The sequence below is a fragment of the Anomalospiza imberbis genome, chromosome 5 (assembly GCF_031753505.1).
Source record: "Anomalospiza imberbis isolate Cuckoo-Finch-1a 21T00152 chromosome 5, ASM3175350v1, whole genome shotgun sequence".
In the NCBI taxonomy this organism is placed as follows: domain Eukaryota; kingdom Metazoa; phylum Chordata; class Aves; order Passeriformes; family Viduidae; genus Anomalospiza; species Anomalospiza imberbis.
Window position 1 is genome coordinate 55,191,928 of NC_089685.1, and position 115,958 is coordinate 55,307,885.

The following is a 115,958-nucleotide window of genomic DNA, read 5'->3' on the forward strand; positions in this document are numbered from 1 at the left end:
ATCGTTCAGGTTGGAAAAGACCTAAGCCCATTGAGTCCAGCCATAGATATAATGGATACTTGATTGTATAAAGGCATAACTAGGTTGGTCATGTCTAATAAGGGTTTGAGCAAGAGTCCTCGCTGTGTTTGCAGACACCTATTTCATGTGAATTTGTGTTTTCAGCATCAGTAATTCTGTACACCTAAGAAGGCTGCAGTGTTGGTGGTAGGATGTGCTCTGATACGGATCATCTCTTCTGTATTTATTTATTTATTGCTAGATTTCAACCGCCAACTGCTTCCCCTACTCCCTCCCACCTCTTCCATTCCCGGTAGTAATGCAAAATGAGTAGTCATGCACTTTGTATTAATGTATTAGAAATCTATGGAACCTGTTTTGTACTTTTATACTGTTCAGACACTTGTAATCCAAACTTTGTTTTTACTAGGGTAATGAATAAATTTAGTCTTATTTAGAAAATAAGCAACTTCTCCTGTGTTTATTTCAGCTCCGTTCTTCTGTTTATTAGATTTAGTGTTGGAGCCAGCCCAGGCAACCCTTGTTTCTATTTGAACAAGACCAAGCCTTTTTTTGAGGGGGCGTGAGGTAATTCCCTTCCTATTTAATTTGGAAAGAAGAGCAGAGCAAGGGAGGGAGGTGGTGTTTGTTGTGACAGACAGCTGTCTCAGGACAGAATCACAGAGCTTTCCCCAGCACTGCACATGTGTCAGGCATTCCTTTACTGGCAGTGGGTGGTGCTGGCAATCTGTGTTCACTGGTGGGCTTGCTCTCCTTCTAGCTCACCAGCATTCATCAAAGGCCAGCTGAAGTAACAGCATGGAAGGGTTGGTGCTGACAGCATGTGGAAACATCCCTTTCCAAATCCACAAGAGATGGTGGAAGAGACTCGTGCTCCTCTGTTGAAGCTGGAGCCTGGCCTGTCCCTTTCCACGGCAGGCACAGGCAGCTGGATGAGCTCCAGCAGACTGGTGGGAGCAAGGTCTCTGGTCAGTGAGGAACTGAGTTTAGAAGATAATGGGGAAAACATTGCAACCTTAAGCACAATGGCTTGTTCCAAGAGGCTGTTTTGAACTTTGGTGGAGATACTGCTTTATTCCTGCTGATGTGCTGGCTGTTTTCTTACAAATTGAGCATGATGATATTCAAAGATATGTGTAGAAATAATGTCAGAAAGCTCCACATAGACTGCCAGATTGTAGTACAATAGCATCTGGTTCTGATGTATTTGCATTTTCTGCTGTAGATGCCTAAACATACATTGGGCATAATTCAGTTCATCTAAAATGTAAAGTCTATGTGAAGTCACAGAAGAGAAGCAGATGCACCAAAAGGTGGTTTAAAGCAGGTAACCTACCGTGTAACCCATTATTTGCAACTTTCCACCCTGTTTCAAACAATCAGTTTCTTTTCTCACTCTCCCTTAGACTGCTGCTGCACACCAGTGACTACAGCTACTGTCAAGGTAAACTCTGGGTGCTGAGGACATCTGTGCTCATGGATAGAGGGCTTTGTGGGGCAGAAAACCTAACAGGGTTACAGCTATGGAGGAGGAAGCTCCTCTGGGAACACTGGGGAGGCATCTTCAGAGCAACAGGAAGCAAAATTCTGGGTGTAAAGCCCTCCTGTGTTTCACCTGGGTCAGCTGCTGCAATGACATCTGCTAAAACACTTCACAGTGCATGCACTATAAAGGTGCTTTATAGAGGATTGTATTGAATGATGAGAAAAACACAGCATGGGACAAGAAGATATTTTGTTGGAGGTCACCAGTGGACAGGGAGTAGATCCATGATTTCCAAAGCCTGAGCTGGGCATCCAGTGCTGCTGCTGAAGCATGCAATGGCAAATTCTGTTTGCTTTTGTGTGAATTACTGCATGAAGAGTAATTTTATTCTGATTTGTACAGTTTTGAAGTCTCTGTGACTTCTACAACACTGAACCTGAGACATGCTTTCTGAGCAGATGACTGGGTCCCATCCAGTCCCAGTGACCAAAAAGTTACAGCTCTTCTGAAGTCATATAAAAAACTTCATTTGAATATAATGTAAGAAAAAGGGGAACTAAATGGTTCTTGTACCACCTAATGTAATTTTTTAGGTTGTCCAGATCGGCGGTAAGAGCAGTCTGACATGTATTCTGCAGATCTGGTCCTGCAAGTGTTAACATCAGAGACACAACTAACTCCTTTTTTGCTTTAATTTTCTGTCTCCTTCCCCTGGACATCTGTCCATGAAGAGGAAAGGGAGCATGTGTCTAGCTTCTGTCCAGCTCTTCTTTCTCAGACACTGGAAGTGGCACCAGGGAAATGCTGCTGGCTTCCTCCACAGAAACAGTCTACAGTAAAGCAACACAAAACCGGTGCTCCTTTTCAGGATAACTACATGTAGGGTTTGTAAAGCTGTTGTGGAGCTATTTGGTCATGATGGGCATCAGGTAGCCAACCCAGCCTTTTCAGGAAAGCCCATTTTGCTCTTTGGTGGCATTTCTGAAATTCCATGTTTGTGTTGACCCAGCAGCAACTTTGAACTCCATTAATGGAGAACAGGTAAGTTAATAGTTATGTGTCTATAGAGAAGTTACACATTCTGGGAGAAAAGAAAGGTACACAGAACCCTTGTGCACTCCAAATCCTGAATGTGCTTGAAATTAATGTGACACTTAACATTTCACGCCCTCTATCATCGTGAATTTAGGTTTTGTATCTCTTATTTTTATCAATGAGACTTATTTGGCAAATATTTTCTAGTGTATCTGAGAGAGAGGTTATTGCTACAGGAGTGTGGGACATCTCCTTGCCATTGCCTCTGGCCCAGCAGAAGAGTGACAGGAAAGGCACAGGCTGCCCAGGCATCCTAACCCTCAGTTCTGGGCAGGGGAAGGGCTTGTTCATGATCCTGCTCCGCCCTTGCCCTCGCTGCTAATGTCTCATCACCACAGACAGGGGTTCATGCCTCAACTGCGACCTTGGCCCCTTCTGCATCCCTGCAGAAGCCAGAGGATGGGAGAGCGCTGGGAATGGACTGGGAAACACACCATAGCTGAGACTTCTTGGAAAGGAATGGGGGAATCGGGCACAGAGAAGGGTGGCACGGGTGGCTTTTACTGCCGACCTCTACAGCACGGCCTGACAATACCAGGGAAAGCACGGGCGTTTACGAGGAGGCTGGGAACCCTCAGTCCCCGAGGGCCCCGCGGGAGCCATCGGGGCCGCTTCGTGCCGCGGGCGGGGCGCGGCCCGGGCCGCTCCCGGAGCCGCCAGGGGGCGCCGGCCCGGCCCGGCCCGGTGCTGGGCGACAGCGGCAGCGTCCGGTCCCGGCTGCGGCCGCCGCGTCCTGGGCATTCCCGGCTGCGGTGACAGCACCCCTGCCGTGCCCAGCTGCAGTCCCGGCGGAGCCCCGGGATCGAGCTGCGGGTTGCCGCGGCTCAGGCATCGCCGGCAGCACTCGGCTCTCGTCACTGCACCGGCACGGCCGGCCCCGTTCTCCCGCCGCAAAAACCGAGCACAGGCCTCATGGCCGCCTTTCCTTGCTCACAGGCACACGAAACTGGGGCTTTGATTGCCTTAATTTCATCTCGGCAAAGAGTTATTGGACACAAAAAAAAAAAAAAAAACCGCAAAAAAACAAAACAAAACCCAAGTTTTTACCTGGGCAGACACAAGTAATACAGAAGTTCATGGCTGTCAGCCTGAGTAAATTATTGTCATCGTGTCACCTAAGCCAGGTGGCACCAGATTTGGCCCAGTAAAAGCAGTTGGAGACTATAGGAGAGGTGCAAAGGAACTGCTGCCAGCAGGATCCTTCAGCAGGGAAAGCAGCTCGGTGAAAGCCCATGTCTGTGTGCTCTCATTGCTGCTGGAGCCGGTGCGATGATGTGAGAGCCACAGCTGCACTCGCTGTGATCCTGGCCCGGGTGCCGCTGTTCTGAGGATGTGTCTGCCCTGCGAGGTTCTGAGAGCAGCTCTCCGCTTGGCTGTCCTCCACAGCAAAGTAGGGCACAGGCCCAGCACTGCTGCAGGCTGGGACACAAGGCAGGCAATTTTCTTAGAAGCTGGGCTAAAGATACTTCCCTGCTGCCAGGTCTGTTCCCAGGAATTTTAACTATGGAACAGCAGGATGCTCTGGTGATAGGCAGTGCTGCACCTAGTAAGTGTTTCATCTTCTGACATCTAGGCAGTAACTGCTTCCTGATGGCTCTGCCTGATCACGGAGCTGGATCCTGGGTGTTTGCCTCCAAGTGACAATCTCTGAGCTCCCCTTCTGCCTGAAATGAGGTGACCAAGGACTGTGACCTCTTCCTCACCACCTGTGACTGTGAGAGAAATAGATCTTATCTCCACCTACAGTCGTTTTTCAACTCTGCTTTAGGGAGAGCACACATCAGGTCACAAATCAGGCGGGCTTTGCTGCTACATTGAGAAGCTCTGGAATTCCACATTGCCCTGTAACTGCTGGTATGCCTTCTGTGATTTTTTTCTTCAGGAAATGGAAGTGCAGGACATGCAGGAGGCACACATGGCATCTATAACTTGCAGAGCATGGAGCCAAATCCTCCTCAAAGATGCAGGCCACTGCAATTGAGTCACAAGGCCCTGTTCTTTCATCTGAGAACAGGTGTAAATTAAATGGTTGTGAAATTTACAGCTGATTCCCAGACACTACGTAACCAGAATCAAAAACTTTTGTTCCACTCCAACGAGATTTCACATCCATGCGCTCCTGCTGCTCATTAACATTGCCTTAATTAGGCCATGGCATTCCACAGCAGATTGGTATTGCAGCAGAGTTCTGATCTAGTGGGAGGTCTTCCACCTGCTTAGTGAGAAACCTGTCTAAGTAATTGGGAAAATGCAGTGGATTGAATCCAGGTGAAGAATCACAGGTTAGTCACTAATGGCTCCTTGCAAGGATTACTTTCATGGCAAGGCCGCCTTGTGAGGCACTGGAGAGCAAACCACAGCCTTTACAGAAAGTCTGCCACCTGGTAATGGTGGCACAGGGAGAGTTCCAGAGGACCTAATTAGATCTGTGTAAATTATTAACAGTGAATGCAGCCTCTTTATGTCTGATTTACCAAAATGCCCATGATCCAAGCCTTTCACAGAATCACAGAATCACTAGGTTGGAAAAGACCTTCAAGATCATCGAGTCCAACCCAGCCCTAACACCTCAACTAAACCATGGCACCGAGTGCCACATCCAGTCTTTTCTTAAACACTCCAGCACCTCCCCAGGCAGATCATTCTCTGGGAACTCTGTGCCAAGAAACCCTGCTGAGGGCCTTGGCAGGGGTTGCAGTGCTGGGCAGGATGGCTGCAGTGCCATGTATGTCAGTGTGACAGAGCGCACCTGCAGAGGGATGCTCCATGTGTGCACAAATCAATGTGCCTGGGGCACAGCAGTGGCATGTGTGCCCTGGTGCCACACAGCCAGTCCGTGGGCTCCTGCTGAGCCAGCCATAGGGACAGAAATGCCGGGGGCTGGGAGAGGAAACAAGGTAGGCATTGTTCTTGAAGCTGTTGTGGTATAGACACTACTGCAATTATTTTATGTCCTGAAGGGGCATCAGATTTATTGTCCCCCTTTTTCTCTTACTGAAATAAAACAGGAAAATAGGAACCTGTTTACGCCTTTTTTTTTTCTTTCTGCTATTTTTCACCTTCTAAAGTTACAGAGCTTCTAGAAATTTCAGAATAGTCGTGAACAGGGATCAAGGCACCATAGAAAGAAAAACCTGAGTAAAATCTAACCATGTTGTGTAGTAACATCACCCGCTTAATCTGATCCTGTCCTGTTTTCTCCCTTTCTCTCAGCTTCGTCTCTTTTAATGTTTCTGTCATTTTTGTCCAGCCTGTTGGACACACTTTTGAAGTCTGAGTGATAACTAATGATCCCGGGTTTGCTGCTGACTCTGCACCTTTGAGGGTAGATGGCAGTCCTGGCACTAGCTGAATGTTTGAGACAAAGATCACATGGAAAATGGGAACAGAGAATCCACATGGATTTCATAGGAAGACTAAGCAAATGCGCCTCTTAAAAAGAAACAGAAAAGAGTACGTTTTTCTGAATGAAGGAAAAGATGGGTGTTTTTTTTCTAAATGTAAACCATAATATAATGCATGTTCCCATTGCAGGTGAGGAATGTGCCCTTTCAGAAGGGTCCAAGAGAACATGGAGATATGTGCGAATATTGAATAGGAGAGCTGAGAAGCATCAGGACCCGAACAGCTTTTCAGCAGTGTTCGCACACAGCAACCATCTGTTGTCTCCCGTGCTTCTGGAAGGCTCCTGTGGGCAGCCGGGAGGCAGGAGCCTGCCCTGCTCTGTGTCCGCAGCTTTCCGTGGCAGACGGGCTGTTCGCTGGGCAGGCACTTCATCTCCGTGCCAGTGAGCGCGGAGCGCACCCCTCTGCAGCACCTCTGCTGCTTCACACAGGCCAGCCCTCGGCTGCTGTCCGTGCCTCCGTGCACAGCGCTCGGCGCTGCCGAGCGGGGCTGCCGATGGCAGCGCGGGGACAGCTGGCCTCCGCCCCCGAGAGACACCTCCGCCCGCGGGGACCTGCGGGCATCCCTCACAGCCAGCCTTACCTGCGGCTACACAGCAAGGAAGCGACAACGGAATAGGACCGATTTAGTGTCCGTGCAGGATAGTAATGTAATGCAGAGCTCTGTAGGCTTTGAGGGGCTAGGGAGAAGTTATGGAGGTGAAATTTTTGCCTTGTGGTTTGGAAGATGATTCTGGCACTGGGATACATAGGGAGATTTGATTTTGATTTTTTGACACAAAAATGTCAGGAAAGTCATGCCTTCTCCTTTCACATTAGTGCTTTACAATTTCCTACACCTCTTGAATTAGGCTAAAAGCAGCAGTGTCTGTGAGTTGTGAACCATGAGGCAGATTTCTCCTGATTTTCTAATGTGGAGATTATGTACCTATGAGCTGGCCAAAGTAGAAGGGCAGTGTTTGTATAAGGGATTATACTTTCTGCCTGCCTGTGGCTGCAGGGGAACAAACCCACTCCATTATTAGATGGGTGCTCTCACAGCTCTGTGTTCTGTAATGAGCTTGGAAAGGGTATTTTAAACTGTGTAAATTATTGCCTCTCTCCTTGTTTGGAGGAGTTTGGCCAGTTACTGCCAAATTATTGGCTAAACCTAGTGAGAAGAGAGTACAAAATTTATGCTGTCAGGTCTGCTTTTGTCACAATAAAAAAAAAAAAAAGTGAAACTGCACCTTTTTGTTTCAGTCTTTTCTCTCATTTAGAGTGCAGGAATAGTGTAAATTATATGTGTATATGCATTAGATGGGGGTTTACCCAGGCTCCTTGCTAACTTTATAAAGCTGTCCCTTCCTCTCGGAATTTCCACCTAATCTCCATTTTTTTTTTAAACTTTAGGTTTTTTAAAAGCTTGGTCTTTTTTTTTTTTTTAATAAAACCAGAAACAAACAAACAAAAAACCAAACCAAAAAACACCACCAAAGCCAGACAATAAAACCAGCAACCAAATTAATAGTGGATATTAGCTGACCACTACTGCTTGTTTTCAGCCATAGTCCTTATAAGTACAGCAGTTGTTGTGGGCAACCACTGAGAAACACAAAGGAAAATGAGATCTCTGTTTTCAGCACTGTCTTTCTCTGGTCTCTTGTAAACTGTAAATTCATTTAAATTTTCAAGTTAGTTGAAAGCTTATGTCCAACAGAATAAGTACGTTTGGCTTTTAAAAACCCCACACATTCATCATTACTTCTACCTGCCTTTGTGTCTAGATAGCAATAAAAATAACAAATTCTTCAGTCTTCAGTACATTCATTTAATAATTATAAACATTCACTGGGCTAAAAGGATTCAAAGGAAATTAAATGTGCAAGTAACAAGCCTCATGACTATGCAACAAAGTGGGAAATTTTCAAATCACGGTTTTACAGCATGTGTATGAGTTCCCTGTTCTCTATTATCTATTTAGAAATCACTGCCACAGCTCTCTCATTAATGTATGAGGTAGAACCCAAATGTATAATAATTTCAATCACCTTCATAATTTTTTAAAGCATTGCTTTAAGACTCTCCATTATCATATGCAAAATGACAAAGTCGATTCCACTTGATTTATTTCATATGCTATTCCAACAGCATCACAAACAGTTCATTGTTACGCGTCTCTCCAAATAATGAGTTCAAGACATCCTTTCCTTCCCACCACTTCATGCTGCACATTTCATCATGTGTAATTGTCTGATGGAGAAGGGAAGCAGGTAGCCTGGGGGTATGAGAAAGAAGCAGCATCAATGAAGAAGTGTTGGACACAGGTCTTACACCCCCTAAGGACCATGGAGTATTCGGAGGATGGATAAAAAAAGGAAACAGGATGAAACTAATCAACAGATGATTAAAAAACATAGTTTAACTTCCCTCCCTCATCAGAATGCTATCCATCATCACAGATGTTCTCTCCTAGGATGGGGAACTTCCAGACAACAATGAGATTCCCATAAAAGTTACTGGATAAAATTAACTGAGCTCTGTCTGAATGCTGCACTAACAGTACTTGCTGGAACAATTAGCATGAGTCTAACAAACCACTTATTACCTAATCAGTATATTTTTAAAAGCCTAAGGAAACTAAAAAAGATCACATAATGGTGCTAAATTAAATCGGAGTAAATTAATTTCTTGTGCACTTAAGCCTGTGCTTTGCTGGACTGGCAGCATACTAATCACATAAAATGCATCTACTTAGAAATACTCCCGTTTCTTCTCAATCTACAAAATGTAAACACCCCCTATTCCTACACACACACAGAGTGAAGCACATGTTCCTCTTCTGATGATTGTGATGTAAAAGTACAGCAACTTCTTCTTCCTCTATATATTTGGAGGGACAGGCTGTTTGGAAAGCAGAGAAAGCATCTAGTCAATTTGCTAAAATTCAATCTGCTACTTGAAATACTTTTTTATCCTTGATGCCAGTTTTCAAGGGAAATTCCCATGTAAAGCTCAATTCAACTGCACCTGCTGCCTTGAATGAGCTCTTAATAGCGAGAGTAACATCAGCTAAACATGAAAAAAAGTTTAGAAATGTTTTGTAGCCCATTAAATTGCTACAATTTTTCTACTTGAAGTCTGTATATATAAATTCAGTGTAAATAATCACATAATTGTTTGGCTGTGAGAAGGGTCATTTGCTGTGAGGCTGGAGGGGCAGAAATTTCATAAAAATATTTTCTTTAAGTTGCATTGGAAATTTAGGCAACTAATTTAGATTCCACCCTAAGGTCATTCATAATTGTTGGGGTTTGGTATATTAGGTTTTCTCTGCTATATCCCACCATGTAAAGCAAAGAGCAGAAGAGGAGCTGAGCAGTATTGTACTGCCTTGTGTAGAGCCATTTTATTCCTGGGGATGTTCCAGGTTTGTGAATCCCCTGTGTCATTTAAAAAAACCCACAGCTCTTAAGGAAGAGAGTTTGAGACTCAGCCTGTGATCCACTGAAGGAAGACAAATAATAACTGCCAAAAGAACAGTTCTAAATTATATTGGCACTTCGCATGGCCATCACACCTGAGAATCTTTATAAAATCAGGTTGAGTAATGCAGTTTCTAGTGAATTTTCAAGATCCTCTGAGTTTTTACTGTATGTTTCCCTGCAGAGAGCAGAAACATCCACTTAACTGCAGTGAGGTACTGCTTGAGGGACTTTTTTGTGAGGGTACAAGAAACTTGAATTGCACAGCAAAAGAAACTTTCAACAGGAGCAAACTAACATGCAAACCTGAAACTGGTAAACCTTTGGAAATGTGAAACTAACAGCAGCATCGTGTGTAGGCATCATGGCAAAGTAAGGGGGAATGTGGATGTTTTTAATTTAAAATCTTTCTCATAGAATACATCCAAATATTCAGAGTGAGGGGTTTTTGTTTGTTGGGGTTTTTTTTGTTTGTTTATTTTCTTTGGTTTGGGGCTTTTTTGTGAGCAAAGAAGTCAAATTTAGGTCCCCACTGAATACATAAGTACAGAGGGAGTGAGGGGCAAAGTACTGACTGGTGAGAAGCCCACAGCAAAATTCCCAATGCCTTCAATGAAGGCTGGGTCATGTCTTGCTAGATCACTTATGTACTTCATCATAAACCTGTGAACAAAAAGTTACAGACCATGGGGCTTTTGGTTTGGTTTTCAGAGTGCCTGGACCTTTCTGGTTCCTTCTGATGTCAGAAGGAGCTATAGGCAGTTCAGCATTTCTGGAAGTGGAGATTTTAGCTATGGAGCTGTCTGCTGGGTCTAGGGCTACCTGGGGTCCTACCTACCCCAGGGGTCTTAGAGGATGTTAAGATGGAATGGCTCCTGGTTCTGCATCCGAGCTCTGATCCACTCACCAGTCACACAGGGGAATTTTTTTTTTTTTCAGTTTATGTTAACAATCCTGTGTATCATCATGCTGTTGACTCTTGAGTCAACCCAGGGTGTTTTATTCTGTGAAATGAATACATATTTATTTATCATTGAAACATGAAGATCTGTCCATGCTGCCTTTCAGCCTTACTGTAAGAAAAGATTTGTGCTTTGATGTGGTTTTTATAGTTTTCCCAAGCTACTCCTGCATCTTTGTGTTGTTATCAGCAGTGATGGTGCAAGGCTGCTCTTCTGAGGATCTGAAGATACTCTGCTGCTGTTACCTTGTCTGGAGGCTGAAGGCTCTCATTATTTCACAGGGTTTTTATCTAGTGTGCAGCCTGTTGAAAACCAGGGAAATTTAATTATTCTCCTATATCCTATCAGGCTTCAGAGATGGTTCTGGTGTTTTTTTACCAGGAAGCGTTCCTGGTATTCCATTGTCTCTAGGCGGTATAAGAGCAGTATGTTTTTGACAACATTGTTCATTGCTTTTTTTTAAACTACATGTCTGCATGCTCTAAGTGCTGCAAAAACACTAAGTTTTTGTGTTTAGTTTTTTTTTTTTTTAATAGGATGTCTGAATTGACCAGCATTCATCACCTTTAAAACATGATAATACATATGTATCTGAATTAGATGAAGGAATAATACCAATAATAATAATTATTCATAAACACTCTAAGTTCTATCATGTAACTTTTTCATTGGCATCCTAATACTGTCCTGGAAAGCTGTCTAGATTTTTTATCTCAAGGAAGCACTTGCTACTTCTCTTTAAGAAGATGAACCATCCCGTTAAGATCACAGCTCTTGTGAGCAGGAAAAACAGAAAAGGCAAAAACCCCCATGCATTTCAGTATTAATTTTTAATAAAAATGAAACTTGCATACTGTTTTAATGAAGTCAATGGGATGAGTCAATTGCTCAGAGTTAAACATGAGATCATGCAGATGGCTAATAAGGATCCTTAATAAAAAAATAATTTGCAGGTTCAGCTGCAGTTTATACTCCCTGTGGTTCCATGTTCTGGCACTTGTGTGAATGACACATCAACACAAGAAACATAAAAAATGCCAAGTACTTAATCAAAAAGTATGAAGCATACTTAGATTTTACTTAATCAAGTTGTTTCAAGTGAAAACTTTCTTCTTGTGGCAAAACTTAATAAGGTAAGAGAAAACCAAATTAGTTTCTATGCAGGCATTTTAAGAGGAGCTTTCTTTGTAACAGAGATTGACAGTAAATGAAAATGGGAGTTAGATGAGGCAAAGGTTTAAATCAATGGCCAATATTGAATTAATTTTAATAGTATAAAAATATTAAGACCCAACTTGTCAGAATCCCTGGACAAAGGCATGCTGCCCTCTGAGAGCTTTATGGATTTGTTGGGATGCATTCAGCCTTGTTAAAAATTGTCAACAATATTCTTATTTCTCATAAAAATTGATGGGTTTTTTTATAAATATACTGATAGATTTAGGAGCAATCTGTTTGCTGGTGAGTCTAAGAAAATAATGGTTGCAGGATAAGATCTTTTTAGAATACAAATGAATGAAGAGCCTGGATATTATTAAAAAGTAGAAAAATGAAGGACTATTATCAAAATTGGTTTTTGTACTTTGAATTCTGCAAGGAACCATTGGAAGCCTTCAAGAAAGACAAGGCCTGTTCTATAAATCTTGGATGGATTTATTTGCATTCATGTGTTCAGTATTGTTTTATATTGTGACAAAATGGCACAGATAAAATTACACATAAGCATGCACATATTAGAAAACCCTTCTCTGCTTTATAAAAGTACCAGAGAGATGTTTTGGGTCTCTGCTTTGTAATTTTTCCCTATAATTTTTATTTACCGTGCATGTTAAACTTTTGTCAACATTTTCCCCATATAAATACCATGTTATTTCATGTAAAATTTAAATATTTACAGGAACACAGATGAGTGAAATAAGTTAACTGATAATAAAATTTTCTACAGTCTTCAAGCTTTGTTCACTAATAATTTTGGATTTTTTTTCCTCCTGACTGAATCTCACAATAGCACTTTGTGGAGTTGTAAAATTTTGCCCCTCTTTTTATTCAATTACATACAGGTGCATAACATTTTGCGTATTAAATGGCTCAGAACTTGTAGTGGGAAAAAATGGAGACACAGAAACTGCGTCCTGAATTCAGGTCACAAAGTGATTTCAGGAATGTCAATTGTCTACCACTCATCCTTTCTTCCCAATGAGAAAAAAAATCAGAACGTGATGCCTATTTTTTCCTTCCCTTTCCTTTCAACTTACTGGGTAATGATACAGAGAAAGCTACCAAATTGCAGAGATAATCTGCAATGGTCTGAAATCAGACTTTTAAATTAAGTTTAATTGAGTCCCAGAATGCATCAGTGACACAGTAGGATTCAAAGGGAAACACAAGTGAAAACATTTTTCACAGGTCCACCTGAAAAGCCTGAGATCAAAGGTGTTTAGGTGGCAATAGGAAGGAAATAAATCTGTCATTAGCATTTCCCTGGGAATAATAAAAATCCATTAGCTTCTCTGGAGGAGCCAGATTATTGGTTGTGGAGTAAAAGACATGAAAACTGTCCAACTCATTACTATCTAAACCATACTTAGGACAATTAAAGGGATCAAAACCCCAAGCAAGTCAGGCTGTTATATTTTTAAAACCTATTTAACCTAAGTATTTCTGACCCATGCACCAGGGTTGTAAGGGTACAGGAAGTCTGAGATTCATGTTTGTGAGGTGACAGGAGATCCCCTGTAACACAGAGACTGGAGCCGTGAGCCATTCAGGATCCTGCAGCTGAGTCATTGGAAAAGCAAACCAAATTCTGGGAGAAGAAAATGGGATCGCATAAGAACTAAGAAATCTGAAAAGGAAGGGCCTGAGAAAGGTTTTTAAAAACAGTTGGGAAGCTACTTTCATGGAAGTGAAAACCGTAGCAAAAAAACCATAGTGCTGCAGCAGGAAAATATAACAGCCTGTAGCATCCAAGGGCTCTTAGGGCTGTGATGGAAGGACAAGGACACCAAGTAATTCATAGGTACTTCTTGGGAAGCAAAGAATCCCTGGACTATCGAGGTTCTGCCAGAGAGCAGATGAAGGTAGCACACCCAGTATCTCAGTACTGTGTGATTAATTCCTGCGCAGAACTGTGAGCATGTGCAGTTCTATAGTTCCTCTTTTCAATAAACTCTTTCCACCACAGAAGTCTCCTTTCCTTTTAGGGAAAAGAAAACATTTTTGCACAGACTAACAGAACTAAATCATAAAGATCTGTTTTGGAAATACTGTTGGTTTCAAAAGGGCAAATACCCTAGGCAGTTTTTATCCAGCATTCCTGTGAATGGTGGAGGTGGGATTATCCCCCTTTTCCACAGGCAAAAGTCACAGATGCTACTAACTTTGAGTACATAATTCAATACATAATTCCTCAATCTCCAGGATATTTGTATTCAAAGGACCATATTATGCTCAAAGTATCCCCTTTGTTTATGCTAGTTGCAGCTGTGACTGCTCTGTACCTACAACCAGATCCTAATTCATCTAGAAAATGAAGAACACATCCATATAAAATTCCTCAGAAGTTTGTAGCAGAGATAGCTTAATTAACTTAAAGGTCAATGTTCACTTGAATTATCCATAAAAATACCTTTTCCTACAGTTATTATGCTCATTCACTGTAAATCTTCTAAATCCTGCAAAACCTAAGAAGAATGTATTCTGAACTCAGCTGTTTTAATGCACAGTCCAGCTTTGTTCTAAGGCCACATCCATACCAGGCACAGAAAAAGAAGAGCTGTTGTGGAGAAAATAACACTCTACACGCGTTCATGTATCAGTGTATCAAAAAGAAATGTTTCTGACACAAATAACATTCACTTTCATGGACTGGTCCCTGTTTTGAAGCATTTACAGGCACGACTCTTTAATATCACAGCTGCAAATTAGTGATTTTTTAAAAAAACTTTTTCCTCATGCACACACAATAAAGAAATCCCATATGAACACCTGCTCTGCAACATTTCCCCTTTTGCAACTGAGGTTTGATTAACTTCCAAGAAAGGACAGAGACATTAAGAGAGGCAGGTGCTGCTGCTTCCACTGCTCAGATCACATCATCTTTCTGCTTAGCTGGGCCCTCTTTTTACTAAGTTTGCCCAGCACCTTTAAAAATTGTTTTTGCTGTAAGACTTTTTCAGTTCCAAATGAACTCTTCCATTCTGGGTGAGTGCTTCAAATTGAGTTGAGACAAACTAGGGTTTGGATTAAGTGATCTTTAGATGTCCCATCCAACCCCAATCATTTGGTGATTCCCGGAGGGACTGAAAAAACAAGCAGTTCACAGGATCCTTTCTACACTTTCACTGACATTCCAGAAACCCACAGCCTGGAAACAGGAATTTCAGCTTCTGCCAGGGAGTATAACTCCATTCCCTTGCAGATCTTATAGGTGTTAACATAGACCTTAATTAAACACAAGCTGTTTGGCCTGGAGCTACTTAGGTGAAATTTGGCTAAGCTTGTAATGGCTGCTCCCTGGCTCAGTAACTATTTCTGTTTAATTTTGTTGCTCATTTTCTTCTTTCCCTTGAAAATTTTGGGAGAATTTTTCTGATGAAAACACAGAAAGTGAGTGAAAAAAAGAAAAGCAAAATGTGAGGAATGGAAAGGAATCAATAGAATCTAGAATTCTGGTGAGGTGAGAAGTGAGCCAGGCTACTGAAACTGGCTGGGAATTGGAAAGGAAATGGAATGGAAATGCCTGGCACTGGTTGCATGCAAAGAGCAGGAACATGAACCAGTTTGCTGGGCAGGATTGAACATGGAGGCAAAAAAAAGAGGAAAGGTTTCTATACAAGGAAACTGAAATCAGGATCCTGAGACGAAAACACAGAAGACAAGGAGCTGGAGTGTAAAGTAAGAAATGTATGTTTAAGAAGCATTTCTAAAGTTAGAAATCACTGTGAGGTGCAGCAGCTTGTGTAAGGCAATGGTGGACAAACTTTCTCCAGACCCCTTGGCTCTGAGTTCTGAACATCAGACAGGCAGCTACAGGGTTTATATGTGGAAAAAACTCCTTGCAGCATAAAACAGCCTTGTAGCAACATATTTCCTCCAGGTCCTTCCAATAAATTTGGTAATTCTGACTAACAATCCTCTTTGTGAGACCTAATGTATTCATCTCATGTTGGGTCCAGAATTCCTCAGCCTTCCTGTCTGAAATACGTTCTGTGACTGAAGCAGGTTTCTCTAGTCCATCGGTGGATAATCTTAGCAACATCTTCACTGCCTTTCTCCCCTTAAGTTAACAAGCAGCTCATCTTATGCTACACACCGAATTCCTGGAGTTTCACAAAGCAGTAACAGAAGGGATGGCAGGGAATAAAAATGGGAACCTGGTCTCAGTGCTCACCACAGCTGGCTGTGGGCTGGAGGGACACAGCTGATGTTGAATGCCACTGGGATTAGGAAGGGATTTAGGGGCTGGATAAAGAGTTGGGTGGGAAAAAGTGGAAGTGGTTGGGCAAAGGGCTGGAATTGTGTGCAAAGGAGATCCTCCTTCTCAAAGGAGCCTGTGACTTGGACAACTTGGACTCAGAAAGACTGAGCCTGGGGTTCAGGAGTGGAAATTGGAATCTGAGAAAAATGAGAGCAGGATAAACGTCTAGGACTGGGAAAAATCAGGGCAGTCTCATTGGGAGGGGATAAGCAGAATCAGTCGAACATGACAAAAAGAACAGAACTATTGTCTTCAGCCATTAGAGTGTATTCCCCTTCTGATCCTAGAGTAAAAGGCACAGATCCCCATGGCTATGACTGATGCATGTCTAAACTATCATAACCTATGATCGCCTACTTAGATATGATCTCACAATAGATCTGCAAAAAGGCATTAAACTATTTAACTTAGGCTGTGCTTAATCCTGGCATTTCCTAACTTCACTGGGCTTGACCTCACCACATTAGTACACTCTTTAGAGCTCTAGAGACCACAGATATATTATAAATGTATATAGCATTAGTCTCAATTAGCTACTCTCTATTTTAAAAAATGAAATTAAAATATTATTTTATTTTAAATATGGATTTGGCTTGTATGAATTTTCATTTTGATTTTTCCTCTTTTATACAAATAATTGTAAAAGTGCGCTATAAAGCAGTTTGTCAGTAGTAACTATGAATACAGAACAATCCCAGGTGTATGAACATTAATTATGACTTATTATTAACAAACGCATTAACTGATCATTCATTTTATAATGACTTTTCAAGGATCTAGCCCATCCATGTCAGCTTTGGAAAAAACACACAGAAACCTACTGCAAGGACTCTCAGAGCACACTGCTGATCCTAGACACAAGCTGTGTCTTACTCATTAGCTTTTCTTTTCAGTCATGAAAACTGCCTCACAAAGTGACCTTATTCTAGGAGCCAGGGCTTAAAAAAAATGTAGACTTTTGGGACATGTGATTAAAGAATTTGACACATTGAGAAGTGGCAAGATTGTGGATGCTACAGGTGGTTGCATACAACTGAATCTGATTCTGTGATACTCTGTGAATTCTCTTTATTGTTTGAATCATGTATCATTTGCTTGTTTTATTTTAAAAAGCAATCTTTCTTATGTATAACCTTTCTTCCCCTGTCCTCTCATCCATGCATTGTACTACATAAATACTTCTTGTGTTCTGTAAAACCTGTCTTTGCAATCCTTTCTCACTAGATCACTTTTCTCTCTTTCAAAAAGTCTCTATTTTCATTGCTTTCACATCTTTTAGGATTGCTATGAACTTGTCATATAGTTTATTTATTCTTTGTGGTAATGGCCACAAAAACAGAAACACAGAAAACAGATTTGCAGCTTAGTCCTCTGATCTTTGGAAGGTCTGTTTTCCCCAGTCTTCCAGCCTTCCATACCATTGATTGCTAGGGGTTAACAGAAGTTTGTTTGTGATTACTTTATATTGTGTGTATTCAATTCACTTCAAGTGCTTTTACCAGTTACCAAGAGTTTACACGGGGTTGGGTGGCACTGGGTTGTCCTGTGGAGAGTGGCTGAGGGATCTGGGGGTGTTCAGCCTGGAGAAAAGGAGAAACAGGGGAGACCTTATCACTCTCTACAACCACCTGAAATGAGGCTGTAGCCACGTGGGGAGTTGGGCTCTTCTTCACAGTAACTATGGATAGGATGAGAGGATAGTCCTAAAATGTGCCAGGGAAGGTTTAGGTTGGACATTAGGAAGAATTTCTCCACAGAAGGGGTGATCAGACATTGGAATGGGCTGCCCTGGGAGGTGCTGGAGTCAATGTCCCTGAAGGCGTTTAAGGAAGGACTGGGAGTGGCACTCAGTGCCTTGGTTTAGTGTACAGCTCAGTCATAGGCTGGACTCCAACCTAACTGATTCCGTGACTCTGAGAGGACATTCACTTTTTTTGCTACGTAAGGTGACCCGCAGTCCTGCAGGTCTCCTCCAGGACTTCGTGCGGGCCCAGAGGAGCCCTTCAGCTGGTTTACAGGCACACACCAACACTTTTCCTGTCTCAATGTCGCACCCGCCACAGGGTGTGACTGAACAGCGGGCTGCGCACGGCCGGAGGCCGAGGGGATCCCCTTGCACTGGGAGGAAGGAGCCCTTGTCGTGGGGCTGTTCGGGGAGCGCTGCCCGCCTGCCCCGGGCTGATTGTGGCGAGAGGCTGCTGCGATACACGCCATGCCACAGCGCACCGTGGCTTTGCCAGGGCCCTGTGCCAAACCTCGCCCTCAGGGACGGCACATGGCGGAGTGTCACACCTGACCTCCCTTCCCCACGAAGCCGGTCACAGGGCCACTCTCCGCGGACGCTCCGTGCCCCGCCAGGTCCGTCGCTCAGGTCCCTGCAGGAGCACCAGATCCCACCCGAGAGCTCGCCGTCCCGCTCCCTGGAGAGCCCAGAGCATCCCACAGAGCCGCCGGGCGGACGCCCCGACCTTCAGGGGAGCCGCCCCGCGGCCCCGCCCTGCAGGCCCGGCGCGGGGCGGGCAGGTGAGGCGGCGCCGGCCATTGGGAGGCGGGCGGTGACCGGCGCGGAGCCGCCCCGCCCCGCCGCTATATGAGGCGAGGGGCGGGCGGCGGGGCGGGCCTGAGCGTGTGCGGGCACCGAGGTGAGCGGCGAGGCGGGAGCGAGCGAGGCGGCGCGGGCCGGCGGACCGCGGGCCCCGCAGCGCGGCGGGCGCGGGAGGCGGCGGAGGTGAATCCCCGGCAGGAAGGAGCCGCTGCTCCTCCCTTCCCCGCTCCTCCGCCACCGCCCCGCTCGGGGAGCCGTGGCGGCCGTGCCCTTCTCCCCCCGCGAGGAGCTCCCCGCCCATCCCTGGCAAGGACGCGATGGAGGGCTCGCCCCGGCTCCCCCGGCGGCGGAGGCTGTCCCGGGGAAAGGCAGGTTTGGCCCTGGTTGCCCGCTGGGGTGATGTGGTGCGGCCTCCCCGGCGGCGGGCAGGCAGAATTGTGGTGTCATTGCTTTCCAGGAGCAGGTGTCCGTAAGTAGTTGAAGATGAGGGTGGCCGAGCATCTCTTGCAGAAACTCTCTGCTCAAGGTTACAGCCCCTAGAATGGAAGCCGGTGTCGTGCCGTGGCACAGGCACGTTTTTTTGGATGGGTGTAGGCAGGGACCAGTTAATCACGAAGAATGATGCTGTTGTAACTAAGCTGGCCGTTTGCTTTAGCAAACGGTTTTTGTTTTTTTTTTTTGGCTTTTTCTTCTGTGTGTGGTTTTTGGTTTTTTGTGGTTTTTTTATTGAGTTGTTTTTAAGTTATCGGTTGGATTGCTGCGGAGGTCATGAAAGGGTAAAACCGATTTAAGGGGATTGAGAAGAAGAGGGGCTATGCCTTCAGGCATGGCCCTTCTAGATTTTCATTCAGGCTGCAGCCTGGATGCCAGGCTGGTGGTGTGATTTGCAATTGCTTGCTTGCAGTTTTTTCCCCCTGTGGGTGATGTGTGCAGGAAACCTGCCTAGTTTTATATGGTCACTATACTGAGTTTCTGGAATCATCCCCTATGCTGTCTAATTCTGTCTATGTAAAGGGTTTCTGGCGTCTGGATGCGTGGGGAGGCTGCGAACAATACAAAGTTTGCCTTGCTTTGAAATTCTTGCTACAGATATTTTGAACGGGAGGGAGAAGCATGGAATAATTGTGGTTGGTCCTTCCCGAGGCTCAGTTTTGTGGCTAAATGTTCTGAATGTGTGATGTGATGAGAAAAGACATAACTTGGAAAAGGGGGAACAGGGTGTGAGAGAGCTAAAGAAAAGGTTTCTTTGCAGCTCCATCCATTTCAATGGTGCAGCTTTCCCAAGCCCCTTTCCATCGTCCATCATCACCTTCAGGCCGGTCGGAGGAAGGGGAGGAGAAGAGGATGAAGGCGGCCAAGCAGCAGGTGACCCCGGCTGGGGAGAGCCCGGCTCCCGCCAGCCCCCTGCAGTCCGCGCTGAGCACGGCGGCCTCTCCTTCCCAGGCGTATGAGATCTACATCGACAACGGGCTCATCTGCCTCAAACATAAGATCAGGAACATCGAGAAAAAGAAGGTAACTTGGTTTTCTTGCCTGTGGCACCTATTTAAGCTGGCGATAGTAAAGCTCATTGCCTTTTAAATAATGTTTCATGTTATTTCCATTATTTTTAACAGCTGGAATAAGGTAATTGTGTATATAGAGAGCATATATATGTTGATCAAAACTGAAGATGCTTCTCTTGACCAAATCAGTTCAGAACAAACTTGCATCTGATTTAAACGTGATTATAGTCTTGCAGAAGTCTCTCATCAATTATATGCAGCTGATATTAATTTAGATGTAAATTGTTTGTAAAATCAGAAGTTAGAATAAGTGCTTCCTCTGACAGTGAAAATGTCAGATTGTATTAAATATATGTTGCCCTTTATTTTGCATAAATATTTGACTTACATATTTGACTTAAATATTACCAGGCAAATGTTAGTGAGTAGGAAACTTTTATACAGAAATCCTCTAAAACTTGATCTCTTGTTTTGACCTCTGCTTTTCTGAGGCTGAGGGGACAGAACAGTGTTAGTAAGAATAACTGAGATAATTATACACCTAAAACATTGTAGCAGTGGCTAGTCAGATTTCTGCATTTGAAGGCTTTTCAGCTGATTGGCAGGTGACTGAAGACTGTGTGCTTGGTTTTGAGTTGAGAGGATGTTATTTTCTGTAGGATAAAAGAAGTAAAGGTGCTGTTGCTTTTGGTGCTGGATCAGAATTGCAAGTAAAGCAATTGCATGAATCTGTTGTGCTACTTTAAATGTCTGAAAAGCTTTTAGTTATGTCTTAGGGCAAGGAGAGAGAGTAGATCAGATATCTGGCCATGTGCTTAGGGGACTTGATCCTCCTGCAGGAGATGCAGTATTACTGCTGTCTCATGTCATGCATCATGCTGTAACTTTGAATAACATCAGACAAGCATGCTTGTGTGATTAAACAACTTTGTGTTGTGTTCTGATTCTGTCCAAGGAAGCTTCTTCTTGCGAATTTCTCTGGTACCTTTGATTTTCACATGAATGACAATATTACCTCATCAGCAAATAAAACTGACCAACTAAAATGAGTAGAAAGAATTCCTAGACTTATGCTCCTATAGGTACTGTGTCAGTGAAGCTTTAGATACACAAATGGAATAGTATTTGACTTTGTGACAGTGAAGTCACCTTTCTTTTCCCTAAAGAAGTTTGCAATACCATATAGTTTAGTTTTGTATTGTTTACATCAGCATTTAAAGACTGCTTTGATATAATGGAAATAAATCTTATTTCCTCCCTGAATACACTTGTCCACTTTCTTAATGAACAGGGCTATAAATTTTTGATGTAATGGAAGACATAACCAGGATTATTCAAGGATAATGTAACTAAATTCCAATGTTGACTTGGGAAAGCTAAACAAGCCTACCTTAAACAAGGACACTGGATGTATTTGAAGCCACTTAATGATCTTGGATCAATGCATTAATAGTTCTTAAATGAAACAAAAGTAGCAAGAAAGAATGGAAAGATCAGTGGTAGGCAGGGGAAGTAGACAGTCCTGCAGACTGAAATTGCCAAATCAAAGGCATAGCAAAACTGTGTTCCTTTCTCCAGAAACAAGAGGAAGCAGGAGGTTTTCTATTCTATGTCACAGTATTTCACTCGTATCCCTTGCTTAATTTTTGTATTGATTTCTGTATAATATTTGCTTTGAATTTTCTGCAGCTCAAACTAGAAGACTACAAAGATCGTCTGAAGAAGGGGGAAGCCCTCAATCAAGATCAATTGGTAAGCTTGCTTTTTATGCAGGAGTGGAAGGCTTCAGAACTTTCTGATCTGGAAGGATGGGTTGTTGAAGGAGATGAGGATGTTTTTATAGAAGCAGTGACTACAGGCTTGTAAAGGTATTTTTCACAAAACCAAATGAAAAAATTATTAGTAATCAGGCTGAATGTTGAGCCCATAAGCTCTATTGCCTGTTTTAACTTTCACAGTGTTCCCTGAAGGAATAGAAGATCCCTGTTTATCTTTGCTCTGTAGACTTTCCACTTCAGTGCTCCTGCACCTGTGTTTCTTGATGAGGTATCTGTGTACAGCTGATCTATAAGGCACTGCAGTGTTAGACCCCAAGTCTCAAGATTTCTGGGGAGGCTAATTAATCCTCATGATTTCTTCATTAGCAGCTCTTACTTGAAATTGCCTGTTGTCTGCACGGTGCTGTTGGTTACAAGTAGCTAGCTGTTAACATAACTGACAGTGCTGGCTCTTTTTTGTCTTCATCTGGAATGGATTTTAGGTCATTTTAGGTCTGAAACCAAGTTTCTATAACATGAAAACTTTAGCAGAGCTGAGTAGGAGTGTCACATAATCCAAAGAGTTTATTGCTCTACTAATCTAGAAGTTACATTTAGAAAATGTAGTGGACACATGCTAAAGAGTGATTGTCTGATGAGGGGTACTGACACTTCAGTGGTAGTGCTGATCCTGCTAATGAACCAGCTGGAAAAATGTCACTAATTGCTAACTTTATCATGGTGCAGCAGTCTGAGAAAACAAATTCTATTTTCTTACTGTGAGTCATTTGTAAAAGAGTTAGTCATAAATGGGATAAGAGGGGAAAATGGTACCTTCTTAGAGTAAACCTGTTGGAGTAAACTGTCATTTAGTACTTAACTGCAAAATCTGATGTGGTCTCTTGCCATATCAAGTGCAAAACTAAATTAATTAAATGTGATGGTTTGGAGTAGGTTGATGACCTTTCAATTCCTCTCAACTCAATCTTCAATCAGGTGAGAAACTTTTGTTTTTAGATCATCGGTGCTCTTCACAATCTGTTTGCTGCCATGAACAGCGAGACTATTGAACAGTGTTCTGTAAGTTGGAATAGCCTTGAATGTATTGACTGCTCTGGTATATGCCCTGGACTGTGAAAAGCTGTTAGGTGACAGTGTTTGGAAAATGGCATTAACTTGGTTACTGGATTTTAGTATTCCTAGCTGGGCTTCACTTTTAAAGTTTTAGTGTCTTCATCCCAGTTTCTGGAGCTTTCTTAGGCTACTAAAATGGAGGATTAGATGCAGTCTTCATAGTGAACTGACAAGTGGTAGTCAGACTGTTCAGGTGACTATTGTTTAATTAATAATCTTGTGAAGTCCTCTGCTTCAGTGGTTAAGATACAGAAATATTACATTTGTAACTTTCAGATGCAAATTTGTGGTGTATATACAAATTGAAGCTGGAGTAGAGCTTAACAGATCTTAACACCTGAAGAAATAAACTGTCTATAATACAGTGGTGCTCTTATATAACTTGATGTCATCTATAGCTTTAATTTTCTCACACAGAGGAAGAAGTGTATGTCTGATTATGAACTTGTTTTGCAAGCAATTTGGATTAAGCTGTAATTACTTCTGGTGCATGCCTGCCAGACCTAATGTGTGTGCTAGCCTTATATTAGGCAACATTTGTTTCAAAAATGAGGAGCTTCCAGCAGCTTATTGTGCTGTTTTGCAAGCTGAGCAGATTCTCCTTGGTACTGTTCTTCCACATGCTGTTAATGAATGTTAATAACAGGTGTGACAGAAGAAAGCTATTGCTTTCCTGTGGGCTGAGGTACAGCTTGTCATGGCAGCAGAGGTACCTGTTCTTGATGTTTTCAGGTGGAGAGTTTTACTCTGCAATTTGTGTTGTTAAAAGCACAATTATTGTACCCTGAGTAGTAAATTGGTGGTGCTAATTGTGAGTCTTCCTCAAATGTGTGGGCATTGGATTCTTAGAAGTCATTCTCTCAAGTGCTAAGTGAATTGCTAATTAGTACTTCAAAGCTGCTTGGTAAATTGTGTGAAGACCTAAACTACCAGGTGAGAGCCTGCACTTTGTGTTGAGTTGCATTTAGTCCAGGTAGTGTCTAGTATATCACAAACAAGGGAATAAAAGTAACTGAGCAATCAAACTGAAAAAATGAACATATAACTTGTTTTCCAGTTGCTTAGGAACACATATGTAATTTGCAGATATCCCAAATCTTATTGGGACAGTAGATTAAGCTTTTGACACTGCACTGATGAAACACTGAACACCAACACTGCTGTCAAAGAGCTTTATATTAGATTGATGGGCCTGTTCTAGAAAAACCTGTGATATCATGTCAGGAACATAAACCAAATTGGGTGTAAAGCACATGTGAGCAACTGGAATTAAACTTGTTACTTCATGCCTTGTGGTGTGAAGATATGGGCAGCATGTCTGGACTACAGCATTTTGCTATCTTCAGGGAATTTAGAGAAATTAACTGACCCATTAAAATGGGGTATATCAAAATGCAATTAATAATCTTCTGCAATTAGTATTTTTGAAGACTAGGGAGTAAAATACTGGTTAAAGCCATTAGCGAAGACAGGAACGTGGCTTCTTTTGTGGAAACTAAATTGGAAAGACTTTTTTCTGGAAGTATGACTTGCCTTGTATATGTCTAAAGTTTGTACAAATTTTCTTTAAAGGCATTCAGTTAAGCATAAAGGTAGAAGATTTGTGCTGACATTCTCCTGTATTCCTTCCAGGCTTTCAGATCACTGATTTTAAATAGTGTTTACCTCTGATTGCCAAGACCTATATAGGCAAACTTGTAGGGTATCTGTGTGCTGGTATAAGCTGGTTTTGAACTGCATCTCAGACAGTTATGGGTGAAGGATATTTGCAATTAACGTAACAGCCACAGACACAGTATCTTAAAAAAGCTACAGTTTCAGAAAAGAGCACGCTAAATGACAACTTCACAATGAGAGTTTAAGTACAAGGCAATAGAGTTGCAATCAGTAGTCTTAGGCATGAAAAATATATTTTTATCTATCCTTTGTAGGAGGCAGTAGAGAAATATGATGAAGTAGTGCACAACCTGGAATTTGCCAAGGAGCTTCAGAAGACTTTTTCAGGGCTTAGCCAAGATGTAAGTATAACTATTTTTTCTATATTGACAGGAGATAATTGCAGAACTTTGTGCTACTACTTTAATGGCTACCCTTCTATTCCAGTACACCCCTTGCTAGAAAGTTCCTGTCTTGTATCTCTGCAACAGTGAAGCTTAGGCATAGGCTAGGGGGCAGCTGATTAAGGACAACTGATTATTTGATACTTGTTAACCTGTTGTCTGTTTCTGATCACTTGGTAGGCAAAGGCTAAAGAAGCTTCAGTGACTCCAGTGGTGGGCCCTGAATGGCTGGGGCCTAGAAAATGAGATGTGTGAGGAGAGCCTGGAACAACTGGGCTTGTTGGGCCTGGTGAGGTGAAGGCCTGCCAGGAGATGAAATATTATCCTTCAGACAGCAAATACTGAAAGGGTGGAGCTGGGATTTTTGCTGAGAGATGTGGTAGGAGAAGCAGTGATCATTACTTGAAATAGTTGCCAGCCAGGTAGGAGGAAATGGTCACTCAGTGGATGATTAAATATTAGAAGCTGGCTGCCTAGGGAAGTGATAAAATCTGTCCTTGGATTTCTTCAACACTTGACTGCACAAAGCTCCAAGCAATCTGGTCTTGATTCACTCCAGCCTTTCTGGAGGCTGGGCTAGTCACTGTCCTAAACTGAAGATCTCTTCCAAACTGAATTTTTAATGCTTCTGGTGAGGGAAAGTGCTGGTATTAAATCACTTTGACTTCAATGAGAAGTACATCCCTCAGTAAAATTTAACTGAAGCTTGTGGAGTTTGCTACTAAATCTGCTGTAGTTGTCTCTAATTGTGGCAAGTCACTGATTTAGTGCTTTATTTAGGTCTTTGTTCAGGATTTGAGGCACTCCATACATTATTTTAATGCAAGCAAGTATTTTATCTTTGGAGAAACTGGTCTCTTGGCTCAAGCAAATTCTACACTTAGGGAAGATTTGATCTAAGGTAGTGGTGGGGAAGCTAAACATGATTAGTCACTGCTCTGGCATTATTTCTACAGAATGCTGAAGGACTGGTACCTTGTGACCCAGTGTGTCTTTGTGCAGGTGTTTTTAATAATCCAGCATTCTACCAGTTCATGTTTGTGCTTGAACTTATGCTGTATTTAAAGGCTAACCCACCTTGTTTTTAACTTGTCCCTGCTACTGCTGGTATGGATTCTACAGCCAATAGCCATTACTGGAACACTAGGGACCATCCTTGCATCCTTTGCAGTGTGTTGTAGGGAACAAAATTTTCATAGGTTGTGACACATATTGAGGCATTTTAAATTCTGCAGTTACTTGGATAGCTTCTGCTGGGTAGTTCTATTAGTGCCTGATGAGAAACTTGAATACGTGTTCTGTATGTGTTCTGTAACTCATGTTGTTTCTTTTTTAATAAGTGTTTTAATCTTCTGCCAACAGAAATAACTGTAGGAGCCTGCTGTATTCTTTAAGCTAGGGTATTCAAAAGTGAAGAGCAGTTGTCTTACTAGGAGAAACTTGAGACAACTTCTGCCTCTCTAACTCTGTGGTAAATGTTAAAGGTCAGCTAGGCCTGGATTGGTGCATTGGCATCAATTCTATCAATTTCTTTAAAAGCGGTTACAATAAAACAGCTAGCAGGCATAATCAGGGTCTAGATATCACAAAGGCATATCACAAGTGAAGCTACCAGTATCCAGTTTGACTGAAAGTTAGATGTGTAGACAATTAGTAGATAAATGGGGAGCTCTTCCAAAGGAGGAACTTAAAAGATTCTGGATATCTGAAGAAGAGCTTCTGTTATCTAACCAAAATTAATAGTTGGTTTCCTCACTGTAGGATAATCAATACTAGAACTCAATGTTTTGTCTTAGAATTTTGTTACTAAAGAGGATTAAACACACTAAATTGTGTTTAATTGTTGAATTTTGCATTAAAATAGCTTCTGAAAGCACAGAAGAAGGCTCAGCGGAGAGAGAGTCTATTGAAGCTTGAAGCAGAGAAGAAGAAGCTGCGTACAATACTTCAAGTCCAGTATGTGCTGCAGAACTTCACTCAAGAGCATGTTCAGAAAGATTTCAAAGGTGGTGTGAATGGTGCAATGTACTTGCCTTCTAAAGAACTAGACTACCTCATAAGATTTGCAAAACTGACGTGTCCAGAAAGAAATGAGAACTTGAGGTAAGTTCAGGGGTTTTTGTCTAATTAGTATGATTCATTTGTTGTGGTAAATGTCCTCTGTTTGACACTGCTGTCTTCAAATACCATGTTTTGGAACATTAATTAAAATTCTCTTCAGTGCACTTCCTTTTTTCTGAGATTAGGACTGTAAAGATTTAGCTCACTCAGAGCATTAGAGGGAAGCTGCAGTAATTACAGCCTCAGGTGCACACTACAGACAGACTTTGCCACTTTGTCTCCCTGTGGGACTATGTGTCCAATACCCTCCTTAGCAGGGAGGCTGGGGATTCACTGCTTGTCTGAGGCCTCACTGTTCATGAAATGAAAAAAGTGCAGTAAAATCAGAACCCTTTCTGTATTTCACTTACATTGATGATTCAGATGTGCTTCTTTATTCCAGGGGAATGTAAGATGGTGCTTCTGAGGTGCTCTTGCTGTTAGCTTCAAAGTGGTTTTAAAAAATTGCCTGAAGTTTTTGATACCTCTGCACTAAATGTCATGCATGTTACCAGGTTGTCAACAGAGGTAATGTCAGTATCAGTGCTCATGTGGCACTGCTCTGGTGCTGTGCTGGTTCATGCTTAGTGTGACAGCCTGTCTGGTAGGGTAGTGCAGCAAGAATTGTATTTGAATATGGAATAAGTAGTTATTAAGTGGTAAGTTGAGACACTTTATGGATAAGTCATGTTTGAATATGGACTAATTCTTTAAGTGCCTCAAAATTCTAGTCACTTGTCATACATTAGACTTGCCAAATCTTTGCTTTTGAGTTAATTGCTTCCTGAGAACATCTGCTTATAAACTACACAGCAGGAGTGTCTCATCCCAATGAAGTAACTGTTTCTAGTTTACTATTATGGTATTATTTCTACAAGAAGTAATAATCCTTTCCTTTGAGATACTGTGTTTCATTGCAGTGAATTGAAAATTCCATCTTCTGCAGGAGGTGTATCTTGGACCTATAGTAAAGTTTCCCAGGAGCTGCTAGTTAGTGAGAATGGCAGCTATTTTTGGTTGCACCTGTGCAAATTCATCCAGTAAATGTGACCAGCTGATTAAACAGGCAGTTGTTGCCCTGTTTGGGAATTCTGGCTTGTAATGAAATTCAGCCTTATGGTTTTGTGGGACAGTGCTTAGGATCTCTATATTGACCAACCAAAGAATTTAGGTTTGCTAGGTTAAATCCTGTGCAGACAGAGACAGCTGAATTGCCTCCAGTGATTTCAGGGCTTACTATTCACTCTGTGTATGCAGCCTTAGTTTGGAAGGCTAGACATCAGTGAATGTTGTAAAATGAGGGCAGGCTAGACATCAGTGAATGTTGTATTGCGATGGTGCAGCACTTGATCTTGGCTATGATTCTACCTGGTAAAACTGTCATTTGTTTTAGTGTTGAAGACCAGATGGAGCAATCATCTCTCTACTTCTGGGACCTTCTAGAAGGAAGTGAGAAACCTGTGGTTGGAACAACATGTGAGTGTCTCATCTAGAGAAATAAATTAAAGATCTAAAATTTGTGTGCTTGTTAAACATCTTAAAACCAGTGAATACACATGGAAGGCTACAAATTAAACACTTTCAAGTGATGTATCTCACTTATCCAAGGATGAATGGCTGTTCCTAGTTCAGTTAAGTACAGGTCAATCAATGGCATGTGCTTTCATTTTCCAGTCAAGAATTACTCTTCAATCAGTGCACTAGCATATTTTTGAGGAATACTGATGGTAGCAATTCAAAACCTGATGCATGAATACCTTACAGAACAGTGGGAAGCTTTTTGTGTAGTTATGTGCAAATGACTTCAGCTTGGAATAGTTCCCAGCCATGAAATGCTTAGTTGAGTACCATAATGTATTACAAAGCTTCATTGGCCCTGGGCTGAAGGTGCCACAGCATTGAAGAGTCTCCTTTCTTTGTAGGAATTTTAGATTCATACCTATTGTCTCCCTACAGTGCAGGACATCACAGCAGGGAAGGGTAGTATGGAACTTGCTGAGATCTCTCATGCACAGTGCAGTCTCTTTGATGTAATGGAAGTGTCCTTACTTTTCAAGCATACCAAAATCTGTGGGACTCTACAGATCTTCTTTCACTTGTGGCACAGTTCCAAAATCCCTGGTTGTAAGCCAACATACACATTGTGCTCCTATTTACAACTTGCTTGTGAGGAAACTGCCCTTAATTGAGTTGTAGTGTCTTTCTATTGCAAACAGCCCTTGCTTGTTGTGTTCACACTGGTCTTGTACCAGCTGTGTGGGAGGAACCTTTCATTTGTTACTGACAACAAAGCTGAAACTGCTAGAACAGAGCATTAGTGTGCCCTGTTTAACTTCCACATACAGGTAGCTGAACTGACAACTTAGTGTTAAATCTTCCCATGTAGTTCTGGACAAACTGCAAGCTTGGATTGCTACAGGCTGGTAACCTCAGCCTTGTATCTGTTGACATGAATAGATTGTTTATCAGTATCTCTATCTCTTTAGTGTCAGTCTTGCATCCCTTTGTGTACAAGCTAGACTTCAGATAAAGCTGTTAGGTTGTTTTATTAGCATTCATTGCCTTGGAAGACAGTTTTTTATAGCCATATTAAATTCTAGCTACAATTCTTGTCTGTGTGGTTGTCACTGGTAGGAGTGATCTTTCAGTGAAAGTTCTTCCTGTTCTCAAGGCTGCCATGTTTCCAGCTCCTCTGGAACAATTTCTAGAATCACTTATTTCTGAGGTCTTACTCTCTACTCTAAGCTGCTGTCTCTTGTTTGCACAGAGGAGCAAACTGGACAGTGCTTCTCAGAGTACAGTTAAGCTTTTGTTCAACCATGTCAGCTCTGAACCTTTTACTTCAGAGGAGTAAGTTCATTCTGGGATCAGTCCCTTGCATTTCCTCTGCTTGTTTCTACAGTTCTTAACTTTTCTTTGAGTCACCATCCTCTTACAAGCAAGAATGTCTTGTACAGTAGTTCCATTGTGACTGTTTACCTTTACCTCTGTTGCAGTTTCATGTGATTTTAATATCAAAGCTGACTAGTTTATACATGGTAAACAGAGCCCTTTCTAAGCATATGGGAAACCAGGTGGTTCTGTGTTTACCTTGTGGGCATTTAAACACAAGCTGCAGTCTTGGCCTGGGATTACAAAGATATTTTCAACTGCATTTAGTAGTCTAATAAATAATTGCCTTTACTAAAACATTTTATAACTATGGTAAGATGTGTGAACTTGGAGAAACTGCAGTTCATATAAAGGGAGGAAGTAACAAGTCTTAATCTGTAATCTGAATACCCCTTAATTTCAGATTTTGCTATTGTAACTTTATGGACTTTTACTCTTTAGATAAACACATGAAGGACCTGTTGTCCAAACTTCTAGACTCTGGCTACTTTGAAAGTATCCCAACTCCTCGCACCACTGTGCCAGTAAAAGAATTGGAAGAAGAAGTAAATAGAAAACCTGAGAAAACAAGACAGCTGTCAAAAGGAGAGTCTGCCAAAGAACCAGGTGGAATATTACAGTTTTCAATTTTTGTATCAGTGTTGGGAAAGGCTTGAACTGAGCACTGACTTTGCATAGCTTGGTGCTAAATCTAATGCTGTGCTGTAGCTTACTTGCAATGTAGTAACTGAAATGGAATCTGCTGGGCTTGCAGCCCTGGTTTAGGTAATGTAGAAAAAAACTTTAAATCATAGTAATAGAATGCTTTTGCCTTCTGAGCAAGTTGAAGATGTGGGGACTGTCTGGTGCGTAGGGAAAGTTGCTTATTAGGATAACAAAATAATGAATACTATAAAATGTTTCTTGTTTCACATTAAACTTCTGCAGCTGTAAAACTTAGAAAATAAAAGCTTGTCTACAAGTTGAATGGCAAGATAAGCTTTCAGAATATCTGGTTTAGCAAATTGGTACTACTATTTACTATTACTACTATTACTACTACTATTTAAATAGATTTAAAGAGTTGCTACTGTTTGATCTACCCTTCTGCATTTCATCAGTTGAAACAAATTAACATCCTTTTTCTAGAATCCATTATGGAGCTTATGAAATCTGAAATACAGCCACAGGAGGTAAGCTACTTTACTGTTAATTGCTTGCCTTTAGTATTGTGATTTATCAGACATGCATTTATAAATGCTCTTCTGCAGCCCTTTTTTTAAACTTAAAGGGAGTCTGAAGAGCAATTTAAGTGTTGCTTGATGTAGGAAGCATGAAACACTTGGTTGCATTTCTGTTTTTAATGCCAAATTTATGGCATCTGGTGTTGTAATTTGGGATAAATGGAGCAGGATTACATGAAGCAGTTATAGTGCTTTAATGCTCTGGCACTTTCCTGAATAAAACAAAGCATCTGCCTTTAGAATGGGAACTCTGATCTTTTGTGTACTGTAGAATAGAAAAAATAGACATCTGCTAAAGCTGTCCGTAAAAACTAAGCTTGTTGCAGTTGGCTTGATATTGGTGGGATTGAGAATGACATTGGTCTTACTCTGATTTGTCAGGAAAGTAGGAAACCCAAGACAGACTTGTGTGCACAGGGGTGTGTAGGCCTGTTTCAGCAGCTCTTCAGACTCCTGAACTTAAGCTTTGACTGTCAGTAGCATAGAAGTCATTAGACCTGGTTCAAAAAGTGGGGAAGGATGTCTTTTTCCAAGTGGAAATACTGGTTCTTGAAATGCTGAATCCCTGTTTCTCAGGTATCCCACTAGAGGGTGTACTCTAGAACAAGTTTTTCTAATTTACTGGTAACACTGTTACCTGATTCTCATCTGGTGTTCAGCCAGAAAAAGTATCTCAGCCAGTGAACCTTTTACATTCTTCACTTCATGTATTTACTTCTTGTTCATGACAAAGTGGTAACTTAGAAAAACTTAGGACATCATCACTGAACTCTCAGACTTACTGACACTAAACACAGCCTGCAGTTGAAGTCCAGTTGTACTTAATCTGAGAATCTGGTGACATTTTAGTATCAAAACTCCACTAAGAATGAGGGTTATACTTGGTTACTGGATGTAATATTTTGGGATGCTTAGCAGAATGTCTGCTAATATAGTACCAGAGCTTTTTAGGTGCTTAGAAGGAGAGCTACCTTCATAAAAATCACAATTGAACTTGATATTGTCACTGCCTAGGAACATGAGGTAGCATTGAGGATAAGGGCAGTAGATGCACTCAGCTGGGTTTTACTTGTGCTGTTCTCTTTCTCTGTGGCATGCCAAGCAAAGCTAGGCTGCAGTGTTGTAGGATAAAGCCATGGCCACATAGTTTCTATGACTAGCGCTTAGACTGTCTAGGCTCTGCTGTTAGTCAGCACTTTCAGTAGCTGAGTGACCTAATTTAACTGACCTGAACTGTAGTAGCGAAATGTGTTCTTGGGAGCCATTAAGTTTCTTTGGTCTATATAGTTTCTCAACAGGCGTTATTTGCCTGAAGCAGAATACTCTGTCAAGAAGAAGCCAGAAGAGCCCAGATCTTGGGAAGCTGAGTGTGCTAGAAAACAAGAACCTCCAAAATCCTGGGAGATGCTTGTTGATATTAAAGAGCAGGAACAGAAGCAGAAACAAGAGACCTTAAAGCCTTGGGAAGCTCGTGTTAGACAGCAAGAACTAAAAAGACCAGATTCTCCAAAGCCTTGGGAAGCTCGTGTTAAAGAGGAGGAACAGAAGCGTGAGTCTGCAAAGCCCTGGGAGACCCGTGTGGAGGAGGAAAAACAGAAGAAGCCAGAAGCTCCAAAGGCATGGGTAGCATGTGTCCAAGAGGAGCAGGAGTCTCCCAAACCCTGGGTAGCGAAGGTCAGGGAAGAGCAGGACCAGAAGAAACAGGAATCACCTAAGCCATGGGTAACAAAAGTTAGGGAAGAGCAGGAACAGAAAAAGCAGGAGTCCTCAAAACCGTGGGTAACCAAAATTAAGGAAGAACCAGAAGAAAAGCAGGAATCTCCAAAACCTTGGGTAACCCAAACTAGGGAGCAACCAGAACAAAAGAAGCCAGACCCTATGAAAACATGGGAAGTGCCTGTTAGGGAAGAGCCAGAGCAAAAGAAGCAGGAGCCTGTGAAGGCTTGGGCTGCACATGTTAGGGAGGAGCCAGAACAAAAGAAGCAGGAGGCTCGAGAGGCTTGGGAAAAAGCTGACAGGCAGCAGCAAGTGTCATCACCGCAGTTACAGAACCCTCCGAAGTCCTGGGCTGCTGCCAGTATGGGGCCAAAGGAACAGATGGGCCCAAAGAAGTTTGATATGGAACCCAAAGAAGTGAGTTGGCATATGTAGTATTATCTGTCATAAGCTTTTGACATTAGTGAATTGGAATAAAGCCACCTATCAGCAGAGGTATCCAAGGTGTATTTTGTAGGCCAATATATAGACTCCCCTTTCAGTCTTTCTTGGGGAAAAGAATTCTGGTGGTTAAAGTTTATATGTGAATAGCAAGATGGTCTGCTTTGCTTTTTACATCAGCACAGTATTGCTGTGTTTGAACCTTGAATAACTGCTTTATGCATAAGACAGAAGAATTAACTTGGTTCATAACTAGCTATTGGCTCTGGCCACTGTTAGCAGTTCAAAGCAGGTATGACTCATCCAGGGATCAAATACTTTGTGGCTGCATGCAAATAACACTTCAGTAATTTTTAGGCTTTTGATTAAAATAGCTGCTGATTCAAGAGAGATCTAATGTCTAGATCAAGCAATACCAACTGTACAGGGGCTTAAATATGTATTTCCAGATGAATGCATAAACCATATTGCTGTCCTGGGACTCTAATAATAGCATAGTGTTAGAAATGTAAAAGAGAAGCCATTGCATGGCTTACAGCTAAACAGGCTGCAGCCCTTTGATCACATTACCTTCTTTCTCACCTGTGCCTGCGTAGCAGCAACACTGGTCACTGTCAAAAGAGATAACTGAGCTCTGCTGTGTCTGCCTTAGGCCACTGAGATAAATGTTAATCTAAAGGTAGACTTCAGGAAGAAAATATGGGGAATTGAGCAGTTCTCTGTACACGGTGTTGTCACCATGACCGTCTTCCTGCAAAAGGCAGGAACCAGTACATCCTATGTTACTCATGGCAAATGATTAAGCTTGTATCTTGTCAGTAAACTTGGCAAAACTGAAAAATTATGTTCTTGTGCCTAGAGGCGGTACCGCAAACCGAAGGTTGAATATGAGATAAAAAAAGTATGTAACAATGCAGCACTGGGTAACAGCATGGGATTAAGGTGTTTCAGCTTGAGCCATCTTTACAGTCAAGCTGAGTAGAATCTTGTGTCCACTGGTGGTGGTGGTACAGATGGAACACCTGGTTGCCTCACTAAGTAACTCTGAGCACAAATAGGTGTTGTGCACCCAGCTATGCACAGTATTCCCATAGCTGAAACTAAGTACTGGAATAGTCTCAAGCACTTGTAAGGTGCCTTGGAATTTATGGTGTTGGATTACCTTAAGTGCAAGGTGGTTCCTAATGAGAAGATGCTTCCTCTTATTTTTATATGGGATGGATAGATGGCTTAAGTGGTTGAGAAGACTACTGCAGTGAGTAAAGAGGAGGGTCTCCAGTCATCTGGAGAAACTTGCAAACAGCTTCAGAATCTCCCTAGTAGTGTGCAGTGTGCAATATACTGACAAAATTAAACTAAATGCTGGAATGTCAGGTCACTGAAGGGGGATTGCTGAACTAAGTAAACAAAGCATATTTTAAAGTATTCAAACTTGGATTTACATAGACCATAGGAAAATGTCAGCTGCCCTTTTTTTTTTTTTTTTTTTTGCTTAGTACTACTGAGAAAACCTAATACCAAAAGTATATTGAATGAGTAGAAAACAGTGTATTGTCAACATAACTAGTTTCCATAATCAGTTTTTTAAAACAGACATCTTTGACTTGAGGTGCATAAAAAGAACAATTAAAATCATGTTAAGCTTTTCAGATAACAATTTCTCTTGCCCTTGCTTATGTAAAAAAGAGGCAATGCAGTGCTGTAGCTGGATCTATTTGACTCTGAGAAAATCTATAAATGCTTTTGTTCAGGGATGTAGGCATGGCAGATAAAAGGCCTGTGCCACTGCTGCTGCCCTCTGAGCTGAATCTAACTGTTAGAGCTCTGAGGACTTTATAAAAACTGTTTTGAGATACTAAAATATGCTTGTTTAACTTAATGTACTGTAAGGTGGAATACCTAAGAAGCTGAGCCTAAAACAGCGGGGTGAGCTGATGTGCAACCTGTTTAACTGTTGTTCTGTTTAAATGTTTGTGCAACCTGTGGACCAGCAAGCTTGGTTAGAGCTGAATTTGTGGCCTGGTATGGGAAAGCAAAACAGTTTGGCTTGTGCTGACATACAGCATGTCATTTAATTCATACTGCTGTGAATGCTGCTCTGAGTAGAAAGTGGATTTTAATTGTGTATCTACATGGCAATCACTGCTTACAGCTTAGGTATGACCATCCCACCTCATTTAGTACTCCTTAACTAACAAACCTAAAGAGGAATTCAAGTCCTGTCTCATGGAATGAAGTTGCACTAGTAAATGAGATGGTTGAAGTGGTCTGTTAGTGTTGCATGTAAGCAGACCTTCAGTCTCTAAAAAATCCAGCTTTAACAGGACATATTGGCATTCTGACTAGCCAAATTCCAAAGTGGCCATTGGTTTATTTGCAATGGCTTAACTGGTCCTAGAAAAAATGCTAGATGTTTCACCTCTACTTTTAGTCATTCAGTTCTCTGGATGTAAGTCAGGATGCATTTTGTTGAATGTATGAGTAGTGCTGAAGTTAGGTTTCAGAAACGTTTCTTATGACAAGGTAGACTCTGAATTTACCGGTACTGTTCAACTCTAGTGGTTCAAGCAATGTTTAGGTTAATGTTAGGTGATCTTAGCATGTACAGGCTTGAGCTGAGCCAGACTAATAGGTCAGAATGTGCTGCTAGTTTTTAATGACTACCAGAAACAGCATCTATGTGTCAGCTAGAAAGAAAACATCTTAAGAATGTTAAGTACTTGCTCTTCTTCAAAGCATCTCTTTTTATAAAAAGCATAAAAAATGAAATACTTTAATTTCCTGATACCTTTCTGTATATGATCTTATATTGCACTTAAATATTTTAGTTTTGGACCCCTAGATAGCAGCAAAGCAGCAAATCAATATGAGGTAACTTCACTGCAGCTTCTTCTGGTTGGTGTATTTTAATATCTGTATGAACAAGAAAATAACTTCTATGGAATGAAAAGTCTCAGTGTTTCAGTCCTAGCCTAAAGCCCTGATATCATATATGTAACCCTGCATTCTTGTACTTGAAGTGAAGAATGCTACCAACAGAATGCATAGAGTATGAGCTGGGGACGGAGAGAAGAGCTTTGACAAATTGTACAAACATGCAGGAATTTTATAATTTTTGGAAGTAAAAGCGACAAGTCTTTTCTGCTTCCATGCTCTTGGGGCTTTTAAAACTTGTTTTTGTGTTTAATGTACAAGTCTCACTTATGTAGCTAGTGTACTATCTTAAGAGCTTTAGACACTGCCAGACTTGACCTAGTTAAGTCACCTAAAGGTGAAAATCTTCTGTTACCCATTTTCAAACACACAGAATCAGTCTGGTCCTTGAGTCTTCATAGAAATGGCAGTGGAGGAGGAAGAGGGTAACAATAGCATGAATCAGTTTAACCCATAATGGATTTACTATGACAGTGAGTGCTGTAAAATTAAGACTTTTTGTAAGTGAGGACTAAAAGTGATGGACAGATCCAGATTGCCAGTAACTTAATCTATAACTTGCTGAGATGAATTTAATTCAACTGTATCTTTTGTCCTACACTTATATCCTTAAAAGCTGTAGTTACTGCTCATTATTGGAAACTGTATCAATATAAACTTGTATTTAACTGGTAGGTAAAGATAGTGCTTGTGCAGCAGCATTTCTAATTAAGATAGAGCTGTACAAAGATGAGCTATTTTAACTATAGAATAAATCAAAACTACTCACGGCTCATCAAGCAGCTATCATGTGGGCCACTTAGATACTAGAAACTGAGTCCTCCAGAATTAATCATGTGCTATAAGTTTGTCTATGCACAGTATTGGTATTTCAGAAAAGTGTTGAAAGGAAATGTAAGAGTTTTTAGGCTTGTCCTAAAAGTGAACAAAGAGTACCTCATCAGTTTGTGCTGAATTTAGTGTGACAATTGTCATCATAGCAGAAATACCCTTCTGACATAAATTTTTCCAATGACTTTATGCAAATACTCAGTAACGCCATTGTACAATATATTGAAATTGTAACCTGCTGTTAGAAACACAGCTGTTTGTCCTGTAGGAAAATAAAGGCTTTCATGTTCCTGCACATCTCAAATGAATTGAAATAATATGACTAAATGTCTTCAGATTTGCCTCCCTCTAGCTGCCCAAACAAGCTTAAGAAGAGTAAAAGTTTAGAGAACCACAAAAAAAATTTAAAATACTTCTAATGAGCCTACCTCTTCTTCATGCTGCTTTCAAAAGATGTGTTAGACCATCTAGACAGTCTTATATTACTGTCACTCTTTAAATAATAGGGATTCTGCTGCTTAAGGAGCTCACTATTGTGATTTTTCTGTTACCTTAGACTTGTTCCCTGACAAAACATTTCCCTCTCTTAAAGTGGAGTGAGAATCAGTTGGGATGAGCTCTCAAGGAACCAGCTGAAATAATCAAGGAGTAATAAATCCCTGCAAAAGTCCATGTTAGGCTCTTGTGTGGAAGCGTGGGTGTATTTATGCCAAACTCAGATGTAATAACTTCAGCAGAAGGTGGTGCATTATCTGGCTTTTTAGTAGAAACACTTTGTTCTCATCCTGAGTTACTCACTTGCAATATATCTCTTAGGTGCAACTTTTTCAGAATGTCTGGAAATGCCCTCCTGATAAAAGATCTGTACTTATTTGTGTAGGCTCTACTGGGAGAAGTAAACCTTGAGTTGATGTAGCTTTGATTTTTAAGTTTGTTCTGGCCTTCAACTGAAATGTGAGTTTCCTTAGATGGCAGTCCCTGATTTTGCTCTAGATGCAGGCAACTTACTACTTTACATTTGACTAAAAGAAACTTAAGTGAATTAATCTAGTGAAAGGTGTTCCTGCCCATGGCAGGGGGATTGGAATTAGATAATCTTCAAGCTGTCTTCCAAACCATTCTATGGAATCTGTGGCTTAACTAGTTGTAGCAACAGGAAGATGACTTTTTTTTTTTTTCTTAATCAAGTGAAAACATGATTCGGGAAATATCAATAAGAGCACAGAATTCCTTGGCCCTCTGTGTCTGACACCTCTCGTTTACTCTGGAAGTATATTGGATAAGGCAGCTTGTCTTGCTTCCAGTATTAGATTTTATGTAACTTCTCCTTATTAGGTGCCTAAACCTGTACATCAGCCAGCTGCAGAATTTTGCTCTACTTCAACTCTTCCAAAAGATCCAGTATTGAGAAGGGAAAAACTTCAGGATCTGATGACTCAGATACAAGGGACTTACAACTTCATGCAAGTATGTTTTTCTCTGCTGTTGTAGCACAAAGCTCCTGTTCCTTCTGGGTTAAGGAAAACAGTGCTGACAATGTGTGTTGGCACTGAATGAATGAATTTAGGCCTAATTAGCTAAAAGTAGCTTGTCAAGTGAAAATGTTTCATTTGTATTTAGAGTTTAAATTTTTTCTACCCAATGGTAATCTTTTTTTGAAAGGAGTCCATTCTGGATTTTGATAAAGCTTCACCAAGTGCCATTGGTTCATCCCAACCTCCTTCAGTTACTCCAGCAAGTAGTCCTGTAGGTAGGTGATACTATAAGTGTAAATGGTATGTACAATTTTGCAAGCACTAACAGGGTTTGCTTGGGCTGTAGATCAGTAGGCCTAGTGGAGACAGCTTGCTTAAATATAAAGAGCAGACCATGCTAAAAGACTGCTGGATCTTGGGCTGTAGAACTCAATTACCCAGTTTATGAATTTTTTTCTTAATTTGGTAAGCGAATATCTTTTCTGTGGTAAAAATATTTTTGTCATTGAATACCTGTTCTCTTTTATCAAAAACCCGAAGTTTTCAATTGGGTGTAGTTTGCTGATGCTAGGTTTAAATGTTTGCAGTCCACATGGTAAAAATTGTTTGCATTGTCACATAGCAAATGTTTTAAAAAATAGAACTGCACACCAAAACTATATGTAGTCTTTGAATTTAAAAGTAAATGTTGCTTAATGCATTCTATTTTTACAGCTTCAAAAGAGCAGAAACTGCCAAGTCAGAGTGATTTTCTTCAACAGCCCCTTCAAGTAAGTTGAAGTTAGGAATGCCCTGAAGAGGCAGGTAGAGGTTATTTATCAGCATGGACTTATACTTGAGCTGTTTTTCTTGCCAGTAGTTTTGTTTCATAGAGTGTAGTAGCTTGCAAGCCTAATCTTGCTCAAATGCTGACAAAGCTGGCTGCTCTTTTGGTTGAAAAGGGGCAATAAATGCTTGAAGTATGTTGAAGACATGCAGAAATAGTTTGCATATTTTGCCTTTAGATTCAGATCATAGCCAGTAGTGGTGTGCAGAAGAACAGCTAGTTTCTTTCCCAGACAGTGTGTGTTTTCATCTTCAAGATCCTTACACCAAAGATTGTATCTCAAGCTTTGGTAGCTGTGGTTAAATGAACCTTAAATCCAGTCACTGTGCTTGCATGTCTTGTGACTTTTGCTTTCAAATGTTTCCTTACCACAAACAAGAATTTCTAAAAGTCTGACTGACTGGTCAAAACACTTCAGTCCCTGAATTATTCTGAGGCTTTCTTGGACATGCTGAGGGTGTGAGTTTTACTGAAACCAAACATTTATGTTTTGATATTTTCAAAACCTTATCGCTGTTTTCTCTCCTTGCAAGGCTGCTGCTTCATCAATGGTGCTGCATGGTTCAAACACTTCCCTAGCATCTGCTGATCATGCTCTTTCTGGCTCTGAAACTGAAGACTTGGTGACACCACAGGTAGCATACCCCAGGGATCACTGGCATTCAGATCTGTGTGACAGCCAGCCCTAACAGAAAGCTCAGCTGGGGCCCTCCTGAATAACTGTACTGGAACAACATACAAGTAACAGCAGTAGTACAGCCTACAGTCTGGAATACTTAAAGATGGGTGGGAAATTCTTGCTAACACTGCATGAATGCAAAGTGAACAGTCTGCTTCTTGACACAGGAAGGGTGTGGGCTGAAAGGTGCTCACTAAAAAGTGTGGCCCACATTCTTGTGGGAACATGGGAGCAGCATAAATATTTGCTTTGGTTACAGTATAGAATATTCCCTCTAATGATTACTAAGAGGTTGCATAAATTGAGATGGGTATTGTCATGAAATAGCAGAATCTGTGTGTAACCTGAAGACTGAGATATTCTCTCAAACACTAACTGAAGAAATACTGGGAATCTCACTTCCTGATGTTCACCTAAGACCTAAAACTTTGTTTGCTTAATTGTACTTATATCCAGTTAAGCATTCAAATAACATTCAAATGGTGTTTAGAGCAGAAAAGTTTCACTTTATGCAGATCAGTGTCTTAAAGATCTCTTGTGAATTGTGTTGCTGTGTTCAAGAACACAGCTGGCTCTTTCCTGTTGGACTCTATAATTCAGAGTGTAGATTATAATGGGGAATGTTCTTGCTTTTTACATTTGTTTTGCTCGTGTACATGTTATCAGCATACTGTGTATGCAGTACTTCCTCTATTTCTTAATATACTATATACTGATAGGGCTACTAGTCTTGTAACCTCTTGAAACAGCCGTTTTGTCCCAATTCTTGACACCTTCTACGACTTCTACAGTGCCATGAGACTCCTTGTGCTGACAAGAATTCATTAATTCTCCTGTTCAATTTGATTCCAGAAGGCCTGTGCTGTGCTATAAAGTAGAGCATCTGATTTTTTTTGTAGAACGCAAACTTATTGTTTGGAATTAGGGTTGCTTGTGCCCAGCCTATCACTAGTCCCTTCAGCTTGAAGTTTAGTGTCTTTCTTTTCCAGAGAAAGCAGTAGTTAGGTTTTGGTCCCAGCAGAAGCAGGGAATATACGCCATGGTGGCAGTGCTCCTCCTGGTGTGCAAGTACCCCCCAGTGCTGTCTGAGGCACTGTGATATGTACATGGTGAGCACAGGACTGGTAGTCTTTAGCCCTAGGCTCCACACTTAAGTATTAAGCAATTCCTAAACGTAGCATTACAAGTGTGAGCTAACTATAGAACACGCAGGCTTTGCAAAGCCTTGTTCAACAGAGCTTACCAGTGTCTTTCCATTTAATTCAGTGGGACAGGTGTATGTTGCAGACTTCACTGTAAGTGCTTGAAGCAATCTACTATTCTTAAAATGATCTGACTTTGCAGGGCTAGTTGTGCAATCAGTTGTGTAAGAAGAGTAAATCTGAATCTCTAAAGCTAATTACTTGAAGCTTTGGTTAAGATGACTATTTAATACTTTGGCTTTGGAATTAATGCTTGTCCTGGTCTTTCAAAATTAATTTGTTTCAACTTTAGCACTGGTGTTTCATAGCTTTACCAGAACTCTGTAGTACTACTCATAATAGCAGGTGCATTATGGCTTCTTCTAGGCATCAACATCACTTTCTCAAGATAATGAGAAATATACTTCCCAGCCTCTGTATCAGACAAGTTCACGTATTTCTGAGCCACTGATCCCTAAAAAGATTGAAATTTCCCAGGTGAGCTATCACAAGTAAGGTAAATACTTAAGTTGCTGAAATGGTAAGGCTCTAGACATGTCCCTTTTGACTCCTGTTTTGTGTAAATATTGGTGTTCTAAATCAACACTTCATTTTGCCATCTGCTCGGCTGAGGCCTAATGCTGGTTAATACTTTGTCTGGACAGCTCAGCATTGTTTCTATTCTGAAACATAATTAAGTTGGAAAGGGGAAAAAAAGACCCCCTAAATTTCCTAAGTTCTTCCAGAAAAGTGAAGTAATTTTTAGTATCAGCCGAAGAATCTTCTTTTACTAAATGAAACAGAAAGCATTCTGCATGTCCTTAGTGGTAGGGGAAAATACCTAATGTCTCTTTGTGATATTATTCCAAAGAATGGTATGTATAGTAGCTCATAGGCACATTTCACTTAATCAGCAGAGACTGCAATAGAAGTACTGTTTGCTGAGGATGCACAGCAAGATTTGAAATTGTAAGCAAAAGCTATTTTGTAGCTCTAATATGTCCAAATGTCATCCTGTAGAAACTGCTGACTTCTGTCAGTCTAGGCTTTAGAACAAATTAACTGCTTCTGTTACTGCCTGATAATTATCAAGTGACCTTTCACTACATTTGTTCTTCCCTCAGGCAACTATTCCCCTCCCAAGTGAGCCACAGTCGCCATTGCCCACTTCAAGCTCCCCCATGCCATCAGTGCCACCAGCACAAAGCTTTCAGTCTCCTCCAGCAAGCAGCAGCTCTGTCACAATAACAGCAGCTCCCTTTCAGGCTATGCAGACTGTAAGTATGCAACACACAGAACTGACAAAATTTGAGTAACTTGGGACTAACACGTAGGAACTGGCTCCTCTTGGAGTAGTACAGAACTTGATAGGTCATTTTGTTTTAACACAAAAACCTAGATTAGTTCTCTGATTCCTTCAGAACTTAAAACAGATCATCTAAGAACAAAGATCCTGGTTTTACTCTGTATAGTGCCAAAAAACTAATACTAAGATATCTGAGTAGCATCAAGGAACTAAGAGGGAGGAGTCAGGCCTGAAATCAACAGATTGATAGAGGTGCCCTAAAGTAAGGTGGACTGCACTTACACTGTTCTTGGGAAAAGATTTCAAATACAACAGACTTCGTTGGAGAAAGGGAATTCTGAATATAGATAATAGGACAAAATGCTTTCAGAAGCCTGAGTTTGTCTTGTTATACTGTTTGCTTCAGTGGGGTAAAATTCAGTCCACTGGAATCACAGAAAATGTGCTTTTGGAAAACTGGCACTGCTCATTATCCTATGTTGTTAACAAGTAGTCAGTGTACATATCTAGGAAATATGCCACACGGTCTGAGATGTTCACTGCAAATAGTAGACTATCAATAATGGTGTGTGGCCTGAAAAAATAGTATCAAACATTGCTACTTCCTGGTAATCTGCAGCACTGGCTTGGAGATGTTCAGAGGAAGGCATCATTAAGCACAGGGAAGGCAACATTATTTACTCCTCTGGTACATTCTGCAGAAGATGATAGAAACATTGATTTAATGTTTATCTCAAAAGCAAGCTTGAGAGTCTGCAAAGGCATTCTCCATTTTAACGGAAGTACCAGTGTAGTTCACAATTTGCTGGACAATCTGTCTTGCAGTATTCATACAAATATGGTAGGAAAAATTCCTCCAAATATGGTGGAGGAAGATATCTAATAGCCTTTCAAATCACAGGAGTTAACTACAATTTCTCTGACATCCTGATATGGTCTGTAGTAAAATCATTACATTGACTTTTTCTGCTTGGTTTTCTGTATTTGTAGAAGAGGTTCAAGTCAAACCTACCTCAAAGGCACAGAATTGTGATACACATTACACATAAGGCAATTTGTGGTAGGGAAGTGGTTTTTTTCTAAGCTAGATGTGTTTAAATTATGCTAAGTAGTTAGGGGGTGATTTTTCCTGGAAGTGGAGAAGTGGTAGCATGCTGTGGTTCAGGAATCCAGATTCTTTTGGGGAGCCAGTCTATAAGATAAGCATCTGTCATGGTATAAATATGGAGTTCTGGTCTCAGTCATTCTGGTGATGACTGAACTTGCTTGTCTGTGTTCAGAGTACTTTAATCATAACAATACCACTGAAAGTTCACTTGAACTATTACCATGTTTTCAGAGATGTTAAATTTCTGAAATGTCTGAGATTGCTCTTGGGACTTTTGGGAAAACCTGGCAAACATCTGTCACTAAGTCACAAGCATGTTCATACTTCTTGTAGTGGTAGAATCTTGAACTTTGCAGTGCAGGGTCTTCTTCTTCCCTACATTACTTAGATTCTCATTGCTGCCAGGAAAGCACAGCCATTGGACTTGAGCAGATAGGCAGGATGATTCCCTGCCAAATACTGGTATCAGAGTGACAGTAATGGAAGTATCTGATTACAAGTCCTCAAACATCCTATTGCTGCTATTGTGCTTATGGAATCTTAAAGGCAGGCTTGACCTGTAGCCCTAGTCCTTGATTTGAATTCCACCTGTAACCCTCACTGCAGGAAAAAGCAGACCACTTGCTACAAATTCTTCAGGGTGTCTGTGTTGACAGCCTGACTGCCCTGCCTTCTCAAATTCCTTTTGGGAAAAGGATAGCTTTGGATCACTTTATTTACCAGGTTGAAGTGATGAAAAATTAAAAATAAAACAAATAATTTAGTTTTACTTGACAATGGTTTAAAATTTATGCTCAACACTTCAGTATCACAAGGCATTTCTACTGCCTCTTAGAGGCAATACGGGGTTTCTTGAGCCCAAAAAAAGTTTTTTTTTTTTTTTAATTATAAGGGCATCTGCAATGGCAAGAACTGTCAAGCTGTGAAGCTGTTTCTTGCATCATCTGGCTGTGGCTTTTGCCCAAGTCTGTCTTCAGAGAGTTTATAGTCTTGTTAGACACATGTGTAGACTCAGTACCTGTACTGCTGACAGCTCTTTATGTGAAATTTACATCCTTTTAATCAAAACAGACTTTGCCTATTGATATTGATGCTAGTTGTCATTTTTGACAGCATTATTTCTGGTAATTGTGTTATTGGCTAAAAAGTAATACAGTCACTGGAGTGACTGAAGTCCGGGTTATTAGATTTAACTAGCAGTAATATCTGCTCATCATTGTACTGCTCAGACTATAACACTTGAATGACGAGACTTGCTTAGGTTAAGCGTTTACTCTTAGGAAACATCACATGAGTAGGAAAAATGAAGCTCCATTTACTGAAGTTGCAAATGATGTCTAATATGGTGTTTGAGTGGATAGCAGTGTTACATCAGGTTCCAAGACATGCAGAAAGACCCAGATTCTTCCCAAATGTGAATATCTCATCTCAGGAGAGGTTGTCCCTGCTTCAGCTTGAGCTGTAGGACAGGTAGTCAGTGGAATTCACACTGAATTTCCCATAGAAATGTATGGTAATTGTTCTGCTGACAGAGTACAGTAGCTATGGCCAATCAAGCTGTTCCCCGGGTAGTAGATCTATAAACAGGAGTGTGTTCTCTAAGTTTACTGAGAGGGAAAAGGATGGGTTGATGTATGATGGTTTTGGTTATTTCTAAGAAACAGCTGGTGTTCTAGAAATACACTAAAAAGCATATGGATTCAAACCACAGCATAGCAGGGTGGTGGCATTAGGCAGAGATAGCTGGTAGTGTTAAGCACTTTTTTGCAAATATGTTGTAGGTATTTAAAGTGAATGCACCACTGCCTCCACGTAAAGACCAGGAAATTAAAGAGGATTCTTCATATTCAGCAGGATATAACCAGAGCTTCTCTACAGCAAGTACACAGACTCCTCCTCAATGCCAGTTGCAGTCTTCTCATGTTGCAGAACAAACCTCTCTTTCACAAGAATCTCTGTCTTCAGGTGAGAACTGCACTTGTATCTGTATTTCAAGTAGTCTTTCAATATGTTCAGTTTATAATAGTATTTAAATTCCCTGTCATGTGCTGTGAATACCTACCCCAGTGAAATTTTTAACAGGTGCTACAGAAATGTCTAATATTAGGCATACATCAACTCTAATGTAATTGATGGTATGTAAACTTAATTTCAAAACTGCTAGCAGGATGAAAGGCCAGTTCAAACTTGTTTCTTGAGATGAACAGACTGTTGTCGCTTAAATGTCTGAATTTCCCAGTAGGTGAGACATTCAAGTGTGTGGTGATACTTGCCAGTCAAACAATTATTTGCTTGGAATAGTAGTAATGATGAAATACTCTTATTTGGAACCATTAATTTGGTCTCTGGTAATAGTGCTGTCAGTGCTGGGAGTTGCTGAATGCTGTGTAAGAAAGCTGGGATAAATTTTCAATCTGACCTGAGAAATACTGAGCTAGTAAGTGGTCTTGAGCTGTTGCATTCAACACAAACCTGACTTACTTGATATTTGGGTAGTGCAAGAGGTGGATTTGTATAGCTGACACTAAATTTGAAATGAAACTGGCCGCTAAATGTCTTGAGGTTTTAGGATGAAAGAAGGTACAGCTAGGGACCTGTATTCATAAGGCCATTGAATGAGATGGCTCAAGGTCATTTACAGCTGCTGTTTTTCTGCCAGAGTGATTTCCACAGGTCTTAGACTAGAAAAAGACTGATAGTGTGTGAAGTCAATGAGACATTAAGAACTCAAAAGAACAGTGTAAGTGCAGCAGTCAGGAAAGCATGTTCAATGTTCCTTCTCATCATGGACACTACAGGTGATAAGCCTTCTGGATTTTTTTTTGGTGGAAAATCATAATATTTTTAATAGCCTTGTGCAATGGCTCTCCACACACTTGACATAGGGGTTTATGCTGTTGTTCTGGATCAATTTTAAGCTTTTTGGATTGAAATAAAGCATGGCCTTGTGGAAGTACATTTGTGGTTGCAAGGTTTGTGTTTAAAGCTAACTGCTCACTCACCTTTGTGAGTGAAAAGTATTCTTGAATACATTTTGCTTGGAGTTGAACGGCCTAGTATGTGGTAGGAATGTCTGTTGAAGAGACTGAACCCAAATATCTGCCTTCCAAAGTTATCTTATTGCTATCTAGGTATGATGGAGTTTGTCTTGCTGTTTCAAGGGATGTCAATACTGAGGTGACCTCGTTTATCAGTGCAAATTCTTAATCAAAGGTTACTTGATTTTAACCTAGGTTATTTTCATGCTGCTGGTAAGCTTGTTCTCACCTGTGCAACTGACCCTTGTTGAATGCATTAGGGGCTTGCACTGAGAGTCTGTGCTGTCTACAGTAGATTTTAACAAGCACTACACTTTCTAAAACAAAGGGAAGGATCCATTCACTTAAATGAAGTAATGAAGGGACAGAAGAACAGTCTATTCAGAGCAGCTTAATTGGTCTCTGAATGTCCTAATACAACCCTTGCTGCTGCGTGTGGCAACTCACTGTAGTTATAAAAAGCTTTGACTTATCTGTGCCTTCTGTTTTAAGCAGTGAACTATCAACCTGATGGAGCTGTTCCTGTTAGCAATGGTAGCCTTGCCTTTTATCCAGCACAGGCTAATGTTATTCCCAGACCCCCTCAGCCTTACCTCAACAGCCGTGGGTCTGTCAGAGGGTCTGCTAGAGGTGGAAGGTCGCTGGCTAATTCGTATCGCTCCCCTGGTGGGTACAAAGGTATGTCTGTATTTACTGTCACCCTAAAGAACATCTAATGTCCTGCCAGTAGAATGTGATTTAACACAGTATTAAATTCATGTTCTGTATGTGAAATGTCTCAAAACAAGACTTGAAGGGCAATGTGCAGAGAATGGGACCCCCTGTTGTAGAATTTAAGGAAATTCATTCTAACTTTTATTTGTGGTCCCTGTACTTGAGATGTCAGGCCAAATGGCAAAGCAATTTCATAGCTTGACTAAATGTGAAGACAGAAGCTTTCACTAATAGGTTATTAGATTACTCATATGGACTTTTCTGTTGGAAATTTCTTTTACTGTTCTGAACTTTTCACCCACTTAATTCTTTCTCTTGGCATCTTGCTGACAAACTGGGCAGGCATCTTCTTCTTCACATACCACTTACTATGTGTGTGCAAAACAAGGTATTTTTTGCTTGGCACTGCTCACTTTAATATTACCAGCAGAAACCAGGATGGAGGAGAGGCTCCCAGTAGTGAAGACCCTTTCTAAATGAATAACAAACTGAAGAGTTTTAACAGGAGGCTTATTTGGTCTCTGCAGAGCAGTTATTCTTTGGCTGCTAGCTGAAGTAATATAGGGAGTTTCAGCAGATTTAAGCAGTGACTAAATTAAGGTTGTTGGTAGCTACCAGCTGCAGGTTGTGGCCTATTCCCCTTTGAAGTGAAGGGCACTTAGTTTGTGCTTCAGTTGTTGGGCTGAGCCTGCTCAGTACCTTGTAGGAACATGTACCAGATAATGAGTTTTATAGTTCTGACTTAACAGCAGTCCAGGGTTTGATGGTGTCTGGTATGAAATTACTTGTAGCTCTGCTTTACTAGTTAAATAATAGCTTAAGTTAATAGCTAAAGAGGCAAAATACTATAGTAGCCCCTAAATGTATACCAGTAATAACTCAGTGTATGTAACAGAAAAGAAAGTGTTTCTTAATCCCATTTCTGGATTTAGCAAGCTTTTCAGCTGTTCTGTGACATTCCATTAGTATCACAGGGAATAGTTAGGGCCTGATATTAATATTTTTAAATACACAATTTTGATATAGCCACAGTTTAAGTTATGAGTAGCTAATGAAATGCATTTGTTATAGGAGTAGCAAGGTTCCTATTCAATTCCAAATTTAAAAATAGGTCTGTTACTGCATAACTTAATGGACATAATTGCCGAAAAAAGAGCTGTAGTTAAATTCTGGACTTGTACGGGAAATCAAACAATGAATGATACTGAATAATCAACTTTATTTGAACAGGTTTTGATGCTTACAGAGGTTCACCTTCATTAACTAATGGCAACTATGGCCAGCTACAGTTTCCTGGTAGAGATTATGCTGGAATGCCATATTCTCAGAGGGTAAGTATTGACTTTATTTCAAGTAGCCTTCCACTGTACAGAAGCCAAATCTTCTAACATTTCTTCTAACAGTTTCATTATTTTTAAGAGGTGAACTATTACTTACAAGCTGGAGGTTAGTTTTGTTTCACAGACAAATCCTTTTGTGGAATGGTAGACAACAGCTGAAATAAGTCAGTTCAGACAGGTAACATCTCTATGGCAGGTTGATTTTAGTCTGGAAGCAACCTTTGAAATGCAAACAGATGATAAATAACATTGTATGAGTCTGGTCTATTATTTTTAAAAAGTTGTCTCACTAAATTGCCTCTGTAATGAAAAAAATGAACTCCTAAATGGACTGGCTGAGAATGTGGCTAGGCCAGAACTCCAAAAATAATAGAAAACAAAGTTAAGAAGGCAAAGGTTCCTGGTGTGAGGTGGGTCTGTCAGTGTCTTCTGTGCAGGCTCATGGACTTAGAACAGACTTGAGATTTAAGGGTATTGCTCAGTAACCTCAACTGAGTCCATAGTTCAGAAGCTAACTTGCTACAACTGGCATCAAAGTAGATCTAGAATTTCATATAAGCTATTATCAAAGTAAATTTTCCATAAGTAAAGCTCTTTCTCTGCATCTTGTTTCTGAACTGTCACTGTATTTTAGAGATGGAATTAATTGTGCAAAAAGTGTATTGGCCTCAGTTGAGTTCAGACTTGCTTATAGCAATCTTCCTAACACTTCTTTCAGGATGTTAATTACCAGCAGTGCTATAAACGAGGTGGGATAAGCAGTGGTCCTCGAGCAAATTCAAGAGGTAAGGCCAACAGCAGGCCCCTAGTGGTCCAGTATGTGCTTAGGCATTGCAGCTGGGGTGTTACTGGGAACAGTGTGAGAAGCAGAATATGATCCCTCACCTAAAAGATTGATCTTGGTGTAAATTAACCAAGCTTAGCTGGAGGCTTGAGTGCTGTTCTTCCACAGTATTGCACAGCAGAGGATTTAATTTCACTATTCTGTCTGGAGTCTTCATGTCAAAATTTTGACACAATGGTACCTTATTGAACTTCACAAATAACCTGACTAGGAAAACACAAAGAGCAGTTCCCTGTGTTCAGGGAAGAAGCACTGGGTTTCTCACCTTATTTGTGTAGTCTCCCCTTATTCTGGGTCAGCTATCAGATCAGACTTTGTAAAATTATTTTTTCTATGAAAATGTATTTGGTAATACAGGTTTACTTTGTATTTCCATAGTGAAGTATAAAACCTAAAGAAATAAATAAGGCTAGTTGTGTCCAAGCATGAATAGCATGTGTTTTGAAGAATTGGAAACAAGATAAATTGTTTCTACTGTATGCACTGGAAAAATATGGACTTCCAGTGCTACAGGTGAGAGGTGAGATGAAGAGTAGCTGTAGATCACTATTTTAGAGATTAAAGGGAAATTATGGCATATTGTAGAAGCTCTTTTAGGATAAAGCAGGTCATATCCTAACTTGAGGAATAGAATATACTTCAGAAAAAACTAAATAGGAGATGATGGTGAATTAAAAGCTGATGGAAGTACTCATTAGCATTAGGATCTCACAGCAACTTCACTTATTTTCATGTTTGTCTTAAGGTGTTGTTTTCCAGTGGGAATAACAATGGTTTGCAGCTTGACTGTGACTGCTCTAAATTTCTCAGATCTAATAAGGTTTTCATTCTAGACCCTTTTAACTTGGATATTTGGGAAGATTAACAGCTTTATTTTGGGGAGTGAGGTGCAGAAGACTTAAAAGCAACACTAGTTTGTCAGACTTAAAATATTCTAGCATCATAACTTGACAAGGTCTGCAGGAAATGCAACTGTAGAAGAAGAGTGTTGAGTAACATGAAGTGAAAATTGAGTTCTTGAAGATAACTTGGCTCTAACTTTGTCAGTGTTTTTAGCAATTACATTTTATTTCTTCTCAGAAGCTAGCATATGCTTTTTAAGTTGACACATGACATACTAAAAGTAAAACAATTACAACTGCTGCCCTCTCCCACTTGGAAGTATAAGAAGTAATTGTTCGTAGTTCAGTTATGTCTCATCCTGCTCAATGCAAGTGTGATGAATGTAAGCCAGCTTCAAAGTTGTGTTTTCACTGGGGTTCTCTGACAATCTGCTGTGGCTCAAAGATCAATCTGCTGCAAAGCCTGTACACTTGCTCCTTAAGATTATGCCCACAGGCTTAAGGGTATCCTTCTGTTAAAACACTCACCACTGCTAATGGTTTTTAACAGCAGGGTGGAGTGACTCCTCTCAGGTGAGCAGCCCAGAACGAGACAATGAGACCTTTAACAGTGGGGACTCTGGGCAGGGAGACTCCCGCAGCATCACCCCTGTGGATATGCCAGTGACCAGCCAGGCTGCCACCATACTCCCGGTGCACGTCTACCCGCTGCCGCAGCAGATGAGGGTCGCCTTCTCCGCCGCTCGAACATCCAACCTGGCCCCTGGAACTCTAGACCAGCCCATTGTGTTTGACCTGTTGCTGAACAACCTTGGAGAAACTTTTGATATCCAGCTTGGTAGGTTCAACTGTCCAGTGAATGGTACCTACGTCTTCATCTTCCACATGCTGAAGCTGGCTGTGAATGTCCCTCTGTATGTGAATCTCATGAAGAATGAAGAGGTCCTTGTGTCAGCGTATGCAAATGATGGGGCTCCTGACCATGAAACAGCCAGTAACCATGCGGTCCTGCAGCTGTTCCAGGGAGATCAGATCTGGCTACGGCTGCATCGGGGAGCCATCTATGGAAGCAGCTGGAAATACTCCACCTTTTCGGGATACCTCCTTTATCAGGACTAAAATCCAGTGCAATGTTTACAAAAGAGCTGCTCCAAACACCTTGGTGAGGGGGGTGGGACTAGCTTTGCACTTATTACTGACTTTATAGAGGTTATGTGGTTCCAGTATTGGTGGGAAATGGTGGTCCTGTTTTGCAAGGTGAAATCATGGAGTTGGGGTACTGAATCAGCACTAATTTGGCACTTTATCAGTTGTGATGTAGCCTTGCTAATAAAGCTGTGAATGTATATTGTTTGCACTTACCCTAAACTGTATTAATGTCCAGCTTACTACACTATTGATTGCCTCAAGTATGGGCTATTCACAATGCCTTGTTGTGCCTCAATAAAACAAGTTAATATGCATTTTAGTATTAATCTTGCCCGTGGTTTTAATTTTAAGACATATCACTGACATTTTTCCTGATGTGGTGTGTACGTGAATATTACATAGAACTGGTCTCCAAGCTTCAATAATTTAGGGTAATTTGTATTTAACTGCATTGTTTTAGTTCCTGCTTAATGCAATTCTCAAGAATGTTACCTTGATCAAAAGGAATTCAAGATTTAGCTACCTTTTTCTTTCTAAAGGTCAAGAAATTACCTGGTAGGTCAAGAAATCACAAGTGCAGTGCTATATACTTCATTAGAACTTCTTTTAAATACATACCCTGTAAAAATCTAGCATGGTCATAGCACCTGTCCTTCAGTAGTGAAGTAGTTGAAATTCTTAAACCTACAAACAGTCACTCAAGGGGCTAGCTTACACTGTTATTCAGCTGCAATATATTTTAATGTTAAAATTCAACTTTATGGAGCATAAATGTGTATGGGGGGAAGCCATGAGACTTGAATCAGATTTTAATACAGGTTATTTCCTCATTTCAGAGAACTGCTGAGGAACTTGGTATTTGTAGTTGAAGCCTGGTGCCTGCATTTTGCATCAAACCTGAATACAAATGCTAGGAAGCATTTCTGAATTCCCTTTATAAAGCTCTTGGGCTTTTTGACCAGCCTTCAGCACTCCTGTGGCCTGAGAACTGAACAGCCATTATGTATATCCTTGTCTAAGATGCAGTGTCAAATACTATAAGTAGTTTCAACGTTTAAAATGGTAATGTGAACTAGTAAGAAGGTAGGTCATTGGCTGTCTCTCCTTTCAAAAGCTTCAGTAAATTGTTTTAATAGCAGAAAGCACTTGATCTGGCTGAAGCAGAACTATGCAGAGTGAAAGCAACTGAGCTACCTGCTTATTTAAATAAAAGTAAGAACCTAAACTGAACAAACTTCAGACCTGATAGAAAGCTGCTCTTTCTAGCTGAGTAGTTTCACAACTTCCAACTTCAGTTTGCCCTTGTTATCCTGCAGATACCAAAACAAGTCTGGTATGACTTTGTAAAGTTACTGGCATAAAGATCTTGATTTTGTTTCAAGCTCAGCTTTCTTTTTCATACAGATTCTGAGGGTGATCATATTTTAAATACGGGTTTAATTCCTTTAGCAAATTTTGAGAGAAGTTGACATAGGACAAGCTTTGGGAAACCTGGTTTCTACCACTACAAAAATGTCAAGCCTTAACTATTGTACACTAAGCCTGTATTTTGTATTTTTAAACATGCTAGTTTTGACTCTAGCCAACAAAGAGGCTTATTTCTAGAACACCCACTACAGAATAAGTGGTAGTTTAACTAAATCTGAGGTAAACGTTTTTGTTTCAGAGCTGTATCTTATATAAGATGGATTTTTACATGCTAAAAGAGTACACAGTTACAGCCAGAATTGTGCAGGTAAGATGAAATAGAATACTTAAGTATACAATTCCTTGGCCATAGGTTATGTAACGGTTTTTTTTTTTTTACAAAGTGAATGTTTTTAGGCTTTAGTCTGAGTCACAATAATCTCTACTGTAGTAGCTACTTTAAAATAAAATGTCTGGCTTTGTCCTGCTATTTTTATTTGAAAAGAATACACAACTTGGAGAAGTCTCATCCCTTAGAATAACTAGAAAGTATGATTGATTTGTAGGTTTCACACAACTTTTTTAGTAAGAATTGTTGGTTTTCACTGTTTTTAGCCAGCTGTGAATGCAGGTTTTACTAACCTCTGTTACAAAAAGGAGGGTAAGTACAACAGAACAGGTACTGTCCTCAAGAAGGTTTCAGACTAGAAGCAACTCAAAAGGCTGTAACTGAATCTTAAATGCTAAGACTATTTTTAAAAACCACTACAGAAGACCTTTTTCTCATACCCATAGCAGGCCACAATCCACTGGCAGAAAATTGCTATTCTGATCTCCAAAATACCTAAAACTGTTGTGTCATATAATTTTTCCATGATGATAAACGCTTGGGTTGGGGATATCTCATGCTTCTAGACTAATAATTGTTTTGGAAAGCTTCTCAAAGGGCTTCAGAATATTTCAGTGCATTTTCTACTACACAGTTTTAGTCTAGACCATATGTCCAGACCAATGATCTAATTCTTTATTCTGCTTCTGGACAAAACAAGTTGTATTTACACTTCTTTTTCCTCAGTAATTTTTAAATGAAGTTGATTGAATCATTACATTAGGAAAAATGCCTTCACTATGTAACGACTATAATCAATTAAAACATACAAAGGGGCATCATCATTCAGCTAAATTTCCTATTGCTGTCTGCTGTGCAAATTGGATGCCACCTAAATTCTCTCTGATTTACCTCTCTTGTGCAGCCTGCTGAAGAGTAAAGGTAAGAAACACTATGTTTTCATAGGGAGTAAATTTCCATGTTTCCTTCTCTTGACATCAGTGAAATATTTGAAAAACATTGAAATTAGAGGGTGTAATGGTTTGGCTGGGAGAGATTTAATTTTAATCAGAGTAACTGGTATGGGGCTGTAATTTGGATTTGTGACCAAAACAGTGTTGATAACCCAGGGATATTTTGGTTATTGCCAAGCAAGCCTTGCACAGAGTCAAGGCCTTTACTGCCTCTCACACTGCCCCACCAGCAAGTGGGCTGGGGGAGCACAAGGATTTGTATTTGGGAGGGGTTAAAGTGAGGACAGCTGATCCCAACTGACCCAAGGGATACCCCAGCTCAGGTAGTGATGATGATGTGTTTAGCAATACAAGCTGGGGGAAGAAGGAGGAGAAGGGGACATTTGAGCTACGAAGCCATCCGATACATGTGGTGGAGCCCTGCTTTCCTGGAAAAGGCTGAACACCTGCCTGCCCATAGGAAGTGGTGAATGAATTCCTTGCTTGGCTTTGCTTGAGTTTCTGCTTTACCAGTTAAACTGTCTTTATCTGAACGCACAGGCTTTCTCACTTTTGCCTTTCCAGTTCTTTTCCCTGTCCCACTGGAGGGGAGTGGCTGTGTAAGGTTGAGCTGCCAGCTCATCAGGGGTTACACTGTGACAAAGGCTTTCTTAAAGTTTTCAAAATTCTAACGGACTTGTGACTTTTGTGGGTTTTTTTCCAGGGCATGGAAGTGAGGGGTGATGATGAATAATCTCCCACCACTGCCATGGCTGACTCCCTGCAGCTAAGGAAACCTCCATCCTGCAGGCTGCAGTGGTGGTGCAGAGAATATCACTGCCCTGTCCTGCTGGTTAAGTTTAGGTACCTCTTCTTCCCTGACTGCTTTGTTATCTACAGCTACTCCAACAAAACAGTCAGCAAGGGAGATGGCTTTGGGATTTCTGATCAAGGGCTTGTGTGTGGAGGATTGGAATACATTTATCTGCTGCACATCATCCTTGCTAGCTCTTTATTAAACCTATATTTGTCTTGTGAAGGATATGAAAAGTCTGTTGTGTATTATTGGAGAAATGCAGTACCATAACCAGATAAAAATGAATTAACTCTAGTTACACACTTGTTCTCTAGTTACACACTTGTTCACAAGTCTGTGATCAACTTAATTTTCTCCCAACTATAAACAGTTTTCTTAAGAATGAGAAGAACCTTATGTATTTGTGGATTAAATGTTTCCTGGCAACATTGTACTTGAAAAAATAATATTGTGAAGTACTAATCTGGCTGGAAAGTATTAGTTCATACAGCTTTTGGGCCCTAGAGTAAGGTTTGAGATGTGGTTGGTATGGAATGAAGGCTTTATGCTAAGTACAGATCCAATCACTTTAGTGCTCATTAGTTATCATTTAGTCATTAGTTTACTATAATGAAATAAACCCTGCATTGAGAGCAGTGGTTTGCTTTTAGCCTGTAGCACATCACCCAGAGGAGTGCTCTTTTCTTTCTCACGCTTTTTCAGGCGTGTCTTTTACTAACAGCAACTTACACCCAGGTGCTCTTCTAAAGGGACTTGGTTGGCATGAAAAGAAAGGGGTTGTTCCATGCCACAGAAAGTGTGTTACGTGCAGCTGAGACCTCACCAGAGTGTATTTCAAAGCCACCAAATGTCAAAGGACTAATTGCAAATAGCTGGCAACATGTAAGGCTGTTCAAGTTTTCCCCAAAGTTCTTGAATTTAGTACCGTTATCTTGATGGCATCTCTGTAAAGAAACAAGTCTAATTTTTGTTCAGGTCAAACTGGTTACTTTGAAAATCCTTAGTTTCACAACTGAATTTTAAAGTAAGATTGTAATAAATACTTTACAAAACTGTTGTCATAGCACACCTGGAAAGATTTGGAACTTTAAAAACCCCACATCTTTGCGTTATCTCCCTATCTCCCTCATACTATCATTATTTTTTTTTTCCTTACTTGCATACTGGTGCAACTTTGATTTAATTTGTTTTCGTTTTTTAATATCTTTCACATTTGATCTTCTATCACCAGCAGGTAGAGGGCTGACAAGAAAAATCTCTGAATTTTACCTCAGATTTTTTATTTGCAGAGTAGCAGAACAGATTAAAAAAACCAAACCATTCATTTTAAGTAGATGAAACCCCAAATATTAACAGAATCTTTGCTCTAACAAAAAGGCTTATGAATTCTTGCTTACAAGTAGTTACTTTCATCCTGTAAGTTTTTGAAGTCACATAAAACTATTTCAATTAATGACTAAACTTATTTTTAGACGAACATAGTCACTGGTATCTATGAAGGTTCATGTTCTACAGAAAGAAGTATTGGGCATCCAGAAAACCCAGGGAACAGGCAAACTACAATGTTTGCAACACTGAAAGTACCATTTTAAATGCAAGTGGTAAGTGCAATAAATTCGTTTTAGGAAGATGTTATCATACCCTTTAAGGATATTCTGTTCTTTATTGGTATGTTTTACATCACTAGCTCTACAGAAGTCCTTCAATAAGTAAATTTAATAACTTTTAAGTTTGCCTACCACGGATGAAAACAAAGAAATGGAATGAAACAGAACTGCTCCTAAACAGGCCATAACATGTTAATTTGGGAAAAGGGAATAGAGATACACCACTACAAATCCTTTAAAGCAATCTTGATTTGCTATGATGGGGAATCCAAGATTTTTTAAGTGGGCAGTTTTCCCTGGACAATTTATTACCTTAATCAAAATGGGACAGCAACAAAGAATTACCACAGTTAATAATATATACACTATATATAACTAACGTTTTGCACTAACACTGTTTTTGTTTGAATTTTATGAGTATTACTGAGTGTACTCTCATCTGCTTTTAAGAAGAAAGGGAAAGGTCAATGGAAGTCAGTGATTTCTTGCTAATGCTGTACAGCTGCATCACAAGAGAAAGGAAAAATAATGATCAGGTGTTCTGCAACACTTAGGTGATGAAAACCACAAGAGAGTGCACAATCTCCCCATTCCAGGTAGGTGCAGTTTATGGTGACAGCTGGATTCCTTTTTTGTTAGAGGCAAAGTTACTAGGGGACATTAAAAAAAAAAAATAAATCACTATAGTGCCAGCTGCTTTAACATTTTGGTTTATACTGTAATTACAATGAACAAATGACATACTGTCCAACTGTGTTATTAAGACACCTATATAATGGGATGATCTTGTAATTGCTGTAGTGTTTCACTCCTCCTAAGCACAGCAAATAGTCTTTCAGTTCTTCCAACCAGTTAATCACATGTCTCTGGTTTGTATATATTATGTGAAACATCACCTGCAGAAGTAACCAAAGGATTTGGCTCACCAAAACCGCATTAGTCAGAGGTTTTCCTGGTCTATTTACCTGAGAATTACGCCTTTGACAGACATCTTTCTTACACCTGCACGGATGCTTAAATCTTCCTTTGGTTCACCAGCATGTTCTAGGGTTTAAGTGGGGAAATAATAGGCAAGGGGTGGAGAATCAGGGTGGGGCAGGTGTTTTGAGTTTTGAAGTGTTAGAGGGGGTGTTTGTACATTCCTGACAACCTGAGGGGTAAGCATCTCCCACCCCCTCTCACACAGAAACAGCATTAAGATGAGCAAACCCTTTTCAGGTTCCACTAATCTACATAACGATGAGGACGAGTATCACACAGAAACCTGCTCAGAAGCGGAGTAGGAATTATGACGTGTGACCCAACTGTGCGTTTTAGTAAAATCCTTGCAGCAGATTTCTGTCTTCCTGTATGCTGTCAGTCGTTCTTGTGCAGGACACATCGCTGAGGCACCTGGATAAGTGAGACCAATGCCAGTTCTCCTCCATGGACCTGACCTCATCACCTCGCCCGGTCCCCGTGTTCTCACTCTTAATAATTGTGCGAACGACTCGCGGGACAGCACATACAGAACACCCAAGTCTGGCATGAAAGCTGAAAAGCTGCCTAGAAAAACAGAGTAAACTATTAAGATAGAAAAATGGGATTTTTAAATCCGAAATTAAAAACAACCCGCGCAGGGCGCGGCGGGAGCCGCCCCCGCCGTTCCGTACAGCGACATGGGCGCCCCCATGGAGTCACGGCCCGCAAACCCCACCCCCTGCGAGCCCTCCCGGCTCACTCCTGTCCGTACAACAAGATGGCGGCCACCTCTCGCCGACCCCTTCCCGAAGCCAGAAGGCGGCGCCGCGGCCGTAAAGCAGCGCCCGCTTCCCGATATCCAGCTGTCGCAAACCGGTGAATGGCTGTGGAAAGGGGCCGGGGGGGGTGGGGGACGCGGGCCCGCGCTGGTGGCACGGGGGGGCGGCGGCGCTAGCGGCGGCTCCTCCGCGTCCTGCTGCCCCGGGAAAGCGCTGCTTGCCGGCGGGCGAAGCCCAAGATGGATCCCAACAGGATCATCCAGGCGCTGAAGGGCACCATAGACCCCAAGCTGCGCGTCGCCGCCGAGAACGAGCTCAACCAGGTGAGCGGGGACCCGCGGGCGGCCCGCCCCACGCGCGGCACGGGGGCGTCCGGCGCCGCCGGCAGGGGCGGGGGGCGACCGCTGCTCGGCGCCGGGACCGCCCGCCCGCAGCGGCGGCCGGGGCCGGGGCCGGCCGGCTCGCTGCCCTCGCTCGGCGGTGACCGCGGTGCTGCGACTCCAGGGCAGGCGCTCGGCGTGGCCGGGGCGCTGCCGCTCGGCGTTGGGAGGGATGACATTGATGTGGCCCTGCGCGGGTCGCGCCCCGGCGCTCACGGGACGGGCGGCGGTGACGCTCGGGGGCGCGTTCTGTCCCGTTCGGCACGGCGAGTGAAACTTGGAGGAAGGCGCCTTAGGTTTCACGGACACTGTATGTCGTGGTGTCCTGCAGTTAATCGTAGAATTACAGAATATGCAGAGTTGGAAGGGACCCATCAGGATCATCGAGTCCAAGTCCTGGCCCTGCTGCCCAACACCATCCCCAAGAATCTCACCATGTGCCTGAGAGTGTTGTCCAAGCGCTTCTTGAGCTCTGTCAGGCTTGCTGCTGTGACCACTTCCCCGGGGAGCCTGTTCAGTGCCCCGTCACCCTCTGGGGGGAAAAACCTCCTAGAGTAGCGGCAATATGCACGGAATGAAACTGTGACCCCAACCTTTGAACGTTCGAGAAAAGAGAAAGTTCCCTTGCACAGCATTAATGAAACTTTCATTTCTATGCTTTGATGGGATATTTGATCCATTCTCTTTGAGGACTTGGGATTTTTTGGTTGTGTTGGTGTGTTAACAAAAGAGTCAATGAGAATTTGTTGTCAGGAATTACGCTATTCAGGATTGCTCCTCCAGCTTAGTTTTATATTTAGGCAACTTAAAACTCCTTCTGAATTAGATATAGCTAATCTTTGCTTTAGCAGTTGGCATTTACTAAATGCCTTTAGTAAATCAGTGGATTAAATGCTGGACATTGAAAATGCTCCTGTGGATATTTAGATAAGGATGCAAGGCTTTTTTCCTTTTCTTGGCATAGTTGCTTTGAAAATCCATCAGCATCTGTTTTTATCACCTACTGTTAAGGGCTGAGAGGGAAATGACAAATATTTGTCAGCAGCCTGTTGCACAGCAGTCAAAACAACAATACAAACTACTGCTACCACAGTGTTCTGCTCAGAACAAAGAGGCAGCTTCTGGGTTCCTGGGTCCTGCTCCTAACACTGACATCACCAGTGAGCACTGGGAAGTTCAGGAACAGTCTTGAAAGCATTTTAAGACTGAGAGCTGTAAAATGTTCTAAGTTTAAGTGATGGATAGCGCAGTTCTCATGAAAGACACAGGTTTTAAATTCAAGAGTGCAAACAGACCTACGGAGAACAGGTTGAGATGAAGATTTTTCTTTTAAAATACTTGATGCATTTTCTTCTTTCTAACTATTATGAAGAATGAATCCTGGAATCGAGGCATGCCTCTTTTTGTGTAGGTTTCCTGTTACCAGGTGAAGCCTGATGTATCTGACATAATGTGCTGAGGTAGTGCTGGGTTTAACGTGACTCTTTGGAGGAGAGGAACAAAAGTACTCCTGAGCAATGTTGCTCAATGTGGGACTTCGACATCTTGAAGCTTTTTAGTGCTTTTGAAGCAAGGCTTCAAAGCGATGGGTCAGACTCCCCTCCCTTGTATCTGATGGTAGTGTTGACATGTCCCTGTGTTCCTGCGAGTGCTGGAATCCAGGTGCTGTTCTAGCATTTTTCTTGTTCTAGCAAAGGGACCAATCCCCCAAACAAACAGAAAATTCTGTGTCGATAAGTACCTGAAGTGGTGATGGAGCCCTTGGCTGAACAGAGCAGGAGTCACCTTTGTTCTGTGTCGTAGTTGCAGGGATGCTGCTCTTGAGACAGGTTCAGGGGTGTTGAGGTAAAAATTGCCTGTGTTGGCTCATCTGCAGTGTACATTGGCATTCAGCTGTGAATCCAGGTAGTGCCGTGAGTTTCCCAGACACTGCAGTGTCCCAAGACAGTGCCTGTCTGTAGGCACTTCTGTGCTGTACGAGTACAGAGTTCTTCAGAACAATATCCTAATAGTCCTGACTCCACAGTTTGCTTACAGTGTAGAGCACAGGGAAATGGAGTTTGCATGAATGAAAGCTTTTCCACCTGTAGAAGTCTCAACATGTTTGAAAATGCTTCTTTCTCCTCTGTATGTTCCTGCACCTGTGTAAAGATACACCCAAATCGGTGAATTTGCTCTCTGCCTTCCGGATTATCACCTAACTGCATTCAGACATGGAATCACGATTCCTTTTTTTCCTCTCCTTTTTATATCTATTAGAAGGCTGCTTGTGAATTTTCTTCCTCTTGCAGCTAGAAACAAGTGTTGGTTTTCAGCCAAAATTGGTTTATAGTGCATTTATATCCATTTGGGCCAATCTTACTTCAGGTTTCTTGGTACCCTCTCTGACAGATTTATCAAAGGCCTCCCCTAGAGGCCTGTTCTTCTAGCCTCAGCAGGCTATGTTTCCTTTGCCATATCATAAAACTGAATTTATGAAATTTAGTAATAGGAACACAGGTCTTCTCTGCACCAATTTCCCTTTGAAATAATCCTTCTTGTGGAGTCTGGTCATTTGTGATTGGAGTGTTCCAGAAAGTCTTGTACTCAAAGCTGCTAATACCTCATTAAATACTAAATCTACAATTATCTTCTTTGTGTCCAACATCTACATGTTTCTTATCACTCAATATACCAAAGTCCCTTGATCCTTTTATTCTGTTGTTTTCTTCACTCAGAAACCTCCAGTTTTTAGGAGAAGTTCTGTCATCCTTGGATACCTGACCGTGTACTTTGGCTTCTTACCCTACTCCATTTTTGTTGGTGCAGTTCTATAGATCATTCAGTTCTTAGTAGGATTTTTCTGTTCTTTCTCCTTGGTTGGTGCTACTTCAAAATCATTAACAAACTTCACTTCTCTCTGTGATCTGAACACAACTGTAAGCGTGGGATTTATTTGAAATCTGATTCTTGCTAAATTAGAGCAGTTTCCTGCCAGGTCAGTGTCTATGTCATGTATTGCTGTCATTTCCCTTTTAGCCTCTTGGGTTTCTAAGTGTACATGTCTTTCCATCCCCCTCTTTTTCTTTTGTACCGTTGCCCTGCCTTTTTTTAGTTCAGCTTTATAATGTAATTAGCATGCACTTGATGATATTTATCACTGTACTTAGTAGAACAGTTAGTTACCATACCAAGAAATATATTCAGTTTCTGCGCATCATTTGTCAGTCTGTGTTCCAGGCTATTACTCCTGTTACATCTGTCTCCTGGACTTCAAGGACTTTTGCTGAGTTCATTTATTTATTTATATTATATTTATATACTGCTTTCATGTGCCAATTCTTGGAGTACTGTGAAATATACTTTACTGAATGTACAGAGTTATTCTAATTCCAGTTCAGATAGGATTTCCATACAGTTTTTATACATTAATCTTCAGTGGCCCAACATGCTGTAACACATTCCTTTGGCCTGTAGCAAAGGAGAAAACAAGAACTCGATTGCAGAAATACAGTTGGGCTTTTTAAATATTGAGTAGGAGTTACATAATTTGGCTTTGACAGCAACTGAGTAGCAGTGCTGGAAGAAGTGTGAAAAGATTACCCAAAAGCAGAAGAATCCAGAATAAAGTTTGGCTTCCTTCCATATCTTTCCACATCTTTGTTGAGCTGGCTGTTAAAGTAGGCAGGGATCTTAAGACCACTCTGTAAGTGCCAGTGAGCATTTCATGATACCAAGAGGGAGAAATCTGAGACCAATTTGATGAGGAAGTTGACTTAGATAATTAAATGTTATGTGGAAAGTGAAGTATCCAGTTTGATACTGGATGAATTTGGCAGCAGAACCCATACAGGTTAGAAATTCAGGTGGGTTCTTACACAAACTTATTTTCACTCTGTATGAAAACAGTGTGTTTTCCCCTCCCTACATAGTATCTTTGCATATAGGCAGGGAAAGAAAAAGGTATCTTTTGAAGTTCTGGTTTGTTTTAACAACTGTCTGTGACTGACTGTGAAGGAAAACAGAGAGTGAAAATGCTATTAAAGACTGCAGAAATACTCCTAAGTTTGCCAGTGGAATTTCTAAGTATACATTTTCAGTACACAGAAACAGAAAATAAGACTTGGTAAACCAGGTAGCTGAGCATTTGGATCAGATGTATTTAAGCCTTGAAAATATCTTTGTAAAAAGTTATTTGTTCATAGGTTCAAGGTACAAATTTCTTCTGTGTGTTTGTTTTTGCAAACTAAGATGCAGTGCCTTGTTTTTTCAGCGATTTTTATGTGCCATACTTGTATTCAGAGGTATAAAAATGATGTTTACTACTGGTGGAGAAGGATGATCTGGGCTTGCAGAACGTGAAGGAAGGCTTCCAGATCTCCCATATCCGTTGTCCTAGAGTGTCCTGATGTTTTGCAGGGGAAGAGGCACCTTTCAGTGCCATTCTGCACTCAGGCACTGGAGTTGTCATCAGTACAGTGGGAAGGTTCCTGACTCTTGTGGTTCTGGAGCAGTTGTAGTCTTTAAATGTGACAGCAAGCAAGACACAAGGATAATGCTTCATGAAATGAGTTCAGTAGTTTATGGTGCGTGAGAACCTGGGAGCCAAATATGAACATTAGATGTGAAAAATATTTGCTTCAGTCGGAGATTTTGATACATATTTTGCTACGTAGCTCTCCTTGTATTTTGCCCCTTTACAAGTGATGGTCTTCATCTTGGTATTGTTCAGTGGCCCATCTGAGGTTCAGTTGTGTGTCATATGTTCTGTACCTAATCAAATGGAAGAGGAGATAGGCAGAAAAAGATGTGTTCTCTGATCTTTTGAAGCCTGGAGCTGTGATGGTGACGCAGTGAAGGATACATCAGGCCAAAGGTGAAGGAACAGAGTGCAAAAAGCTGTGCAGCTGCCGTGCACAGATCCTGAGACAGTGGACACAGATGGAACAACATGCATGGGTCATATGCATCTCTTCTCCACTGCTGTAAATATACCCAATTATGCCTTCCCATGCTGTATGCCTCTCCTAGCGTAGCTGCTAGCCTTGCACACTGCTGTATCCTATCCTCTTAATCCCAGTGGAAATTAAGTGAGATTATCTTTTAAGATAAATGCTCTGATCTGGAATTCATACAAGAACAGCCTGTATGTGTTTTACACAGCTTTAAAAGAATTGCTCTTTGTAAGTACTCAGTGAACGTTTGTCTTTCAAAAACTTTCACTTTCTCTTTCAAAATAAACATGTGCCCCAGTGGATCAGCATTTTCAGAAAAAGTTTTACCAGATCCCAACAGTGTGGGTTCAAGGCAGTGTAATTATTCACCAAGTGCACAAGGCACGGCGCTGTGTTGTGGGAGTTGTGCTGAAGGTCTATTTCAGCCATCTGGTGCCTCCCTGTGGCTCCTGGGCATGGCTCTTCAAAATCTGCAGATAGTTTTGTGTTCCTTCTGTGGCACTGACAGTATTCCTACTCTCCTTTTGTTCAGGTGCAGCTGCAGTGATATAAAGAACTGTCTTGTTGAACTCATCCAGCTCTAAGGTCTCTTCCATGTCCATTTCCATGTCCATTTCCATGTCCATTTCCATGTCACAGTATACACCTGACAATTGCTCTGCACCTGCTCCTGTCATAGGTCCAGCTTTGTTTGCTGATGTCTGGAGCAACGCAGGGAAGGGACACATCCCAAGATCACAATTTGCATGACAACTAAACAGACGAGAATGTGCTGGTGTAGGAAAAATGTTGCTGCATGCAGCTTTTTAAAAAGTCCTCTGTTCTAAAAAGTGCAAACAGCATGTAGTTTTCCTGACGGGGTTTGTTGCTGCACAAGTGAGCAGGATGTAATTTGAGCTTCACAAATACAACAGAATCGTGTGTCTCGTTTCTAACGTGGGCTCACAGTGTCTGTTATCTCTACAGTCTTCTTGTTTCTGATAACGAGTAGTAAACAGAGCTATGTAAAAATGTGAATTACAGGCACGACAATAGAAGGGAACAGAAGGATTAATGGGCCTGGTGATTTCTGTAGGGGTGGTGGTGTGTGAAGTGTAAAGACATGCACATGGAGCTGTGCCGGTGGGGATGACCCCCTCGGGGACACTGTGCCTTCTCTGCGGAACAGGGCTTTTGTCACTCCGGGTGCTTGCTGAGTGGATCTGGCACGGAGGCAAATAACCATATTTGTGTGGATCCTGGCAAAACTTCAGGGAGAGCAGTTGTTCACCAGCACGAGTAGTACTCATAAAGCTTCCTGACGTAGCAGTGATTTTAATGTAGGTTCAGTAAAAGCTGTTAGGACAGGGAAAGGGAATTCATATTGTTTAGGCTGTGTGCAGCCTAAATGTGGTACTGGTAGGATTGCAGCAGGAAACCACCACCAACAAAACGACCCCCCAAAGCTGCATTTTTAATTGGTGTGTTTATAGTAGTAAAAGCTTGTAGAATTGGTCTGAGAACAGTGTACAGGCACTGTTGAGAACAAAAAGGATGGTTAGAGTTCATGCATGGTTTTAGTTTTCTGTGCTGCTGCGATTTCTCGTGCTTTCTTATCTCCGTGCAACTTGGGTGTTGAGTGCTGGAGGATGCTGCAGTCGACTGTGGCCCTGTCAGAACCCACCAGTGTTGTCTAGTAGTGACTGAAGGGCAAGCTTTGTACTCCAGGATACTGGATTAAAAGGTGATCTTTGGAATCCAGTATGCTTCAACAAGTTCAGCATGTCTGTAGATAAATGGAGTTTCTGTGCTGGATGTTACAGCTTTTACTTTAATTGGAACATTTCTTAGGGATAATTAAAGTTTATAGAGAAGGAAATTGCAGGAGAGTATGCTTTTGATTTGCCACTACTGCTTTTATCTCAGATCTAAGATTACTCTATAAACATCAAATGAGTCTCTGAGTTAGAATTACACCATCATTATAGTGAATAAAATGAGGGCCAGAAAGTTAAGTGATTTGGTGAAATTACTGAATGATAGTGTCGCGATGCAGCTGGGACACTTAGACAGTATAAAAGCAGTGTAATTTTACCTTGTTATGGATATGGTAGATCAAAGAACTGGGGACATGAAGGGCAGAAAGTATCTTTTATTTCACAGCTTTTGAATGAGGCAGAGTTTATGGGAGGGTGTTCTATACTTGTGCTTTAAGCACAACTCTGGGAACAACCACAAAACTGCCAGGCATAATCTAGTGGGAAGAAATACTAGAAATACTATAAAAAGGTGAAATACAGAAAGCTGCTGCCATCTAGCCCCAAAAAACCTCTCTCTTTGAAGATAAAACACATGGATCCAAGGGATGAAAGATCTAACCTACCACTACTGATCTGCCAAGGCTTTAGTAGTAACTGCACCACGCTGAGTCAGCGATTCCTCGATGGAGGAGCCCTAGTGGATGGCAGCAGAATAATGCTATCAGATTGTCACATCTTTTAAATCTGGTGTGCTTTGCTCAGAAGTTCACTGAGCATTGTTTTCTCTTTGAAATTCTTCAGCTGCATGGCTGATGTAGCATTTGAAAAGTTCCCATGAAGGCTGTGGGTTTTAAAATGTTATCTGCCTACACTTGATTTTAATTGAAAATGCTTGTCCCACTGTTTCCCCAGATTTTATTGAGATGCACTATACATCTAGTTTGCTAAAAGATAATTGTATATGGTTAATGCAGATGCTGTTTATACTTGAAAACAATTCTAAATGATTTTTAAAGTCTCTTTGCTATTGCTGTTGTACCACAAACTATTTTGCTAATAAATGGCATGTATTGGTGAAGCTTGTCAATGTCCATTTGACTTACAGGGCTAAGTTGAATAATTCAAAGACAGATATCTAGTGCTTTTCACCATATATTCTTAGAATTATTTAAATATTTATTATCACTAATCTCTAATTGACACCCTTTTCACATTACTTATTCTGCCTATGTGCGGTTACATGCTTTGCTTTTACAAGTAATTATTTGGATTTCTGCAGATCTGGGTAAATTCAGTTCCTGAAAACTTTCATACATCATTAGGAGGATGCAAAAGCAGTGCAAAATCCTTAGATTGTATTCCTCATTCAGCATTTGCTAGTACAATCTACTTTAAACATAATGACTTACTGTGTTGTCTGTGTGTTTCAGTCCTATAAGATCATCAACTTTGCTCCAAGTCTGCTGCAAATCATAGTATCCGATCAAGTTGAATTTCCAGTGCGTCAAGCAGGTGAGTTAGAGCCCCTTGTTCTGTTTTCTTTCAGTCAGTCTGTTACTTGAACAGACTCTTGAACTGTTGCAATGTAAGACAGTTCAGGTTTGTTCTGAAGGAGGAAATGAAAAGAATCTATCTCTGCTGTTTCTTTCCATCATCAGGGTCAGCTAAAACCATAGGTATAGGATAGAGTCCTACTTTGCCTTTTCCTGTGTGTATAGTGATCCCTACTGGATTGCTGTGATACTGACAGGAAAAAAGCATGAATTCTCAAAACAGAGAACCCTTAGGTATTATTTCTCCTGGTGGTGCAGAAGTAATGGTGCCAAGACAAGTGTGAATTTAAAAATAGAAAAAGATATCACATTTGAGTACACATTTCTCTGTTTGAATCTCTTTTCCCTGGAAAAGTGAAGATTTCTGAAAAATGGAAATCACTCCTTAATTCATAGATAAGGGAAGCCACATACATTTAGTCAGTATCTTGGTGACTTAAATAAGTAGATATGAAGGAAGGCCACATCACTGATAAGTCGCACAGTTACAGTCTGAGCATGTCTGGAGGGATTGCTCAGCTGTGTGTGTGAGTTCAGGTATAGTGGTGCAGTTAACTTTGGTGCATACATTTGTGGAAGATCAGATTCTAAATTCTCATAACCCATTTTAACTACTCCTGTGTAATATGTTTGTCAGATACAGAGACTGTTGACTGTTCAGGTCTTTCAGTAAATTAATTAATACAGTTTCATTCACAGCTTTGTTTTTATCCTGTGGAACAGCATTTCCCATAGAAGCACTGGTTTTTTTGGTGGTTTTTTTTTTTTTTTTTTTTTTAACAGATCCCATTAATCCCCTGAGTGCTTTGGAGCGTGCTGACATATTCTGTTTGTCATGCTGGCCTTTATTTTTTCAAAGCTAATCCAACTTTGAATGGTGTTGTTAGTCCATTCTGTAGTAAAGTTTGAGGCTTTATCTAAACTCCGTAAGGTCATTTTTATAAATTAATCTCTCATTTCAGTACCATTCAGGGAAAAAACAACTATATAGAATGTAATTTTTTTTTTTTTTTTACAGAATAGGAGTGTAAAATGGAAAAGCACATTTAAGTCATATTTGCAAGCCAACAGATTTCCCTGGGAATTTTTTAAAAGCCAAAAATTTGTATAACAACGAGATCTATGGACAAAATAGATTAAAGTCTTGGGCTGGTCTTTCAGGACCTGTTTCTTGTCTGACTAGTCTGGCTTGTCATAGACAAAGAGCTGTTTTTCCTCTTGCTCCTATAAAATACTTTACAGACTACATGTTTCCATGCTTTACAATTTCTTATCACCAAAAGAAATTATTGTACCCAAGGATATCTTATTTCTACTTTAAAACCCTAGCTAGTAATCAACCAAAACAGTGTCCAGGCATAAGAGTTTATTAAGAACATTCCTTTAATGCCTCATAACCATATTTCTTATGTATCCTAAGAATGCCTTCAGGCTTTTAGTACTGATGCATAAATGCTGCTTTATTTTCTGTTGAAGATTAGCTTTATTTTTCTTGTTTTTTTCACATGAGACAGAAGGAAACAATTCGAAGGTATTATGGGAAATCCTAATAGTGAAATAAAGCTTAGGGAATTCACAAGAAACGTTTCTGCCTGAATAGAAGGTAGGCCACATGCCAGTTTCATACTGGGCATTTCCCCAAGCAGAGTGTCCCATCTGTGTGTGCAGTGATTTGTTTACACAAGCTTTCCAAAACATTACTTACTGAGCTTGAGTTGTTGTTTTAGGAATGAGTGAAAACACACATAAGTAGATTTTTGTTGGCTTGTTTAGAATGATGGGATATTATTTTCATATGGAAGACTGCTGCAGTAAAAATGTACCTTGATAGATGCTGATGGAAATACTATCCTGGTCTGTTCTAATCAGGTGCTTGAGGCTGATCTTGTGTGGAATCATAACAAAAATGTTCTTCTGATTCAGCTGTACTCAGTGCCCATAATTGTTAAGAATTCAGGCGGTGGTTTTCAGTTGCCTTTTCAAATCTTTGTTCTACTTTTAGCCATTCTACATGTTGAGCACTGGGCAATGTATAAAATTAAACTATTTTTTCCCCACTGTCTGTCCTTAGCTGCCATTTACCTGAAGAACATGGTGACACAGTACTGGCCGGACCGTGAGCCACCTCCTGGAGAAGCAGTTTTTCCGTTTAATATTCATGAGAACGATCGGCAGCAGATTCGGGATAACATTGTAGAAGGAATCATTCGTTCTCCTGACTTAGTGAGGTACCTTACATTGCACAGAGATGTTTCTGTTGCTCAGGTTTTCAGACCTACTGGTCTGATGTTGTTACTGTGAGAATCTCATTGTTTTGGGAGATGAGCCAAGTACTCTCTTTGCCAAAGTAATAATAACCTGTTTACATTTATTCATGTGTGTTTTTCAGAAAAGTAGTAACCTGGCAGTGAGCCCTGTGATGTGGTTTGTCCTCTCAGGGTGTTGTTCAAAGTGTCTTGTAACACTTGCTGTAGTATCAGCCTGTCTGCTTGGCTGATTCAAGGCAGATAGTATATACAGGACTGTGTGCAATATGGGATTAACCATTCAGGGAAATACTGTCCAAGATTCCTTTTTACTAGTAGCCCATTTCTTAATTACTTTATCATTTTTTATATGTAACCTCACTATTTAACTATGTATTACAGTTCTTGGTTTCAGGTGTTAAAAGAATGAAGAATTTTGGTTCTGCTTTTGCTGGAAGAATAGTTAAGAATCACAGACATACTACCGCTAGCATTTTTCACCCCTTTAATTAAAGTGAAGCTGATAGGATGGGAGCTGATATTTTCTGCAGGCTTTGTTTTTTCATTGCTTAGCAGAACTAAAAGTATTTCTCCACAGGCTCTAGTTCAGTGCTGCTCAGTTTTTTAGTCACACCTCAGTTTAGTCAATCAACAGTTCTGTCTTGCTCACCACTGTGAGTGGCATCTAAAAGTGTGTGGCAGGAGAGAAACACTAAGGTGTTCTTTAACTACTTGGCTCTGCCATATGCTTTAGAGGTTGAGAAAGTGCTGTTCTAGAAGATCCCAGGAAAACTGCAATTTTTTGAGGAACCTGTGGCTTGGATCATAACACAGGCCATTATTCTTTAATGGAAACATACAAATTTGTGCTTTTGTGGCTGCTTTCAGCTTGATAAGCAAGTATAAATATTTGTTGTCAAAGCACAAAGCTAGCTGGTTCCATGAGCAATTAATTCTTCTAAAATACTGCTTGAGACATGTGAAGAGGGAGGAGGGAGGGAGAAAAGTAGCTAAAATGTTCTGATATATTAGTTTATTCCTTAAAGTTAAATCCTGTTAGATTTTTTTCTTTTCCTCTGCTACTTCCCAGAACTCTTTCAGTGCTGTCAAAATATGTTCGATGCTTATGACATAATATAGGTATTGTAGCCAATAAACCAAGATTTGGGATTTATTCTTCAATTTAAACACTATGCCATGTCCTTACTCACTTACTTTTTTTTTCTCCTCTGCACTAGAGCCCAGCTGACAATGTGCCTCCGTGCTATCATTAAACATGACTTCCCTGGCCATTGGACAGCTGTGGTAGACAAGATAGGATACTACCTGCAGTCTCCAAACAGTGGGAGCTGGCTTGGGAGCCTCCTGTGCCTCTATCAGCTGGTCAAGACTTATGAGTAAGTTGATGACCATCAGTAGATGAAGAATTGGTACTTTGTCTAATTTGATTATAGAAATTGACATTCTTAAGAACACTGGCAGTTCTACAAGGGAATTCAGATAAAAAATGGGAATTAATAATTATCATATGCTTCCTTTCCTGCAAATAAATGAAAAATATTCATCATCTTTGTATCATTAGTGAATTGAAAGCAGAACTGCCAGCAATAATCTGTGTGAATTTACTGAGACTTTTTTCTTGAGGTTTTGTACTTTTGATCTGGCTGTAAAAAAATTCCTTAGGATTAGAACTTTCTTTGTTTGAAGATACCCCAAATTCTAGATGTATGAATACAAGTTCTTTTCAGCTTTTATGTCATGAATACAGTGCTGTCATTGTCATATACTGCTATTGCATATTGTTATCTGTAGCATCCTCCTGGTTGTCTAAATCCATAAAGCATAAATTAGGAGCAGTGTAGTGGGGCTTATCACTCTTTTTATTTTGTTTTAATTGCCTATTATTAGAAACATATGTATTAGCCACACAAAAGAAATGTAAATGGAGAAAGAGAATCTTTTCCAAAGCAAGGAATTGTCTTTCCCTTTCAATGGCTGTTCACTCTCATTTGTTCAGCACCCAACTTGGGTTTAGCATTGGTATGAACAGCAGAGAAATTCAGTCTGCTCCTGTGAGGTGACAATTCAGTAGTAAAGAACAGTAGTTCTTCCTCTCAATAACTGCCTTTGTGAAAGGCAATGTTTGTTGTTTTCCATTTTTTTATTTACAGGTATTTTTAGTGAATTTGCACAAAGGGTTTAGATGGGGGTTAGAGAAGGGGAGAGTGATTGAGTTCTGGATATTCTTTTTTTTGTTTTTTTAGGGCACAGAAATGAAATTGTTGGTGGGGAATAGGCATTAGAATCACCAGTGTGTAGATCCTGGACCAACATTTTTGTTTTCATTGCAGGTACAAAAAGGCAGAGGAGCGAGATCCCCTCATAGCAGCCATGCAAATATTTTTGCCTCGGATTCAGCAGCAGATGATCCAGCTTCTGCCTGATAACTCCCATTACTCTGTACTGCTTCAGAAACAAATCTTAAAAATCTTCTATGCTCTTGTTCAGGTTGGCATCTGTGTAGAGTAAAACCAAACTTTTACTTTGCTGAGCACTATGACCCCTTTCAGTACATTCAGAGCTGTGATTGAATAAGAATTCCCTTTTGGATGGGAAAAGTCATGTACAATAAACGGCTGTTATAGAAATAGGATATTTATAGATTTTTTTACTTTAAAGCTGGTCACATCATTGCCCAGATTAAATTTTTAATGAATGTAGGGTGCTTCTGCTCATTGTATCTGTAAGCTCACTAGAGATGTGTTCCTACTTTTATAAAGTTGCACATAGCCTGATACGAGCTGCGTGGGTATCTAGATGGTGTGGTTGGCCTCTGAAAGTGTCAGTAATGAATATTGTAGTGTAATTGTCAAATGTTACACTTCACTAGGAGGCATTTCTCATTACCTGCTGAAAATCTGGCAGATGCTATGTATTGAGGCACATGCACTTTAGAGAGATGAGTTTGGCTTTTACTGAGATGAGTTTTGTGAAGGAGTACTTACAGACAATCAGAAACCAAACCAGATCCTTCATAAGGAATAGCCTGAAAATTCTTACTGAGTGTTAAAAAGCTAAAATAGTTTGTTACTAAATGTATGGAGAATTTAAAAAATACCACAATCCTATTTTTTTTTCAGTAACTTGCTGAATATCTTTACTTTCCTTTGGATTTTGTAGAGAAGTGAGGTTTACTGGATAGTAGCTAGGTAGTAGTAGTGAATCACAGAATCACTAGGTTGAAGAATCACAGAATCACTAGGCTGACCTTCAAGATTATCGAGTCCAACCCAGCCCTAACACCTCAACTAAACCATGGCACCGAGTGCCACATCCAGTCTTTTTTTAAACACATCCAGGGATGGTGACTCCACCACCTCCCAGGGGGGACAATTCCAGTACTTTATCACTCTTTCCGTAAAAAACTTTCTCCTAACATCCAACCTATATTTCCTTTGGCACAGCTTAAGCCTGTGTCCTCTCGTTCTTTCAGTAGTGAGTACATTTTGCTTGCTAAAATGCTGTTGTTTGCCAAATAGTTTGCCAAAACCCTGTAATACTGATATTGCTGTAATCCTAAAAAGTACCTGGGCTGTTGTGAAGAAGAAAAACAAAGACAGTTGGCAAGTTCTTAGGCCAAGGAACTTTCCTCAAATTATGTCTGCTTGGAAATTCCTTTTCAAATTATACTAAGAGAGATGCAATTAGAGTAGTGTTGATATGTAACCTATTTGGTTTTAATTTTACTTAAAACCTCATCTTCCTTAGAATGTAACTGCTGCAGAAAGATCTGCCCTTTACAGAGAAAAAATAGTATTTCATACCTGTGTTTTTTCCCTTACTGCAGTATGCATTGCCCCTTCAGTTGGTGAATAACCAGACTATGACTCAGTGGATGGAGATCTTCCGGACCATCATTGATAGAAATGTACCACTGGTGAGTTTTAGCTTTGTAAAGACCTCTGAAACTTGTGTGTTGGCATTTGAGGAACAGTCAGGGTAAAGATTTTCTTAAGTGTTTTTGTCTGAAGATTCTTATCCTTGGATTTTTGAGCCAAGGTGATGTAGTATTCAAGTGTATTTGAGAATTTACATTTTTAAAATACGCATAATTTTGAAATTAAAGTACAGGCATTGTGCAGGTATTTCACATACACATTACACTGCCTGACTAAGATAACTGAAAATTCCTGAGTGTCATGTAACTGTTAACAGAATCAAGGCTTTAGTCCATGCTGTGTGTTTATATTAGTTTACTGAGGAAGGAGTATTTAAAGCATAATTGCTTCTCGGCAAATGAGGTAACTAATTTTAAATAAATACATTTGTTTGTAGGAGACTTTGCAGATTGATGAAGATGATAGACCAGAGCTGGTGTGGTGGAAATGCAAGAAGTGGGCATTGCATATTGTAGCTCGTCTCTTTGAACGGTAAAAAACTGATTAAAACCTAAATTTGGGTTACAAGTCTGTATCATTACTTGACCTGCAAGTAGAGAAGACAGTTTGATCAATTTAACAGCTCCTGGTCACTGAAGAGGTTTTCCTGCTGCTGTCCTCTGCCTTGCACTGGCACAACTGCTGGTCTCAGCTCTTAGTGAAATGATTTGACTCCCTTAAGATGGCAAGAAACTTGCCCCACAGGAAAAGTAAATCTATCTAACTACATATTTAATTTACTAAACTCAGCTGCAAGTGTTTATATTCTCAGACATAAAGGCAGGGGAAGATTTGAAAAGAAATCCATAAACATGGAGGTTACAGAGCTTGCGACAAAAAGCCATGTTTACTTGAGTATAATACCTTACCTTGGGATAATTTAAGAAAAGGGAAGTGAGGTGTTACATGGGAAAGGATGGCTTAGAAGGAACCTGTGGTAAATTTTTCCTTTGCTGATGCAAGACCACTCAGGGTCCTGTATGGTTTAGGAAGTACTGTATTTTCCTGGCACCATAGACTTCTTACAGTGTAAACATCTGTGTTCTTTTCCTTTTAAAGATATGGAAGTCCTGGAAATGTAACTAAAGAATACTTTGAATTCTCAGACTTCTTCTTAAAAACCTATGCTGTGGGCATACAACAGGTAAGCACAGTTCATTTTTTATGAATTGCATTATTTTGACTGAAGAAATGTATTACTTTTTAACAGTGTGCTTGTATTGAGGTTCATTTATTGAACAAAAATGATGAGAGTCTGGCAGGTTTTCCTTGTGGTGACTGAGAAGTACTTTAGAACTCAGTGCCATACAGCTGAGGTATAATAACACAATTTTTCAGCAACTCAAAAAACCGTGCAGGAAAACTCTCAGGAAAGGTGAGTGCTGATAAAATGGTATTATTGTCACGTGTAAGCACTCTAGATACAATTGAGAGGAGCACTCGGTGCAGAGGCCTCATTTCACAGAAGGGTGTATTTTCGGGCCTGTCTTTCTCAAATGTTTTTGCTGCAAAGAACTTAGGCACCCTAATGATACTGTTTTATTTCAGGAAGATACAAGCAGATTAGAAGATGTCTGGAGAACAGCAATGAACATTATTTTATTCCTGGAAAGCATATTATGTGAAAATATAGCATAAATTCACTGTTTGCAAGGAAATTATTTTTGTTAGAGAATGCTAATTATTTGTGTTTAACATGGTGTGTGAAGACAGTCCAGTTCTGATAAAGTTGCTAAACAACTCTTACTCTTCTTCTGATAAAGTTGCTAAACAACTATTACTCTTCTTCATCCAGTCTGACAACAGAATAGTTTATCCATCAGGAAGAACTGAGGAGGGGAATGGTTGTGATAAGGCTGTAAGTTAAATGAAAAGGGAAATAGCCTAATATCTTTTCTTGCAAAGAAAATAATATCTAGCCTAATATCTTTTCTTGCAAATTCCTTGCAATGTGTAACTCCTGAGCAGAAAAACAGACTCCCATGGGCAGTTATAATTTGAAATACTTAAAATTTGTCTGTTAAGGTATTATATGCTGCAGAGGAGACAGTTTAGCTTTCAAGATAAATGTACTGGAGGATCTGCACATTTCTTCAATTTCTGGCTCTTAAATAGTGATTTATCATTATTCTTAGCAGAGTTAATAAGAATTCTGTTGTGAATATTGCATTACTAAGCCTTTGTTACTAATTCATCAGTTGATAAGTCTCTATAAGATACAGACAGTTCTTGTCCTTGCAGCATTTCTTATAAAAGACTTAACATCAAACTTAGTATTCCTAATGAAGGAGCTATATTCAAAATAAAATTTATTATAATGTTCTGAAGAATTACAAAGCAGAATTGTTCTGCTGAAAGCATATGACTCAAATTTTTGTTATGCATTGCCCTTGACTTTTATTGTTATTCATATATATGCCACTTCTTTGCACTTACTAATAATGCACCTGCCATTGGTGCAGATTAGTAGCTTTGTACTGTGTTTTTTTCTTATTAGAGGACACTTTTATACCAAGGAAGCTTTGTGTGGTAGAGTTTGTAATAGCATGCCAGGTGATACTATCTGATGGCTACAATAGGTAATTTAAGTTAAGGGTTTTGCGGCTCTTCTGATGCAGAGGCTTAGTTGGACCTGTTTTTCTTTCCTAGTTTAGTATTTCTATTCTCTTCACTCTTCTTCCAAAGTAATTTGTCTTCTTTAGGGACCTGTCATTAAATATGAATGCAGACACCACTTAGCAGGTATAGAAGCCACCGGTTTGAAAAGCTCACTGTGCCTTTTCCTTACCTATTCCAAATTTTGCTGAGGCCTCTGTAAACTGTGAGCCTCTCACTATTGAAGTATGTCTTTGGTTTATAATCACAAGTGATCACATCATAGGGCTAGTAGTAAAGGTGGACATCTGCATAAATGTCTGCAGGATTAGAACCTTGATATTTAAATTATTTATGATTTTTGGATCAAAGGCATTATAATGATTTCTAATGCTAGAACATCTGCTGTAAAACTACTTTATCTGTTCATGTATATTCAGTGAGGAAGTGCACTGTATGTTTATGCATGAGGCAGAATTTTCAGTCTTCATTCAAAAATAGCAATTTGTCACTTCTTTAGGTTCTCTTAAGAATCTTAGACCAGTACAGGCAAAAAGACTATGTTGCACCACGTGTTCTTCAGCAAACACTGAATTATCTGAACCAAGGGGTGATTCACTCTATAACATGGAAGCAAATGAAGCCACACATACAGGTCAGTGCTTAAAACCCAGTCATAAACGATGCATGTCATCAGAGGGATTAAAAAACACCCCCAGTCCCCCAAGTTTTGTGTTTTTAAAGAAGGTTTCTTGCATCATTCAGCAATTGATCTGGAAAATAAAATAGCATTTCTACACAAATGTGGTTGTGTTTTGTGTTTTGTATATATATCCTTTTATTGTAGATAATGTTAACTCAATCAAAGATTCTGTTCCATAAGTTCTTAATTTGAGTTTTTACAGTCTGCTGGAGAGTCATAGTGTTCTGGCTTTTATTAGATACTGGTGTTCAGAATTATCGTAGATTTTTGATTGTAATGCAAAGATAGTGCACAAAGAAAACATTCATCTAAGAGGAGCTAAACCCTCTTCTAAAGACATGTCTTATAAGTGAATTAAAGAACAAATGAAAAGTGATCTTCCTGCTCTTTTATTTTTTCATATTATAAGATCCCCTTTGTAGTTAGTTAATTCCATGAGTTTTAAGGGGAAGGACTCTGAAATCCATTCTCATGTTAAGTATTGCATTGGTGAGATCCTTCTGCAGAATGTATTATTCTGCTGCTGTCTGGGACTGTTTCAAAATGAAAGTACCTATAATACTGTGAATTTGTTTCTGGTAGACAAAATAAATGTGTGCTGCTTAAAGGAATGTAACTCTCCAGAAAAATAAGTCTAATAAATTAGTGCATGGTGGAGGGCAGCTGTACTGGAATTTAATTTTATGTGTACTTATGTGTATTTGGCTTTTCTAAAATTAGACTATAACAGAAGAGGTGATATTCTCTCTGATGTGCTACAAAGATGAGGATGAGGAGCTCTGGCAAGAGGATCCATATGAATATATCCGCATGAAATTTGGTAATTTGGCTTTATTTTTTGCTTTCATCATAACTGTACGCTGTAGTTCCAGTGATCAGCCTGGCCACTGTAATGTCTCTCTTCACCTGAACAATTGGAAGAAGCTTTTTTCTTAAATCTCACCAATCTGTAGTTAAAACCAGGTGGCAGATCGGGTGAGTTTAGGCCATTTGGCTGGTAGCTTTGATCTAAATGATTCTCTCAGAGCTTTTTTCTACTTCACACATGCTCAGAGCAGCCCAGACAGACTGACTTGCTCCCTTGTTAGTGCCTGTTTCAGAATCCTGACTTGCAGATGTGCCAGTTGTTTGCAGGTTCCTGCAGCTCTCACTTTGACCAGGAGAGGCCTGACTTACTCTTTCCCTGTTGAAAACTGTCAATGCCTTCAGCGTTCTTCTGCCCCTTATTACTACTCAATTGTAAGATAATTAGATATATATATTCTTTCAAAAGACACAGTGCAAAATCTTGGGAATAACACATAGGGCCATATTATGAATAATTACATTTATGAAAAGAGTCATGTCATTGAAAAGGAGAAAGGTACTTTAAAAGTACAGCAATTTTAGCTGGAAAACTCCTACGAGCCAGGCACCACAGAGATAAATATGTGGCATTTGGGAAATTTTAATTAGTTGATTTGGGATTAGTGTATGTGAAAACAGTATTTAAATATTCATAGAATAATTTAAAAGCTTGGAGAGTTGTTATGCAACAAATTAATTACAATATAGTGTAGATCACTAGGGTATAACTACATCCTTGATTTTTGGTATGTGAATTCAGTTCTTTCTGTGTAAGTAGTGAATCTTATTTTTATGTGTAGCTGAGGCAGTTAAATACAGATTCAGATTGTATCATGGAAAGTAAAAAACTACTCAAAGTACATAACACTCATGTATCAATGTACATTAAATGGAATTTTTTTTTGGAGACACTTTTTTGTTTGGAACAAGAATTCCAGTGGTCTGGTAGTATTTCCTAATGATGTTTTATCTTAATGTTTTTGGGAAAAGTTGGTGTGTAATTTGAGCCACATTTTAAGAGAGCATTTTGAGATCTTTTAGTTTGATTCAATTTGTGTGGGGATATTTGGATTAGAACATGTTTGCAGCACAGAGCTTTTTTTTTTCCAAGATGTAAATTATACTTTCAATATGAACATTGGAGATTTAGTTGCAATAAATGAATCTAAAAAACTTGACCTTTCAGCAGCTATAAAGCTACTCCAGATCTAAGTAGATTTTATGTTCAAAAAAGTTTCCCATGAGGTTTTAATAAAATCAAGTAAAAAATGTGTACATGTGGTATACAGATGGTACTGGAGTGTATTGTTCTTATAGGGGTTTTAATTTTAAAAAGAGACAGGATCCCTTGTATATGGTCTCAAAAGAGGTAATGAATAAATAGTATATTCTTAATTAAGGGAATGAAGAGTGACAGTGGGTTTGCAAGGCAAGAAGTAAAGTGTGTGACATAAACTTGGGTCTGACTCTTTAACCAGGAAGTGAAGACAATCATGTCAATAATTTTGAGGTTATACATTCATCCAGATTTTGTGATATCCCCAAACCAAGATGGTTTATAAAAATTATATTAGTTAGAAAATAAATTTTTGTTATGCTTTTTTCTCCCCATTTTTTAGATGTATTTGAGGACTATGCATCCACAACAACAGCAGCACAGAATCTCCTTTACACTGCTGCAAAGAAGAGAAAAGAGGTATGAAACCAGTGGCTTTTAATTATTTGAATTTTCCTTAATAATGTTATTTTCCCCTTATATTTGAAGATGCTACAAGAAGCTATATTTTCTTGAAAAATATACTTGCTGCTACATAGTCAAATGTTTCCTGGCTGAATGCTGTCATTTTGGGGAGAGTTAAAATATGGTGTGCATAAATACTAAGTGGATTGTTCTTGAAGATATAAAATGCATCTGCCAGATACAAAATGGGTTGGAATAGATCTACTGGAATAGATTTTCCCAGGTTTACAAACAGCCTCTGTCACAGCTGTTCTCAGCATCACAAACTGTAGCGGGACGGAAAGTGGATCTGATCCTTATTAATTTTCACTGATGCTATTTAAAATCCTTCTTATCAGCAATGAAATTAGCAAGGACAAAGCCCATTCCATATAGTTACCCTTTAAATGAGGACATAACTTTTCTGTAGATCTTTCTGTATTTACAGTGACCTGTACAAAAATACCCAAGCAAGCCCTGGAAAGCACAGTTGGCTAAAATGGCAAATGTTTTTCTAGGTTCCATTTTAACATCCAGTAATCATGGAGCTCCATTTCCAGGTGGATTTTCAGAGGAGAACACAGTTTTTACATTAGGTGGAATGGGTGGAATATGACCTTTTTACTTTTTATTGTCAAAACTGTTCTTGTCCACTGATCTTCTTTCTCATTTTCATAATTAGTATTTAGACCATCCCAGTGGCATGTTGGAAAAGGACATAATGGGTGTGGAAATCACGTTCAGCTGTTGGTTTTGCCAAGAAACTTTTCTAAGTCTAGTCAACTTTAGAAAATACTGCCAAAATCAATAGATCAAATTAAGTTTGAGATTTTAGTCCAAGCTCTCCTTGCGAATATATATATTTTTTCATAGATATATGCACACACACACATGTATTTATATTTATGTGTGAGACAAGCCAGAAAAGAAGAGAAAAAGTGGGCGAGGTGGTGTTTGAGCCTTTTGCATTTTCATCACTTTTTTTTATTTGCTTCAAGACAGTGACAAAAATACCTTACTTGCTGTTAGTAATGAGAAATTTCATGGAGATTAATCTAATTTTGACCAGTTTGGCTGAAAAGTTGAAAATTCCAAAGTTTTAAACTTTAACTATTGAAAAATGTTGCATTTAGTACGTCACATTGCTTTGGCCAAGACAAAATTTCTTCTTGAAAATGTCATATGATTTTTTTTTAAACAATGCTATTTAAATAACTTGACTAAAGGGGATTGTGTGTTTTCTGTCCTGCGCAGGTATTACCAAAAATGATGGCATATTGCTACCAGATTCTGACAGAGCCAAACATTGATCCAAGGAAAAAAGATGGAGCTTTGCATGTTATAGGATCCCTAGCAGATATTTTACTGAAGGTAAGTGGGTAAAGAAATGAAAAAAGTTTGCAATTCTTGCTATCAACTGTGATTTAAAATAAAACAGTCTTACTTTGTAAAGTATGATTAGCCCTTAGCCACATTTATAAAGTCTGTAGAGAGATTGCACTCTGATTGCAATCAGAATATGAGAGTCTGTTTATTTTAAAATATTAACATTCTTTCCTGGTTTTTATATCACAGTTTTTATACACAAATCTTCCTTCTCACATTTTTCCAAAGCTCTGTTTGTTTGTTACACAACAGTCCTTTGGTCCCCTCCTGCTTTACTATTGAAATGGGAGTGTTAAGAAAGCAAACATGCATTCCATCAGCAATATTGCCTATGATTCTTTATGGAATTCCCCAGCAGCCTGCACTGTTATGGGCTTCTTCTGGTTCCAGGAAAAGGTTTACTTAACATGTTACAGGAATGTTCTGTCTAGCTTTCCAACTTTTTCACTCTTCAGCAAGTGCTTTCAGTCTTATTTCATCTGCCAGTTGGGAGTTTTGAAAAAAGCTGGAAAGAACAAAAAGCCTTCCTCCATTTCTTTTATAGACAGCATCTTCAGAATTTTGGGTACATTTCTGGATCTGAATGCAAATTTAATGCACTCTGTTGCTCTCTGATTGATACTGATTACAGTTTGCCTGGTGCTTTGTAAATGGTAGAGTCCAAAATACGCCTTTGCTCCATCTCAAAAGTAATTGCCAAAACATTAGCACTTGTAGCATGCGAATGGTGATCTTGTGCTGGAGGCTTCTTTTAAAAACTGATTTACTATATTTTATTTGAATTGTCTCACTGTGCAGGATGTGTCTTCATATCACGAGCAATATCTTACCAACATTTGCCATCTGCTTTTTTACCAATCTGTTTTCTGATCTTAAATCCTGAAACTTCAGTAACTTTTGCAGAATTTTTGTAGATTATTTTGGATTGTAATGCCCTTCCTCATGCAGGAGTATAACAGTGAACGAGGTTGACATTGTTTGTGTTGTGAAGAGACATTCATATTAATACATTTATATCTGTCCTGTGGGGGAAAGGGGGATTTATTCCAGTATTCTGTTCCTATTTGAAATTTTCAATCCTGAAATGTGAAATTGTATTGTACTTTATGAAAGAGTAATATCCCCAGACACTGTAGACCCCTTAAAAATTTGGATTTCTCGTGTTTGGAATTTGACACATTGAAACATTCCATTACAGCTGTTTCCATATCAAATCCTGGATGCTTTCTGGCTCTTGAGCTGACTGAGATACTAAGTCTAAGGAGCTCATAGACACAATGGCCCTGCCTGAGCCACCTGGCTCCCTACGGCACCTCCAGTTTAGTGCCTACAAACTTCTGGCCAGTGTGCACAAAAGAGCAGTATTTTGCTTTCTCTCTTTTTTTCTGCTCAGTCCTTCATCCAGCTCTGTGAAGGCTGGGGAATGAGTGTGGAAAAAAAGCTGTGTGCATTGGTGAAATAAAGTGTGATCACGTAAGATACATGTTGCATTGAGTGTCCCATTTCACCCTCTTCTGTCTTAGCCACTGAATCATTCCTTTGGATGGTAACAACATCCCTAGCATGTATCCTTTCTGTTATTCTGGGGCTATAAGGAAAGTCTCAAATCTCCATTCTGGTTCTAGCTTCCTGTGAGTATCTTGGGATTTGCTAAGGCTGGAATAATGAAGAGTAACTCTCATCCAGTATCCTTCTCCAGCTAAGGAAATTTCTGTCACAAAGGAATTAATCTTCATCCATTAATAAACATGAAAAAAGATGGAATTTGTTGCTGTAGTGTCCAAAATAGTAAGTTTTGATACTTAGAGTAACAGTAGTTCATTTGAAACTCAGATCTGTTCCATACTACACTCATATCTATCTTCAGGTATATATGTACTCCTTTGTAGGAACAATGGAATTACTAGGTTATTGATCCTTGTTTGTTTTTAAGAAAAATCAGCTGGTACTAATTGTCTTAAATAACATGAAAATTCCAGTTTACATGCTGTAATTAATAATGACAAGTAGAATACTATATGTGCAGTTCTTTCGCTTACCTAGTTTTGAACTTGCTGTGCTTTTGAGTTGGTTCTATTCAAGGTAAGGGATCCAGTTCTCTTTGTGGGAGGATACCTTTATTATATAAACAAATTATTGTATTTCCCATAGTTGATATTTGAAATACATTATGGGCTAGAAAGAAGTAAGGAAAAATGAATGGTCTCCAAAATTAATTTTTCCTTACTCCAACAGAAGAGTGTCTTCAAGGATCAAATGGAGCTGATGTTACAGAATCACGTGTTTCCCTTGTTCATGTCTAACCTGGGATACCTCAGAGCTCGAGTAAGTTCACCTGTTACATCAATTCCAGTATTTGCCATGGTTGCTTCCTGTGCAGTTTGATTTAATTTTGCATGTCACTGAAAGAAATTAGGTAAATACATAGTAAAATTTAAAATAACATCCTTGTGCTGTATTTTTTCAAAATTTTGATTTTAAAAATGATTTTTCAGTTAAAGGAATTGATTGAGGGTCTGTGTTGTATTAATGCTCACCTCTTCAATCAAATTTAAGAATTTGAGCAGCAATTGTGGCAATTTTTCATTAGGAGATGGCTGTGAAGAATAGGCAGGATTTCCACAAGTAGGTAGCATCAATTTGAGTGTTGCTTGCAGAAGATCCCCAAGTGCCAATATCGGTCATGGACAAACAGTTTTCATTGTTTTTTTCTGATTTGATTTCCCCCAGAAGGACCAAAGCTATGAATCCAAATTACGTGCACACTGAATTTATTCAGTGGGATTTGGGAACGTCTAATAAAGAACTGCTTGAGTGCAATACCTGTGTTGCATTTAATGAAAGAATACACCATAATTAAGTGGGGAAAAGCAATGCATGCAAACAAGGAGATAGTTAGCATTGGTTTTGACTCAGTTAAAAATTTTAAAATTGCCATAGTCCCTAACTTGCTTCTCTTTTTGCCTTGCAGTCCTGTTGGGTGCTTCATTCATTCAGTGCTTTGAAATTTCACAATGAGCTAAACTTGAGGAATGCAGTAGAACTGGCAAAGAAGAGCCTGATTGATGATAAAGAGATGCCTGTCAAAGTAGAAGCAGCCATAGCCCTTCAGACCTTAATAAGCAACCAAGAACAAGGTATGTGACAGTGATTCATCAGCTGTATACACTGATCTATTGATTTTTTGTCAAGACAAGGAGATTGGTGCAGATTTATCTAAACATTTCTGTCATTTGAAGACATAGATTTCAGAATATTTTATCATGTTTAGGCAAATTCACTTGCTCATTACATCCCAGAATTCTGACTTCAAGTTTTTATGGCACAAAAGATGTTAGAATCAGCATGTTTGTTTTAATAAAGTAAATATCACCCATCTTTGGGGTTTTTTTTAGTGAAGTTAAGTAGTGTATATGTTTAAAAATTAGCACTGTTTTATATATGAGAGCAAGTGTTCCCTCAAAACTGGATTTTAGCTGTAGGTGGCATTTCAATATTACACAATTTATTTACTCTGTCTACTTGTTATGGACTGTAAAATTGCCTGGGGTATGTTTTTTGGCTTTTTTATTTCTTTAGTGAATTCAAATTTTAAAAACTTATTTTGTTCAAGAGCAGTCAGCTACCTGGCAGTTTGGAGATGCTGTATATTTGTGTTTATGGATAGTTGATTTCACCTTGTTTCTGTTATCTTTTAGCCAAGGAATATGTGAAGCCTTATGTAAGGCCAGTGATGCAGGAGCTCCTGCACATTGTCAGGGAGACAGAAAACGATGATCTCACGAATGTAATCCAGAAGATGATCTACGAGTACAGCCAGGAAGTCGCTACTATCGCTGTGGACATGACTCAACACCTGGTGAGAGGAATAGTAAATTACCACTCCAGTCAGAAGCACATGCCTAGTTTGGAGAACATTTAATGAACTCTGCTTGAAGTACACGCTGTTTAAAATAATCCTTGTAAGAGTCCGCCTGTAGTATTTGCAGTATTTTTTTGGTTTTTTTCTGTATGAAGCATCTTTAAAACCTATAGATTTTTCAAAGACACTGATTTGTGTCACTGGTTTTAATGAACCAGGGTCTATTTACCATTTCAAATGACTTAACGTAGCCTTCTGAAAAAAAACCAGGAGATTTTAATTTGCTATGTTCCCCTTTCAAAAGCAGCAAGCATATTTTTCAGTGCTGACAGCTCTTATAGATAAGGCATTGCTGCTGCTGCATTAACTGCCTTGGTTTTGAATGACAAATTAGAAACATGGGTTTGCTCTTGAATGTCAAGTTGGTTGGTTTTGTTCACAGGCTGAAATATTTGGTAAAGTACTTCAGAGTGAGGAGTATGAGGAAGTAGAGGACAAAACGGTTATGGCCATGGGCATCTTGCACACAATTGACACCATCCTGACAGTTGTGGAAGATCACAAGGAGGTGAGGTTTTCCTTGGTACTTTCCTCCTTTCATTCACGAAAAGAAGCACTTCTGTTTATGTTGCATCACTTGGCAAGAACGTGCACTTACTGCAGCAGGATGGGACCAAGCTATCTCTGACAGATTTGAATCTAAAGCCCAGTTTACTTTTGTGATTTATTAATTGTTTAGCTTTCAACTTCAAGGGAATTTATGTCCCAGGGGTAAATTCTTGGCCCTTACTTGGTAAACACTTCATTGGAATGTGCTAGTTTTGGTTGGGGTAGAGTTAATTTTCTTCACAGTGGATAGTTGTATTACAGAGTGTTAAAGTAGAATTTAAAAAGAAATATTTTGCATAAGCCTAGTTTTTTATGCTGATGATTCATATCTTTAGTTTACCCAGCAATATCTTGGATAGAATTCCTAGGAATTGGTCTCCCAGTTGTGGTGCAATGTATGCCCACAAATCAGGGTAAAGAGGTTCTTTTTGCATCAGGGAGACCTTATTTCATAATATTATGATTGTTAATGCAGCATTTAAAAACGATAAAAGCCTTTTTGATTTGAAGAACTTCTCAAACTGAATTAGTCAAATACATTTATTTGATTGCTGTATTTCTAATTTTTTTAATAAACTGCTTTATGTTTTTATTTCAGATCACTCAACAGCTCGAGAGCATTTGTTTACAGATCATCGGCCTTGTTTTGCAGAAACACGTTATAGGTATGTTTTAGAGATATGTAAAAGCACGTAAATTAATTATTGTTATCTTCCAAAACAGATTTTCATCTTTTTGTGTGTGTTTCTTTAAAGAAAAAGTCATTACCTTACCATTGTAATTTGTTTCTCCTGATCTACTCTTGTACATTAGTCTGATTGGCTATTGTGTTTTGGAGGTCAAAAGCTGAAGATGCTGCTCTGATTCTAATTCTGGTTAATTGTGTTAATGGACAATGTCTACAATTACATTAGTCTCTTATAGACATGGTCTGAAATTAAATTAATGCTTTATCAGTATTCTGCACTAAAAGTTACAGTTTTGTGATAAGGCCTTGTAGAAAAAACAAAGGCTGAGGAAAAAATGTATTTTTCAGTAAATCAATTAGAAGCATTGTCTTTAATGTGCTGCTGATGTATTTTTTGGTATGTATTTATAGTGGAAAACTATGCATATCATTGTAACTATAGCCAACACAAGGTCTGTCTGAAAGAGTCTTTTACAATTTGTTTTATTTTTCTATGTATGATTTAGTTTCTAATTGCTGTCTTCTAGTTGTTACATGACTCAGGACTCAGTTTCAGATTTCAAGGTATTTGCAAGTTAAATTTATTTTGTAAAGCACCCTGCTTCAAATTGTCTTTTGCAGAGTTTTATGAAGAAATTCTGTCCTTGGCCTTCAGCTTAACGTGCCAGATGATTTCACCTCAGATGTGGCAGCTTTTAGGTGTTCTGTATGAGGTTTTCCAGCAGGATTGCTTTGAATACTTTGCAGGTAAAGTCACTTCTGTTCTAGTGATGTTTTTACTGTTTGAGAATTCATCTCCAAAACCCACCCTGATAAGGGTTGCTTCCATGTAGTGTCTTGGTTTAAAATGATCATGTATTTGAGTCATGCCCTGCCCGTCTGTTTAGTGTGGGAGTTTAAACAGGAGATATTTAAGTAGGAAAAGCGTGTTCAAATCTGTCAGTGTGATCAGTTGTTGTAGAGATCCTGAACTCAAAGAAAGTTGAATATTCAAAGTTAATTTGAAACTAAAGATTGATTAATTAAAATGTAATCCTACTCTAGTTCTAAGAATGCACCCTGCATAGTGCATTTTATGAAGAATTCTTCCAGAAAAGACTTCCACAGAGTTTGAATTTCCAGCCATAATCAAGAATATAAGCTAATGATTTCCCCTTTATGACTACCTCTCTGGTTAGCACTTTTCGTAACTTTTTTCTCTTTTGCTCTCCCTGTTCTGCAGACATGATGCCTCTCTTGCATAATTATGTGACCATTGACACTGATACTTTACTGTCTAACCCAAAGCATTTAGAAATCATTTACTCTATGTGTAAAAAGGTAAGGCTGCTGATTCTTACTGTTGTGCTTATCACTGGTACATAACAATTAGAGGAGCTGAGTGACCTGAACATGCCGTGTGGTGGCCAAGTATTCCAGAACTAAGTGAATTTTGGTCTTGACTCAGTTCTGAGCGCATGCAGCACCTTCACACTTTTTAAGTGACGTGCTTTAAGAAAATAGCAAAAAGCTGTGTGGGAGAAAGTTGCTGTTCGTCTTGACTCTCTTCCATGGAGAGCTATTTTGGTAGGTAGGGAATTAATGAAGCCTGATTTCCTTGGGTTGTGTATCTTGCCGTTGGACTCTCTGGTTGTCAGCTAAGGTGCGAACTCATTTGAAGTTCTTTCTACATTTATCTTGTTTCTTTTTCAGGCTGAGTCTCTCATGTATAATAAAGTAGGAGATGATGCTGTAGTCCTCCTCTGATTTGGGGCATTAGAGAGTGTTAGGCATCTAGCTACCTGCTTACTTGTAACAAACTTAGAATATTTGAATGTGAAAATTTTGCTTCTTTTGTCAGGTTTGATTGACAGTGACCATGGGGTTGAATGTACTGAGATGAAGCACTCAGCTTCATATGTATGTGCCTAAACACAGAATGATTGCATACATCTTGTTCTTAATCAGAAACTAGCCTAGACATAGCACTTCACTATGCTGTGCTGTTAATCTGCCAGTGATTATTAGAATTGAAGTGAAAAAATGGAAATACAATGTGGAAAACATCAGTGATTCTTCTAAGTGACATTTCTTTCAAAAAAAGGGAAAGTGCAAACATATAAAGAATATAACTCTTTAAGAACTACAGCAGTTTCTTCTAGTTTTTAAAATTCACCGTTAGCCACTTATCCTTGTTTATGTCCCGTAGAAATGAATTATGTGTCTTAATTCCTCACAAAATTTAATATGAATACATATTTATATGCTGTGTAGAGATTTTTGGGTGTATGCAGGTACCAGGAGCACTTGCTTTCAGTGTTGTCAGTGACTACTGATAAATTAAATTGTTACTCTGATTGTTAGGTACTGACAGGAGATGCAGGAGAAGATGCAGAGTGCCATGCAGCCAAACTCCTAGAAGTGATTATTCTTCAGTGCAAAGGACGGGGTATTGACCAGGTGAAACATATTGAACAGGTTTTCTCTTGTATTTCTTTCTAATGATCCATGACTCCTGAGAGAAACAGCTGCAATTAGGGAATTTGAGGGAAATGTACAGTGGGAGGAAAACAGAAAGAAGTAAATGAACTCAGGAAAGTTTGTAAGGTTGGGGTTTTTTGATTTTGAGACAAGATGTTAGTGGGCCACAAAATGGATATGGACTGAATTATAAGGATATATAGTATATTGTGCTTTCTCTTAATAGAATTTCCCTTTTGATGCAAAACACATAATTAAAACTACTGTGGCTGAGAGGTTTACTGTACATATCCAAATGCTGTTGTTTCTCCAAGCTATAGGAACTTCTTGATGTTTTAAATTACTAAGTGCATTTGGAAATGCAGATTTTTTTAGCATGGCTTGATTGTGATTGCAGGGAGAAGCATATTCAGAAATTTCCAGAGTTTCTTAGAACACCTTTTTAGAAAGTAGTCTTTTTCCTATTAAGGGCCAAATTCTGGACTCATGTAATGAACCTACATTGAGGTATCATGTTTGGTGTTGCTACAGTGCAATTCATGGATTTCAGTGATACATTTTCAGTAAATTTCACTGAAAGTGATATAACTTTACTAGTATAAATCTGAAGTAAGCAAAGATAAAAAGGAAATCTGGAAGCATTTAAAGTGACTTCAATGTATTTGCATTGAAATACATATGTGGTGGAAGGCTTAATTGGGCTGTACAACTCTGTGAATTAAAATGGTTGCACACTGAGCTGAAACTCATAAACTAAAGCTTTCTTAATGTTTCCAAATTTTTGTAAAGTATAAATTTGCCCATTGAAATATATATGTGTTTAGAACATGTTTATTTCATTGTTTAGAATTTTGTGCATATTTGCTTTTATCTGAATAAACTAATTTTAAACTTCCGTAAAAAATTTAACATCACTTTACATTTATTTATTAGGAAAAACTTCTAACTATTTTACAGATTTTGGTAGTTTAATTTCTAATGCCTGTTAGTTTTGAAATTGTTTAGTATCTATCTTCAAAGATGAGACTCTCTGAGTTTTTTTCTAAATCTTTTCTGCATGCTAGAACAAACTCCACCAAATGGCCCCAAATATTCTCCCTGTGCTCAGAATAACTCTGCAATTTTTAGCTCAGAGAAGAGCTGTTTCGGGGAAGATTTATAAGCGTGTGATTGGAGGCTAGAAAGTGAATAGAATGCGTTCCTTGGTTCTATACCTGAACTTCAGATAACTCAGGACATAATTCTGATAAAAGTATTACAAAATTTTGTATGATCTGGCAACATACTAATGACTGTTTTCTTTTTTTTTTTTTTTTTCCCTTTCCTTTTCTTCTTGTCTTCTTTTATGCCCAGTGTATTCCCCTCTTTGTGGAGGCTGTTCTGGAGCGCTTGACTCGAGGAGTTAAAACAAGTGAGCTCCGTACCATGTGTCTTCAAGTTGCCATAGCTGCGCTCTACTACAATCCTGACCTGCTTTTGCACACCTTGGAGAACATCAGATTTCCACACAATCCTGAGCCCATCACTGCACAGTTCATAAACCAGTGGATGAATGATACAGACTGTTTTTTTGGGCAAGTATTGAGAGTTTTGGTTTTTGGTTTTTTTTTTTTACAGTGTTCAGTATTGACCAGCTGGTTTTCAACAATGTGACAAACTATGATCACCCTTGAAAACTTTTAAAAGTTTAATAAGGTGTAAAAGGGACAATATCCAGCACTAGGGTGCTTGGTCATCTGCCAAAAGCACACTGTTAGCTTAAAACAATATTCTCTATATACCATTAAGTTACAGAGGGTACATGCATATTCATAAGAGTTTATACATATTCAAACATTCCTGTGAGTTTACATGTTCTAGGCACTCTTTTGCTTGGTTTTAACCTTTGACTTGTCTGCATGCCATCTTGCAGATTAAATCAATATATTTCTTCTTGAGGCTCCATTCTGTTGTTTTGACACTTCTTAATAATTTGAGAGTAGTACATTTTTTTCTCTTGGTGTCCTGGTTCTTGTCACTGTTATCATTCAGATAAGATGGTCCACAAATGTGAGGAACAACCTAGCTATTTCACACCATTATCCGGGCTAGTTACACAAATAAAAGCATTTTAATATATTACTCAGTTTTTATTTTAATATGCTAAACCCTAAGATACAATATATATTTATCACACTATTATTTATATAAGCTATATGGTACATACATAAACTGACAGGTTGTATTATACCAAAAAGCAGTTAAAAGGAACTACAAATTGTATTATATCAGAATCTTTGTGATCAATAATAGCTTGCAAAAGCTAATACATAGATGCAAAAGCCAGTAACTATATAATTTATAACAAACAACATGTTAACTTTTTAAACACTGTGTACATGCTTTCTGTTCTGTATTGTTTGTAAGTTATTTTTAACTCCTCCATTTAATTAAAAAAAAATTACTCTTTGCAGTGAACCCCACTTCTGATTTTAAATTAATTTTCACAATCAATTTGCATATTTATCATTGTGCCATTGACTTCTTAGCATACTGCTGAACGTAAACATCACTGTGACCTCCCTTGAATGTGTGTGTGCTGCATTGGTGTGCACTCAGGCAAGAGCTGAGCATTTGTAAAGTTAATGAAGGGGAGCCTGTCATCACCTAGCAAAGCATGCACTTGATGCTGAGCAGAGGTGAAGGCCAGTGCTTGCCTCTCAGCTGAGATGTGGTGTCTTAACTGTGAAATTCAAATCTACTTAAGGGCAAAGCAGACAGACCTAGTTAACAGCTACCTCTCACCTTCCTGCTCAAGTTTTGTTTTGTTACTGGAGGCTGACATTTGCCTGTAGGTGTATGGATAGGCTTAGATGGATGTCTTCTTTAAGTTGTTTCTTCCACACCTTGTGGTAATATTATCGTTGATTGCTAAATTATTTTTATATCTACCAACTTCAGAAAAGGGCAAGACATTTTAGGATTTCTGCATACCAATTTTCTTTTATGGCTGAAGCAAAGTTCTTGAGCTTCATATCTTTGTGCTTTCATTTTTTTCTACTACATATCACATGCTGAGCAAATACAGAGACTGTAGGAAAGAAGCTGTTCCTTACAGATGGTAAACTGAAAGAGATCTAAAGCCTGAAACAGTTCATCCTGGAGCATTCAGTAAGAAACTAGTCAGATTCAGAGAGGAAAAATGGTGAGGGTCTCACTAGGCTCCAATCTCAAATAGTACTGTGAGCTACAGCTTAATTTTCAGTTCTCCTGTGTTGCTCTTCAGAAAGCATCAGCTACTGAAACTACTGTTTAAATAAACTTGTGTTTGGAGCTGAGACAAAGGTTAACAAAGCCTGTGAAAATGAAAAGTTAAACGCGGTTGTCATGCCCGTCATCCTGCCCAGACTACACTTGAATGGCAGCAGAGGATTAAAAATCTCCCTTTGATCTGCTGCTACCAGCAGAGAAATAATTATCTGTAATATTGCTTAAATCTAAAAGTCACTCTTCCTTCTGTGCTGTCTCCTCACTTTGTGGCTTCCAGGTGTAGGGTCGGGCTTTTGTTGTAGTACTGCTAGTGAGGCACTGTGATGTGCTGTAAGGGACTTCCTCCCTTTCCCTCAGGAGAGCAATGCTTCTACAGACAATTTGTTTTCTTAGGAGTATTAAAGGAGCCCAAGATTCAGAGGTCTAACTGAACAGGAAAAGACAGAAGTACAAAAAACTTTGGTGTTCTTGAAACCCTTTCTTGGGTTCCCCCCTAACAATTTATATGTCTTCATCAGAGAGCAGTGGGCACCCTTATTTGTACAGTCCTTTTTCTCATCCACTGCCATTTGCTGTTTTGGTTTACACTTAGTTTGCTTTCGATTAAGAGGCAGTTTTAGGCCCAGATTGAAATAATTTAGTAAACTCACAGATCCTAGAGAAACTGAACAAGATCAAAGTAGATCCACCTCCAGATGTGAAGAACCAGGTGAATCTTGCTGTTATTTCTTTGTCAGCCATGCAGGAAATCTGGAAAGTGGTGGTGATAGTGGCTGTCCAAGATGCCTTGTCCACATAAATCTCACACTCTTATGTATGGACACTCCATTCCTGGAAGTGTTCAAGGTCAGGCTGGATGGGGTTTTGGCCAGCCTGGTCTAGTGGAAGGTGCCCCTGCCCATGGCAGAGTATTCTCAGAGTAGTATATAAAAATCCCAGTCTTATGTTGGTTCCAACTTTGCAACTAGAAGGAAATGGCAACTAGGAAGAAATTTTTTGCAGTTTGTCCAGGAACTGGATTGATGTAATAGAAAGAAACTTGATTCTCACAGTAAAAGGAAAGGCTTAGTGATTTTTCTCTGAAATACTTTCAGCTTGGTTTAAAATACAAAAGATTTTAAAATCCTTTGTGCTGTATTAGAGGAATATGTGTTAGCAAGAAGATGTCCTGCAGATTATGAGGACCACACACAGCTTGTTAAAAATAGACTTGGCTTGGAGTTGTGCATTGCAGTGCTGTGTGTTGTGTGCTTAACACTCCAGGCTTGATAAACCATTGAGGAGTAAGCAGAGTCCCTGATTGTTAGGGAGGGCTATTGTGTGCTTCTGAGCAAATAAGTACAGATCTCAAAGCACAAATTACTAAGCAGAATCATATCCAGGCTCCCTGGAGCAGATGGAAGGGTGCTGAAATAATGAGCCTTTTGATAGCAGTGGAATGGTCCTGAAGCCATTCTTTGCTATTATGAAAATATATAAAACTCCCATTTTCCTTGTTCAGTCCTACGGGTCCTTAGTACAGCTGGGGTATAGTAGAATACTGAACTTCAGGCAAGACAGATGCTTTTCCTGCTGTTTGTCTCTGCTGGCAGGTGACAGAAAAGTCTCCTTCTGGCTCAGGTTCACTAAAGATGGCTCAATACCTGAATTTCTGCTGTCTGGCAGGGCCTTCTAATAACATGCATATTCTGAAGATGTGTTCATTCTTGCAACTTCTCTCTTTAGCAGCTTTAAAGTGAAGCACGACAAATATACTGTGGGTTTTGGTCATTTGGGCTGCTTCCCAGTGATGACTCCCTTTCAAACAGCAGGGCTTCGTTCTTGTACTTTGATTTGCTGTCTCAAAATGATAATTTAATATGAAACTAAGCCATTAATTACTAAGATTTTTTTTACATTTTACTTTTCCATTTTGCAATTTGTGCTGTGCAATGGTAGCTTCTTCAAATGTATAATAAAAATAGTCCTAAGAGTTGTTAGTTTACTCTGGTGCATGTGGCTGAAATTGCCCGTTTGTACATTTGGGTCTTGAAGAAATTTCATGGCTTCCCAGTGTCAAGATGCAGGATGGAAATCTTGTGCATAGATTACAGAGCTTTGGTCATACTTGGATGACTGCTGACAAAAAGAGGAGGTAGATAAAGTTTTTTCCATTTGTGCTTGCACTAAGGATAACTTTCCAAATAACAGCTATCCTTCATTTATAGGTAGCATTATCTTTAGCTTGACTTTTGTTCTGCAAAGTGTTGGCATGAGAGCGAACAGCTTGTTTTTAACCTGCAGGAGTAAGTAATTTCAGCTGAGAGGAGTAACAGATTTATAGGGTTTTTTCATGAAAGCAGACCTTGTTCCTCTATCTCAGTCTCCCTGGTTTGTATGCCCTCTTTTGTGACCCATTCCACCTGAAAAGAGAGGATTATGGTTACAGGAGCGCTGCACTCCTGCTCATGCTTTGGTGCGTTCTTCAACGTGTGTAACCAAGCAGCCAGACCCAATGTGGCAAAGTGTGTCATTTGATATGCTGGTTGGCTTTGTTGTTCTTGGAAGGTCTTCTGGGATCATAATGTTCTGCATGGTCATATATAATTTATTTTTGTTGTCAGCTACAAGTGATTCATTCTTGAGAATGAATCACTTCAGTAAATCCTAACAACATGGGAGTTGTCATGAAATCCCTCCCGATCTCTAACCTTGTTTAAGCACAAGTAACGTTTAGAAAGCTGCAATGTAGGATCACTTGTGTTACTTAAAGGATATAATAGTTCAGTAGCATTTTATATAGGAACTTAGGTAATGAAATGCTAAGCACTGAAAAGCTGTATTTCTGTAGTGATTTTTGAAGTGGTGGATTGAGCTGGTTGTCCCTCTGTTAGCTTTATTGCAGCTCTGGAAGTTTGCTTGGTTTCTCTAAGTTTTGGTAGCACTACTTCTCTTGCAGAAGGCTTGCACAGAAGCTGTCAGCATCAAATTGAATAGTTCAAACAAAAAAGCTCCTCTCAAGCCCATAATAGCAGAATAATGTAATGTTAGCTCCAAGTTGAATTCTTCTGCAGTAAAGGAGAACCAAAGTGTATCTGCAGAGGCATTTAGAGATTTTTTTTCCATCTTATTTGCAGAAATTCCTGTTTCTGGAAGTGAAAATCAATTCTTATGTTTAAGAGCATAGGTTCTTACCTAGTTTCCTGACTGTGGTCCCGTAAAAATTTTTCTGCTACTAATTCAATTAATTTCTTTCTCTTCCATTGTCTTCAGTTTGTTTTACTGGAGGTCTACTCATTTGTCAGTTCCCAGTTTGAGTATACTGCCAGTTACTCTTGATAAGATGGGATTATTTCCCTGCTTTCACCAGAGTTAGCAATGTGTCTCAAGTTGGCATTAGAAATTGTATATTGAAATATGTATAAGACAGCCATTCTGATGGACTTCTCATAATTTAACTTCAGCTCTCCCTGGGGCATTCCATAAATGCACCCTGTGATTCAATGCATTCCCACTTATCACTAATAGTTTTTGCCAATTTCCATCCCTGAAACAGTACTGCTATCAAAGCCAAGGCAAATTAATTTTCCATCCTATTTAAATAATGATAATCTGTATCAAATGCTTTATTAAAGATAAGATAGTCTACATAATTATTAAACAGTATTTATTTAGCATTACAAATTTTGCATTTGGTAATCAGAAAAAGTTGCTCCAGGAGTTTGACCAGTGCTAGACAGGAGTTTGACCAGTGCTAGACAGATATTTAATTGTTCTTGGATGAGTACTTCCCAATGGGAAACTTGCATTCAGAATGAAGAAAACAGTTTGTGTAGGATCTTTGAACATAGACTCTGAGACATTGTCTTCTGCCATGTCAAACACCAGGATTTTAATGTTCTCTCGATATCCTTGCAGTGAAAATCTGGTTTTATCTAACAGTTGTGTCTTGTTTCAGACTTCATGACAGAAAGATGTGTATAATAGGATTGAGCATCCTAATGGAATTGCAGAACCGACCACCTGCAGTGGATGCTGTGGCTGCCCAGATTGTTCCTTCAATCCTCCTCCTCTTCTTGGGCTTAAAACAAGTTTGCGCCTCACGAGAGCTCACAGAACATGAGGATCATGCTAAAGATGAAAAACACTTTGCAGAAGATAATGGTAAAATCTCCCCTTTTCACATTGTGGATTTTGTCTGGATTTAATTTAAAGGGGGTAAGAAATTGCAGTTTGTTTTTAAGACTCATTAGTCTGCTGAAAATAGCTCGGCTTACTGGGTGCTTGAAATACCATCTTAAAAGTTGATTTTTCCTCCCAAAGTGTAATCAAAATGTTTCAAGGTGTAACAGCTAACATTTTGTGAAAGGGTAGTATTAGTTCAAGAGTAACTTGCAGGTCTACTCTTCTGAGTTGTGAATATGCCCTGTCTTCTCACGTTGGCAGCAGGAGTTTGCCAGGACTCCACTAGGTATATTCTTACTTCCTGGAAAGAAACTGTTTCAATACCTAGCTGTTTGAAAGACCTTTTTGATTGAATTTTGAAGGAGATCCTGGCAGGTCTTCTTTGTCCAAACGGAAAGTTGTTTGCAGAGCGGGGTTTGAGACAGCTGAAGTTCCTTGAGCACACAGGCCTCTAACCTCTCTGTCTGCCAGAAGAGAAAAAGCATCAAAGAATGCCTTATAGAGGGAATTCTGGGGAGGGAATTCTCCACAGCATTGCAGGCAAATGTGTTTGACAAGGAATAGATGTTTTGAGGTCTGAAAATTAGATTTGATGTAAGCAGATTATGTAATCCACTCACGCTTCACCCATGATTGTTCTGTAATGGAGTCACAGTATTCTTCTCAATACATAGGAATGCAGTATGGAAACAGCACAGGAATGTTCAGATCTCTGTCCTGTGATTCAGTCCCTGCTTGCTGCATCTATAGTCATCTTTATTCTTTCTTAACTGTTAACACAGGAAGAGCTGCAGGTTTGGAAATGAAGGTTTTTGTTTTTTAAAATCTTGATTATAAGCCAGAAATACCTTTCCTTAAGTAAGAAAAAGCAGTATTTTAGAATTGCATGTTGTAGTTGCATTTAATTCAGGGTGTCATAGTTTCATAAGCAGAATGGAAGGTAACACCAACTTCATGTGTTGGTTTAAGTTGTTCAAATAAGGCAACACTTGAGAAGGCAGACAGTCTACAGATTAATTTCTCATGGTTTTATGTACATTTGTGAATTCTATGCAAGTCTCTGTAATTTGAAAAGCAGAGTGATGGACCATTTAATGGAAGACATTTCCTCAAAAATTTTGGACCCTGTAATTGCACAATGACTGCATAAATGAAAGAAGAAAAAAGATGGCAGTTTCACATTTCTCAGGTCTGCATAGAACCAAAAGTTTAACTGATCTTGAATGTCGGAAATGTTTTTACATTTAACATAAGACTTTTAAGATTTTGGGGAAGGAGTATTAACAGATCATCCCTTTTCCAGCCAAAACCTAGATTTACTAATTGTTTTTAATTCATCAGTTACTGTTTCCTTATAGTTTTAAACTTTGTTTTACAAAACATATCAATGCTTTTGCAGAAGAGATACCAAGCGATGAGGATGAGACAAATGAAGTGAGCCAGGCAATGCAAGAGAACCACAGTGGAGGAGGAGGTGGCAGTGCTGGAGGTGGAGAGGAAGAGGATGAAGATGATGATGATGATGACTGGGATGAAGATGCATTGGAGGAGACTGCTCTTGAAGGGTTCAGCACACCTCTTGACCTTGAAAATGGTGTCGATGAATATCAATTTTTTACACAAGCACTTCTGAGTATGTGTTTGCTGGTTGGCAGAATGATATAACATGATGAAATCATTTGGAGATGTTTATGGTCATCAGTGGGAAAACCCTTTTCTTTGTTACAAGTAATAGTTTAGATTACTGAAACTTTAAAATGTGATCTTGCTTTCTACGTTAGTCCTACGATCTTGCTTTCTACGTTAGTCCTACGATTTTTTGGCTTACTAGTGCTGCAAAAAACAAATGGTAGCAAATAGAGCCAGAGATTAATTCTCTTCACGTTCTCCCTCAGAATTTTTCAATCACAGCCTAAATAAGTGGAGCTTGGTCACTAGAGGGACTCCTATATAGAGAAATATTTGTCACCTTCTTGATGTTAATGGAGAAATTATTTTCTCCCTTTCCTGTTTCAGTAATCTTGTTGCTTTTAGTTTTCATATGAGTTTTAAACGAGAAGATTCAATTCATAATCTCCATGAATAATGGCCACATGGTTAATGTTCTGTTTCAGAAAGCAGAGGATGTAATTAAGTTCCCCAGAATGGATTGCCTCTATTAGAGTGGGAATTCTGTGCAAAGAAAACCGACAGGAATACTGATTTCGTTTTGCAGTGCAGATTCTGTTTTAAAACCAGTCAGAATTTCCATGTGTTTCATTTTGTTATTCTGAGATGAACTTGTATGTAAGCTGACAATGACTTTTCCTCCATTGCTGCCCTGACAGCGGTGCAGAGCCGGGATGCAGCCTGGTACCATTCCCTGACTGCGCCGTTGAGTGAGGATCAGAAGAAACAGCTCCAGGAGATCTACACATTAGCAGAGCACCGGAGAACTGCTGCAGGTGAGTCAGTTCCCTAGGCTCCTTTCAGCTTTGGCAGAGATGTTGGAACTGCTTCTAATCTGTAACAACCACCTCTGTGCTAATTAACGTTTTCTAGGAAGCGTGAGCAGGATATCATGATTACATTATTCCTTGCCTGGAAGTGTGTGTTATTCAGAGTAAGTTTACTGTTATTTCTAATTAATTGCCTTCTCATTGACTTGTGCTGCTGTTTGAACAGGGTATGAACTAGTTTTACACAATCTGACATTTGAAATGAAGAGCAAATTAAGGCAATATCTATCTGCAGCCAGGCATTTGATGAAGATTACTATCAGTTATTATGTGTTTAACAGTTTTCTAACTTTTTAACTACTTATGTTGCCTTGCAGTTAGTGTGAGGTTTTTTAGCTGCGTAGAAAGCTTGCATCATGAAAATAAATTCAGATTCAATCAAAAAGAATGCAGAATAGTGTAGCATAAACTGATTTGGTAAAGGATTAATTTCTCAACTCTGTTGCAGAGGTGTGCACATTTATGCCTTCAGAGAAAACCTGAGTGTAATTTATTCCTGTCATTGCATTTAGGGAATGAAATTTTGACTCATCTGAGAGTTTTTTCCATAACTTTGGATTCCCAGTTGAGCTGTATTGTCTCTGACAAAGGTGTTCTCTGCAGACTATTTTTCATATCCTTTCTCTTTGAATTCTAGAGACTAAGACAATAGAACAACAAAGTGGCTACACATTTGACAACAAAGGACTGATCACAGCATTTAATTTTGCTGGAAATACCCCCGGTGGCAACTGAAGGATCGGCTACAAATGTCAATGGGAAGGGTCTTATCACTACATTTTCTTGAAATCATCATGACTTCTGAGTGATAGGGGAAGGTAATTTAATGCAGCTGAAGGTTTTCTGGAAAATAGCGGCGTGCTTCCCCCACCGGAATGCTCTTTCTAACCAGCTACTGTAATGTACAAATTCTTGTGGTGTTTTTATAATTTGATGGACTGAAAGGAAATGTTCGTCCTCAAGGAACCTGAATCACCAGGAAGGGCCAGGCTGCATCTAATTGAGTTGCACTTCTCAGGTTTTTGCTGTGCAGAATTGATAGATTCAAATGGATAACAGTGCCTTCTGTTGTACATGGATTGCCTGAACAAATGGATTTTGGAGTGCATTATAATTTTTTAAGTGTAAGGACATTTCTTCATACACTGTAAGCCTTGGTTCCATGTTTTCCAATCACCTGCTTTTCACTGCTCAGTTTAATTGTTTGTTGGTTGCATACAAATTGCTCAATTCAGAATATTAGCACACCTTCCCTATTTGGTGCAGACCAAATGTGTCGAGGGAGGTGTCTGTTGGAGTTGCAGAGCATACACTGGTTATGTCAAAGGGTATGGCAGATTTTTCCTTGATGCAGTAGTCTTAAATTATTTCTATTAGCCATGAATTCAACTCGCTTGAGTTACAGTGGCTTGCCTGGCAGGTGGCTACCCTAAATCTACATCAATATTAGCTCCTGCCTGGACAAGTGGTATGGCCCTCTCATGTAGATGTTCTACATGACAGCTTATTTTTGCTATTATTGATGAATATTGGATTATATGTGGGATAATCTCTTCTGTTTTTTTTTCATTCATTACCATTCCAGTGGTAGTACTGAATAATGTGGTACAAAATATTTGCAATATTTTATTTATTTTGATAGAAGAAGAACAGCTTTAAACTTAATTCTTACTGTTACACTCTGTGATTGTATTTCTGGTCTGCATTGCAGTTGGTTATTCTTGTTCCATGCTGAAATTTCTTCTGACAGATCTTTTTCCTGAATTTTGAAGACTGGCTTCACCACTGGAGGTTTAGACTAGATATTAGGAAAAATTTCCTCATGGGAATGGTGGTCACACATTGGGACAGGTTGCCCAGGGAAGTGGGAAGAATTAACATCCCTGGAAGTGTTTAAGCAACAGGTAGTTGTGGCACTTAGGACAGGGTTTTGCAGTGACACGGGGTTAGCAGTTGTACTTGATGACCTTGGAGGATTCTTCCAATCTAAAGGGTTCTATAGGACAAGGTGTTTGTGGAGAATTTCATGTAGAGAGGAAGTGATAGCAGTACTAATTTGAATAGGTGCCCCTTCTTTAGGTCTACTGGGATCGCAGTGGTGTAGCAAAAAGCAGTAGGGGTGCTTTAGAATGTGAACTTTGGATTGGAGATAAAATGTTTAGACCAGATTTTGTCTCTGTGTTAATTTCTTTATGATTTAAAAATATTCACCAATCAATTTTAAACGCATATTAACAATCTATTTCTTTACAGCAGCGTCCCAAATAAAAAGTCAAAGCCTTTCTCCTACCCCATCAAATTTTCCACAACTACAGTAAATTACTGCTGGCTCTGTGCAGTGCTGAAGCTTTCATTTTGTCATTCTGGGTGAGTCTGATAAATCTGAAGCACTCTGTGTCTTGGCTTCTGGAAAAGGCCAGAGGATCTCTGCCCATTCCTGCTGGAATTTTTCTAGCCTGGCAACTGTGGGGCAGAATGTTCCCTACGCTTTCCTTTTTCCTGCACCTTTTTGTCAGACTCTGAGGCTGTTTCTGTGCTGCTGCTTCCTCTTTCTTTTTTTTGCCTTCCTCTCGCCAGCAGCTACAGAGTAAAGTTGACCTGGTTCATGTAGGTTTTTCACTGATGCTACTTAGTTAATAGCAACAGTGAAAATAATGTCGTTTTCAGGCCTGTTGTACATGTGGAAAGTTGTGAGAATTCCAGGGTCTGTATTTCCAAAAGGGAACAGTCTGTTGAGCTGCATTCTTTAAGGTCAAGCAGCAGAGGGCCAGGATATCCTTTTTTTTGAATGTCAGGTTATGAAAATTACAAGTCACTTGCTAATTTAGGACTGGGGGTGTACTTACTGAGACAGTAAGTAGGAAAGCAATACATGCAGTTTGTTGGGGAGTTTATCAGAAACCACAGAAGTTTTGAAATCATTCATGAATTTAAGAAATGGTTTTTGGAAGTTAAGGGCACTGGTGACTTCTCTCTTACCTGTCAGTTGAAGTTAGGTATTAGGCAGGTAAACTGTTTAAGCCCTTTATTATTTTATTAAAAGAAACAAGATTGTCAAGTTGGGTTTTTTTAAAGCCCATTTGTCTTCTCTACACTGGTGTGCAGAGTAGAAGATGGATTTGTTTTTCTTCTGCTAATGAGGTTGCTTGCACAGTCACAGGCTAATATTTAGGAGTTGATGTGGTCAAGGTAAAATTTGCTTTTGCATAGCATCATCTTGGTGTCACTAAGCTGAGCTATGGCTGCTCCCTAGTTCTGCTTCTACTATACTTTTCAAATCAGCTGCCAAGAAAATTTCATCCAGATGTTTCATACAAGAGTTTAATCAGCATTGTGGAGTTGGGAATCTTTGTTGTCTGTTTTGCACTGGGGTCAGACATGTCTGAGGGAATGGCATGTAAAAAGGTTAAATGCCTTTCCCTTCCCAGAAGATTCATAAGCAAACGTATCTACTGGCAAAAGCAAATGTTAATTATTTTATTCCTTTTTTTTGAAAAGGGTTTTCATCCAAAAAGATTTACTGGGCTCTGGCCTCCACTTTAACATATGGTTCACTTTTAACATGATAAATACCCATTTGTACATGATCATAAATAGGTAATGGATTTTAGGTGTTTCTTTCTGAGCTGTGTCCAGCTTTGTACTATATTAAAGGAAGAGTAACACAAATGTGCATTTACTGTCTCACTTTGAAGCCGAGGTAATCGTGGATTATCAGATACCAGCATTGCCAACCAAGCATGATGTATTTGCCAATGGAAGGATAGAGAATCATGAATGTACTGCAAAATAAAACAAAGGGTGATAACTGGTGATTTATGTTGCCCCATGCCCATAATCCCAAACTGCAAGATGATCCGTGTGGGCACCACAGTGGCTTTACATAGGAAATTAGTGTTATGGGGGTTATAATCATAGCAAATGTGAACTTACATAAGTTGCTTTTCCAGATAAAATTAACTGATCATGGGTGTTGAACTGCATAAGCTGTTTTGTCACTTGTGAAAGGAAAATAAGAATCACCACATGTTTTGGCTACCTCTTTTTGCTGTCTTTCTTTCAGCAATGAAGTACATTGCTTGCTTTCATTACAAAGCAGAATCTTTAATCACAATAGCTAGCTCCAGGAAGAATGCAGAATATCAAGCTGAGGAAAAGGTTGAAAAACCCCAAATGTCAACAATCCCCTAAAACCCACATGTGGACAATCTGACTGAAATGAATGTACTTTGGGAGTATTAAGTCAAAATATGTAAAGAACGTCACTCAAAACTATATGCTTTGCTTTAGGGAAATCAAATGTTGTGAGATTCTTTGCTTTAGGGAAAAAGGCTGCCTGTGGGGTGTCAGGGAGCCGTGAAATGCTCTGCTTTAGGATGTGCCCTTTGTCTGTGAAGTCCTGGCAGTTTGTGACTCTGGATTCCATGATACATTGTAGAGGAGAGACAGTAGGACAGAAGAGCATTTTTTTTCCTTACTACAAAGCCAGAGTCTGTCTTGGGATTGTCTTGAGCCAAAGGAATTGTTGACAACATGAATGATCAACTGTTTTGTTTCCAGGATACTTTTCTGTCTTTTTCTTCCTTCCTTTTCTTCTTTTGTCACCCACAATGTTATTGTGTATTTCAGGGAGTTTTGAAAAGCCATGAAAAGGTAAACCTTAAACAATTTTTATAAAATCTTTTTCTTGAAGGAATGCAATTCATCAGTTGCATTTCTCTCTACAGAACGGTCTCTCATTTGATGTACACAGATGATACAGAACTTCAGAAGCCCCTCACTTGTGCGTGAGGTTTGATGAACCTCTCTGTGATTTACTCCTTAATATGGGCACTTTGAAATCTCTATAACTTGCACTGAAATTTGCTCAAAGGATAGGCAAAAATGCACTATGTAATGGAGTACCCAGTCCTCATTCTAAGATATGCCCCAGTCAATCTCTTGTTAATATTTGGCAGTCTGGTGGTCAGTTCCTCAAGGGTCTCTGTCTCTGAGGACGTTCTTCAAGTCCAAGAGGCTGTCTCTGCAGGTAGGCAGAGAATAGATTTTTCCTCACTGCAGAAAAGCATGCCGTATGCATTGCTCTGAACTTCTTGATCTTAGGAGTGAAAATAGCATTCTTTTCTCTGGGATATCAGGTTTAACCCAGGTGGGTGAGACACAGTAGAGATGCTCATTCCCATTGTGTTTAAGGAAGCCAGACACTATTCCAGGTACCAGGAAGTCTCGGCATAAAACCATATCAGAAAGAGGATGTGTGAACAGGGCAAGCTGCTTGCTTTGGACACCTCGTCCACTGCTACTACTTTTGTTAAACTAATCAGAGAAAACCAGTGTAAAATGAAAGAAAGTTAAAGCAGTGCTCGGGTACTGGACAGGTGGAAATTTTCCTGGCCTGTAGATCTATTTCTGATATTCCCTCCAAATACACACAGATATTCTTCAAATACAATATGCATCATCTGTATGGATGTCAGTATCCTAACTGACAGCCATTAATGAGAGGTGAAGACTTAATGTGATTTTTCTCTAGCAGAAATCAGATGCATCCCTTTACAATGTCTGGAAATTGCTTGTCCTGACTGATATGCAGTCACCAACATGAGACACTCAGTGGGTTTGCAATCTTTCTTAAAGATGATCAGCATACCTCCTAAAGAGCTACTGAAAGTGCTCTTTGTCTAGGGAGCTGGCAGAGGAACGACTCCTGGACTAGAAGAGTTTTGGGGAACACTAATTCAGAGAGAATCTGCAGGCATATGTGGTTGTGATGAATTGGGAAAGGATCCATCTAAATTGAGGTGATGCTTTTGATATGATCGGAGATCTGCAGCATTCCCAATGTTGCCCAAAGGTCTTCTAGAGCAGCATCCAAGAACTTTGTCCCATGCCTGCCTTTGGGAAGAGAAAGTGCTTGGACAGCCCTAAATTTGGTGCAGTGCTTTGAACTTGAGATCAGAAAACAATTTTGATTACAAGTTGTTCATAACAGAAAAATGATGTAGAAGTGGTATATTAATGCTAGAATTCTCTTTGTAAGCTGTATAGAGGTTCGCAGTTTAAGAGTTTAGCTCTGTTCATAGTCGTGTAGGAGTTGAAGTTCCAGATACATGGATTTCTCCCAACGTGAATACAAGAGTGTCAGCTGCAGGATTCACCTGAGAGAGTGTCCGTCAGGGGCTGCCTGCTGGACCATCTGGATTATGTTACATGAAGTGAAATGCAAAAACTGTGAAATTACTTGATAGTTAAAGCTGTTGAGCAACAAAAAAATTCTTGAAATGAGATTTTAGTAGTATTCTCAGGTATATTTTAATTTTCATGTTTCGTGCCCTTATACAAAATGGAAAATTACTGCATAACATAGAGGCCTATTCATTTCTCACAGAACTGTTTACCATTGAAGAAGGTGTTTATCCAAGATTTGTTCCTCATTTTTAGGTATTTTCAACAGGTTTGTTAGTGAAGTTGCACATATCCATCTTTCACCACTTTTCATGCACAGAGATCTTGGAAATGAACTTAACAAAGGGAAGAACAGTGCTTTGAAAAGAGAATATTATGCATAAGCAGGTTATTTTTAGAAAACAGAAGAACTATGGCTTCTGAAGAAAATATGAAACCATAAATACTTATACAAAAGTGCATGAGGTAAAGAAATTAATGTAAGACAATATAAGCAAAATATGTTCTTTGATCACAGCTGTAATGTTTATTTTTCATTGCCAAACAATGTGTGACACTTACTTTTAATTGCATGTGCTGTTGGAATAATGCCTAGCATAAATCCCATTAAATGTTTTGGGGGCTCAAAAAGAGACCAAAGAGGCCATGCACATTTCTTTTGATACTAAAAGCAAGGACATGAGCCCAGGACTGCTGTGACTGGAGGGAGCCTGCTATGTGCTACATTAGCAGATTGAATTGCAGGATCATCACCTTTGTAAAAAGCCTGAAATACTAAACTGTGGGTTGGCTTTGAGGGCAAGAACTGACAAATGCAAAGCATGCATTGGTGACAAGAAGAACCTCTTCCTAGCTTAAAGAATTCTGTACAGTGTTCTCTTAAGCTGTGCTGAATTTGCTTTAAAAACAGTAATAAATCTTATTGCTTAGGTCGAATGTTACATCTGTTGTGCATTTATATGGGAAGAATAATATTTCTTAAAAAATTGTAACATGCCACCTACCAAGAAGCCAAATCTCATTTTATAACTGCTTTTCATACAGCCATAAAACTTATTTGCAAAAACATGCGAGAATTAATTTTAAACAAATGTGTGTGTTATCCAGAGTAAATATGTGTGTTTGTGTAGCAGTGTGTTTGTTAATCTCTGACTCATGAAGGCAGCTGTTCATTTACACTCATTGGCTGTGAAAGAACATAACTGATGGCTGACACAGAACACCTGAGCACAATTCTCAAAATATCAAACTAGTGAAGATAATCATCTGCACCAGAGCTTCGGCCAGTCTGCTGTGCATGGAATTCATAAAGAAGGCGCTGTTACCAGCCTTCTGCAGGACAAGAAATGAATTTTCCAGGCTGGAACTGCAAGCCTGGTGTTCGTATCAGTGGAGTATTTCTCCGGTGGTGAGTTGCTGAAGTAGCCTGTTTGTTAAATTGCATTGGTTGGTAATGCTTGCCCTTTACTGTATGGGCCACTTCTATGTGTCCTCCACAGTCTGTCTCTATGAAAGCAGTGCTTAGTGGTCTGTGTTTTTGAACTAGGGAGGCTGAATTAGTGTAGTTTGCCCAAAGCCATAGCAACGTGTTGCAGCTGGCATGAGAGATTAAAATTCTGGCTCTGTAGAAGTGCCTGGGAGTCTTGCTATTGGCTCTAACAGAGCTAGGATTTTACCCATGCAATTTACTAGGTCCTGGTGTTTGGATTACTGCTGATACCTTCCACAGAAGCTCTGCCAGAACGTACTTAATTTATGAAATTGCTCAGCAACAGTGAGTTCCACTATTGAACTGCAATTTTAATCTGTCTAGCAGTGACACTGTTTAATTGTATTTTGTGTGGGTTGCTTGGTATGACAAGGTCTCCTGGAGAAAAAATGGTTCTCAGCAAGGTGATGAATGACATACCAATTGCTAATTCCCCTTGAGGCTTTGAAGTGAATGTGATGGATTGGAAGCAGAACTCCAGATGACTGGCGGTATCATCTGCATCATGTGTGAGGGTGCAGGTTGGGAAGCCCTCTGCAGGTATTAACAAACATCCTGGATTGGTTGTGAGGTTGCAGGTTGTGATTGCCACTTCTAACAGGCTCTAAATAGTGTATTTGTTACCCAAGTAAATATTTGGCTCCTGTGCTGCCTCCTGCCCTCTGACACTGTTGATCTTTTTTGGACTAGAATCACATTCTTAACCTGAATTCTAAATCCCAGTCTCTTAAAATGGTAACTTGTTTCATTTGGTCCCCAGCAAGGGTGAAATAGGATCAGTGTTTGGTTTCTCTTGTTGCCAGGTATGTTAAATGAACAATTTAAATAATTTAATTACCCGCTTGATTAAATTACTTGGACTTTACCCAGTGTCATGCAGTTTCCTGCTGATTTTTTTTTTTCTGGCAGAGCTCAAGCTACATGGTATTGTGTGCACATCAGGAAAACTCTCCATAGTCACATAAATGAGATTCCAAGCAAAATACAGAGTATGGAAAGGACATATCAGTATATGAATAATGGATTTTTCTTTTTTTATTAAATGCATTGGCCTTCTATCTCTCAGCACCTTGTAGAGCAGAATGTGCAACTACAACAACTAAGGGTGCCTTAAGCAGTTTCTATTTAATAGAAATACTCCATACTATCCTTTTTACACAACATACCTTGCCTGCCCTGAGAGGTTGTTGTGCATAGTGTGGTAATGGGGCCAAATGTCTGCACCTTTGTGTAGGGATTTGAGCACAGCCATGGGGCTGGCACTGGGCTCTCAGCAGCAGTTGTGGCTGTGCTCTGCAAGAGTTGTGCCCTCACAGGGAGAGTACACCCTGTGTCTCATGTTCCTCCTGTCATGAGGATCTTCTGGAGGATGCAGGGGGTTAAACAAGACTGCAAGGAGAATAATCAGAGAACACCACAGTGCATCTGACTGCACTGAACTGGACTGGTTATCACCATCCTTTTGCTATGTCTAGACCACTCAGAAATGTGTCAGCATGAGGTGAGATTAAACAGAGACATGGAGTCTAGTGTGGTAAGGATCATAATTCTGCCAAACAAGAATCAACTCACTTAGGGTGAACAGCATGATTAGCTCAATTTCTATTAGTGTTTTGAAGAAAAACTGACAAGGAACTGTCTGCACCATTGTGATGGAAAGAAAAGAAAAAGCCAGCCTGGCCAAGAGAGAATCCATGCACAAGAAATACCCTAAACATTGATTTCACTGGAACAGCAAGTGTGGAAATCACTGCGAAGAAGACTGACTGTTCAAGATGTGCAGTTACAGAATATTTATCCCAATGCATTGTTAATCAAAAGGTTTACTGATTACATGAAGGTAGATCTAAGGTAAAGAGGTTGCAGATACTTTCCCATTGTGCTCCTCTGATCTGTAAGTACTTTGGAACCTGGGGCTGTCTGAGCCACCAGGCTGGAGTCTCTACAGGAACTTTCCTGGCTGCCAAGGGTCGTTCTATCAATAAGAGAGAATTCTGCACAGTCTCAGGTTGCCTCCATTATTGTGGTTCCTTCTTCCTAAGTCTGGTGAAGGCTCATTTGATCTTTTGTTTAATGGGATTTTCTACTGGTGATTGCTATTCTTCTAATAAAATACGCAGACCACTGTCACTGTGTGGCTGAAGTAATAGCAGGTTTTGGTTGCAAATCATCACTGGTTTCCTGTCTCAGAAGGAGTGCTTGTGTTAGTCTTTGTCTGCTCTGATGAAGCTTTGTTGCCCTCTAGTTTGTTGTCTGTTCTGTAGCTTCACAATGCAGTGATCTTCCCGGGCATCAGGATGTTGTCTTAGATCTTCAGCTTCTGCTTTTTGTAAACACAGAAATTTGCTCACTTCATTGTGATTCTGGATTCCTCTGTCCTTTTCTCACACGTGCACCTCTTTGGGGTTTGTGACTGTGATCTGCTGAATTAGGAAGAACTGTGGTGTGGTGCTAGATTTTTCTGTCAATAGATACTCCCATAAAGCATGGATATTGAGATTCTCTTACTGTTCCCTTTCTTTAGATACCGTTTCATGTAAAATGTTTTCAAATAGATTTTGTGCAATTTTTTTTTCAGTGTTTCAGGACCAAAATACTGAATCAAGGCCCAAATCCTTAAATGATGAAATTCTGTAACTGTATTGCAGGTTGGGGAAGATACAGAAAACATGAGGCAAACACATCCAAGTTTAACTATGACAAGAAAAATAGAGTATTGCTTTGTTATAAACTGTACATACTTAGGATTTATCTTTGTATTTGTATTTAAAATATCTCCATATTTTTGCTTTGTTCCAGTTTTGGGCAGGGGAAGATTTAATCTGCTTCTGCGTTTTATTTGGCTATGGAGCTGTAGTTGACTTTTAACTCTGGATTTTACTTTATGACAATATTGCTTCAGGAAAATATAGCACTAGCTACTTAATGTCAAAGGATGTGTGCTAGTTTATTTTGTTGCCTTTTTTGTGGCTTTCATCCAAGGTCACTTGTGTCATGGGACACCTGAGTCCAAGATTTATTCTGCTGCAGGAGATTGCCTAGCAGTACGCTAACAGTTCATAATCTAAAGAAATTTTGAAGCTATATTAAAGCACAGGGAAGCATTTTATCTTTCTCTGAATGGTTCCTGTTTCACAACAAAACTTTGTACAATAACATATTCTTACTTTTTAAAAAATATCCCCCTTTTGGTTGAGGAAAAAATAGAGGGCAAAAATCAGCAACTGTGGACCTTTGAAGATATACAGATGAGCAGGATATGGAATGCTAATAGGTAGATAAGGGAAAAAATAAGCACACTACCTAATTTTAGGCACCTAATTTAGATTGGGAAGCTTATCTTGTTAGGTTTTTGTTAGGAGGGTGAGAGATAGCCAGAGTTCTGCTCATAAGGCATCAGATGCTCAAAGTCATCATCTGGCAAAGCCTGCTTCCTTCTCATAAAGCAAGCTCAGGGAAATGTGCCATCCATGTTGGGTGGGGAATTCTGCTAATGTGAGTGCACCCCCGGTGGGTTTATTTTGAGGGGAAAGAGAAACACTCATAAGGTTTATAACCAATAGTAATTAGAGAAGAAAAGTCTCCACATCTTGTTTGCTGGTTGTGTGCAAGTGAATAGTCAGTTTTGCTGATGTTTGTGCCTAAGAGAGATTCTGAAACATGACTAATTTGATGCATATGCTTTGTCTTGCCATGATAAATTAGAACCTTTCCATACCCAGGAGCTGAGCTGTAGCTCTTCTTGATTTAAAGTATGTTATGCTGCTTTAATTGCACCATTTATCACTACTTTTTGGTGCTTTTTAATTTTGCTTTTTACTGTGGATTCTCTAACCCAAGTAAATGATGCTACAGCATTCAGGGAACTTGGAGGGCATTCAAGGCAGCACTTCATCAGCTCTCTGAAAGATATTCTATGAACACCAAAGTTGTAGGACCTTGAAAAAAGGCCATTGGCTTGAAGAGCTGGGAAATCTGTGGGACAGAAGCACCTAAAGGTATGTAAGGTTCTGATTCTGAGTTACTGAAGGTGTTGTGCCCCTGGGCCAATGGTGTCCTGACCTGTCTTTTAGAATTAGGGGAAAGCCCTAAAGAAAGGAAACAGAGCCCTTGAAGGAGTATGTTACAGAGCTGAATTTTCTATCGATTTCTATTACTCTCCTTCCTTGAAGACTTAGAACCAGAACTTAGTTCAGGTTAAAAGGGAGCTTAGGATGTTCCTAGTCAACCTGCTGCCCAAAGCACAGCCAGCTCAGAGATCAGAGAAGATGGCTCAGAATTTTATCCAGCCTGTCTTTCTGCTCTTTCTGTAGGATGGGCAGGGGAAATTCGAGGGTAGCAGAATAGCTTGGTTGGCCTGTGTGGGCAGAGATCATTAGGAGGGCAGGTGCTTGACTTGTTCAAATGTGATAATGGCAATAATCTTGAATGAAGTGGCTTTGCTTCCAGCAGAGCATAATTAGCCTTTGCATTTGAAAGGAAATGATCAGGAAAAGCAATAAGCATTAGGCAGGAGTCCCACTACCATGTAGTTTCTAACTCTGGGAACCACAGCTCGCTTCAAGGAGTGTTGGCTTCAATTGCAAGGGTATGTCACTTCCTCAGAGCGGGCCAAAAGCTGAAGCATGAACTGCAGAGTTCTTGTGGCATCATGAACTATAGAGCTGTGGGGGAAGGGAAGGTGTAAAGGGAGAACCCACATGAGAAACCAGTGGCTGTTTGGACTGCCAAGTGTCAGCAGATGTCTGGTACCTTCTGCTTGCTGAGGAAAGCAGGAGGCTTATTGTTCACAGGAGAAAAGTATCTCTCTGACAAAAGATTTAAGCATGGGAGAACCAGATGGATGGAGGGACCTCCGAGGTTTCAAGGGGATGGGTTGTGACCCCCATGTTCTTTCCCAAGAAGACAGAGCGTATTGGTGAAGGAGAAAAGGCTAAACAGGGAAATACTGGCTTTTGAGGGTTGCGAAAGGCACTTGCTGGCATTTACTTTGTGCTATTGTCAAGGAAAGCATAAGCACATTCCTGACCCTGAAACTGCTCAAAACGTAGCATAAAGATGCAAGGGCAACACAACTGTGTCTTTCCATTCTCCAGTTTCGCTACCAGACTTCACTTCTTTGCAATGATCCCTCTGTGAGAGGGGCAGGTAAATACTGAATGTACTTCTATAATTGGTATAAAGTTTATTTGTACAGTGTATTGCCTCTCTGTGGATGTACTGTAAAGCCAAATAGGAGACACCGGGCGGTGGCGGGGTCTAGATAACAATGTGGCATTGAGGAAGAGGGGATACACGGGTATGGGCAAGTTTAGCGGGGGACAGAGGGAGAGGGAAGGTGAGTGCGGGCACGCGTGGGCAGCGCGAGAGCCGCTGTGCCGCTGTCCGCGGTGCTGAGCGCTCCCCGCCGGGGCTGCCTCTGCTGTCTACTTGCATCGTCTAAAAAAGATGGGCTGCTCTATAATCTTACTGCCTACAACATCTCTGTGTCATTTTGCAAATGGTGTGGCCCGCTGGAAACCAGGGATTTTCACCGTGGCAGGTAACTCTGAATATCTCCACCTAGAGCCACGTTTCCTCTTTCCTCAGAAAGCTGCTATTATGGAAATAACTGTCTGCTAAGCTGAGCACAGTGGGGAGTTCTCAGGAAGATGATTCTTCTGAACATGCCTGTGAAATGCTGCTGAAAATGGCTACACCAAAGCAAGGAGCAACTCCTCTCATACCATCCCAGCACATCAACTGACAGAGTTGCAAAACCTGAATCCTTAAAATCCTGACTGAATTGATGTAGCTGAGCTTTTGTATGCTCTTGATTACAATACTTGATTGCCTAGAACTGCTCACAGTACCTAAAAATATCTGATATATTCAAACTATCAGCAACACATCCAGCATATAGTACTGAGTGCCACCCACTGGCTTGAAATATTTTTTTCACCATGTGCCTGACTTGCTACAGGAGCCAAAAAGCAGGAGAGAGACAGTCAGGAGTGACATTGAAAGGAAGAGTCTCCCTCATTATTTAACATGCTGAATTTGTTTAGAGTTCAAAGTTTTGTAGTACTAAAAGCTCTTTGTGAGGTATGATTGTTCAAATGGGTGCAATCTCTCTGATGGTGTTGAAGTGCTGCTTTGAGTCCAGCAGTTCCTAGGAAAGCTGATAGCAAAAGGCAGTTCTATAGGTTTTATTACATATTTCTGTCATGGTGCTCCATGTTTGGCTCAGCTGTACCATTCTATAGGTGTGTAGCATTTAGAGATTTAAACTCTTTAGAATATGATAGATTTGTTTTTCACTTGAATGTGTCCTTGGATTTCTTCTGACAGAGTATGTATGGCTGTCAGGCTTACAATCTCAACACCCAGCATCGCCTTGGTTTCCTAGGCCAGCTGAGCATCCAAGGAAGGAGTATGTGAAAGGAGAAGATCCTAGATCTCTAAACACATGCTTTTTGATGCTGTAACTTCTATCAGTCATCCCTTTTGGCACCTTTCTGAAAAGCCACTGTTAGTAGTCTAGGACACTTTTCCCTTCTGTTCCTACGTTTATCTTGCATTGGGTCCTGTTTCAGTTTAATTCAGGGAATGACAGAATGAATGCCTTTATTCAGAATGGCTAAGCCTTGGCTGTAAGAGTCACAATGTTGATTTGCAGGCTTTGATATAATAGCTTTATTTCTGTGTGTGTTGTTCCTTGCACTTGCAGGAAGAACATGATGTTTCATCTACAACAATATTACTTTCAACATAAGGACTTGTCCTCAGGAGTATTGTTAGCATGGGATCTTTTTGTGTTATATATTCGATTTCATGTGATTCTAGAAATCTCTGCTTCATTTTTCCCACGTGTTCAAGTAATGGCTGTACAAGGGAGGCTACTCATCTTGCCTGTGTCAAGCAAGAACTCATTTCAGCAATTGATGTGCCATCACCCAGTCTTTGCCTGCAGGACTCTGTTCTGCATAGGGAGAGTCAACCGTAGAGGAAAAGCTCCAAGAGTGGAGTACAACCATTTATAAACCTGTGACAAAATGAAAAACATGTTTCCCATTAAAAGCTGAGCCTGAGGATGCCTAATGTATAATTTTTCATCCTGTGATCTTCAAGAATGATGTACACGTGATTTTTTTTTATTTTTTAATAGTCATCCTGTTAGGCAGATCAGGTTAGGCAGATCTCAGCTGGTTATCAAGATGATTTTCATTCTCTATGTCACCAATTTGTCATTTTTTCAGTCCCAAATGGCTAAATTTCTGATTGCATGAGATGATAGGCACAGGTTTATTTTCCCTTCTATTTGTAGTATTCAAAGCCTTGTTGATGGTGGTTGCAGGAAGATACCTGGTTCCTTCAGACACCACAATGTTTAAATGAAGTAAGATATGATTGTTTGGCAAGCATATTCTGTCGAGTGGAAGAGAGCTTTGTTAAAGCAGAGCAATATCTGTTATGACTCTGTTATGAAATACCAGTTTTCTGACCTGGTTATTCATATAGAGATTTTAGAGAGACATGATGGTCTCAACATATCACTCCTTTTCAAGAGCTATTCACCACCTAATTTCACTGGTCTCTGGTGTGCCTAGACTGCAGGGAAACATCTTATGTGCTTTTTCTTCCCTGCAAAGCAGGAAATTGCCAGTTGTGCATTATCAAAGGAATGAGAGTTTAAGCTCTCTCTGTGCTTCACTGTGGTACAGTTATGCAGTAAATTTGCCAATGGCTTCTGCCGCCCAACAGAATCCACACCCTAAGGCTGTGTACAAAATGTTCTATTTTTAGAGAACATGTCTAGGTGATGTCTCTGTGATCTTCAGAGCCGACAGATTAGCTGTGGCAGTGTGTTCATCCTAACGCACAAGAGCAAGACCTTCCTAATGTAGTTGGTCCTGCTTGGAGCAGAACATTGACCTATATGACCTGCAGACCTCCCTTTCAGCCTTAAATTATTCTGGGATTCCAATAAAGTTCCCTGAGCATGTAGCCAGAATCAAAGGTGCTTGGTAGAAGCAGTGCTGGAGCCATTGCTGCTGCAGCTGCCCTTGGGCAGAAGTTTGTCTCCAAGTGCTGTGGTATTCACATACCCTCTGAACAGAGAGAGACTTAGGATTTCTGAGGATTTCTCCTGAGAGAAGCTGTGAGAGAAGCAGAGAAAAGAGAATCAAAACAATTCTTATCTCATTTGCTGCTCCCGTGTTTGTGTTCATGTGTTATGGAGATTGTTTACCCAAGGTGATTAATTGGACACTGGTGATGATATTTTGGATTGATTGACCAGTTAGGTCACAACTGTGTCGGGACTCTTGGGGAGAGAGTCACGGGTTTTTCTAGTTCTCCTAGTTAGTGATAGTTCTCGTTAGTGCAATATAGTATAATAAAGTAATTGATTAGCCTTCTGAAATAATTTGAGTTCTGTGCATCATTCTTCCCGTGTCAGAGATCCCAGCACCAATGCAATTGCTGCCTTCCTTTCTTCTGAGGAGCATGGAGGCACAACTCAAGAGAGACAGTTTTTGGGGACTGTGCAGTCTGAGCACTCCAGCACACTGCAGTCCTGACATGCCTCTGCCTCCCTTGCATCCCATGCTTGGTTCACTGCTTGCTCCCATGGATGTGGCTGGATGGCTGCTTTTCTGCAGGACTTGCTCTGAAGAAGAATCCATGCAGCCCGTTGGGCACCCCTGGTGTTTTGTGAAAGGCTCAGGTATCTCCAGGTATGAAAAGCTAATGTCACCTGTCCCGCCACCCCGCGTTCCATTGCTCTTCTCCATGGGTGCGTTTTCCCTGGGTTCCTCACAGGGTTGCTGGTTGCACAAGGCAGCACCAATTAATTCAGGGGTCAATCCTGCGTCTTTACTGGGATGCAGGTTCACATGCCCCCTTCAACTGCTTTCAAACAAGATAAATCACACAAGACTTTAACCTTTATTTTCTACAAATTGTCTTTTTCAGTGCTGTATGCCATGAACCATCCCTATAAACAGGCAGGAGCTGAAATCACCAGAGTTGCTTTGAGTTATACAAAAACCAATTTTGAGCCCAAATAGTGACATTTATAGAGGCAGGTGGCTTGTTGAATAGTATGCTCAACTGCAAGCCATGATTCTAAATGTCAGTCTGGGAATGCCATAAATCCTATCTAAAATGTGCTCAGGTTGTTTTACATTTCAGCATGTTAGCCCAAAACTCCTCAGACAAGAAAAGAATAAGCAGCGTGGGTGGCATAATTGTTACTTTTTTAGATCCCAAACATATGCTTTTAGCAATCAGGACCTCATAAATTTTCCCTCAATGCTTGTCAGTGTTGCTTAGGTTTCCAGCTAGGGGCTTTGAACTCTGCTGGCCCTTCTCCAGAGCTATCATCTTGCTTGCACTCATGTCTGCAGTTTTGGGGGTCTAGTGAAAAGCTCTTGAGGAAAAAAAACCACAGCCTTTACTGGTTAAAGACAGAACTTGACAGGTAGGACTGAGACTTGTTCCCATTTTAAATGGGCCTTCCTTTACTTATCATCCTCTCCTTTCTACTCCCACCCCTTCCTCAAGCTGGGGCTGCCCTACAGTTTGGTCCTTTTATGTTCAGCCTTTGGCAGCCTGTGCTGCTCCTGTACTCCTTTCCTCTGCAAGTTTACAACGAGGTTGGGATTTGGGAATCCTGCTCAGCCCCCCAGGAGGATCTGTGTGAGCAGTGTCACCAGATTTCAAGGTTGTTTGCTTCAGTGGCCCATTCTGACCTGCAGATAAGCCTCTGTGAAGCCTGCTGGAGACAGGCTGCTGCAGGGCTTGTAGGAATTAATCTCAGGGGAAAAGGTTTGAATTTGTTTTGATTGCATATGAATTCTTTCTGGTTTTTACCACATTTAAAATTTTGGGGGCATAGGGGTGTGGGCTTGGGTTGTGTTTTTTGGGGGGGGTATTTTTTTAACCTCCCATGTATTGCCCACTATTCAAAGCCTTTTGACTGGTGTCTCCTGTAAGCTGGGCTCTGATGTGCTCTCAGCAGTGCCTTTAGAGGAATCTTTTACTTATTTGGGGTGTGTCTGATGACAGAGGAGAGGGGGCACGAGTAGGACATGGGGTTGTTTGCAGAACCCTAAACACATTCCTTCTGAAATCTTTTTTCCTCCTCCTGCTGAAATCAGATTTCAGCTTGATAAGTCCAACACTGTAGCAGACCCACCACAGGGATTTATGTCATCTTTGCAGAGGAAGAAAAATTACAGGAAGAATGATGTAGTGCTGCAGCTTTCCAGTGTGGTAAATTTAAGGTACTCAATTTACACTATTATAACTCTTCAAAATGATCAAAGA

The 115,958-nt window shown here is 40.0% G+C and overlaps 3 protein-coding genes across 11 annotated transcripts in view; all 3 read left to right on the plus strand.

The window, feature by feature from the left end:
* The window catches only part of SINHCAF (SIN3-HDAC complex associated factor), a 17,535-nt gene extending 17,070 nt beyond the window's left edge, over positions 1-465 (plus strand). For all 3 annotated transcript variants that reach the window (XM_068190883.1, XM_068190882.1, XM_068190881.1), the window contains exon 6: positions 1-465. This exon is cut by the window's left edge and continues 2,062 nt beyond it. The gene's annotated coding sequence lies outside the window, so the exon portion shown is untranslated.
* A 17,953-nt stretch (positions 466-18,418) lies between these two features.
* CAPRIN2 (caprin family member 2) lies at positions 18,419-51,877 on the plus strand. Of its 7 annotated transcripts, XM_068190890.1 has the most exons (21): positions 18,419-18,553; positions 19,709-19,971; positions 21,651-21,713; positions 24,784-24,870; positions 26,777-27,015; positions 28,406-28,488; positions 30,346-30,510; positions 31,033-31,076; positions 32,415-33,260; positions 34,144-34,185; positions 38,385-38,516; positions 38,712-38,799; positions 39,239-39,294; positions 39,884-39,985; positions 41,598-41,708; positions 42,335-42,487; positions 45,406-45,589; positions 47,155-47,340; positions 48,607-48,707; positions 49,435-49,501; positions 50,953-51,877. In XM_068190890.1, the coding sequence occupies exons 1-21, from the start codon at positions 18,502-18,504 to the stop codon at positions 51,519-51,521; spliced, it is 3,633 nt and encodes a 1,210-aa protein (XP_068046991.1). In that variant the 5' UTR covers positions 18,419-18,501; the 3' UTR covers positions 51,522-51,877. The 7 variants fall into 7 exon arrangements, with proteins under 7 accessions (XP_068046991.1, XP_068046990.1, XP_068046989.1 ...); XM_068190889.1 differs by lacking the exon at positions 18,419-18,553 and having other exon boundaries at positions 50,956-51,877; XM_068190888.1 differs by lacking the exon at positions 18,419-18,553 and having other exon boundaries at positions 47,158-47,340.
* Positions 51,878-58,626: 6,749 nt separating this feature from the next.
* On the plus strand, positions 58,627-105,099 carry IPO8 (importin 8). The gene is made up of 25 exons (XM_068190895.1): positions 58,627-58,725; positions 66,886-66,967; positions 69,080-69,236; positions 70,493-70,651; positions 71,606-71,762; positions 73,102-73,191; positions 73,590-73,684; positions 74,252-74,336; positions 76,308-76,442; positions 77,211-77,310; positions 78,956-79,032; positions 80,311-80,427; positions 82,678-82,767; positions 83,414-83,579; positions 84,141-84,301; positions 84,747-84,872; positions 85,512-85,578; positions 86,223-86,348; positions 86,824-86,921; positions 87,945-88,040; positions 89,415-89,635; positions 95,248-95,453; positions 96,874-97,107; positions 97,802-97,918; positions 98,610-105,099. The coding sequence occupies exons 1-25, from the start codon at positions 58,642-58,644 to the stop codon at positions 98,705-98,707; spliced, it is 3,144 nt and encodes a 1,047-aa protein (XP_068046996.1). The 5' UTR covers positions 58,627-58,641; the 3' UTR covers positions 98,708-105,099.
* Positions 105,100-115,958: the final 10,859 nt, after the last annotated feature.

Coding starts and splice junctions, on each gene's coding strand:
- CAPRIN2 (XM_068190890.1), top strand. CDS start 18,502: ATGAGGCGAGGGGCGGGCGGCGGGGCGGGCCTGAGCGTGTGCGGGCAC. Junction 18,554..19,708: donor GAGCGTGTGCGGGCACCGAG/GTGAGCGGCGAG, acceptor GTTTCTTTGCAG/CTCCATCCATTTCAATGGTG. Junction 38,800..39,238: donor TCCAGCAAGTAGTCCTGTAG/GTAGGTGATACT, acceptor CTATTTTTACAG/CTTCAAAAGAGCAGAAACTG.
- IPO8 (XM_068190895.1), top strand. CDS start 58,642: ATGGATCCCAACAGGATCATCCAGGCGCTGAAGGGCACCATAGACCCC. Junction 71,763..73,101: donor TCTTCTATGCTCTTGTTCAG/GTTGGCATCTGT, acceptor CCCTTACTGCAG/TATGCATTGCCCCTTCAGTT. Junction 89,636..95,247: donor GATACAGACTGTTTTTTTGG/GCAAGTATTGAG, acceptor GTCTTGTTTCAG/ACTTCATGACAGAAAGATGT.